Genomic DNA, 144,179 nt, shown 5'->3' on the forward strand with positions numbered 1-144,179 from the left:
GTGAAGGTGACCAGCCACAAGAGAATATTCAGAACCTCGATTTGCATTTTCAGGACCAGGTAAAATTGCAAATGATGCTGTTAATGATGCTTCACCACTGGAAAAGATCCTGTATTTCGCTTTACTCTTTGGACTCAAAGTCATTAAGCTCAGTCATTTTGCCTTTGCTGAGAGGGATCAGGATTGTTTTAATGAAAGTAATAGTTCATTCTGCTGAAGGTGTCACTGATGTGTGGCATAACAACTTGATGCAACAACCCCTTTAAATGGAGAGATGTTAAAACTAGAAGAAATTCCTATTGTTAGGGTAGCTGAATCTGCGCAAAGGTCCAGATATTCTGTACATTCCTTCCCAGGAAATTAATCATTCCCCAGAATGCAAGAAAGAAGAAGGACCAGAGAGCAGAGACGGTGCAAAACTCTGCCCATCATCTTTCTACTGAGATCGGGAAATGGAAATCTCAGTGTCCTGATGTCAGTGTCTTCCGATGTGTCCAGCATTCATCCCACACAATCTCCAAAAGAATCAAGAAGACATTTAGAGATTGATGCCTCCAGGCAAAGAGACTTGGGGGTAAGCAGTAGGAGATGGTTAAAAGTGTTAGACCTGGTGGAGGGAGTGGGATGTAGCATTAAGGGTTAATAGCTGTTAGGGCAATAGTCAGATCGCAAAGAGCTGAGACCTGAGGGAAGAAGCTTCTAATGGAGACCAGCTAAGCTGTGTCTTTGTAATTAGTTAATAACTGCTCATTAATTTGTACCAACATGGTTTCTAGCCCTCACCTGTCAAAAGCCTCCAGAATCCAGGTGTGAGATTTGTCAACCTTGAAGGTGGTGGGGATTGCTACCACCTCCAGACAGCGTCCATCACTCTTTCCTGGGGGACTGGGGCCCCCCACCTCATTGTCAATCTAGCTGTTTCTCCTGGTCATTGTTACCCTGCAGGCTGTTTAAAATATGGAGATTTAGGCAGGCCTTTACTGCCATCCCCAAGGTGCCATCCTGCTGTTAAGTGGTTGGCCTTTAACTGACTGGAGCTTTTTAAAGAGAACACCAGAACACAATTTCCCGATAAGTGAATGGAGCACAGTAGGTCACTAATACCTTGAACAATTTAATGTAAAATAAACAACCTATGCCAACACACAGCGGGTGGACAGCATCAGTTCAAAAAGGCACCTCATCACCACTTTCTCAAGGCAAGTAGGGACAGGCAATGAATGCCCAGATCCCACAAAAGAATAAAAAACTGTCCACATGCTGTGGCTTGACCAATACTGCCCTTAGGGAAGGAATTCCAATATTTTGACCCAGTGGCAGTGAAGGAATGGCGATATATTTCCAAGTCAGGATGGTGAGTGGCTTGGAGGGGAACTTGCAGGGGGTGGTGTTTCCTTGTATCTGCTGCCCTTGTCCTTCCAGCTGGAAGTGGTTGTGGGTTTGGAAGGTAAATAATTTGACTGTTGTAGTTTCATATTTATAACAGTTAGGACCGCCCAATTGTAACCTTGACAACAAGAGAAGAACTGAAGTTACTATGCCTGATTACCATCTGTCATATTGGCAATAGAAATATATTAGAGGAGCACACAATTCAAAAGGGTCTTTCATTTTTCTGTTTTCAGTAAAACACAATTCCTTTGTGTCAATGGAATCGATCCAAAACTGAAACTAATATCAATTAACCCTTATCTAAAGTTTTCCAGAAAGATCCGCAGAAGTCTTTTAAATTCTTAACATGTAAACTACATATTTAATATCCATGTGTACTCTCTGGTACACTACCAGCTAATTTTCAGGAGCACTGGTGGACAGTGGGACTGTAATATTGATTGACTTACTGCACTTAGCTGTCTAATGGGGAAGGAGCGGATCATGCCCAGTGGTTTCAGATGGTTTTGTCAGTATGATGTAACAGTTTGGTTCTCAGCCACTCAGATGCTTCTGCTGATTGCTCAGTTTTTCCTCACTGACTGCGGAACACTCTCTCGAAACACCTATAACTTTACGTGACAACTGTCAAGGGAAATGTGGGATTGTGAAAACATCTTATTTTTGACTTTGTGCAAGCATCTTGTTTTCATTGTCATATTAGTATTTTGATAAGACACTGTCATCGAGCAATATTAACAGACAAGGCAAGCATGCAATTCCACTACAGCTACAAACAAGGGTCTAAACACGAAAATTTTCAAATAGCTTTATTTATTTGAAGTAGTTATAGAATATGTGATGAACCAAATTCCCCTTCTTCTATGCAATGGAATCATAAAAAGTCATCCCAAGGCAAAAAGAAACCATTCGGCCCATTGAATTCATGCTGGCTCCCTGCAGAGTGATCTAACTCATGCCATTCCACTACTCTGTCCTGTATCCTGCAAGTTTACTTCCCTGAAATGTCTGTCCAACATCCTTTTGAAATCATTGGCCATCTCTTATTGCACCTCACACATGAGCAACAAGTTTAAGATCATTACCACTCACTGCTTAAAAAAAGATTTCCTCACATCTTCGCTCTTTCTCTTGCCAGAGATTTAAATTAATGTACCTTAATCTTTGAACCATCAGTTAATGGTAGACATTTTCTTTGTCGACCTTATCTAAATACCTATATATGCTAAAGCTGTACACTCCTGGGGCAGCACAGTGGCTCAGTGGTTAGCACTGCTGCCTCACAGTACCAGGGTCCCAGGTTTGATTCCAGTCTTGGACAATTGTCTGTGTGGAGTTTACACATTCTCCCTGTGTCTGCGTGGGTTTCCTCCGGGTGCTCCGGTTTCCTCCCAAAGTCCAAAGATGTGCAGGTCAGGTGAATTAGCCATGATAAATTGCCCATAGTGTTTAGGCAGGCGTAGGTTAAGTGTATTAGTCAGGGACTGGCTGTTCAAAAAGAGTCTGGTTAGGAACCACTGGGGTCAATTTTGAGGGTAGAGTAATAGAGTAGGGGAATGGGAGTGGTTGGATTACTCTTCAAAAGGTCATGTGGACTTGTTGGGCCAAATGGCCTTGTTTCCACACGATAGGGATTCTGTGATTCTATGATCTCACCTCAATGTCCTTTGCACCAAGTAGAACTTTCCCAGTTTCTCTAAATGAACCTCATATCCTGAACCTTTCTGCTAAATTTCATCTCCACCTCTTTACAGAGTCCTAGAGTCATAGAGATGTACAGCAGGGAAACAGACCCTTAGGTCCAACTCATCCACACCGACCGGATATCCCAACCCAATCTAGTCCCACCTGCCAGTACCCACCCCATATCCCTCCAAACCCTTCCTATTCATATACCCATCTAAATGCCTCTTAAATGTTGCAATTGTACCAACCTCCACCACTTCCTCTGGCAGCTCATTCCACCTTCTGAGTGAAAACATTGCCCCTTAGGTCTCTTTTATATCTTTCCCCTCTCACCCTAAACCTATACCCTCTAGTTCTGGACTCTCCCACCGCAGGGAAAAGACTTTGTCTATTTGCCCTTTCCATGCCCCTCATGATTTTATAAACCTCTATAACGTCACCCCTCAGCCTCCGATGCTCCAGGGAAAACAGCCCTAGCCTATTCAGCCTCTCCCTATAGCTCAAATCCTCCAACCCTGGCAACATCCTTGTAAATCTTTTCTGAACCCTTTCAAGTTTCACAACATCCTTCCAATAGGAAGGAGACCAGAATTGCACGCAATATTCCAACAGTGACCTAAACAATATCCTGTACAGCCGCAACATGACCTCCCAACTCCTGTACTCAATACTCAAATGAAAGCATACCAAACGCCTTCTTCACTATCCTACCTACCTGTGACTCCACTGTCAAGGAGCTATGAACCTGCACTCTAAGGTGTCTTTGTTTAGCAACACTCCCTAGGACCTTACCATTAAGTGTATAAGTCCTGCTAAGATTTGCTTTCCCAAAATGCAGCACCTCACATTTATCTAAATTAAACTCCATCTGCCACTGCTCAGCCCATTGGCCCATCTGATCAAGATCCCATTGTATTCTGAGGTAACCTTCTTCGCTGTCCACTACACCTCCAATTTTAGTGTCATCTGCAAACTTACCAACTGTACCTCTTATGCTCACATCCAAATCATTTATGTAAATGACAAAAAGTAGAGTGCCCAGCACCAATCCTTGTGGCACTCCACTGGTCACAGGCCTCCAGTCTGAAAAACAACCCTCCACCACTACCCTCTGTCTTCTACCTTTGAGCCAGTTCTGTATCCAAATGGCTAGTTCTCCCTGTATTCCATGAGATCTAACCTTGCTAACCAGTCTCCCATGGGGAACCTTGTCGAACACACTACTGAAGCCCATATAGATCACATCTACCACTTTGCCCTCATCAATCCTCTTTGTTACTTCTTCAAAAAAATCAATCAAGTTTGTGAGACATGATTTCCCACACACAAAGCCATGTTGACTATCCCTAATCAGTCCTTGCTTTTCCAAATACAAGTACATCCTGTCCCTCAGGATTCCCTCCAACCACTTGCCCACCACCGAGGTCAGGCTCACCAGTCTATAGTTCCCTGGCTTGTCTTTACCGCCCTACTTAAACAGAGGCACCACATTTGCCAACCTCCAGTCTTCCGGCACCTCACCTGTGACTATCGATGATACAAATATCTCAGCAAGAGGCCCAGCAATCATTTCCCTAGCTTCCCACAGAGTTCTAGGGTACACCTGATCAGGTCCTGGGGATTTATCCACTTTTATGTGTTTCAAGACATTCAGCACTTCCTCCTCTGTAATATGGACATTTTTCAAGACATCACCATCTATTTCTCTACATTCTATATCTTCCATGTCCTTTTCCACAGTAAATACTGATGCAAAATACTCGTTTAGTATCTGCCCCATTTTCTGTGGCTCCACACAAAGGCTGACTTGCTGATCTTTGAGGGGCCCTATTCTCTCCCTGGTTACCGTTTTGTCCTTAATGTATTTGTAAAAACCCTTTGGATTCTCCTTAATGCTATTTGCCAAAACTATCTCATATCCCCTTTTTGCCCTACTGATTTCTCTCTTAAGTATATTCCTATAGCCTTTACACTCTTCTAAGGATTCACTCGATCTATCCTGTCTGTACCTGTCATATGCTTCCTTCTTTTTCTTGACCAAACCCTCAATTTCTTTACTGGAAATGTGTTGCTGGAAAAGCGCAGCAGGTCAGGCAGCATCCAGGGAACAGGAGAATCGACGTTTCGGGCATAAGCCCTTCTTCAGGAATTCCAGCAATGTTGCGCTTTTCCAGCAACACATTTCCAGCTCTGATCTCCAGCATCTGCAGACCTCACTTTCTCCTCAATTTCTTTAGTCATCCAGCATTCCCTATACCTACCAGCCTTCCCTTTCACCCTGACAGGAATATACTTTCTCTGGATTCTCGTTATCTCATTTCTGAAGGCTTCTCACTGTCCAGCCATCCCTTTACCTGCGAATATCTGCGCCGAATCAACTTTTGAAAGTTCTTGCCTAATACCGTCAAAATTGGCCTTCCTCCAATTTAGAACTTCAACTTCAACAAGGATAGATATGATCTTTCTAAAGTGTGATGACCTAAGCTGGACATGGAGACAGACAGTCAAGCCAAATCAGCCTCTGTGTTCGCAACTCAGTAAAACTAAAAGCTTCAAAAGACCCCAGTGGTTCCTAACCAGACTCTTTTTGAATAGCCAATCCCAGACTCTGCAAACAATCAATCCTAGATATCATGTCTGTAACTTAAACAAAGGATTTAGCAGTTTATTAACAATATGGTAACTTCAGCAGAGCAAAATTAAACAACCAAGTAATCTAACTGATGTCTATGATTTAAACTCAATAACCTTTGTTTTAACCCCATTCTCACAGAGGATAGATAGACAAATCATCACAATTATGGGATGACTAAAAGAAGATAACAAAACTGGCAGATTACTGAAGTGGTTTTCATGATGTGCTGTTCCATAGGCACACATGATTGTTTCTTGGTTGATTTTCTGAAGATGTCGAAAAGGGCCACCTTGTCAGTTGTTATTGATGATGTCAGTAATGCACAGAACTTAGTTTCTATCCCCTGAACTTCCAATTGCTAATAATGAGAGGTTAGGCAGCGAGCTTTCAAATTTTCATGCTGTAGCATCAATAGCCAAACTCCTTCTCACAAACAACACAGTCCAAAACCAAATTTAAAACTTTGGCCTCTCCCTGTCCGACCAACCATCTTCTCCACAAGGTCCTAGTTACCATTCAACACCTGCCATCTGCTGGAGTATAAGGTCTGTCCCAGACTTGCTGGAACCAATCCCCATGTACTGACATCATTAATGGCCAGCATCTGCTGTCTGTTTACACACACTACACAAAAACCAACATGCAACCAACTTCTAGGATACTTTCCTTTGGTGGAAATATGCAAAACAGGGAATCTCTTAATCATGGGAAGAAGTAAAGTCTGCAGATGCTAGAGAGTCATGATCAAAAGGTGTAGTGCTGGAAAAGCACAGCAGGTCAGGCAGCATCTGAGGAGCAGGAGAATCGTCGTTTTGGGCATCAGCCTTTCATCAGGAATGTCTGGCCTTGTTCTTTTCTGGAGTACTTGAGACTGGTTAATGTGCAAGTTCTTAACTACAAAGAGGCCCTATCCTGGAAGCTGTGTCTTAAGTGTTGAGCTACAGTATGGTTTGGCAATGTCTAGACAGTCCAGTCCTGGTGCCCTCTGCTACATTGTGCAAGTCATTCGCTGAAAGGTTTGGAAACCTGAGAGACAAAATTACTTTTGGTACCCCAAACATTCCTGCTATATCATTGCTGTTCAATCTGCTTTACCAGAGCAGTTGAACCACTGGACAGCAGGTCCCAATGGCACCTCCCATTGCAAATCCTTGATGTTTAATTTTCAAGTGTTTTTAAAACAGAAGATAGTCCAGTCCACTGCGAAGTCCCAGGCCCCTGTGACATCAAAATAGTTCACCTACTACCCATAACGGTTGCCCGTTATAGCAATAATGGAGCTGTTGACCAAACAGAGCAACTACTGTTAATTGGGGAAGAGACAAAGAAATAATGAAAGTGGAGTAAATTGGAGTTAAATTAGATAGAGAGATCAGGAAAGGAGAGAAGGATTGGATTTAAAGGGACAGAAAAAAATACAGAAAGAAAAGACGTGAAAAAATTAAAAATTAGAAATTGGGCATTCTTAAAACCTGTTGTGGTTCTGTTCGCCGAGCTGGAAGTTTTTGTTGCAAACGTTTCGTCCCCTGGCTAGGCGACATCATCAGTGCTTGGGAGCCTCCTGCGAAGCACTTCTTTGATGTTTCCTCCGGTGTTTATAGTGGTCTGTCCCTGCCGCTTCCAGTTGTCAGTTTCAGCTGTCCGCTGTAGTGGTTGGGATATTGGGTCCAGGTCGATGTGTTTGTTGATGGAGTTTGTGGATGAATGCCATGCCTCTAGGAATTCCCTGGCTGTTCTCTGTCTGGCTTGCCCTATGATAGTAGTGTTGTCCCAGTCAAATTCATGTTGCTTGTTGTCTGCGTGTGTGGCTACTAAGGATAGCTGGTCGTGTCGTTTCGTGGCTAGTTGATGTTCATGTATGCGGATTGTTAGCTGTCTTCCTGTTTGTCCTATATAGTGTTTAGTGCAGTTCTTGCATGGTATTTTGTACACTACATTCGTCTTGCTCATGACGAAGGACCCGATACCCAACATGAGCAAGACGAATGTAGTGTACAAAATACCATGCAAGAACTGCACTAAACACTATATAGGACAAACAGGAAGACAGCTAACAATCCGCATACATGAACATCAACTAGCCACGAAACGACACGACCAGCTATCCTTAGTAGCCACACACGCAGACAACAAGCAACATGAATTTGACTGGGACAACACTACTATCATAGGGCAAGCCAGACAGAGAACAGCCAGGGAATTCCTAGAGGCATGGCATTCATCCACAAACTCCATCAACAAACACATCGACCTGGACCCAATATCCCAACCACTACAGCAGACAGCTGAAACTGACAACCGGAAGCGGCAGGGACAGACCACTATAAACACCGGAGGAAACATCAAAGAAGCGCTTCGCAGGAGGCTCCCAAGTACTGATGATGTCGCCTAACCAGGGGACGAAACGTTTGCAACAAAAACTTCCAGCTCGGCGAACAGAACCACAACAACGAGCACCCGAGCTACATATTTTCGCACAAACTTTGAATTCTTAAAACCTTTAACATGTAAATATGCGATTGAATAGTTTACCTTCTCGACCTTTTGTACTCAAGAGGTGAATTGGTTTTGTATTAGCAAGTCACATTGTTAATAAGTTCTCACACATTTTATTACCAGTTTTAACTTCCTATGGGGAGTTAAATGAACAAGTATATTCAAAACCAGAAGGATCTTACAGTGACAGTGGGGTTTGGGGGGAGCGAGGAGGTGGTGTGGGGGTTGGGGAAGCAGCTGCATCAATGGAAAGATGATGTTTATGCAAAAGCAACTGTTTCATGAATCGCCCAGCAACCTCTCATCAATAAGCAGACAGAAGGAGACAATACAGTTCTGGTATGTCTATGTGTTCTGTGTCATTCAGTTATGTTCTGTCAAGGTGTATTGATATCAGTAAATATCAATGAGAAATAGAATAATCAAATAAATGGACTTTTCAGTATTTGTCTGTAAAGTTAACAGATGTTGGATTATTGATAATGATAATGATGATAATCCCAAGGAGCTACATGATAATATTCTATCAAGTTGTTCTGGATCATGGTTAAATGAACTCTGTGTTCAGCTTTGCACTTACTAAGCCAGTGTAACAACTGCTTTGTAATTCAAAATGTGCATTAAAATCTAACAATTACCCCATATTCAATGTTCAATCTTGATGAATCATGCAAACGATTCTGACCCTGCAGACATGTCCAGTTTGGAATTTGTTACTCCAGACTTGACTATCCTAACTCACTCTGGTCCAGCATTCTACTGCTCATCAGCTTGAGGTTATATGAGAGTCTGCTGCTTGTGGTCTAACTCTCATTACGCCTGAGTGCACTGAGCTACATAGGTTCATAATTAAACAACACCTCCTTTTGAAAATCCTCATTGTTGTTTTCAAATCCCATACTACTATCCCCTGCCCCTCCTTGTCTCTGTGTCTTCCTCCAGCCCTTAATCCTCTGAGATATCTGCACCTCTAATTCTGATCTCTAATTTTAATTATTCTGTTGTCGATGCCTCTCTGTTTTTCTCCCCTGCTTTCCACGTTTATGCTGCTGTCGTTTTAACCAAGCTCTTTGCTATCTAATTTAATAACTCACCATGTGGCTCTGTCATATTGACATTACTCCTGTGAAGTACCTTGCAAATTTTTGATACATTAAAGGGTTATATAAATGCCACTCTCTGACAACGTTGTAAAATCTAATCATTACAAATGCCCAACTGGGGAAGAGTTTGCATATTTGGTTGTTATATCTTGGCACAAGCTGAGTTCAAATCAGGCTGTAATGACTAGAGAAAGCCTCTTGATTTTGTTCATCGTCAGTGTCCCATGTGATTCATGCTTTGGTAGTTTCAACTGAAATCGGAGAGAATTTAAACCATCAGCTCTTAGCATACCTGTTCCATTCAGATAGGCTACAGAGAAGGAAGAAACCTTTCCCCTTAGTAGTAGGGTAAATAACGAGGGGGCATAGATTTGAGGTTAGGGGCAGGAGGTTTAGGGGGAATTTCGGGAGATTTTTTTATCACCTAGAGGTTGTTGTGTATCTGGAACTCACTGGTAAATTGAGGTGGAAACCATTATAACACTTAAGTATTTAGATAAACACTTGAAGCACCATACACAAGAATCGCTGGACAAAAAAAGATCTCCTGAAATTGTCTATAAAATATCTGCCTCTTACCCCAAATCTATGCCCCCTCGTTATTTACCCTTCTACTAATGGATAAGTTTTCTTCCTTCTCTGTAGCCTATTTGAATGGCATTGATAAGTTAAGAGTATCTCAGTGCTGATGGATTAAGTTCTCTCCAGGATTAAGGACCAAGTGTCTGGAAATGGGAGTAAAGTAGATAGGTGCTTGATGACTGGCAGGGACTTGATGGGCTGAAGAGTCTCTTTCCATGCTGTAATAATCTATGACTGCATAAATCTGGTGGGAATGTAGGGTTCTGATGCTAGTGCAGTCAAGAACCTTGATGCTGTCCCACTATTGATGCAGTGTTGAGGTAGCTCTCCTTGACAGCTAACTGCGTTACACCTCTCCTCAAGTGAATCATGCAGGCACTGAGGGATTCCTCTCAGCAAGATAGAAACATGAACAGGCAGAGAATAGAGAGATACGGACCACATGCAGGAAGATGGGATTAGTTTTGTATAGCATCATGGTCAGCACATGGACTGAAGGGCCTGTTCCTGTGCTGTACTCTTCTTTGTTCTAAGGGTTGACATTGGATCAGCCTCATTTTTTATTTGTTCCCTGGATGTGAGCATTGCTGACTAGGCTGCACATTTATTGCCCACAACTAATTGCCCTGACATTACCAACTGCCTGATATTCAATTCTGGTTAGAGACAGAAATGTAGAGTAGAGAGGAGAGTAGGTTTTATTTCTCCCATATTCAAATGATACAGTAAAAATGAGTTAGCATTCCTCCAGGACCGAGGGTGCTCCATAGACAGCACAAACTACTCAAGCATACACAGGGTGGCATAAAGTGCATAAGAAGTGCAAAACATGCAGGATACAGTGTAAAAGAAGAATGATAAATAATAGACATTTTTCTAGCAGCAAGGTCGTGCAAAGAATTCCAGATGGGAAAGAGTCCAATCATACAGGAGTCTAATGTCTTGGGGGAAGAAACTGTTGCATAGTCTGGCCTTCAGAAACCAAATACTCCAGACTGTGCAACAGTTTCTTCAGAACTGAAGAAGGGTTACCTCTGAAATTTCGACTTCTCCACCTCCCGAAGCTGCCTGGCTTGTTGTGTTCTTCCAACCTCCTGCCTGTCTACTTTTCATATTCAGTTCTGGCTCATTTGGTCTTTTAACGATAAAAATAAAATACCACCATTTACCTACTGAAAGTTGAAACCTTTGATCCCTGCACAGTTTTGACAAAATATGTTTTCCGGCTTGTATGTCATGAATTGGATAATACATTTAGCTCAATGCAGTGCAATGATATAGCCCAGATGTTATGCTGTGAAATGTCACAGATGCTTAATTGGTGAATGAAAGCCTTTGATTGCCAGGATAACAAAGGGATTAACCTATTTAATATAAATGGACTAAGCTTAGTTGAGGCACTTTCTTTTAGGCTGTGTAGTCTGTTGTAATTATGTTTGGCAACATTTGTAAAAGTGGAATCAGAAATTTGGTTTGGAGTTCTTCCTGTAGTAGAACTTCAAAGGACAAAACCAAAAATGATATTTTATAAACTCCCTTCCCCTTCTTCGGCAATATTAATCCCATTGATTTTAAATTGTGCCAAAGCAATAATGTCTTGAATAATTCAGTACATTCTTCAAGCTTTTAAAATTTTCCAAATGGGATTTTAGAGAGCTAATTTAATAATTTAGGTGCAGTACAATAATGTGAAATCTATTTTAAAACCAAAACGTTTAAATTTAATCAAAGACTGCTCTTAGTTTTTTTAAATTTAGAAATCACACAACACCAGGTTACAGTCCAACAGGTTTATTTGGAAGCACTAGCTTTCGGAGCGCTGCTCCTTCATCAGGTGATTGTGATGACCTGATGAAGGAGCAGTGCTCCGAAAGCTGGTGTTGTGTGATTTCTAACTTTGTTCACCCCAATCCAACACTGGCACCTCCACATCATGGCTACCTTTTTTAAAATTTGTTCATGCCATGTACAGGTTGGATGAAGGGTGTGATTCCGTGTTGCATGACTCTATGACTCTATGGGATGTGGGTGCTGCTGGCTGGGCCGGTACTTATTGCCCATCCCTGATTGCCCTCGAGAAGATGCATTCACCTTTTTGAAGAAATCTTGGTCCACATATCATAGAGTCAACTAATTGTTCGACACTTTAAAAGCCCCACTTTCCCGAAAATGCTTTTAAATAAGGAAGCAGAATATGCCGTCAGTATATTTTGACCAGGCCCCTGCAGTTTAATCTGCAGTGGCTTTACACTATCTGCCCTGATTTCCTTACAGTGCAATTTGTGATGTAAATTAGATGAAACGATAATGTCTGCAGAAAATATGGGCAAAATCAATAGGACTGGACTACAAAAGAGAAAGGAATTGTGATAGCTAGGATCCTAAACTAATAAATCAAAAAATGGCAGAAATTTATGACAGGTCAGGCCCATCTGCAAAGAGAAGATATAAATTAAGTCTTCAGGTACAGACTCTTTCTCAAAACAATCCTTTGTTTCTTTATTCATACGAGGTAACGGGTCAATTAACTCACTTTGTGTTGCAGATTGATGCCAACAATGTGCATTCAATTCCCTTAGTGACTGAGGTTACCATAAAGGACCTCTCAGCTCATCAGAACAAACCACCACAGTCATCTCTCACTAATGAGAGAATTGAACTATAGGGAATTTACCTTTTCTTTTAGGACTAAGTACAATAAATTTGTTTAGAAGCAGTGGATATTTTTCTTAAAATATTAAGCCATTTTAGGACGAGGTAAAGAGATCTTAAACAAAACATCGGATCACCTTCAGGGACGTGACGAGATGAGCACATTTTAACCCTGTCACACCCTCAACAAATTCTTTCAACTTGTTGATGCCTGATTCTTGGTTCACCCAATCCCTGAAGGCAACCTTCTCCCCTAACATGACCTCACGCCCAAACATTGCACCTCTCCACCACAATTTTCATCTTTCTGGGCTGGTTACGAGCTATTGCATACAGCTGGCAGCCTCCTGCCTGCCCCAGGTTTTCTCCTGCCCGCACCAGGGCCCCTCCTGCCCATCCCAGTGCCCCTTCTGCTTGCCTCAGCACTCCCCCTGCACACCCCAGCGCTCCTCCTGCCTGTATCAGCACTCCTCCTGTCTGTATCAGCGGACCTCCTATCTGTACTAGCACTCCTCCTGCCCGCCCCAGCTCTCCTCCTGCCTGTATCAGCACTCCTCCTGCCTGTATCAGTACTCTTCCTGCCTGTACCAGCGCTCCACCTGCCTGTACCAGCACTCCTCCTGCCTGTATCAGCACTCCTCCTGCCTGTATCAGTGCTCCTCCTGCCTGTACCAGCACTCCTCCTGCCTGTACCAGCACTCCTCCTGCCCGTATCAGCACTCCTCGTGCCTGTATCAGCACACCTCCTGCCTGTATCAGCACTCCTCCTGTCTGTATCAGCACTCCTCCTGCCTGTATCAGCGGACCTCCTATCTGTACTAGCACTCCTCCTGCCCGCCCCAGCTCTCCTCCTGTCTGTATCAGCACTCCTCCTGCCTGTATCAGTACTCTTCCTGCCTGTACCAGCGCTCCTCCTGCCTGTACCAGCACTCCTCCTGCCTGTATCAGCACTCCTCCTGCCTGTATCAGTGCTCCTCCTGCCTGTACCAGCACTCCTCCTGCCTGTACCAGCACTCCTCCTGCCCGTATCAGCACTCCTCGTGCCTGTATCAGCACACCTCCTGCCTGTATCAGCACTCCTCCTGCCTGTATCAGCACTCCTCGTGCCAGCCCCAGCACTCCTCCTGCCTGCCCCAGCACTCCTCCTGCCTGTATCAGCACTCCTCGTGCCAGCCCTAGCACTCCTCCTGCCTGTATCAGCACTCCTCCTGCGTGTATCAGCGCTCCTCGTGCCAGCCCCAGTACTCCGCCTGCCTGTATCAGCACTTCTCCTGCCTGTATCAACACTCCTCCTGCCTGTATCAGCACTCCTCCTGCCTGTATCAGCACTCTTCCTGCCCATATCAGCACTCCTCCTGCTTGTATCAGCACACCTCCTGCCTGTATCAGCACTCCTCCTGCCTGCCCCAGCACTCCTCCTGCCTGCCCCAGCACTCCTCCTGCCCGTATCAGCGCTCCTCCTGCCTGTATCAGCACTCCTCCTGCTTGTATCAGCACACCCCCTGCCTGTATCAGCACTCCTCGTGCCAGCCCCAGCACTCCTCCTGCCTGTATCAGCACTCCTCCTGCGTGTATCAGCGCTCCTCCTGCCAGCCCCAACACTCCTCCTGCCTGTATCAGCACTCCTCCTGCGTGTATCAGCGCTCCTCCTGCCAGCCCCAGCACTCCTCCTGCCTGTATCAGCATTCCTCCTGCGTGTATCAGCACTCATCCTGCCAGCCCCAGTACTCCTCCTGCGTGTATCAGCACTCATCCTGCCTGCCTCCGCACTCCTCCTGCCTGTATCAGCACTCCTGCCAGCCCCAGCACTCCTCCTGCCTGTATCAGCGCTCCTCCTGCCTGTATCAGCACTTCTCCTGCCTGTATCAGCGCTTTTCCTTCCTCCCAAATTCCCTGGTACTATTTTGAAGAATGGAAGGAGAGTTATCACCAAAGTCCTTGCCAATATTTAATCCTCAACCAACATCATGGAAACCAGATTATCTGGTCATTACCGCATTGCTGTATATGAGAGCTTGCTGTGCTCAAATTGTCTGTTTCATTCCAACAGTGACTACGTTTCAGTTGGTCAGTTAGCTCAGTTGGCTGGATGGCTGGTTTGTGATGCCAACAGCATGGGTACAGTTCTCACACCAGCTGAGGTTACCATGAAGGACATTCCTTTGCAACCTGAATCCTGACCTGAGGAGTGGTAACCCTCAAGTTAAACCGCCACCAGGTCAGCTCTCGCTGGTGAGAGTGCGGCCCTATCATGACATTACCTTTACACTTCAGAAAGAACATCATTGGCTTTAAATCAGTAGAGTACACCAGGTGGTCAGGAAAAACAGTGTTTCTCTTGATTCCTCTGTTGCTGGTGATCAGGTTACCAGTGATATAGAAGAGATGTCTGTGATCTAAAACAGCAAGGCCTGCTATTTCAGACAGAGAGGATATTTCATTTATCGTCAGTATCCTGCCCACCTCACACTTACTCAGGATTACAATTCCCCCAAACATCTGTGACCATCCCAAGAGTGGGGTCTCATATCAATAAAACAAATGGATCCATGGAACATCCAATACAAGTCAGTGAACACAGGCAAAAAAAAAACTTTATCTGCTACTTTTATTAAGGAAAAGTATTTCACTGGTTAGGACATTTTGCCTTAGAATTACATCATTGAATTTTGCAAGAACTGCTTGATAAATTATGAACTGGAGCAGTGGAGTATCAACATAAAACACTTCCCAATATGGTAATCCCCTTTACAATCCCCATTTTGTGTTACTGCATTTGTTTGGTCTTTACTTCTTTGCTTCTTTTGTTGAGTTTTTAAAAAATGTTTTATGTCAGTGACTTAATAATTATGTAATGATCAGTCTAACAACAAATCATTGACCATGAATTTGAAATAGAGGTGCTTGTTTAGTGTACCACGAGAGAAGGAGTTGATGCTAGGGTTAGGCTTCGAACAAGAGAAGGCTTGCGAACTCCAGCGTGTCTTCAGTTGGAGCAATACATCATCATGATCACAGATGAGTACAAATGGGGGAGGTGAAGCCTTAGTGGTTTTGTTGCTGGATGGGTAATATAAACAATGGTGACATTCAACAGTAATGCAATCACTGAATTCCTCCACTATCAACAACCTGGAGAATACCATTGACCAGGAACTCAACTGGACAAGTCATATGAATGAAGTGGCTACAACAGAGATCAGATACTAGGAATCTTGCAGCAAGTAACTCATCTCCTGACTTCCCAAAGCCTACCCACCATCTACAAGGCACAAGTCAGGAGTGTGATCGAATACTCTCCACTTGCCTGGATGGGTGCAACCCCAATAACACTCAAGAGGCTTGACATCATGCAGATCAAAGCAGCTCATGTGACTGGCACCATATCCACAAACATCCACCCGCTCCATCATTGCCGTTCAGTAGCAGCAATGTGTACCATACAAAAGATGCACTGCAGTAACTTACTAAAGATCCTCAGACTGCACCTTCCAAACCATTTCCATCTAGAAGGTCAAGGGCAGCAGATACACAGGAACACTACCGCCTTCAAATTCCCCTCCAAATCACTTGCTATCCTGACTTAGAAATATATCACTGTTCTTTCAGTGTCACTGGGTCAAAACCCTGGAATTCCCCCTGTAACTGCCTTGTGGGTCTAGTTACAGGATATTGACTGCAGCAGTTCAAGAGGCAGCTCACCAACACCTCACGTGTAATCAAGGATGGGCAATGAATACTGGACCAAAGTGAGGACTGCAGATGCTAGAAATCAGAGCCTAGATTAGAGTGGTGCTGGAAAAGCACAGCATGTCAGGCAGCATCCAAGGAGCAGGAAAATCGATGTTTCGAGCAAAAGCCCTTCATCAGGAATGCTGGCCCAGCCAGCGACACCCTCATCCCAGGATTTTTTAAAATTGGGATTGCATTATTGGGAGATTGTTAGATAAAGGTTTCACTGCACTATCATGAATCTTGCACAAGGTATCACCTATCTCTCCCCCCCCATTATATCCTTTATTCCTTTAATGCTAACGTTTGGTGCATTCCTCTTTACTTTTGCCTCACTTGTTCACAGTCTCCCTGTCTGGACTCTCAAATTCCTTCTTTAATGCCTCTCAACTCCTTTTACTATTTTAAAAACCTTCTCAAAGCTTTAATTTACCTCCAACTGTTAAAACAGAATTAATTCTTATTTATGTCTTTTTTCCCTTGTGCTCCAATAAAGCCTTGTGAACTGTTTTCTACATTTGTGGCATATAGGAAAGCATGTTCATAAAGTAAATTGATATGAAGGAGTTCTGTCAAGATAAGGGAGAGTTAGAAAAGCAAATGGTTTTACACAGGATTTAGTGATTTATTTATGTAACTGTAAAACTAACATTGAGATATGGATCTGCCAGCGGCAAGACCACTGCAGATTAATGATCTCCCGATGAATTAATGTTATTTCAATTCTAGTTTTAACATGAAGAGGCAATGCATAAGGTATTCATAAAAATAACTAGGATATCATAAAATTATATTAAGTTACACACAGATGCTAAATGTACTTGTTGCTGAAATGCTCATCCATGTCTTTGTTTCTTCTAGACTCAATCCTTCCTTAGCCAACCTCAATAACTGGAATAATAAACTAGAATTCATCCAAACTTCTGCTGCTTATATCCTAAATCACAACAGTTCCTGTTCACACATTGTCCTTGTGATCATTAATCTATCATTGTCTGGCAACACCTCAATTTAAAATTAGTCATATTTTTCCAAATCCCACTATGTTTCACTGATCTCCATTAGTTCTGAAATCTTTGTGCCCCTCCAACTGTAGCCTCTTGCATATCCCTGATTTGATTACTCTACCACTGTCAGGGATGAGTGGTCCTTCAGTTACCTAACCTCTAAATTCAGAGATTCTTTCCCTACACCTCTCCACTTCTCCTCCCTTCAGAGGTTGCATTTAACCTATCTCCATGATGAAGACCAGCATCCATCTAACTTCTTCATTACCTGCTCCATCTTACTTTCAGTGACTGGTGTATGAGGACACCCATGTCTTGTTGAACCTCCCCCCTTTCCAATTTATTCAATTGGGCTAAGGAATGGCAGGTAGAGTTTAATTTGAATAAATGTGTGGTATTGCATTTTGGTGTCCATATTATTGCCTTATTTGGCTCAGTGTCATATTGTATTTTATAATGTTCCTTCAGAAATTTGATAATTTGATAAGTGCTACATAAATGCAGTTTGTTGTCGCTGATGCATTGTTATTGCTTGAGTTGACTCTGATGACGAATCATTTCAGTGCAGGTTACATAACCTGGAGACTGTAACTTCTTATGAGATTGGGAGTTCTGCAAACTGCAACCTACTAACTGGCAATACATGACAATCTCCAGGGAACAGTGTCATTTCTCCCGAGAGTTCAGCTGTGCAAAACACCACCAACACATCGCAACACCCTCCAGATAGATCTTTAACTTGGTGTGTGTGGGACTGAGGTCTCAACCCATTAATGTCAGTGGCGTCAACTACAGGTACATGCTCTGGATTTATCGAACGACTCAAACTGACTCTGGTGAGTAAATTGACTAAAATTCAAAAAGATTCATACCATAACTCTATCTTGAGTGGACTTCATGATTGGTAGTTATTTTAGACACTGTGTGCTGTGTTGTGTTTTTTGTTGTAAAGAGCAAAACCCTGCATTGTTATTTTTACAGCAATGTATCTGTATTCCAGCCTAGAACAGAAATGAAATATCTTCCATAAATCAATTTTACACTTTCCTCATTAGACTGTTGAAACTCATTAGAACTACATTATGGAATCCTGAATAGTGAAGTACAGGAGACTGTTCTACCCATCTATCTCAAGGCATTCAGTTAATCGCAGTCCCCAATCCTTCCCTCCAGCTCTGCAAATTCTTCTTCTTCAGGTTTTGAGAGTGACTATTAATTCTATAGCCATCAGCACATCAGAGAGTATTCCAAATCTTAGCCACTCACTATGTAAAAATGTCCTTCCTTCTATTGCCTCTAATTATTTTCTCAATCGTCTTCGCTGAGTTGCTCTTGCCCCTCCAGCCATTGGAAACAATTCTTCTTTGTTCATTCTCTCTAAACCATTCATGATTTTAAACACCTCTAACAAATTTCCCCTTAACCTTCTCTGCTCTAAGCAGTATAAGTCGAGAGTGTGTTGCTGGAAAATCACAGCAGGTCAGGCAGCATCTAAAGAGCAGGAGAATCAACGTTTCGGGCATAAGCCCTTCATCAGGAATTCTGAGGAGAGTAACCCCAGCTGCTCTGGCTCAAATACAAAACTCCACTCTGACAGCTTTGGATCCGTTCTCATCCCATTCTCAAAAGCCTTTACCCTCATTATAAAATGCAGTGCCTGGAATTGGGGCACAATGCTGTAGTGGCAACTCAGCTGATGTTTTATAAACAATTCAGGAGACTGCCCGCCAAGGTCCTGTACAGTTGCAGCAAGGCATGCCTGCTCCTGTACTCGAATCCTCTCACTGTGAAGATCAATGTACCACTTACCTTTTTCATTACTTGCTCCATCTTACTTTCAGTGACTGGTATACACGGACACCCAGATCTTGTTGAAACTCCCCCTATTCAATTAGGTCAATGGGCTAAGGAGTGGCAAATCGAGTTAACCTTGGATAAATGTGTGTTATTGCATTTTGGTAAAACAAACAAGGGCAGGACTTATAAAATTAATGTAAGGACCCTGGGCAATGTTGTGGAACAGAGAGACCTTGGGGTTCAGGTACATAGTTCTTTGAAAGTCGCATCACAGATAGACAGTGTAGTTAAGAAGGCATTTAGCATGCTTGCCTTCATTGAGCAGACCTTTGAGTAAAGGAGTTGGAATGCCATGTTGAGATTGTACAGGACATTGATGAGACCTCTTCTGGAGTATTATGTACAGTTTTTGTTGCACAGTCACAGAGAGGATATTATTAAACTGGAGAGGGTTCCGAAAAGATTTACCAGGATATTGCCAGGAATGGAGTGTTTGAGTTAAAAATAGTATACTGAGAAGACTGGGACATTTTTCACTGGATCATAGGAGGTTGAGGGGTGACGGCATTGAGGTTTATAGAATTATGAGGGGCATACATAACGTGAATAATAAGGCTCTTTTCCTTAAGGTTGGGGAGTTCAAATCTAGGGGGTATATTTTTAAGGTGAGAGTAGAAAGATTTATAAAGGACATAAGGGCAACCTTTGTACACAGCGTGTGGTTTGTGTATGGAGTGAACTGCCAGAGAAAGTGGTGGATGCAAATACAAGTTACAATGTTTAAAAGAAATTTGGATAAGTTCATAAAAACGAAAGATTTGGAGGGATATGGGCCAAGTGCAGGCGGATGGAACTTGTTTAGTTTGGGAACATAGTCAGAGTGAGCTGGTTGGACCAACAGGTTTATTTCCATGCTGTATGGTTCTATTGTTGATAACATAATAATCCGGGTTCCTGTCCTTGTTACCAAAGTGGATAATCTCACATTTATCAGCATTTTACTTTATCTGCCATGCTTTTGCCCACTCAGTCAACCTCTCCAAATCATACTGAAGAATCTCTGCACCCTCCTCACAGCTCACCCTCCCCACCCAGCTTTGTCTTATCTGTAAACATGAAGATATTACATTTAGTTCCCTCATCCAAATCATTAATACATTTGTGGATAGCTGGTGTTCAAGCACTGATCCCTGTAATACCTCACTGGTCATTGGCTGCCCCTCAGAAAATGACTTGTTTATTTCTATTCTTTGTTTCCTTTCTGCCAACCAGTTTTTCATCCAGGTCAGCACACTAACCCCAAACCCACATGGTTTAAGTTTACATGCTGCCCTGTTTTATGGGATCTTAGCAAACAGATCTCTGGAAGGCCAAGTAAACCACATCCATTGGATCCCTCTAGCAAATCCAAAGTTGCATCCCCAAAAACTTCCAATAGATTTGTTGAGCATGATCTTTCTTTCATAATATATGCTGACTCTATCTGATCCTACACTGTTTTCCAAGAGCTTTGCAATTAAATATTTTATAATGAACTGTCATGTTTTCCCTACGAATGATGTCAGGCTGACTGATCTATAATTCCCTGTTTCTCTCTACCCTCTTTTTAAACAGTGCAGTTACATTGGTGATCAACCAATCCAGAAGAACTGTTTCCAGAGTCTATAGAATCCTGACTGATGACCACTAATGCATCACTAGAGCTACTCCCGTAAATACTCTTGTTGCATTGTTGCACTTTTGAAGGTGCTAGCCTTCAAGTGAGATATTTAACCGAGGCTCCAAGTGCTCTCTCAAATGGACATAAAAAGTCCTGAAGCACTCACTTGAAGTGTAGCAGGGGAGTTCTCTCTGGATTACTGGCTAACATTTATCCAACAAAACATCCCCTCGAACCAATTATCTGTCACATTGCAGTATGTGGGATCTTGCTGTGTATCCTCCACCACAACAGTGATTACACTTCAAAAGTACATCATTAACTGTAAGTTGCTTTGGGATGTCTGGTGGTTGTGAAAAAGAAATCATTGATTTATATACAGTGCATTTTACAACCATTGGATGTCTTAAAATGAAATGCAACCAATGAAGCACGTCTGATATGTAGCCACTGATGTAATATAGGAAACACAGCAGCCAATGTGTAGATAGAAAAAAAACAAAAACAGAAAAATGCTGGATAAACAAAGCAGATCTGTGGAGAAAAAGCAGAGTTAATATTTTGGATCCAGTAACCCTTCTTCAGAACAGACTCTTAACTCTGCTTTCTCTCCAGCATCAACAGCTCTTTGGGTTTTTATATAGATATTAAGTTTCCATTAGCAACAATGTCATATGGGTAGAAATCTATTTGTGATTTTGATAGAAGAATAAATATTGATCACAATACTGGAGAGATCCTACACATGCTTCTACAAAATAGTGACTTGCAATCTTTTACTGGGTCATTGAATATTTTTAAGATAGATTCTTGGGGTTGATGGATTCTCGACTAACACACGACTCAAACATTTTCAGGGTGGCTGGGAACATGGAGTTGTGGCGACGATTAGATTAACCATGATTTTATTGAATGGCAGAGCAGGGTTGATGGACTGAATGACACACTACTGCTTGGAGTTTATATGTTCATATATCCATGGAACAGGCAAAGTGGCCTTTGTTTAATATCTTGTCTGAAATATGGCATCTTTGACAGTGTGACAGTCTTTCTGTATTGCACCAGCGTGTCAGCTTTGATCTTTCCATTCGAGAAATGCAGGTCTTTCTTTTCTTATCGTTTGCCCTCTGTTGCCCTTATGATTATTATGTTGAATCTCGGGATGTGGGTATTGTTGGTTCAGCCAATAATTACTGCCTAGCCCTAATTGCTCTGGAGAAAGTAGTGGTGAACTGCCTTCATGAACCACTGCAGGGAAGTGTAGCAGGGATGTGGATGTAGGGATACCTATTATGCTGTTAAGTAGAGAGTTTCAATGTTTTGACCCAGCCATAGTGAGGGTCCAGAGATAGAGATCAGGTCTGTACAGTGTGACCAGAGGGGAACTTGCCATCCTGGTGTTACCATGTGTCTGATGTGCTTATGCTTCTAGGACCTAGTGGTTGTGGGTTTGGAAGGTGATGTCAAGGGAGCTTTGACAAGTTGTTGCAATGCAACACCTTCATCTACCTATTACATTCGCAGCTACCTTCCCCCACCCCACCACATTTATCTCACAGCCCCCTTCCACATTCCTTTTGAAAAGCTTATGCTCAAAGCGTCAACTCTCCTGCTCTTCAGATGCTGCCTGACCGGCTGTGCTTTTCCAGCACCACACCTTTTGGCAATGTGTGGATTGAGTGAATATTGAAAGTAGTTCAAGAGGGTGAATATTGAAGGGGGTGAAGGTTGAATGGAAAGGATGAAGAGTGAATATTGAAAGGGGATAGAAAGGAGCGAATGTTGAAGGGAATGGATGGGGAGGATGTTGAAAAGGGATAGATGGGAGTAGATATTAAAGGAAATGAATAATAAATGTTCAAGGGGTGGATGGGAGTGAATTTTGAAGGAGGTGAATGGTGGGATGAATGGGGGTTGAAGATTGAAGGGAGGTGGATGGTGGGATGAATGGGGGTTGAAGATTGAAGGGAGGTGTATGGGAGTGAATATTGAAGTGGGTGAAGGTTAAAGGGTGTGATGGGAGTAAATATTGAAAGGGATGAATATTGAAGGGGGGGGGATGAATTTTGCCCTTGCAGTGCCTCTCTGGTAGACGAGAGGGCGCTGCTGGTGGAGGTCAGCGGGAGATCACGTGGCTGGCACGCGCGCTCTCGCTCTCAGGGCCTGGGCGCGGCGAGGAAACGCAGGGGCGAGCATGCGGGGTTTCCCGGGCGTTCGGCGCAGGGGCGGTTCTGGGGCCGCGCCCATCCGGGTGAGTGGCTCTGTCTCCATCTAATGGCCGCGGGCTGGCGCGCTTGGAGCGGCTGAGGGGAAAGAGGGACAGAGTGAGTGTGTGAGGGGGCTGACAAATACAGTAAAACCCGCTACCCGCGCCCCCCACCCCCCCCACCCGTCACCGAGAGCGACAGAACAAAGAAAGCACACAGAGGAAGAAGAGAAATAAACAGAAGGCATCGAAAGAAGGAAAAGAAAAATCTGAAGGAACAGGTCCGGGGCCTGAAGTCGGAGCCAGAGCCGGGGAAAGGGGGAGGAGGAAGAAGCCGCCGCCTCCGGAGCCCGGGCTGACAGAGGTCGATGCTACTGACCGGGACCGAGGAACTGTAGGTGAGGCCCTCCGAGAGGAGGAGAAGCCGTTACTCCTGGGAGTTTGGGGGGGGGTGTATCGCCGATACCCGGGAGAGGGGTAAATCCCATCTGCCCCCCCCCCCCTCCCTTCCCCATTCGCGTGTGTGGGGGAGGGGTGAGAAATGTCGCGGTTTGAAATGGGGTTTTTTTGTGTCGGTCAGAGGATGCCCCCCCCCCCCCTTCCCCGATAATGAATGAGTTCCTCAATCTGGGCCCGGACTCCAAACATGGCGATGGCAATCTCTCTCTCTCTCTCCCCCAAGAAATAACGAGAGGGGGGGGGGGGGGGGGGTGTACATTGGGAGTAAAATCCGAGCATCTAACTCCAATACTTCGACGGGTCTGAATGGTTTTTCTCTCCCCGCTTCCTGCCCGCAACGTGTGAATTTCCCGTCTTTTTAGTAGAGCCTATTTTAACATTCGGGGATTGTGCTGGGGGCTCCTCCTTATTTCTTGCAGGGCTGGGTTTCCAGGCTATGAAATTTGCCCATCGCCGAAGATTTGCTTTAGTACAATTGATGTTGCGTCGGATTATTGAATTTTGTCTACAAAGTGGCTTCTTCCTGCACCTCTTCATACCTATAAATGCCTCTTATTGTCCAAAAGGCCATTACTGATCAACCACAATGCCATATTAAGACTATTTGGTAATCTCTGTTTGCAGTAATCTTACTCCATCGCTTTTTTTAAGTGAAAGACACTCGCGCCTTGGTCTTTTTTAAACCCCGTTTTCTCGTGTTCATCATTCGATAATTGTTTTTATATGTAATATGGTGCACAGTATTTAAACGGCGATTTTTTTAAACATCAAAGTGCGTTATGTGTACATCCAAGAGGTTTATTCCTTAGTGTATCGAATTTATGATGAGTAATGGGAAATTGACTAGGTGGGGTCATGCTGTTTTTTGAATCAATGCTTTCTATCTCTGGAATTGTTTGTATTTTCAAATACCGTTTATGTAGGAAAAAAAACAACATATTTTATATATGATAAGGAATGAGTGATTCTTGAAATTTAAGAATTACAAGTCGGTCACGGAGGAAAGCTTTACTGCTGAACTGTTATTCTTCACAAAGCCTGTCTACATGCACTTGTTAATCATCCTTTTGTTAACCACCTTTAAAATGGTGAAATTGTAGGAGAAATGATGTCTTTATAGCAGACAAAATTAGCTAGGGTCCTAATTCTGACTAATGTAAATATCCATCTACATAATATCCATCTACCGTTTGGTACAGAAAGATTCTAGCATCAACTGGTCCCCAACTTCAAGTATACCACTGACCACTCCTGATTAAAAGCATAGTTAAGTAACGGTCAGTGTCTATTTGTGTAAATGTGCGAGGAATAGGCAGAGGGGTGGTCAGAGGCAACACTGAGATGATATATTTCCCACTTTGCCTCTGAAATGGGTGACATTGCTAACTGAAATGTATGTACAAACTCAACATTCCATTTTTTAGTAATGATGATTTGTTAAAGTTGGACCATTGTGTTTCTTTTAATCTCGAAATGGTAGGGCATTGACTGTTGAACAATGAGAAAAATTCCTGACATGTTCTAAATTCATTTAAGTTAGTTTCAAATCTGTTGATCTGCAGTTTAGTAGAATTTCGATTAGCATGTTTTTCAGGCTGCATTTGCTTATTAAATAAATCATCTGTCATAGACCTAAAAGTTAATATTTTTTATCAAAATCCTTGATTTTCAATAAATAATTACGCTTTAACTTTTATATTTATGATTAGAAGTTTAGGTAAGCTTTGGACAACTTAAGCTTGTAATATGAATAAACTCAACTGGAATTTGTAGTACGTGGAATTGCTGTATTCGAGTTTTGATGTGCAAAGACTAAACGCAAACTTCAATTACAATACTTATTTGCCAAAAATGGAGTGGAAACTATTCAAACCCCATCTTGGCCAAGATTTTGTGCAGTGTAGTGATAATTTTCTAGAAATTCATATTTTCATGAATGCTGTTTTTTAAATTTAAATTTGTATTGGGTGAACAATTTTGTCTACTTCCAGCTGTTGCTTTTCTTCTATCCTCTTAAGACTGTTTGTACATACCGAACAAAATTAAGTGCAATGTTCTTCATTTGCTGTGTTTGAAATTTAGTTTAGTCTGTTTATCCAGATCTTACTAAATGTAATAACTCTGTATTCAACTCAAGTAAGTTTCCCTCTTAGTGAAGATTATAGTTCTTTTAACCTTTTAGGACTTCACTACCCATTTATTATGTATGAATGAAATACTGAGTACCAAGTTGTTCAGCCACACTTGGTATCACACATTATTCTTCCACTTCATTCTCCTGCATCCAGTTGTTATTGATTTAACTTGGTCCTTGCTCAGTGGTTTATTCATTTTTACTGAATAATGGATGACTTATCATTTGCCCAAGTACACGAAGGTTCCCAAGAGTATGCAACTATTTTTTGTAAGCACCTTCAACACTCTAGGGGAAAGTTGGAGAGTGGAACTAACTGAATTGTTCTTGAGAAGATGCCTGAATGACCTGCATTGAATTGTTCTTGATTCTGAACCTTGAAAATGTGTTGCAATGATAAACCTACATTTGACACTTATTGTTTGCTTGTGTTTTGACGTTTGGCCTTTTCCCATTAATGATCTTGCTGGGTATAATTCTTATTTTCTATCCAGGAGGCTATTTTTTGCTGATGAAAGGCTTATGCTCCTGTGATACTGCCTGACTTGCTATGCTTTGCCAGCACCACACTATCAATTTAAATTTCAACCAGCCCAACAGCCATCCTCTTTTGAAAATTGATTTTTACTATTTTATTTAAAACTACTTCCTGATTTTTACTTGTCAGTGAATTTGCTTTAATTTTGACTGTACAATCCCAGTTTCATGGTGAATCTATGCTTCTATAAAGCCAATAATTCCTTCCTAAGGTGGATCATCCAAAACTGAGCATGCTCTGGGGCCTAGATGCTTTTCAGCAAAGGGATTCCTTCCCCTTTGTATTGATGACTATTTCTTTTTAAAATTCTGATGATTGTACAAATCATTTGTTTTGTATTGGTTTTTGGAATTTTATATATTAATATCTTGAGGTAATTTCTTCCTCCACATTCAGTTTGGATTCAATTTGGTATTTGTGATCCTCCTATTACAGCGCCAACAAATTTTTAGTATTTTATCAACTTGCAACACAACAAATTCATGCAATCAAGGCATTTATCTTGAAATATTATGCAGCAGTTTCCTTAGATGTATACTGTATATACAGCATGGAATCTATTGAAGTAAAGAAATGTGGAACAATACAATTGTCATGGAGGTTGTGCACAACTCCTTTGGTCCTTCACTTTTACATTCAAATTAGAAGAACTGGGCAACAGTTGGTCAATAGTTTGAACTGAGGGTTTTGAACAGGTTTTATGAATGACTTTTGATCAGCTGCACTGTTTGTTTAAACCATATGATATACTTGTAATGCTGTTTTTGTAGTTGTGTAACAAGGGCAAAGTTCAAAGTTTGTGAGAAGATTTGTAGTTTGGGTGCTTGTTGTGGTTCTGTTCGCCGAGCTGGGAATTTGTGTTGCAGACGTTTCGTCCCCTGTCTAGGTGACATCCTCAGTGCTTGGGAGCATCCTGTGAAGCGCTTCTGTGATCTTTCCTCCGGCATTTGTAGTGGTTTGAATCTGTCGCTTCCGGTTGTCAGTTCCAGCTGTCTGTTGCAGTGGCCGGTATATTGGGTCCAGATCGATGTGCTTATTGATTGGACCACTGCAGCGGACAGCTGGAACCGACAACCGGAAGCGACAGATTCAAACCACTACAAATGCCGGAGGAAAGATCACAGAAGCGCTTCACAGGAGGCTCCCAAGCACTGAGGATGTCACCTAAACAGGGGACGAAACATCTGCAACGCAAATTCCCAGCTCGGCGAACAGAACCACAACAAGGGCAAAGTATTCATAGCCTGGTGGAATGAGCAGCTTGAGGTTCAATGCAGAATAATGTGTTGCATTTTAAAAGGAAGAATGAAGAGCAATAGTACAAGCTAAATGGTTCAATAAGGGAGACCTGACTGGGTGTGTGTGTGTGTAAAACTTTGAAGTTGGAAGGATAATCAACATACAAGCTGATTCTAAGCTTTGAGTAGAACCATGAAGAACAAATGCCACACTTTACAAAAATACTGGTTTGACTGTAGTTATAATATTGTCCAATTCTTGGGAAGGACCTGAAAGGTCTGAAGCTTACTGGAATGATTTTGGGTTGGATATTTTTATAATATATATAGATTGGAGAATCTGAAGGTCGTTCTTGAAGCTGGAAAGCTGGGACCGGTTTATTAGAGCTGCTTAAAATCAGCTTAGAATTCATAAACGTTTTAGTGGTTCAAGGGTGAGTAACAAGACCACAGTAGCACAAGAATAAGAGGCAACATGAGAAATCACTTTTAATAGTTTAGAATTTGGAGTTGGAATGACTGATAGGGTGGTACTCATAGATTCAACAATAGCCTTCGAAAGGAAGTTGGATAAATACTGGGAGGAGAAAATTGCAGGGATATGGAGAAATAGTGAGGCAATGAAACTAATTGGGTTGTTCTGAATTGGCAGATTTGGGCTTAATTACATCTTTAAGGGCAATATTGTTCTGAGATTCTAATCGATAAAATGGTATTCTAGTGGAATATTGAGAGCGTTCACACTGGAGCAAAGTAAAACAGCTCCCTTCAGCTTTACATTGTATTTAAAAAGACCCTGCACAGAAGTGGGTGATAGCATGCTGGAGTTAAGTATCTTTATATTTGATTTAACAGTAGAGTTGTGGTATTGGAGAGTCTGAGTATCCCACCCCTGTCAAATTATTGAGCTGTTTGGAGGCTTAAACCAATGATTTAGAATGTAGATTTAAATAGCACCATGGCAGTTAGAAATTTGAAGCCATAGTTAAAGTAAAATATTTGTGGGAGAAGCTTATATCTGACCATGAAGGTGTCAGGTTGTTGTGAAAGTGCAAATGCATTGCCTAACAGCTTTTATAGAGAAGAGAACCTGTCATCTTTAGCCATTTTGTGGTTCCGTTCTCAAGTTGTGATTGGTTGTTAATGGATCAGTGAAACTAGTAGTACAAAGGGCTAGCATACAAGTTCAGGTAAGAGAAGGCTCTAGTTAGTGCACACCTAGAATACTGTATTGTGCATAATTTTGGTCCCCTTATTTAAGAATATTTACTGGCATTGGAGGCAGTCCAGAAAAGATTTATTAGATTGATCCCAGGGCAGAGGATAAAGTGAGTAGGTTCAGTCCATGCTCTCTTGTGTTTGGAAGCATGTAAGGTGACCTTAATGAAACAAAAGATGCTTGGGAGCGGGGGGCTTGCATCTGCTGATAACAGATCTGATGTTGTTTACTCTTGTTGGAAGAGTTGTCCAATTAAGACATAATACATTTCTTCTGGGGGGGGCGGGGGCGCGCGGCGGGGATCAGTCTGGAATTCTTTGCTGCAAAGTTGTGGGTGGCACGGTGGCACAGTGGTTAGCACTGCTGCCTCACAGCGCCAGAGACCCGGGTTCAATTCCCGCCTCAGGCGACTGACTGTGTGGAGTTTGCACGTTCTCCCCGTGTCTGCGTGGGTTTCCTCTGGGTGCTCGGTTTCCTCCCACCATCCAAAGATGTGCAGGGTCAGGTGAATTGGCCATACTAAATTGCCCATAGTGTTAGGTAAGGGGTGAATGTAGGGGTATGGGTGGGTTTCGCTTCGGCGGGTCGGTGTGGACTTGTTGGGCCGAAGGGCCTGTTTCCACACCGTAATCTAATCTAATCTAAAAAAAAAAGTGCTGTTGTGGTTGGGTTAGTGATTTTATCCATTTGCAAGTTAGTTTGGAATTCACTTTCCAAGTATTGAATGTTTAAAAATGCACTTTTAAACAAAGTCTGCAGCATTTGAAACAACTTTGTAATGACATGCTGTCCACAACTGTTTTTTTTTAACTTGTATGTAACCAGCTCTCCCTATTTGATGAGGGTTTATCCTTTGACAGATGTACAGACTAGCTGGATTCCAGATTCAAATCCTATTCTAGATATTTTTTGATCAGCCTAGTCAGATGTGTTATGATGCGCCTCTGGAGCAGGTAGTACTTGAACCCAGGACTCTGAGGTAGAGGCACTCAAATTGTTTTCTATAGTTAAAGGTGGCAGTAGAAGTGATTAGTGCTATTTTCAGTCCTATTAAGGGAGAGTAAAATTGATTGCAATTACTGCTTGTAGTCAAAATTGACTGAGTATCCCAAGAAACATTGTACTAATGTTAGGTGAAGACAAGATTGTCAAAATAAATACAATTTGGCCATGTATCACTCAATCCCCACAATGTGGGAAAAGGCCATTTGTCCCATTAATTCTGCACCAGTCCTCTGCAGAGCATCCCACTTACCCAGTCCCCTATCCTATCCCCATAATCCCATGGTTAATCCACCTAGCCTACATATCCCTGGTCGTGACAGACAATTTAGCATGGCCAATCCACCTAACCTGCCCATCTTTGAACTGTGGGAGTGAAACCCATGCAGACACAAGAAGAACGTGTAAACACCATATGGGCAATCTCACAAGGGTGGAATCGAACTTGGATCCCTGCTGCTATGTGGCTGCAGTGCTAACCACTGTGCCACTCTAGTAATGAACAAATATTTCCAGTAATAAATGAACAAAAGTTATTTTTCTTGAAAATTTGTAATAGGATGTATATTGTAAATCTGTTGGAAGCAGTTCAGAGCAGGTTTACCAGTCTAATACCTGAAATGGGCAAGTTGTCTTCTGAGGAAAGATTGGAAAGCTAGGCTTATATCTGTTGGAGTTTAGAAGACAGATAATTTGATGGAAACAACTAAGAGGAGTTAACAGGGTAGCTGTGGAGAAGGTTTCTTGAGAGAATCGAGATCTAGGGACCACTATTTTTTAAAAGGTTGGCTGTTTAAAGACATTAGGCAAAAAAAAATTCTGTAGAGTATGTATTTAGAACTCCCTTTCTGAAAAAGTGGTGAAAGCAGAGTCTTTGATTATTTTTTAGTACAAAGGCAGATTGACTCTTGAGTATAGGGTGGAAGGTTATTGGGAGTAGATGAGAATGTTGTAATTTGAAGTTGTAATCAGATCAGTGATTTATATTAAATGACATTTGACCACTTGCAGCATGTTTATATGTTCAAGGTTTTTATGGTGTGCACATTTGGTAAGAATCAAGATCTTGTATATACCTGTATACTTCAGGGAATTAATTGAAATTGATTTATCAGTAGAAAATTTTATCGCTTCAGGGTTATGTTGTGGTCTGTGCTAATTTTATGTGAATTCCTTTTTCCAGTTTATCTTACACTAAAAAGTCTTAATTAAAAGGAATCTGCTATACATGATCTCAGTTGTGAAGCAGCGCACAGAGCCATTTTGGGTTCCATTATACTGATGGGTTTTTACTACTCCAATTTGTTGCCTATGAAATAATAAAATATGGACCTAATTCTCTAGGCAGAATTTAGCTTTTAATGCTGATTACATGAAATCACTTGTAAAGATGTGATTCCAAATTGATCCTGTTGTTAGAATTACCATTATAGTTAATCATGTTTACATGGAGGACTGTGATCTGACTTTTCGAAGTCTTCATTTCCTTTAAAGGTATATTAGCTTTTCAAAAAGCTGATCATTATTGGAATAACTTGTATGTACAGATGTCCTTGTTTTTCTCTGGGCCTCTTGTACCAGGGGAGATATTTTTCCGTCAGAATCTGAGAGGTGGTTAGCTCAGCTTGTTAGTGCATCGTGTCCATTGGGACTAGACAAACTATTGTCAGTGCTTCTCCCCACAGGCAGGAAATGGGTGGCTGTTCCAAACAAACTGTCTGTGTGCTTTATTTAAGACTATTTTAAACCATTTATGGTCTAGCATTTATGAATTGATGGGATTTATTGTGCGTTTGCTCAACTTGTCCTCATGAATGTAGATGTTAGGTATTACAGCTAAGATTTTAAAATGTGTTAATTTCAGACATCTCATTACTATATTCAGTGACCAATTAACAGTATCCATGTCTGGTCACATTCTTTCCTAATGTTGATTTGCGTTGACATAGAGCATAGAAAAGTATAGCACAGAACAGGTCCTTAAGTCCACGATGTTGTGCTGAGACTTAATCCTAATGTAAAATATAGTAACTTAACCTACGCACCCCTCAACTCACTGCTATCCATGTGCATGTCCAGCAGTTGCTTAAATGTCCTCAATGACTTCGCTTCCACCACCTCAGCTGGCAACTCATTCCATGCATTCACGACTCTGTGTAAAGAAACTACCTCTGTCTCCTTTATACTTTCCTCCTAATATCTATAAACTATGACTACTTGTACCAGTCAATCCTGCCCTGGGGAAAAAGTCTCTGGCTATTGACTCTATCTATTCATCTCATTATTTTGTATACCTCAGATTTAGCAGATTTGAATCATGTTTTATCCTTAAATTTGGTTTGTCAGGATAAATATAGTATGCTTGTATATCAGAATTGGGAGCCAGAGTTGGTCATTTAGCACCTGAGGTCTGTTATGCATTCACTGCGATCATGGTTGATCTAGTTGTGGCCCTAACAATTTTCTTGACTGTCCCCAATACCCTGTACTCCCTTGTGAATCAAAAGTCTAACTGATGGAATGAGGGGAAAAAAAAACTAATAAGAAAGGGAAATGACTGAAATGACAAAGAAAAAGAACTGGAGAAAATTCTCCCCTTGGTCAATAATGAGGTAATGATAGAGGTTGCTGGCTTTTTTACAATGCTGAACAATTAATTTCTGAGCTGGCTTTCATTTCTTTCCCAGTTGCTTTATGGTGTTGATTAGGTCCTTGGGAGTACTTGTGTGTCAAAATACGTTTTAGCAGACAATGTGTGAAAGATGTTGCCCATTAGGGCTGGTTGCATAGCTCTGTTTTTTGTTACCTGTCCCTGCACAAAACTGAATTTGCATTTTGGATAAAGCCATTCTGAAATGAATGGTGCAATAACTTTGATTTCCACTATCAAAAGATTATTTCCAATATTTTGCGAAGTTTTCATCAGCTTTTTTGTTAAGTTAATATTCATTTTGTATAGAATTGAGATTAAGTAACTTTTGGTATCCATGTGCTATATCAGAGCTTGCTAACCAGTTAAAGTAAGAGCAAGAGCTCTCACCATTTTTCTCTCTCAATTGGTTCCAGATTCTCAAGGTAATACCTTAGATATTTTTGTTTTTGACAAGTGGACAGCACTATGATGGAAAATACTGCCCATGTGTTATTGCCCTGAGAGCAATACATCAAACAACAATAAGTAATTGGATTCATATGTGAATCATACCAGTTAGGGGTGGCAAGTTCCTATTCCTGAATGATATTATGAATAATCCGACAACTGTCTAAATGTATTGAATTAATTTTCACTCTTCACCACAGAGAGATTTGGACCTCTAGTTAGTCTAGCACCACAATCGGTCAGCTGCAATTCTGATATTAAATACTATAACACGTTGCCTGATTGAGTTTTAATACGATTGCCTTGATTAGCACACGGATTAATTTTGATCAAGGGAGTATTTCTAAGCTGAGCATTAATAGTCTGTTTTCACTGGTTTCGAATTATGTAAAGCTGAAGGATTTCAAGGTCTGAACTGATCTCAAAACATGCTAGTATATGGCTCCCTTTTTGAGATTTTCATTTCTTTCTGATGTCAGGTCAGATGGTGCATTTAGACTGTTATTGGTGCAGAGCGGAACAGTTTTGCACCAATACAATTTTAAATGTACATTTCTGCTGACGGTATCCAGCTGTTAATGTAATTCTGAATATTGGGAAGAAGTAACAGCTTTTCCCTTTTTTGATGTAGGAGTCTTTGTATAAATACTTATACTGAGAAATTGTCAGCATCACGAGATCTTCTGACTTTTAAGTTCTCAGGTTTCTAACTCAAAGCTGTGATGCACTTGCAGCAAATCCTGTAGCATTGAAATGTCTTCCCCAAGATTAGGTGATGCAGGAAGAGTTAAACTACAAGCAAGGGTCGGCTGTTTGGTTCATTCAACACAGCATGTGGAAAGTTTTACTACATTTTTTTGAAGGAAGCTAGAAATCTTTGACACTGCATGAAGAAAATGTATAATTTGCATTTCTCTTTATCTGTCATCCTTCAAGTTGATTTGTTCAAAATATCTCCAGAAAGTCTAAATTGCTGGTTTTATTTATTGAATTCTGGTTTGGCAGCAGTGCTGCCCTCCACCCCCCATTCTTTCTTCGAAATTTTAAATTGTCTAAAACTCTGACAATGTCTGTCCTTGTATCAAGTCTCTTCAAACATTAATGTTACTTTTGCTGATCTAAATTAGCTCCTGGTCATACAGTGCTTTGATTTTAAAATTCTTATCCTTAACAAAGCCTTCTTCATCTTAGTCTCCTCCAGCCCCTCTCGCTTTGCAAATGTCTGCACTCTTCTAATTCTGGTCTTTTAAGCATCCCTGATTTTAGTTTGCCTGTATGTGGCATACCAGCATCTTTCTGGGTCCTAGGTTCTCATGTTCCCTTTCTAAAACTTACACCTTTCTTCCTTTAAGACTCTCCTTAAAACTGAGTTTGGCTAAGTTTTTGGCCATCATATTCATCCTGAAGTGCCTGGAACTTTAATAAAAGATGATATAAAACTAGAAATTGTTACGGTAAATTGACAGCTTTAATGTTTTTCATTTATCCTGGATCTGCTAGAGACCCTAAGACCGATTCGAAAAGCATTGCATGTTATCGGTGGCATGCTTTTAAAAGAAATGTTTTAAGACCAACAAGTCAATTCCGTAGTTGAAATTACATTTAAACTGATGTGCCATAATGGTGATGCAATATCATTTCTTAAGTTTCACTTTACCAAACTGATAACTCAACTTGTTTTTAAAACCCAAGGTACCGCATGGTACAGAATTAATGCAAAGATGTCGCAAGCTTTAGCAATGACAGCCATGTGAGCACAAACACAATCAAAGTCTAATTTGGAAGTTACGAAATATCTTGTTTCTCCTTTTACAATCGTACAATCCATATGGTATGGAAAGAGGCCATTCGGCCCATCAAAGCAAATGCTAGCCCTCTGAAAAGCATCCCATCCAGCCCTAAACTCAAGCCATTCGATCTAGCTTGTCCATGCTGACCAGCTATCCTAAACTAATCTAATCCCATTTGGCCCATATCCCTTAAACCCTTCTATTCTTATACCCATCTAGATACCTTTTAAATGAAACTGTACCAGCTTCTGCCACTTCCTCTGGCAGCTAATTCGATTCACACACCTTGATGAAAAAGATACCCCTTAGGTCCCTTTCCCCATCACATTAAAGCTGTGTCCTCTAGTTCTAGACTCCCCTACCTGATGAAAAGATCTTGACTATTCACCCTATCTATACCCCATAAAAATTTGTAGTCTTCTAGATAATCACCATTCTACCTCCAACACTTCAGGGAAAATAGCGCAGCCTCTCCAACCTTGGCAACATGCTAGTAAATCTTTGCTGAACCCTTTCAAGAATGGAGACTAGAGTAGAATGCAGTATTCCAAAAGTGATCTAACCAATGTTCTGGACAGCCACAACATGGTGGATGAAATTTGTGGTTTGTATTTTTCTAGGCAAAAATAAGATTATGCATTTTAGAATAAAGTATGTTACCTTAATTTGTATTAAAATCATGATTGGTCGCATACCATTCTAGCAGAACTGAAAATCTTGTCAGCTGATATCTATCCAGTGTTGAGTTCTGCAAGAATTTGTTCCTCAGTAATGTCTTATCTCAACATAACCCTAAAGCCTCTGTGCAAATACAGAGATGAAGGGTTCTTACCAGCATGTGTTGGCATCTGACTCTGGTTTAAAAAACATAAAAGGGTTCTTCTCCGATTTGAAAATATTCTTAAAATCCAAATATAGAATCAATTAATAATTAGATTCCCCAGACTCAATGTCCCTTTTATTCAAATATTCCCTGTGAAATACCATCCCATTACGAGGGTGGATTGTTTTGTTTCCCCTTTCCTGATCCTAGGATCTAGTTCCTGCCCATTGCCCTAATCTAACTGTTTGGTATTAAGTCTGCACTTTGGTTTCTGGTGTGCCAATGCCATTAGAGTTCAGTGAGTAGTTTTATAAGGCATAATAATAGGGTTCACTGTTCCTCCTGTTAAATTTTCTTTCCTAAGGTTGTATTCATAACAGCACCACTTAATTCAGTTTCCTGATTCTAGCACCAGACATATAGAGACAATTCTATACGTTCAGATATATCAATACTGCAAATGAAGCAGAGAGAATGTAGCCATTTGGCTGTTTTATGTCAAACTAAATGCCCTACAGTTTATGCAGGAAAATTTTGTGACTGCTGTAAAACTCTCAATCTGGTTTACGTTAAATCTTTCTGAAAAGTAAATTTTTGAAATATTTGTATTATTTTCTCTTTCCTTGCCCCATTCCCTTGGAAATTCCATTGGTTGCATTGCCTTCCAGTACTTCATTAAGCTGGTCATATTCCCAGCATATAAAATTTGTTGTTAGCTGTGCAAATGTATTTAAAATATTAACAATTTAGATAATTAAAAGGGATTAAGATTGAGATAATCTGATTACCTCTATGTATTAGGAACACTGGGACAGGAATGTACATTATTTAACCTGGTTATATCATTGTTAACAGCATTTTGCCATTTTGTATTTTTCTAAGGGTGCTACAAATTAATACTGATCAAATATAAATTCACCATTTCATGTATTAAATTGTCTGCTTGTTCTCTTTTTGACTTGTATGGATAAAAGATTCTTGCAGCACAGACCGGTTTTGATGTGTGGCATTTAAGTCTGAGAACTGAGGATATCTGTTGTTTGAGTGTTTCATAGCCTATGAAACAGAGCAATGCTAGAAGCCCATTCATTGTATTTCAGAGTTCTTGAATCATATTTGGGAGCCTATACCTTTTAATGCAGAAATGTGTGTTTACTACTGAGATTATATCCAATTGCTTGTATGAGTGTGCAGCTCATATACCAGGCTCAATTTGAGTTGCATCTTGAGGGATCAGCCTTGCTATAACCTTCGCAACTTCAGGGCTCTGCAGTAGGTTAAAATATTACTACATCATCACTTGCGGTTCATGCAAAAAATAATATTTGTGTAAAAATGGCTGGGTTTGTTTTGAAGGAAGCATTCTTTGTGTGAAGTTGTTTTGAAGTCCCTAACTGTGAGAGTTTGTCTTTGCATCTGTGTAGATGTGATGGGTGTGGCTTCCTTGAAATTACACAAGACAGAAACAGCAGTCAGCTTTCTGATCTTTTACTGGGATAACAATGAATTTAGATCCCACTGCATCTGTCATGTCTGTAATTTTTATATTGGCAACAAAGCAATGTTGGAAATCTGAAAGTCCTGGAAATATGCAGCTTTTTTAAAATAGCTGATTTGCATTCCAATTTTCTCTGCTTTCTGTCTCAAGTGATCAATGTGCTATGGAAATGCTTGAAAGTATTCATGTGGCTTTTGACAATTAAGCTTTATGTTGACAGCACTGGAAACTGTTTAGCTAGTTCTGAATGACTGAGTTTACTACATTGCATTTTTTTTTATGTAGGTTTAAGTATGTCCTCACCAGATCTTATCAGGCTGTACTTGAAGTTCTTATTCCTTTTAAATGGAATTAATGTTATTTCAGGCACAAATGACCTGATCAGAGTTCACAGATAATTTGTTTTTTGTTGTCCAGTTGCAGAATCTTCTATTGATCAGTTTTGCGTTGTCCAAATAATTGTTTCTACTCGTGTCTGAATGTAACAGTACCCAGAGCTGAAAATGTGTTGCTGGAAAAGCGCAGCAGGTCAGGCAGCATCCAAGGAGCAGGAGAATCGACGTCGATTCTCCTGCTCCTTGGATGCTGCCTGACCTGCGCTTTTCCAGCAACACATTTTCAGCTCTGATCTCCAGCATCTGCAGTCCTCACTTTCTCCTGTAACAGTACCCATTTAATCTGTCCAAATTAATACCTCCACCTTCCACCCTGGGGCAGAAATTTTAAATTGTCTGCTGCCATTCATTTTTATTGAGCTCCTGGGGCTCTGACCATCTGTTGTAGAAACCGAAGTAAGCCATTGGCTCATCAGGTCTGTTCTGCCATTCAGTCAGATCATGGCTGATCTGATGATCAACTCCAATTTCCTGCCTTTACCCCATAACCATTGATCCCCTTACTGATTTGAAAGTCTCTTTGTCAGCCTTAAATATACTTAACCACCCCACCTGTACAATTAAAAGTTCACTACCCTCTGAGGAAATTCCTCCTCATCTGTTTTATATGGATGACTCTTACTGAGATTGCCCTCCTACAGAAAATATATTATTAAAGTAGAAAAAGTTCATATAAGATTTACTGGTTGCTATCTGGACTGGAAGGTTTGAGTTATAAGGAGAGCCTGGATAGACCTGAACACTCTTCCCTGTAGTGTAGAAAGCTGAGGAGTGACCTTAAAGGCGTATAAAATCAAGAGGGTCGTAGATAAGGTATCCCACAGGTTTTCTTTGTGGTAGGGAAGTTTGAAACTAGAGAATATAGATTTAAGATAAGTGGGGAGAGATACAACATGGTCCAGAGGGATAACTTTCTTCGCAACAGGTTGCCAGAGGTGGTGATGGAAGTGAATAGTTTTGTAATTGAAGACCCAATTAGATGGGTATGTGGATGGGATAGGTATAGATGGACATGGACCAGACGTAGGCAGATAGGACTGGTTTAATTGTGAAAACTGGGCAGCATGGGCAAGTTGAGCTGAAGTGCCTGTTTGCTTGTTGTAGGCCTCTATGACTCTAATTTTCAGTTCCCCAAGCCAAGATGTTCCGGTACACTTGACGACTTTAGCATCTACCTGACAATGTGGAAAATTGCCCAAGTGTGTCCTGTACATAAAAAGCAGGAGAACTGCAACCTGGCCAATTAACTGCCCCATCAGCTACTCTCAATCATCAGTAAAATGGTGCAAGGTGTCATCAGTAGTGTTATCAAGTGGCACCTGATTAGCAATAGCCTGTTCAGTGGTGCCCAGTCTGGATTCAGCCAGGGCCACTCAGCTTCTCATCTGGGTTCAAAGTGAACAAAGCTGAATTCCAGGTGAGGTAAGAGTGACAGCCCTTGACATCAACACTGCATTTGATAGATTGTGGCATCAAGCAATTCAAGCAAAAGTAGAATCAATGGATATTGGAGAAAACTGTCCACTAGTTTGAATCATACCTGGTGCATAGGAAGATAGCAGTGATTGTTGGAGGTTAGTCATCTCGGTTCCATGAAATCACTGAAGGAGTTCCTCAGGTTAATGTCCTCGGCCCACCTTCAGCTGCTTCATCAATGACCCTCATAAGCTTGGAAGTGGGGATGTTCACTGAGCAATGTTCAGCACCATTTGCAATTCCTTGGATACTGAAGCAGTCCATATTGAAATGCAATGACATCTGGACAATATCCATGCTGGTTTTGACAAGTGGCAAGTAACATTCATGCCACACAAATGCCAGGCAATGACCATCACCAATAAGAGGCAATCTAGCCCCCCCCCACCCCCATAACATTCTCTGGTTTTACCATCACTAAATCCCCTGCTGTCAACATCCTGGAGGTTACCATCGACCAGAAACTTGACTGGACTTGACATGTAAGCACTAACAAGAGCTGGTCAGAGCCTAGGAATACAGTGGCAAGTAATTCACCTGACTACCCAAAGCCTGTCCATCACTTACAAGGCATAAATCAGGAGCATGGAATACTCACCACTTGCATAAATGGGTGCAGCTCTTAACACTCAAGCTTGACACCATCCAGCCAAAGCATCCCACTTGATTGACGCCACACCCACAAGCATCCACTCCCTCCCCCACTGACGCTGAGAAACCGTAGTATGTACTTTGAAAACGTGCACTGCAGAAATTCACCAAAGATCCTCAGGCAGCACCTTCTTAACCCATGACCACTTGCAGGGGTAGCAGATGCATACCCTGCAAGTTCCCCTCCAAGCCTGTTACCGTCTGGACTTAGAAATATATTGTCAACCGTTCATCGATCCTTTACTGTCACGAGGTCAAAATCCTGGAATTCCCTCCCAAATGGCAATATGGTTCAACCCACAGTAGGTCAAGAAGGCAGCTCACCACCATTTTTTTCAAAGGCAGCAAGGGACAGTTAATACATTCTGGCCAGCCAACAATGCACATACCACAAGTGAATAAAAATAAAGTTTAAACTTGCTAGGGAAAGTTGTGCCTCTTAACATATAGTGATCTATATTTGCATGTGATTTTAAAAAAAGAACAGTTCAACCTGCTGGGTCTCATTTCTGTAGGTATTAACTAATTCGTGATTAAAAGGTTAGTTCTTAAGTTTATCTGGTCATTCTCATGGAAATCAGAAGCACAAAGGGACTTGGGAGTCGTGGTTCAGCGTTCTCTTAAGGTTAACATGCAGGTTTAGCTTACAGTTAAGCCAAATGAAATGTTAGCATTCATTTCAAGAGGGATATAAGAACAGATGAACTGCTGCGACAGTATAAGGTTCTGGTCAGATGGCATTTAGAAGTTTTGACCATTTTTCAGCCTGTATCAAATGAAGGATGTGCTGACATTGGAGGAGTCCAGAGGAGGTTTACAAAAATGATTCTGGGAATGAAGGGCTTGTTTTCTGGAGTAAATAGGACTTTGGGTTTGTACTGGATAGAGTTTAGAAGGATGAGGAGGGATCTTATTGAAACTTGCAGGATACGGAGATGGAGCAGCATGGTGGCTCAATTGTTAGCACTGCTGCCTCAGCCAGGGACCTGGATTCAATTTCAGCCTCTGTATGGAGTTTGCACGTTCTTCCCATGTCTGTGTGGGTTTTCTCCCACAATCCAAAGATGTGCAGATCAGGTGAATTGGCCATGCTAAATTGCCCATAGTGCTAGGTGCTTCTGGGTGGGTTACTCTTCGGAGGGTTGGTGTGGACTTGTTGGCTGAATGGCCTGTTTCCACACTGTCGGGAACCTAATGTAATCTAATAACATTTCCACGAGTAGGAGAGACGAGAACTTGAAGGCACTTAATGAATAGATGATCTTTGCCCGATTTCAGTTCTATTTTCAGCCAGCTGGTGGTTAATCTGTGGAACTCTCTACAGAAGGCTTTAGAGGCTAAATCATTAAGTGTCTGGGGAATATGGTTAAGAAAGATACTAACCATGGTCGAATGAAGGAGTCGAATTGATCAGCCAAATGGCTGAATTTTGCTCCTATATCTTATGATTTACTCAACTTTCCAACGCCAGACTTTACATCTAAAAACGCACTGCTAATGTTTATGAGCTGAATGAGTTTCGTGCATGGTTTCCTGGCTTGGAGGTTTCCAGTTAAGTAATTTGGACACTTTAGGGGTTTTTAAATGGCAAAAATGTCCTGGTGATGAATCGCAATCTCAGGTCTTGTATCAGATGTACAGCACCGAAACAGACCAGAGATTTTAAATTGGTCTAGTCCTGTTTACCAGCACTTGACCCATTTCCCTCTAAAACCTTCCTATTCGTATACCCATCCTGATGCTTTTAAATGTAACTGTATCAGCCTCTGCCACTTCCTCGGGCAGCTCATTCTATACATGCACCACGCTTTACATTTAAAAAGTTGTCCCTTAGGTCTCTCAATTCTTTCCCCCCTCACCTTAAACCTATGCCGTCTAGTTCTGAACTCCTTCAAGTCAAGGAAAAGACCTTGTCTATTTACCCTATCCATTATGGTACAGAAGGAAACCATTTGGCTCATCATGCCTGCATCAGTTCTTCAAATGAGTGCTGATTTCTGCTTTATACCCTCAACAATGCTCATTATTTTTATCCAAATAATTATCCTATGCCTACTTGAAAACCTCATTTTGAACTAAATTAAGCTGAATTGCATTTCTTCACTTTTAGGTACTGCTGTGCCTAGTCGTAATTCTTTTAAAATCCCTTTTTGCTTGTGTAAAAGTTATATATTGTGCCAATCAAGCAGGCTGCTTTGTCCTGCATGGTTTAAAGCTTTGTGTTATTGGAGTTTCTTTCATCCAGGCAAGTGGAGAGTATCTCATCACACTCCTGTCTTGTATGTTGTCGGTGGAGAAAAGGCTTTACAAAATCAAAGGTAATTAGTCGCAGAGACCTAACCTCTGACCTCCTCTTTTGGCACAATATTTATCTGGTGAGTCCAGTTTCTGGTCAGTGGTAATTCTCTGGATATCATCAGTAAGGAATTCAATCATGGTTGTCCCATTGACAGTTAAGGGGCAATGGTTAGATTCCCTTTTGCCAGAGAGGCTCATTGCTCAGTGCTTCTGTGGCACAAATGTTAATTTGTCATTTGTTGGTGCAAACTTTGTCCATGTCTTGTTACATTTAGACATGGACTGCTTCAGTACTTGCGGAGTTGTGAATGGTGCTGACCATTGTGCAATCATCTGCAAATATCCTAATATCTGACCTTATGATAGAGCAATGGTCACTGAGGCAGCTGAAGCTGGACCTAGGATGCTGCCATGAGGAACTCCTGCAATGCTGAGATGACCAACCTTCAACAGCCATTTTTTCTTCCTTTGCACCAGGTATTACTTGGAACCATTGGAGAGTTTACCTTCTGATTCCCATTGACTGCATTTTAGTTTAGGTTCCTTTGCCACATTGGATCAATTGCAGCCTTGATGTCAAGGAAGAATTGTATGGCATCTTTGTTTGGGTTATCTCAGTGAATAAAAGCACATTGAGATACAGATAATGTCTAAAATCAAGCTGTCCAAGAGCTGCACAACTTTCTTTCCATTGCCACTTCCAAAACACAATATTCATGAGACTGAAGAGGCAGTTTTCAGGCTGATCGTGTTTGGATTCATTTGTGCATACACATGGTTGGAGTCCATTGCAACGCATCTGCTTTCTCCCCTTCCCCCAAATCTTCCCTGTCACTCAGATGCAAAGCTGTCTGATCCACTGACAGGAGTGTTCTGATTGCACCATTCTTTGCCGCTTTCAAGGGAGATTGATTGATTGATTGATAGAAAACAGCCATTTACAGAGGAACCTCAATAATCCAAATGAGATGGGCGGACACTATTTTGTTTGGATAATTATTCTATCAATCGATTTCCTCTGGGGCTTGGAGTTTTCTGTGAAGTCTGCTCTCTGCTCAGGAAACTAGACAGCAGCACACAGTACGCGGTAATTGATAATTGGATAATCGATGTTCCTCTATTTCTGTTGTGTAAGGATTGCAAGAAAGTTGGATAGAAAGTCCAAAATCTGGGATACTCCATATCTAGCATAATCTCAATTCCAAGGGTGCGGATGCTTTACTTTCTCCCGTACGGAGCATGCTGAAAATATATTGTGTTTTGGATTTCATGTCAAGCCATAAAATCTCAAGTAAGTATTTGCCAAATTGCATTGCTGTAACTACATGATCAGTGTAGTTATGTTACTGGAACATTCACCACACCTCACTGATCTGGGTCAGTTGGCCATTGCCATATTATTGCACTTCATATCGAAACATTGTGTAACAGAGACAGAAGTGGAATTTGTAAATCTGCTGTTGGATGTTATTCATGCAAGTCATTTCAAAATTGCTGGAATTCCTGCTATACATTGATACCGCGGTCATTCCTTTTGATCAATGATGTCAGTCTTGTATTGTGATTCCAATTCTATTTCTAGAAAAAAGTTAAAAGCGCATGTTGAATTTGATTGGAAAGCACACAGTTAAAGTTTTAACCAGTGATGCATTTTTGCAGGTGGCAGTTCAGTGCAGATGTTGAGTAAACAGCATTCTGTGTACCATAAAAGGGGCCTTTGTGTTTACAAGATGACACCATGAATTCTTGAACACTGAAACGCCAGTTCCAGCAACAAAAGAAATTACAATTCTCTGGACACTACTCTCCTTCCATGAAACTTTGGAACCATTGACACAAAAACTAGAGTAATTTTCTTATTTGAGAAGCTAATTTGCCAAGTTTAGAAATAAGAAAAGCAGTCTGTAGATCTAACAGTATTGGGTTGCATAATAATTTGAACTTGAAATTGTAACTTGCTTTGTTACTCAAATTTATCTTTTTGAATTAGTAACACTTTTGTTAGGGTTATCACTGGAATTGGTATTTTACACGGTGTTAAAGTAACATTAATTGTGACTAGAAAAATCCACAGTCTAACCATACAATTTTTTTGGCTGACAAAGTAAACATGGTGATGGAAGGTGCAAATAGAAATAGTGTTTATTTGCTGGAGTATGGTTGGACATCATCTCATTTGTACTGGACAGCATGATTGTTTTCATTATTCTTGGCCTATTTGAGAATTGTCTTTTTTTAAAAAAAAATTTGAAGTTTCTAGCGATGTTTCTCAGTTTCCACTAATGCGATGAGTTAGAAATTTTTTTTAAAAGGCAATGGATTTAATAAACTGGATGGAAAGAACAGAGGCCATCTATTTAATTCCTGTTCCCTGCATTAGACCCTTCAGTAGTTTCTGCTTCTAGAATTGATTGAAAAATTCAGGTCAATTTGGTGGAATTAATTCCTGAATTTCTTGACAGTGGCCTCAGACTTTGCCATCTCCATGTTCTGTTGCTGAGAATGTATCTCCCACATTCCTCCTCCATCTAAAGTTATGCTGCCAGTTTCCACTCATCCACCACATGTGATTGCTGTCCTACATGTATCCTGATATGCATATCTTAACTTTACAAATCACATCCTTGTGTCCACTTTGCATTTTCTATTTAACCTCCACCAATGCAACACACTCACGCCACTATACCTCACTATTTGTAGCCATCTCGGTTCAATGGTATGGAATTGTTTCCCAAATTTTTTGCTGAGCCCATGTCCTTTCCATAAAATCTGCCTTTGGTCATCCCTCCTAATATCTTATTTCCTCTAATTGCAACAATGACAATGCTTCAGAAATACTCATTAGCTAACAGAACACTTGGGCATCCTGAAAATATCACTCATTTTTTTCCTTGATGGTATAGATTCCGGTTTCTCCCTATCAAAGTTGATATTTATTGGCATGAACATTTTTTTGTCTTTACAAAAATATAAAGTTACTGAAAATATAACAAATACCGGTATAATAAAGAAAAACGCAAATTACAATACAACTACTGTCTACTAACTACTAGCCTACCCTATAATACAAAACAAAACCTAACACTGCAAAACAACCCCAATAAATAAGTGATTAATAAAACAAAAATACACGAAAGAACACAAACACAAAATAGCAATGCTCGGTGCTAAGCTCCCAAACAAAAGAACGGGAGCATTGTGTATATACACGATTAACTCGAGTCCCCCCTCAGGGCTCAGCAAACCTAACCATCCTGGTTAAACAAACGCTCGAGTTAAGATAACAGACAATTCTGTATCCAACTAACTCAAAAAGGGCTACCATGCCTTATATAAAAAAAGTCTGTGTTGTGCACCATGTTTGTGAAAAAATCCAAGGGAATGTGCACCATAATTAATTTCAGCCATCCCAGGAAGCCTGGCGGGTTCTCAGACACCCAATTCACCAGAATATTCTTAAGTGCACAGTAAGAATATTAAATAGTTTCTTCCCATGCCTGTCTAAAGATAAATTTGGTAGACCTAGGAGGAGTGATATCGGGTCTGCTTTAACTTTGGTCCTTGATATCCCCCCTATCTCTCCCGTCACAGCACTCCAATAAACACAGACTGTGGCATGTCCAGAAGCAATGGGTAAGAGTATTTGCACTTATTTTACATTTGGGGCACATTGAAGACCCCCCTTTTTAAACTTTGCCAGACAGTTCAGTACCAGACGAACCCTGTGCAGAACTTTTTAACTGCATAACACATGTCCTACTACAAATTGAGATCTTTCGCATGTTCTCCCATATGTCCTTCCAAGTTTCCGAAGAGAATCTCCACTCCAAGCTCTAGCTCCCAGACCCCTCATAACTGGTTAATATCCTGCAGGTCCTGCCACCCAGCTGGCAATAGAGGGCACTAACCGAGAGGGTGCTTGTGGAATGTTGCAACAACTTTTCTGTAATGGGCTTATAGGGCTTAGTGAGAAGCATTGTAGTCTTCTGGATGAAGCCCGTAACCTGAAAACAGCAGAAAAGATCTCTGCTGGGCAGCACGTATTTGCAGCTCAATTGCTCCAAAGACGACATAACCTCCCCCCTCAAACAAGTCTCCCAAACTGGAAACTCCTCTCGCTGCCCATAGTTTGAACCTAGAGTCCATCATCCCTGGTTGGAATCCCAGCATACCAACTATGGGCGTAAGTGGTGAAGTCTTGGAGAAAACAATCCTCACTCTGACGCATTGCTCTCCATGCCTTGACCATACTAATAACAAAGGGGTTCCAACAATGGTCCATGACTGTCCTCATCTTATCCATGAACAACAGGTTAATAAGAGGGCACTTTGCCTGGAAGGCATTGAAAATAAGCCATATTGAGCCCAGATTGTCACCTGCCCAATTGCGCACACAGGACAGCAGGGAACTCGATTGATACCTCCTGATCTCTGGGAAATCAACTCCTCCTCATCCTTGAAGTAACTGCAATTTAGCAAGTTGGATGAGGGGCTGCCCACGATGCCAGACAAAGGAGCTAAATCAACTCAGAAGTTGACCTGGGAAACATTGTAGGGAGCATGGGATAAAGCAAACGAGGAAGGACATTCGTCTTAATGAGGGCTATTCAGCCCAACCATGAAATTGGAAGAGCCTCCTGTCTTCTGAGACCCCGCCTAATATCGTCGAGAGCAAAGCTAAACCAAAATAACCGATCAAACATGGGGGTTAATAAAAATGCTAGGTATTGGAACCCAACCTGTGACAGCTTAACCTAGGGCCACCTTTCAACCTCCAGCACTTCCTTGAGGTTCCCTAAAGGCATAGCCTCCGATTTTGCAAAGTTGATCTTATATCCTGATATAACCCCAAATGAATTGATACAATGTATCAGATGGGGTATGGAGGTCATCTGGTTTGATTAAAAACAGAAAGGCGTCATCCGCATACAGAGTAATCTTGTGTACCCTTGATCCCACTTCCGGAGCGGTTATGTGGAGTTCTGATGAATGGTCTCTGCTGACGGCTCTATCACCAACGTAAACAACAATGGTGAAAGGGAGCACCCTTGACTACCCCTACCAACCCAAAAGTTCCCGGACTTCACCCCATTGATGACTGCAGCCAGATGATGGCGATATAAACCTCCATCCATCTAGCAAAGGCCCCACCCAACCCAAACCGCTCTAAGACAAATGAGATATGGCCATTCCACCCGGTCAAATGCTTTCTTTGTATTTAAGGAAATCACTAACCCCGAATCGATCGTTGTTGACATACTTGGACCGTATTCAGCAATGTTCTAATATTATAAGACCTACGGCCCCTTACAAAACCTGTCTGGCCCTCTGAAGAAGGTGTTGCCCCATATATTGTCAATCTCAGTGCCAAGATCTTAGACAGAATCTTGAAATCTGAATTTAATAGAGAGATGGGCGTATATGAGGCACAATCATCAGGAACCTTCCCCTTCTTAAGAATAAGGAAAGTATTACCTCCTCTCGAAGATGGTGGTAAGCATTTATGCATATTGGAGTGATTGTACATCTCCAACATCAGCCCCGACAGAATCCCTATAAACTCCTCCTTAAACCTCCCCCAGGAGACCATCAGGGCCAGACGCTTTCACACTCTGAAGTTGCCTAGCTGCCTCCTGTACTACTTGAACTGTCAAGTGGGCATTTAAGGAGAGAGGCCTGTTGCAATGTTACCCCATGGAGGTCCAGGTTCTTAAAGGCTTCTATTTTAGCCCACCTGTCCTCATAACCTTCAGACCGATACAATTCAGAGTAAAAACTTCGAAAAGCCTCATTAATCCTTTTGGTAACATGTGTAAGGACCCCAGTGCTGCCTCTAACTGTAGTAATGGATTGGGGAGCACGCTTTCCCCTAGTCAGATACGCTAAATTCCCTGGCCTGTCCCCATACTTGGAGGAGAAAGTGAGGACTGCAGATGCTGGAGATCAGAGCTGAAAATGTGTTGCTGGAAAAGCGCAGCAGGTCAGGCAGCATCCAAGGAGCAGGAGAATCGACGTTTCGGGCATGAGCCCTTAGAGGTCGGGGTGGAGGGTGTTGGTAAAGTGGATGAACTGTTCAACCTCCTCGTGGGAGCACGAGGCAGTGCCGATACAGTCATCGATGTAGCGGAGGAAAAGGTGGGGGGTGGTGCCAGTGGAGCGGAGGAAAAGGTGGGGGGTGGTGCCAGTGGAGCGGAGGAAAAGGTGGGGGGTGGTGCCAGTGGAGCGGAGGAAAAGGTGGGGGGTGGTGCCAGTGGAGCGGAGGAAAAGGTGGGGGGTGGTGCCAGTGTAGCGGAGGAAAAGGTGGGGGTGGTGCCAGTGTAGCGGAGGAAAAGGAGAAAGGGCTCATGCCCGAAACGTCGATTCTCCTATCCCCGTACTTGACCAGCCTTTGTCTAGCAAAAGCAAGTTCTTTCCTTGCGGTTTGTGTAAGTATTGAATTCAAGGTAGCCCGGCGGGCTGTGATCTGCTGTAGCTTAGTCACTGAAGGCTGTGCAAAATGTGCTGACTCGGCAGCTTTCAACCACGTCTCAAGAAGACACTGCTGTTCCCCCACCTATCATTTCAGTCTAGCCAAATAGGAAATAGCTAATCCCCTAGCAGTCTCCCGTAGCATAGACTGACTACTAGCCATGCCTGAGTTGATAGTCAAGGACTCCTGAAACTCAAAAATTATTCCACAGATTTGGAGTCCTTAAGGAGAAAAGGATCCAGATGCCAGTGCTGCAAACCTAGCCCCTCACTCTTGGCGTTAACCTCCAAGTATGCCACCACATAATCAGATAACTATGTTCCCAGTTTTACAACCCATAATCAAATCCAGAAGGGTCGAGGACGCCAGAAAAAGATCCATTCTTGTGAGGTTTTATGTGGGTTTGAAAAATAGGTGAAGTCCCTGCTGGAAGGGTGAAGACCTCTCCATATGTCCACCAGCCCCAACGCCTCATGTAAGTCAGCCACCTGCTTGGTCTGCGAAGAAATAGTTGGCCCACTAGCCATCCTGTCCACTGTCTGATCCAAAAAGCAATTAAAATCCCCCCCCCCCCCCACAATAATGTGCCATGTTCAAAAGGCACTAACCAAAAATTTGAGGATGCACCGGCGGACAGTAGACATTTAAAATGTCATATTCCTCTCCATGTATCAGGGCCTTGCGTATCACAAATTGCCCGTACTCCTCTTTCACCTGCTCCAATAATGTAAACGGAAGGTTTTTCTGAATAAGTACAGCCACTCCCCTACTTTTAGTAGTAAAGGTTGAAAAGAATACTTGGTCTTAACCCCTGCCCCCATTCCCCGTTATGGCTTCAGGTGTTCCCCATCATCATCAAGATGGGTTTCCCACAACAGAGCGTTATCAGCCCTTTCCATCTTAAGACTAGAAAGCACTTGTTTTCCTTCTAACAGGTGAATGATTTCCCTTGATGTCTCAAGTGCACCATTTAACAAGGCACTAAGTCATATCCCCTTTCAGAGACCCTTGAACCCCCGGGAGGGAGAACCCTGCTTACAATGCGCCAAGCGCAAGTGGATTGTGATGTGTTTTGAGCCTCCCTGAAATAAAACAGTATATGAAGGTTTTCTTCGGCTTTGGTATAACAGAAGGAGCATGGTTCAAGCTTTCCCTGTAATTGAAGTTCTTCAGTGCATTCTTATTCATTATTTGTAATTTATTATATAACTTTATTTTATTTGCCAAAAAAACTTACCTGCATACATTGAAGCTGTCTTTTTTTTTTCAAAAATGAATATTTGTGTTGAAACCTTCTATTATATGCAGTTCCTGGCTGTTAGTGGAATTATCCTATTTTAATTGCATCTCATGACAGATCTTTTGTGACCATTTGTGTCCTAGTATTGACTCACTGACTCTTAAGAGTAAGCCACTTGTGTACACACCCTCATGTTTTCATAAATGCCAAATTTGGATTTAATAATCAAATTTCTAATAGCTGAGCAAAATGATAAAATTCACTTTTTAAATGCAGTGATATCCATTGTACTTTGCACAAGCCTGTAATCTGTTTTGAGGTTTCTGTCAGAGCCTTTTACTTTGAAAAGCAGCCTATAAATGTTCCATTATCTTTCAAGTAACAAAATCTTATACTTTAAGAACTGGGGGTCTGCTGAAAAAAGAAATGCCATGGCATTTTAAACAGGTAAACATTCTCCATCGTTATTTTGGCAGACTTTTATGATTTCTTAATGAATAACTTATGAGGTATGTCCACTAATTTGTGTTTAGCCACTTCCCCTCAAAAAAATTGATCTTCTGTAAAATGGTTAGAGCCCAGATAGTTAACATATTTAGTATTTGAATTGAAGGGAGGATAAGTTCTTCCTGATGCAGAAGAGAAAATTATAATATTTAGGTCAGTTTCCTAATCCCTGACATTGCATCTTTTAGATCCTCTTTATTTTATCCCATTGATTCCTGTCAAGCTCTAGTCTCTTGTTCGCACTCCAGTGCCTTGGACGGCTACTTTTTGTGAGAGCTTGTGTAGATATTTCTCCTGCATTCTAAATAAATGATTTGACCTAATAATTTGTGAATCCCTTTTTGAGCTTCTGTGTTGTCTTTGTAATTTGCTGTCAGAATATGGGAATGCCAGCAAGTCTCGATTATTGCTTATCCCATGTGGTCTTGCTATCTTATAGTTGTACTATTTTGGAAAATTTGACAACTTTGATGCTGAAATATTATACCGTGCTGTGCATGGTGCAATACTGATTTCTACCATTTTGTGATGTCTGCATGTCCATTGCTTCAAAATAGGTTTTGGGTCAAATACATGACACCTGTCTAGATTTAGTTACGCTTATGCTCCTAAAGCATATTGTGAATAAAATATGCATGCAACAAAGTACGTTTGAAGTGTTCCATCATTGCAGTCCTCTTACCTGTTTGGCAATAATGCTGGTTTTAAAAACAGACAGACTTGGGGCTGTATAGTTCCTTTCAGGGCCACATGATACCACAAAGTACTTTACAGCCAATAAAGTATTTTTGATATATAATCATTGTTGAAATGGAGATAACAAATGGCAAATTTATACACAGGTTCTTGCAAATTGTAATGAAATAAAGGCTAGATACTTTATATTAAAAAAACTGAAGTTGACTGAACTTATCTCTACAAAATTGTAGCATGGAATCTGTGCATCTTGTGTTCACGTCTCACCAAAAAACTGCACTCCATCAGTTCAGTATTCCTTGGTTCACTACACCTGTCTTTGAAGTGGGGCTCAAACTCTCAACCAGCTGACATTTTGGTTTTGTGGATACTGAAACTGAGGTGCGTGGAAAGAAACTAATTTTAAATATATTACCCCAAAATACTCAATCATTCAGAGGAATTTTTCATTCACCTCAGTGATGTGGATGTCTCTGGCTGGGGCAGCATTTGTTACTCATCTCTAGGTACCCTTGAAAAGGTGCTGCTTTAAATTGCCGCAGCCAGTTTGCTATTGGTAGACCTACAGTGTCATTAGGGAGAGAATTTCAAGATTTTAACACAGTGATACTGAAGGATATGATCTTGGATTGTAATACACTAGCGATTCAGCAAGTAGAGTTTGCTTTGTTATTGAATGACAGCTGATCTTATAATCCTCAACTGCATTTTGCAACCTTTTACCCATAACCCATGATTCCTTCACTGATTAAAAATCTGTCCATCTCAGCCTTGTATATGCTTAATGACCCAGCCTCAAAATCCCTCTGCAGTAAAGAATTCCACAGATTCATTACCCTCCGAAGAAGTTTGTCCTCATTGTGCCTTAAATATAGGACCACGTTCTATGTATCTGCTGCATTTGTCCTCCTAGATGTAAGTGGTTGTCAGTTTTGAAGATGCTGTCTAAGAGCCTTGGTGAATTAGTTTCTGATTTCCAGTGTCTGCAGCTCTTTTTTTTTTGTATTTGAGGAATCTTGCACAAATTTCAACCATTTGGCAGAAAGCAATAAATGCATACTTTATTAAGAATCAAAATGTATCAATTTATTTTAATGTCGGAAATAAAGTCTAATTTCTTTGATCCTCATGTTGAGTCATACTTTAAAGTGGAACATCAATTATCCAGGCACCAGATTGTCTGCATTCTCAAACGAACTCTCAAATAATTAGATAACGTTAAGAGACTAGTGGTAGTTACAGCTTCAAACAAGTTTTTGCCCTGTGAGCTGCCATTTTTGTTTTGGTGGGCAGGTGACTGTCTCACGTGATCTATGAGCTTTTCCAAGTATTTCTTTTCCCCAACAAAGTAAACCTTTGACATAGCACTGAAGATACTGTCCTTGATCTTCAGTGATCCTATCGGAGGCACCCTCAGGTAGTGCCAAAAAATTAGAATAATTACAAAGCTTCCTGCAGTTTGGGAACGGGATTAATCAGCACTGCAATATCAGCTGATACTTGCTGACAGAAGCAATTGAATGCTGCTAGAGACATTGTCTCACTGTTTAGATACTCCATTCCAATCAGCAGCATGCTGCTCATTATTTGCTAATTAGCTGTAGGGATCCTGCACTAACAGATCATTGAGCTTTTACTGTAATAGGATCCAATATAACTACTTGTGCTCTTTATATTGTGTCCTGATATTTTAAACATGATAATTTCATTCTAAAGCACTTGCCAAAAATATGATTAGCTTTTATTTAAATGTTGCCATACAGTGCATTGAAGTTTTCTTTTGAGAGCGTGAGTCAGCTTTATGGCATGACTTACTGGAATACTTTCTGAACTGCCCATAGCATTGAAAACTACCAGTAGGTGTAGTGTGTAAAGCAGGTTGTCGTTCATTTGGGCAAACCCAGTATAGTACATGGATGTAGCTTTTACCACTTAGCACATAACAGAACTACCCTCATTGTTATAAATCTGTATTTTCTCATTGCTCTCACATGTAGCTCTGGTAGTATGAACCTGTGTTGGCTTTTGGGCATAACGTTTGGTTGAAAAGTGGTTACCTTGTACTCCACTCCCAAAGGCTCAAATTTACCATATCCTGGGAGCAAAAGAGTACAAGACTCATCTTGCTTTCATATTGCTGACTTTCAGTGGAATGTGACAAAATTCTAGATCAGATCTTTGAGAAGCATTAAATGGCATCCACTTGTAAATTTGCAGTGGGCACGATTTGTTTATTCATCCTGTTCTTGGAGAAAATGTAGTCAATCTTATCCTGATTTATCAGAATAATCTCTCAACCCTGCATCCTTTTTTTTTTGTGGAACTATCAAGGAATGCTAGTTTTGTCAACAAAGGGATTGTTACACACTCTAGGTATCATTATAGTTGTCTAAAAATGAGGATCTCTGGATCTCAGGCCCTGTGTTAATCCGCTTCTTCCCAAGAAGCAAACGTCTGTCAAGGATGTATTAGTGTTAACATTCCACAGCTCAACGTTAATTGTGAAATCAGTGTTTTTTTTTAATCAGAAACGAATATTGTCTATACATTTGCATTTATATAGCACCTTATGGTGCCAAATCCCCTTGAAGAGCTTTGTGTTATTACTTTACAATGACTTGTATCGGCAAGATAAATGCATGAAAAAATAAAAACCGAAAGGCCTGCAAATGCTGAAAATCAGAAACAGGCAAATTCTGGAAAAACTCAGCAGGTCTGCCAGCATCTCTGCAGAAAATTCAGAATTATAAGTGCATGAAAGTTTGACCTTTATAGTTCATAGAATTGATCAGTGGAGTTTTCTTTTTAATTTTACTGAAGGTAGTTTATTTAGGATAACGTTCTAAAATTCCCAGCAGTCGTCCTGCTATAACCTACTCCACTTGTATTAGGTGAGCTTGGATTGTTATTGGTACAATATTTGTCTACTGCTGCATATAGCAGAAACATCTGGCTTCAATTGACTGGTCACATGTCTGGCTCGTGGCACCCTTTAACTGCAACTGGACAAATAGACTTAGATAGCTCTTCAATTGTCTGCCTGGTCACTACAGGCATGAGAATACGTAACCATGGATGTCAGCCTGAGAATCTCAACACATGAGTCAGCTCCGGAATGGCTTCATTCAGAGGAAACCTAACACCTTTTGGTAACAATGGCTTTACTCACATGGCCTTTTAAATAGTCACACTGGAATATTTGAATTCTGTATAAAGTGAGCATGGAACTACTCATTTGGGCTTGTAGTTCTGAAATGTTAATTTTACATCACTTCATTATGCCACGATTTAGTTGAAAGTGAAAAATTGATTAGATTCCTTTTGTCCTCTTGCCTAAAGAGGAGTCGTAATCTTTGAACATTATTCCTGTAAACCTAATTTTATTGAAGAGTTTGTTTTATTCAAGTAAACACAATTATTGTTGAAGGTCACTTGCTCATTCTAATAATTCTGTGACATTAATTTATGCTTTAGAAGGGATATTGCAAGTGATGAAAATCGACAGAAATGGCTCAACCATATATCGTAAGACTTTGAATCTTTTTCTAAATATAACTCGCTCATTTAAACAAAGACATTAAATGTATTCCATGTATTTTTTTCAGTCTTTGAAGATCAGTCTTAGTCTAGGTGTAATCAGTTATCTCACAAATCCAGCAGATGAAGGCATTGGTAGAGCATGTTGAGTGTAACTAAATTTTGTCTGAACAGCACTTTTGTCATTTTACAAAGGGAACCATTTGATGGGCTACCTTGTCTTCTCATTTCATACATACTATTTTAATCAGGAAGATCGACTGTCCTAACCAAAGCAAATTTAAATACAAATTTGGGAAATGTTTAAAAGGCATCATAAATTTGATTCTATCATTAAACATTGTATGTTTAGCTTATTTTGCTGTTCCTAACTAGGTTGTCCTGAACCATATTAGTTTTTGGGCAATTGGGAAAAATAAATCCACTCACCTCCCCCTCCTTCCACTCACCTTCTCTCCCCCTCCCCCCCCCCCCCCCCCCCCCCCTCCTCCTCCCCCTCCCCCCCCCATCCTCTTCTTTCTTTTTTTCTCTCTCTTTCTCCCCCCCTCTCTTTCTCCCCCCCTCTCTTTCTCTTCCCCCCCCCTCTTTCTCTTCCCCCCCCCTCTTTCTCTTCCCCCCCCCTCTTTCTCTTCCCCCCCTCTCTTTCTCCCCCCCCCTCTCTTTCTCCCCCCCCCTCTTTCTCCCCCCCCTCTCTTTCTCCCCCCCTCTCTTTCTCCCCCCCCCTCTCTTTCTCCCCCCCCCTCTCTTTCTCCCCCCCCCTCTCTTTCTCCCCCCCCCTCTCTTTCTCCCCCCCCCTCTCTTTCTCCCCCCCCCTCTCTTTCTCCCCCCCCCTCTCTTTCTCCCCCCCCCTCTCTTTCTCCCCCCCCTCTCTTTCTCCCCCCCCTCTCTTTCTCCCCCCCCCTCTCTTTCTCCCCCCCCCTCTCTTTCTCCCCCCCCTCTCTTTCTCCCCCCCCTCTCTTTCTCCCCCCCCTCTCTTTCTCCCCCCCCTCTCTTTCTCCCCCCCCTCTCTTTCTCCCCCCCCTCTCTTTCTCCCCCCCCTCTCTTTCTCCCCCCCCTCTCTTTCTCCCCCCCCTCTCTTTCTCCCCCCCCTCTCTTTCTCCCCCCCCTCTCTTTCTCCCCCCCCCTCTCTTTCTCCCCCCCCCTCTCTTTCTCCCCCCCCCCTCTCTTTCTCCCCCCCCCCTCTCTTTCTCCCCCCCGTCTCTTTCTCCCCCCCCCTCTCTTTCTCCCCCCCCCCTCTCTTTCTCCCCCCCCCTCTCTTTCTCCCCCCCCTCTCTTTCTCCCCCCCCCTCTCTTTCTCCCCCCTCTTACCTGCTTAATGAAACCCACTAAACAAGACAAAATAGCTGCTTGAGAGTTTTTGAAGCTGATGAGAATAATGGCAGGAACTTCATTTAAGTCTTGTTTCAGAGGGTAGTTAAGAGTCAACCACGGTCTGGGTCTGGAGTTAGATGTAGGCCAGACCAGATAAGGATGACATTTCACCCTGTCAGTGTATGTTTTTTTAAAACCAGGTAATTTACTCTGCAATGTTCAGCACCATTCGTGACTCATACTGGAGCAGTCAATGTCTAAATGCAGCAGGACTTGCACAACATTTAGGCTTGGGCTGTTATAGCTTTCATGCCATAATAATCAATACACATCTCCCACAAGAGCAAATCTGGTCATCACCCCATGATGTTCAGTGGCATTTCAAGTGTGTAAATAGTTCGTGAAATCCCTACAATGCAGATAGAGGTCATTCAACCCATTGAGTCTGATCCTCCCCCTATAAGCCCACAATTACTCTATCAAACATCAAACTTGCACATCCCAGGACACTATGGGCAATTTCCCATGGGCAGTCCATGTAACCTGCACATCTTTGTGCTGTGGGAGGAAATGAGCACCCGCAGGTAACACATGTCTACATGGGAGAATGTGCAAACTCCGCACACAGGCACTGAGGGTGGAATTGAACCAGGGTCCGGGGTGCTGTGCTAACCACTGTGCCACTATGTTCTTAAATAACATGATTTTGTACAATTCAGTCATTCCCCACCCACCCTTTTGCTCTAAGGAAAATAACCAGCATATCTACACTCTCATCATAGCTGAATCATTGAACTTCGACTTCTACTTGGTGTGTCTAGCCATGCAGGTTTATTTCTGTCTGAAAGTACTGTTTCTGTTCCTCCACACTCAAGAATGAATTCTGTTATTCACAGTCATATCTTATTCTCACTACATCCCTTGCCCAAAACCATAAATCTGTGCTCCCAAGCCCTACCAGTGGCATCTGCACCAATTTTTACAAGTCTTTGAAGAAATTAAATATAAAATCAAAACTGAAGCAAACCAAATAGCGGCATAATTGCTTGCATCAGATTGGGGTGGGAGTGTGGAGGTATTATTCAACTAAACTGGAAATCGAACTGTCCAGTATTTTTCTCACCATTGGCCTTTGACTGTTCAACTCATTTTTAAGTTGCACTGAAATTTGACCATCCACTGACAGCATATTAACTTAATGTTCAATTGCACACGTACTAAGTACATTTTTGTAACAAGATGGCAGGCATTGGGAGTGCTTTGATTTATTGTTGTCACATGTACCTAAGTACAGTGAAAAGTTTGTTTTGCAAGCTGTGCAGGCAGATCATAGCAAACAAGGATATGGAGAAAGTGACGTTCCTTATGCCCAAAATGTTGACTCTCCTGTTCCTCGGATTCTGCCTAACCTGTGCTTTTCCAGTGCTACACTTTTTTTTTGACACAACAGGACATACCGATTTATAAGGTTTTTAGACAGCGAGGCAAGGTTACAGCTGCACAGGATCAAAAATATTGCATATTCAGAAAGTTCTGGAACTCTGTAAAATAGTGACATTTATCACATTGGATGCAAGAATTCGCTGAATTTTCTGATGAAGGGTCATCTCAATCTGAAACAACTTCCTCTCCTCATGCTATCTGGTCCACTGAGTATTTCCAGCAATTGTTTTAAGTCACTGACTCGATTGATTTTTTTTATTAGCTCTTAGTGTCATTAAATTGCTTAAGATTTTAAATATCACTTGCATTGGAGTACTGAAGGTGACAATTTATAACTATGTTTGATTTTTAAGGAAACATAGCTTAGTAACCTTTTTATATTTAACAGTATTGCCATCACTGAATCTTCTACCATCAAAATCCTGGGGGTTACTATTAAGGAGAGTCTTAATGTAAATGCTGTGGCTTAAAACCACATCAGAGGCTATGAAGTTTGTGCGCAACTTGGCTCAACACCCCTCAACCCTATTCACGTTATAGGGCATTGTTCAGAATGCCAGGAGTACTTTGCTCCTGTCGGTTGAATGAAGGTCCAGAAATGGTCAAGAAGCGACTCGACTTGGTGCAAATTCTTCACAATGAAATTTGTGTTCATACAACTTGTGAATTGAAATTATAATTTACATTGCTAAGTTGAAAATACTTAGCTTTTGAAACAGCACATTGTTCCCTTTGAAAAATTCCACCATACCTTATTTATGATTGCTTGGTATTACAAAACTTGAAAATTGCTTAAAAGCTGCAAAGTCGAGCTTTTAGCCTTTCACTGATCGAAACTAGGACTCTAGAAACCAAACGTTTTGAGAGTTCACCCATTTTCTAACAGCTTGAAAGGAATACTGATTTATTGGACTGAGACTAGCATGGCAATGCAGCAGGATATGACTCGGTTCTAGTTAACTAACTAACCTCCGATCAGGGAGGGAAATTGGTCAGGGTGTTGCTGTAGGAACGCAGTAGAGATAGCCAGCTTCCAGAGCCTTTCTAGAAAAAAGATGCAATGTATGCACAAACTCGCTTCATAGCTTACACCAAACAATATCTTGTATTTGAACATGTGTAGCTTCTAGTTCACAAGTGAAATACACCTTGGCTTCATACTATGCACGTTTAGGTAAAACCTTAATCAAGTTTGAAGACCTTTAGCCAGGATTGCTGGGTGAACTATTTTATTAGATAGTATATTGGCATTGCTTGTTCCCAAAGCATGTATTTGTATTATCTACAATGACCTTAATATAAATCTGGATTGGTCCAGGAAAATCTAGTTTAAGTGACTTCACTTGTGTTGATCATAGTGATTACACCAAGTTTATTGGGCAGCATATGTGGGGAAATAGAGAGGGTTAACACTTAAGCATGTTCACTTTACATCAAGATTTCCAGCATCTGTTGTGTTTTACTGAGTGGAATAGTGTCACTGTTAACAATGAAAGCTTTGTGCTTCAAGCTGAAATTTCTTTTTTCAGTCATCTCAAGTTTATTGAAATAGTTCTTATTAAAGAAGGAATTTTGAGAATATACCGGAAGCATTGATTTTTTTATTGTTAAAGCATCTAATCAAAGAAAAGTTGTTTGCGTTCAACATTTTGCTTATAATGAATACTTGGGGAAGGCTGGCTCTTGCAATCTTTCCAATTGGTCATTATCGCAAGTGCCAAACCTGCCCTAGCCTGTTACTGACATCCTGCTGTCTTTCTAATTATTTTAAATCAACCTGATCTCACATTGTGACACATTTCCAATGCAAGTCTGGTGTGGACCCAGACATTCTAGCCCAGAAACAGGAATACTGCTGTTATGCCTAGAGTCCTCTGACTGTCTTTGTATTGTGAACATGACTGTCGTTCAAGATGTTGCCTCTAAAGGACTGAATGATATTTTGACTCGGTTGTAAGTTTGATTTATTCCTGCTCAGTGAATAAAATTGTTTACTACTACCTGTGAAATTCAACATTTATGATGTGATCACATGGCTGAGAAGGTAGCTATTCAGCCCACAATGTTGCACCATCTCTTCAGTTAAGAAACATTAATTACTGGCAATCTTGTTTTTTTTCCCATACCCTTCAATGTTATTTCTAACTAAATAATCAACCAATAACATTTTGAATCCTTCGATTGAAGCTGCCTCCACCATTCATTAAGGCAATGTCTTCTGGACTCTAACTGCTCAGCTCGCATTTGTTTCTTTAGCAGATCACTTTAAATCTGTCTTGTAGTTCTTTATTCTTTTTATAAATGAGAATTCTTGTCCAGCCCCCTTAGATTTTGAAAACTACTATCAGATCTCCTGTGAGGCACCTTTTCCAATCTGACCTCATAATTGAGGTTCCTCATTTCTGGAATTTTCTCATACGTTAACTGTGTACTTTTTCCAGTTCATTCACATCCTTTCAATGATGTGGTACCCTGAAATGTGTACACTATTCCAGCTGAGATCTAACACATGTCTAATAAAAGTTTAACATCTTGATCTTCTACTCTTTGTCCCTCTTAATAAAACCTGAGGATACTGTATTTTTTATTACTCTCTCAACTTGTCTTACCTTTAGTGATCTGTACACACCCTCTCATAGGTCCCTGCATCCCCCAGATTCTTCATACTAAATACATCACTTCATATTTCGCTGCATTGAACCCCACCTGCCACCTGTCTGCCCATTCAGACTAACCTGTCATTTTGGAGTTTTTGATGGTCCCATCAATTTTAAACTCTTCTAAATGTATTGTCGTTTACAAACTTTGAAATTTATCCCTGCACATGAGATCTGGATCATTAATATATATCTGGAAAAGTAGAGCTCCCAATACCAACTCCTGGGGAACATCACTGCTACCTTCCTCTAGCCTGAAAAATATCTATCAACCACAACTATTTCCTGTTGCTCAGCCAAGTTTGTATCCACATTGCTACTATCCTTATTCCATGACCTGTAATTATCCTTACAAGTCTGTATGGTACTATATTATCTCACCTGGAACTCAATGTGCATCATGTCAACGGCATTATCCTTATCGGCCTTCTGTTAAGCCTTCAAAAAATTCCAAGTTGGGCACAATTTCTCCTTCAGAAATCAAGGCAGACTCTTTGTAATAAACCTATCTGTAGAATGACTACTAACCCTATCCTGAATAATTGTTTCTCGAAGCCTCTCCACTAAAGTTAAATGAACTGGCCTTAAATTACTGGGCTTGTTCTTACAACCTTTGCTGAGCAAGGCTATAGCGATTGCAATTTTCCGGTTATCTCATACTTCCTCTGAGTCTAGGGAAGACTGAAAAATTATGGTCAGTGCTCCTGTAATCTTCACTCACCCATCAAAGTCCTTGAATGCATTTCATCCATCTCTGATGTTTTGTCAACTTTAATTACTAAGTGTATTCAACATTTTGTTCCTTAGGAATTTTGAATCTTCAAGTGGCAGTTTCTTCTGGATTAGTATCTCGCTCTTTAGTAAAGACCAGCACACAGCAGTATTCATTTAACACCTCTGCAGCACTTGCTGCCTTTCTGATTGCTGATCAACCCTGCTCCTTTTTACCACTTACTATTTATGTTCATACACTCAAAAGACTTTGGGTACCTCTTTGTCAGTTGCCACTTTTTTTTGTAATTTTCTATTTCAATTTGCTTTTTCACCTCCACTCTGAGCTTTCTCAATTTTCAGTTTTATTTTCTACCTGATACTTGTGTACTATTTACCATCCTTTCTATGTACCTTATAATTCAAGGCTTTGTCCTACCTTTTCTATTTGAGATAATAAACTTTGTATTCGTACCATCTTTGAACCCAATGCTCAGTTACAAATATTACCCGCTAACCCCTTGTTTCGGTCAATCATCCCAAGTTATCTCCTTCCCCCATTGAAGTTAACTTTCTGCCAATTGATTTTGTTTTACTTACTTTGGATTAATGCTGGTCATTCTTCACCATCATTCTGAACCTTAAAATACAATAGTCACTGTCTCCTTAAATATTCTCCCATGGCCACTTTATTCGCTTGGCCCACCTCATTTTAAGAACCTGATCCAATAGTGCACTTGTAGGACAGGACATATTCTGCACTTCCCTGCGTGCAATCTAGGAGCATTTGCCCTGTAGCTATCTCAGTCTATATTGTGCAACTAAAGTTTCCCATTATAACTCCTGTGTCATGTTGGCATAATAACTCTGTAATGACAGAATTGACAGCCAGACTACTAAGATCCCTTGGAATCCTAATAGCACACAAACTCACCAACACTCAAACAAAAACTAACCAACTTAAAAGACCCAGTACAACATAGACAAAACCAATGTCATCTACAAAATTCCATGCAAGGACTGCCACAAACACTACGTAGGACAAACAGGAAGAAAGTTAGCCACCAGGATGCACGAACACCAGCTAGCCTCTCCCTCGTAGCCCTACACACGGATGAAAAAAATCCACCATTTCGACTGGGACAACTTATCTATCTTGGGACAGGCTAAGCAAAGACATGGCAGAGAATTCCTAGAGGCCTGGCACTCCAACCACAACGCTATAAACAAACACACAGATCTAGATGCCATCTATCAACCCCTCGGAAAACGAACAGGAAATGACATCACAAACCCCAGGAACCCCATCCAGGAGAAAGATATAAATAGAAAACAGGAGACAACAGCTTCGCTTCACTTGGAGGTCGCCACTGATGATGTTACCTAGCCAGGTAATGAAACGTCTGGATATCAAACCTACAGCTCAGCGAGCAAACCTACACCCTAAATTCTGTAATTCCCTTGCCGACTTATTCTTTCTACCCTTTCCACTCTGTGGTCTATAGACGACACCGAGCAATGTGCCATTGTAATTTTCTTTGCTTCTTAACTCTAGCCAAACTGGTATTGTCCTTGAACCATCTGGGACATCCTCTTTTGCCAGCATTATAATGTTTTTGCTTAACCAACACTGCCACACTTCTCCTGTGTGCCTCCCCATCTGCCTGCGTGCTTCATGTTTTCTGAATACCTGTACCCAGGCACACTTAGCACAGTCTTTTCCCACCCTTGAGCCAGGTTGCTATTATCGGTACAACAACATGTTTCCACATGGCAATTTGTATCTGTAACTCAACAATCTTATTAACTGTGCATGCATTCTCATGTGTTCCATAATACTGATTTAGGCTCTATTCTTTCTCCATACTTTTACTTCATCTATTAATTTGTTATTTGCTATGCTAATACCACTTATATCTCCAAGTACAGAATAACCTCAATTATCCAAATGAAACGGGTGGGGAGTATTTTGGTCAGAAAAATGTTTGGATAACTGAGCTGGTCATAAAGGAAGCTGTACTGAACGTAATTATCTAAAAACGTTTAGAGTTGGTTTACCTTATTCAATCAATAAAATGTATCCAAACACTGGATATTGCTTAAAAATCCATGATATTTTACAAATAAAATGGCTTTTAGGTTTGTGTTTGACTTAAGTCTGGAAATTTTCGCTGACATTTTACTCTGTTTTATCCTTCCCTTGACAGCAGCTGGCATCTTTCTGTTCCGTGTTGTCCCGCCGTCCAGACTAACCAAGTGGTATCCGTCCCTCCTCTGACTGCCGAGTCCTTAGAGAGGAGGTGTAAAATACAAGGGGAGCATGAGATAGGGGAAAGATTTGTTTGCTGACTTCAGTTTCCGTCCCCTTGTCAATTTTGTTTTTGTGGGGGTAATGTTTTCCTTGTACTTCCATCAAATTTTCCTCCTGTTTATTTTTATGTATGCTCACTCACTATGATTTGCTCTCCCCATCAAAAAAAATTACATTAAATTTTCTGGACAGCTGAAATATATTGAACTTTTTTGTTTGGAGAAAAGGACTTGTCATGGGATAATGGGCGGAAAAAGCAATGGAAACAAAGTGCAATCTCATTTTTTGACTGCCTTGGAGAATGAGCTGAGGAAAAAAATTGTTGGGTTTGCAAAATGGAACGAGTCAGTGGTTGCAAGTTTGCTCGCTGAACTGGAAGGTTTGTTTTCAGACGCTTCGTCACCATATTAAGTAACATCAACAGTGAGCATCCAGTGAAGCACTAGCGTTATGGTCCGCTTTCTGTTTGTGTTTAGGATTCCTTGGGTTGGTGATGTCATTTCCTGCTCTTTTTCTCTGAGGGTGATAGATGGGATCCAAATCACCGTGTTTGTTGATAGTTATGGTTGGAATGCCATGCTTCTAGGAATTCTCGTGTGTTTCTCTGTTCGGCTTGTCCTAGGATGTCTCAGATTGACCGGGATAACACACCTATCCTAGGACAAGCCAAACAGATGTGCATGAGAATTCTTATAGGCATGGCATTCCAATTGGAGCTCTTAACAACAAACATCGATTTGGATCCCATCTATCATCCTCTGAGAAAAAGAACTGGAAATGACATCAACCCAAGGAAACCTAAATACATAATTAGAAAGCGTGCCATAACATCAGTGCTTCACTGGAGGTTCACTGAAGAGGTTACCTTGTGGTGACGAAACATCTGAAAACGAACCTTCCAGCTTAGTGAGCAAACTTACATCCAGAACTTCAACCTGAGCAAAAATTTCCAAACTCGCTGACTCCAGTGGGGGAACGGAGCGAGTCAATGTTGAGAGCGAATCTTGCTGTTAGAGCGCACAGTTCGGGCTTGCACATTTGTTGTGTGTTCACAGCCTCAGACCTTTGTCCTTGAGGAGAATAGGTATTGGAGAGCCTTTTTATAAAAAGTGTAAGACTTAAGCCTAAAGTCATGTCTCGAATATATATTTGAAGTTAATTATTTGTTAAAGCATACTTGCATCTATATTCCTGTTCAAATTTACAAAACATTGCAATAAATGGATGAGGAATAGAATTTTCCTATTTCAATTGAAATGCATGTGCAGGGACCTTTAGATCTTGTTCGGATAATCCGAAATTGATCGGATAACTGAGCTTATCCTATATTTTGTGAAACCTGGTATTTTGCTCTCTTGGTTTCCACACTCGCTTTGAGGGAAAGGTAATCTTGTATCTAATGTTTTCTCAGTACCTCACTGTGCTGTTAATTTATTTTCGATTTTCTTTTAATGTTCCTGTCTTCCTTCTCAGTTGCTCGCTATACATTATATCTGCTCCTTCAAATCAGCTGTTGTGTGTAATCCAAATTGGCTAATCCAATTTGAACTAGTCAATGTAGTTGACATGAGTACAAGAGCAGCAACACAATTGCAACTGAGATTTTATTTTAATTATGGATGTAATCAGTCAGCATCAATTAAAATCGATTATCTGGTCGTTATCCTAGTGCTATTCATGAGAGCTTGCTGTGCACAGATTGGCTTCCAAGTTTCCAATATTATAGATGACTGCACTTCAGATGTGATTTATTGACTAAAATATTTTGGGGTATCCTGAGGGTGTGTAATATGCTGTGGAAATCCATATCTTTAATTTCATCATGAGCATTCAGTTATTTGGACTAAGGATCCCCTTAAAGAAACCTACAATGTTGGAGTATGTACAAGGGAACTGGTTGTCAGGTTAATTGATGACCATGTACCTGGAAAACTAAATTACTTGCCTATACTACAAAATTTTATTTGGTAATCTAAAATGCCAACAGATAAATGCAATCAATGCTGGGCAGCCAGTAATGCCCACTTCTTGCAGGTGAATAAAAATGTTTTATTAATTTGATATGTTACACTAATTCCTGTTATGTTTTATTTTGTTCATTTGAACACTATGCATATCTGGTCTGTGCATAATAATTGTGACCGAAAACTGGTATTTCACTTGACACTAAACTGGAGACGTTGCTGATACTTAAGTCAGCCATTAAAAATGTATCTGAGATTCACCTGTATTTAGGCAAAGTTTAGCTAAGCTAAGCCCAGCATGCAAACTGAAGTTCTTGCAGTATCTTTAATTTATTTGGAAGTCTGTGTATGTGAGTGAGAATAGTAAAGGATTGAATGCCAACTGGTTTCTTTAGGCTCACCAGTGAGTTAAGTTTTATTAGAATTGCTCTCCAGTCATTGGTTGCAACAACTTTCAATTTGCTTGCAAGACATCTTGATAGAGCATGAATTCACTGATGCTAAACACCTGTCAGATTTCACAGCAGGTCTAAAGATAACTACTGCACGCTAAGAAAAATGCCATTGAGTTATTCCTGGAAAGCACACTCTCTCTCAAAGTAATGTCCATTTTACTGAATCCAGTGGTTTGTGTTCAGAAAAAGTTGTAATTTGTGAGCCATCATAATTAACCTTTTTATATGGGACCAGCGTGCAGTAAGAATGAAACAAAAACAAATTGCTAGAGAAACTCAACAGGTCTGGCAGCATAGAGTAATACGGCATGGAAACAGGCCGTTGACCTCTGAGAAGGAAACAGAGTTAATGTTTTTAGTCCAGTGGAGCTGTTAGCTAGGAAAGATTAGTATTTATGCTCGGTCAAGTGGGGTGGAGGGGAGACCTGAGTGACTGGTTGGAGAGACAGACCAGAGATAAAGATGAAAGGGATAGGTAAATAGGGGATTATTGACAGCAGACCAGGACACAGAAAAAAATGAGAGATGATAGTTGAATGAGAAACTGGATTTGCAGACCTGAATGCAGTCCGTCATCTACAGTGATCATGGGCCTAGGAGTATGTGGGAATGGGTGACTGTGATTAGATAAGAGTAGATTACATTACAGTGTGGAAACAGGCCCTTCGGCCCAACAAGTCCACACCGACCCGCCGAAGCGAAACCCACCCAAAGCCCTACATTTACCCCTTACCTAACATTACAGGCAATTTAGTATGGCCAATTCACCTGGCCCTGCACATCTTTGTGACTGTGGGAGGAAACCGGAGCACCCGGAGGAAATCCACGCAGACACTGGGAGAATGTGCAAACTCCACACAGACAGTCGCCTGAGGTGGGAATTGAACCCGGGTCTCTGGCGCTGTGAGGCAGCAGTGCTAGCCACCGTGCCGCCCACTGTGCTAAAATCAAATGTCATAACTGGGCTGGGTGTGGGTTGCATTCAACACAGCTAACCCATTTTCTCACTCTATCTCTTACTCAGCTTTTCTTCTGTCCTGGCCTATTATCTATCATCTCCTTGCCTACCTACCCCTTTCATGTCTTTCTCTGTCTCTCTAGAGTATATGTCCACCCATTTGCTCAACCCCCCCCAAAAAACATTTTCAATCTCAGCATAAATACTATTTTTTCCAGGCTACTAATAATTCTGAAGAATCACCGGACATGAAACGTTAACTTTGCTTTTTCCTGTCAGGTGCTGCCAGACCTGTTGATTTCCAATTTGTTCTTGTTTCAGATTTCCAGCGTCTCCAGTTCTTTGTTTTATTTTTATTGTGGTAATACTGACTCTGAGACTAAGAAAATTAGGATTGTTGGAATTTTACAATAACACTGGACCAGTTGGTAGGTGTTATAGCATTAATAATGTTTGAGGTCAAATCTGGGCCTTGCCTGGTATACTGGACCTGTCTAGATGCGTCAGCTACTAAGATAGGCAAGGTCAGCTACTAAGGTAGGTAGGCAAGGAGATGATAGATAATAGGCCAGGACAGAAGAAAAGCTGAGTAAGAGATAGAGTGAGAAAATGGGTTAGCTGTGTTGAATGCAACCCACACCCAGCCCAGTTATGACATTTGATTTTAGCACAGTGGGCGGCACGGTGGCTAGCACTGCTGCCTCACAGCGCCAGAGACCCGGGTTCAATAATGTTTGAGGTCAAATCTGGGCCTTGCCTGGTATACTGGACCTGTCTAGATGCGTCAGCTACTGAGAAAGTTGAAGCTACACTGAGAGTGAGTAAATTAGTGTGATTAAAATGACATAAAGGTCATTCATTGCACTGAGCAGTAAATGGTACTGACAACTGTATGGATTAATCTTGTTCTGATAGCATTAATCCTGGCATATTTTTTCATAAAAAGATTAAAGGATTTGGTGTCATTGCCTCGCTGCAAACCCAGTTTAGGAGAATGGGCCAATAAACATGCTGGTTGAAAGGCATTTTATAGTTAAGGTTTAATCCTGGCACAGTACTGATACAGCTGTTCTCTTCAAATATAATTGCCATCTTGGTGAATTGGGCAATGAATTTCGTCAGCCACAGTTAACATTTTATGTTCATGTTAAATTTCATCTGTAGTTACATAAAAACAGAACTGTTCAATGTGACTCAAAACATATAAATATTACCTAAAGCTGTCGGTTTGTCATTTGAATTGGGGAATATTTGAAAATTTAGTTTGTTTGCTTTTGTAGTTTGGATTTTTCAAGAAGCTGTTAAATGGATGTCTTGTGACAAAAAATGAAGTTCATAAACAATTTAAGTTAGAGCTTTTGCAACTTAGCCATTTGTTTTTCATAGTGGCAAAATTGATAGTTAGAACTTCAGCTAATTTTAACTAATAGAATTTGATTTATGAATGGGAGTGAAATGCTAGTAGATTCTTCTGGGTAAAGGGCAAGAGATGGAATCTTTTTTTTGTAGTCCTAGTTTCTCAGTGGTTTCATCTCTGGTTATGAATGGAATCTGGCCATTGTTCCATCTCAATCCCAACTTTCTGTAGGCTTAATATTGTAAGTGGAACTTGCATGTCTTATAGCAGTGACTGGATTTAGGTCATGGATTGCAGTAGGTTTATATAATCAGCAGGTTTTGTTAAACCGATTTGGCTTAGCCGCAGAATCAACTACACTGAGCCTGAGTGCATTATACTGCTGAGGAAGACGCAGTCCTACACACCTAGCAAATAGACTAGACTGGAAGAAAGTTTTGAATCATTAAGACAAGTTAATATTTAGAAACTCAAAAAGAATTGTAAGTATGTAACAACTGAAAGTTCTAAAGATTTCCTGATTCAGATTGCTGCTATTGGAGATTCTTTATTCTTGTCAGTGCTAAGAGCATTTAAAACAGATATGCAACTCATGAGAAAGCTTTAGGTGCTCCGACATGCTAAATTTGTATAATTGCATATTTTTGTTAATCTGTTCGTATGTATTTACTAAATGAAAAATGTGCAAGAAAGTTCTCAATATATTTTAAAAGTTTGGTTGCTTTTTGGTCGTATACACCAAGTCCTTACCTATATTTTAGCTACTTTAGGACCTCTAGCATGTATTTTTCTTCCTCATGGCAGAGAATGTGACTTTCTGCTGTTTTTCTTTCAGAAATCAGTGTGACCAAGTGGAGGCAATAAAGCACAAGTTTAGTACAGGAAAATGAGTGAGCTGGATCAGTTACGTCAAGAGGCCGAGCAACTGAAGAATCAGATCCGAGTGAGTATTATATCACTTGGTCCGCTTTGCGAAACTTGTATTTTAGTTTGGCGTGAATTCATGTGGCTGGATTTTTAAAAAGTAAGTTTAAAAGGAATGGCATTACATTGCTACTAATATACTGTACTTTAAATGGTAAATGATAGGTTTGTATGTAATTTCTTGAATAGCAAGTTTGGTATCTTGAAAAGCTTTCTTATGAAGAGGTGGAGTGCATTGTGATTGGCCTGCAGAGTGTACTTTTTGGGAGCTGATTAGGTTGTTTGCGTTTCCTGCATTTGAAAGCACCTTCTCCCAAAGTGTGCATTTAATTGAAATCATTCAACGTTGTCAGTAAGTCCGAAGTCTCCAGGGCATTAAGATACTTAATCCTCATCTTGTATGTTCCTGATTATGTTTCATGTATGTACAATGCCTGCATAACAACTATTGTCCCTGAACATTCAGGATTCTGTCAAAGACCCTCTAAATGGTTGTTTTTATGGGTCTTTGATTTCTCTCTCAAATGGGGGCAGTCAGATTGTTTGTGAAAATTTATGGCAAGGTTTGAGAGGCTTTAGGCCTCATTAACTACAAAACATGTTTACACGGTTGGCAGCTGACTTCCCTCTGGTCCATCATGCACCTGGTATAAATTACCTATTTGCAAAGTTTCCATTGTTGGATGAAGAATTTAAATACGTTGGTTCCTTTTAACTGAACTCCTTATGTACACATTTTGTATTACATCAAGCTCACAGCACAGGAGCAGAGTATTCCACCCACATTGATAGTGTTTATGCTCTTTTCCCACCCTCAAAGATTCAAATGCTTCACTGACTGTTTTTGAAAAATGCATTTATGTTGTTGTACAGAATATGCCAAACAAATCAGTTTCTCCAGCATTTTGGTATAAGTTCTGCAGAAACAATCAATTGGAAAAGTGTTAACCATTGAAGTGCTCAAGCTGAAAATGTTTCTGTTTGAATGAGGAGTTCTCATTTCAAGCATCTGCTATCTGAATTATCCTGACCCAATCCTCAAAGCACTGTGCTATACTAATTTGGCCATTCTTGCCCATTACCTGTTCTAGCCATCTCTTGACTCCTCAGTCACTAAGGAGCAGACTCGTACTTTCAATCCATAACCCAAACTGCTGGGTGATGACTGTTGTGCTGAGCAAGTTTTTATTGGCCTGTATTTGAACATGGAGTTAGGATATAAATGGCCAGTCTCCTGTGCTTTCTGCCACCTGGGTTCAGTTGGACAGTTTTTAAAATTGTATAGCTAAGTTTGCAACCTACCAATTCTTGATGCAAGAACCCAACCCAGGTAAATAGTGCGGTGAGGAAGGCATATGGCGTACTGGCTTTTATTGGTAGAGGAATTGAGTTCCGGAGTCCTGAGGTCATGATGCAGTTGTATAAGACTCTGGTGCGGCCGCATCTGGAATATTGTGTGCAGTTTTGGTCGCCATACTATAGGAAGGATGTGGAGGCACTGGAACGGGTGCAGAGGAGGTTTACCAGGATGTTGCCTGGTATGGAAGGAAGATCGTATGAGGAAAGACTGAGACACTTGGGGCTGTTTTCATTGGAGAAAAGAAGGTTTAGGGGTGACTTGATTGAGGTGTACAAGATGATTAGGGGGTTAGATAGAGTTGACAGTGTGAACCTTTTCCTGCGTATGGAGTCGGATATTACAAGGGGGCATAGCTTTAAATTAAGGGGGGGTAGATATAGGACTGAAGTTAGGGGTAGGTTCTTCACTCAGCGAGTCGTAAGTTCATGGAATGCCCTGCCAGTAGCAGTGGTGGACTCTCCCTCTTTATGGGCATTTAAGCGGGCATTGGATAGGTATATGGAGGATAGTGGGTTAGTATAAGTTAGGTGGGCTTGGATCGGCGCAACATCGAGGACCAAAGGGCCTGTACTGCGCTGTATTCTTCTATGTAGAACCCAGCAGATATATATTTTGAAGAATAGCTGTGAATGATAAAATTGGATCAACTTGGAAAGATTGCACCACCGGTAAGGCTGTTTATAGGTTAAAAACAAGGACTGCAGATGCTAGAAACCAAAGTCTAGATTAGGGTGGTTGTGGAAAAGCACAGCAGTTCAGGCAGCATCTGAGGAGCAGGAAAATCGACATTTTGGGTAAAAGCCCTTCATCAGGAGTAGAGGCAGGGTGGCTGCAGAGTGGAGAGATAAATGAGCCTGTTATAGACTTGTTGGATGTGTTTGAGCTCTCTTCCTCCAATACCGTTGATCTGTACCATTTTCACAATGTAAATGATTAAAAATGACCATTGAAACTGAGAAATTGAGAGAACACAGCTGGTTAATATCCAACATCTAGATGTCCCTCCTGGAATGGCCTAAGCAACTCCAATCCCATGTGTCTCATTACCATTGGGACAGCAAAGTTGGGCAATTATTAACTATTTTGCTATTGTCTTCCACATCCCAATCTTTTAGAAAAGAAAATTGTAACTAACTCAATGCCCTTTTGATGCACTTTTCTTGAAATACTTTGAAGCTTTTTTTAATTGTTGCCTTTCCTTTTCAGGATGCCAGGAAAGCATGTGCGGATGCCACTCTGGCCCAGGTGAGGTTTTAGTTATTGATGGCTTACTCAATCATTAAATTTTTTTTAAGCTTTTCCACTTTTTTCATATTTTAAAGATTCAGAAAATCCCTTCACGAAAAAGAGACTGCGAAATGATGTTTCATTTGTGGGTAAACAAATTTGTGGGTATTCATGAATGGATGCTTCAAAAAGTGGGCTATCAGCTTGCATTTGTAAAGGATGGGTTGGTTAGCTAATTTCTTTTGATTTTCTTTCTTTTGAGGTATTGAAATATGAATTAATAAAGCACAGTGGGAAATGTATGTATGGGTAAAATCTGGAAGAAACCTTTTTAAAACTTAAAGCATGGGTTGTATAATAGCTAAAAGTCAGAATATAGGACTATTTGTATTTTCACAAATTGAAGATTTTAAACCTGTCCAAGTACTGCTGTTTGTACTAATGATTTGAGTGTAGGTAGAGGAGCAATAAAATTGTTTGCGTAGTATCAAACTAGGGAGTCTTGCAAGATGTAGAAACTGCAGAAAGGCATAAAGAGGTTCGTGAGCTAGACATATAGCCAATGCAGTTTAATGAGGGGAGATTTGAAGTGCTTTTGGGGTGGGGGGGAATAGTGAAAGGAAATATGAAGTGCAAAATAAATAGCCATAATCCTTTCAAGATGTAAGCAAACTTTAAAATTTGGCTGAATATTGATTCATGTGAATTTAGCCATATTTAAAGACAGTCAAGTTATAATGAACAGGAGACCTTAGTTCACGTTTTACAGCTGTTGGAGCTCCAATGACTGAAATACTCTTTCCCTTTACTTTTAAATTGTTTTTTTCTGTTCTTTTGAAGTTTGAGATTTGTTCCAATAGCAAATATTCTAATATGCCTTTAATTCTGTGAATCTTACTTTTAAACATTCTTTAACTCCCCAACCTGAATGACTTACATCTATGAATTTTGAAGAGATGGTGGCTATATGCCTGAAACCTAGATGCAATCAGTTAAGAAATTGCATTTCTTTGGTTGAATGAACTAATTCTGAAAGGGCACAGTATACTACAGGTGCCAAATGAAGCTTCCCCTCCCAGTGGTGTGGGTTGATCTCTTGACACCTTGTATGCAGAGCTAGCTAGCATTGCTCTGAAACCACTTAGTGTGATGGTAAATGACTGCCCACAACTGGCATCACTATTTACATTAGCTATCAGCTTGAGTCTCTTGTATATGTTTTCTGTTGACTGCAAGGCTGCATGCTGCTTGAACAGTCCTGCAGCTCCAGCTTCGTAATGGAGAATTTTCGCTTTTTTATTTTGTGGGTAGCTTTTTTGATAGGATAGCATCCCTAATTCTAAAGCATCCCTAGAGAAAAGCAGACATTTCAGCTTAGCAGCAGGTGACTTCCCAGTTTGATCCAGGCAGTGACTGACATAATAATGCATTGATTTCCATCATTGGAGGCAACTCTAGGCACCCTTCTGTACAAATGGAACTAAGCTAATAATGTGTAAACTGCTGGCTTGTGTTGGCCCTTTGACTTCAAAGAATGTGGATAAGGTGTCCTCCCCATTTTTGTTTTTGGATGTACAATCTGAGTGGAATTTGGAAACTGACTCCCTTTATTATCTTGAATTGAATCAATAGCAAGGATAAGGACACTGCACCGAGAACCCACAGAGTTGAGTTGTCAGAGGAACTTGCTTAAAGAGGTTGTCAATTACCCCATGGAATTCTTCTCCAGCATCTTTGACTTTCACAAGTCAAACCCATAAAGCAGTGGGTTCTATTTGACTCCTAGCTGAAACCTGGTGGATGGACAGTGGGCCCATACATCACATTCCTGGGGTGACTTTGTTTCTTTGAGATCTGATGTAGTTCGGCCTAGGACTATAGGGTACTTAGCTGCCATGTGTCACCCTAAGTGGTGCATTGTTAGAGGCCTTGGTGATGCAAAGGCTGTCAACAAACCAGAAAGATAAAGGAGGGTGATCTAACAGCTTTCACAACCACAAACTTTGAAATGGTAAATAATGAATTGTTCAAACTATTTGGGGACTTGTAATGGGTCATAATCTTGTTTCTATCTCATCTTCAATTTTAGAAAGGAAGAATAGAGAGAAAAGGAACCAATCCTTCAATTCTCTGTAACATAGTTTTGAATGGTTTCTGTGATCTACAAATGCAGATTTAGCCAGATGGGCGGTGAAATTGTATTTCCTTCATTTTAAAAACTTATTATATTTTCTTGAAGTGTTTGCGCATTTTGTATTATACAAGTCAGCAAAAAAAACTGTTCACATTGCAAGGATAGCTAGATTCATTTTGTTTTAAGTCAGTCAACAAACTTTCTTGTATCCATTGCTACAGCTGGACTTCAGTTTTCACCCACAACTTTTGTAATATGGCAAGAAAATGAAGGCAGAACAGCTAAGAAATAATTAGTTAGTTTCTCTCATGACAGAATTAATATCACCTTTGTTTTAGCCACTTACCATCATTTAAGCTGAGGATAAATTTATCTGTTCATGTCTGTAGAACCTTTTACTTAATCCTGAATGTAATTTCTACAGTAGTCTAATTTGAAGATTTCATAAAAATTAGTACAATAGGATGAAACATCAATGAGAAGTTTTGGTAAAGAATAGGAAGCGTAAGTCACATAACATCAAATAGTTTATTGCACATCCTAATGAAATGACTTGCAGTCCACTTATCCACAGACATATTTCTGGAACATGCTTTATTGAGAAATTCATGATTATACTTGGTCATAGCATGTGAAATGCTTAATTACTAATTCCCGTGTAAATCTCTCACTACCTATTGTTTCATAATCAGTGACCTAAAGACTTTTCCTCTTTTTTTTTCAATTTTAACCTTTTGCGACTTTGTTTATGTTTATAAGAAATAACAGCAGAAATAGACATCAGTTCCATTGAGCCTGCTCCATCACTTGAAAAAATTCTGATATGATTATAGCTTAACACTTCCTGGCTGTCTCCTATTTTATATTTTTGCTGTCTGGTTTATAATGTTTCATGGATCATTTTGCCACCATCATGAAGTTATTCATTTTCTTAGTAACTCAGTTTCCTACCAAATACGAAATTTTCCCTGTTCTGCATTAGCTTGGACATCAATGGCATGTGGTAATTGGGAAAGGAGATCCTGAGCTCGGGAGAGTTGCAGGAAGTCCATCTAAGTTTCTATTCACAACTGCTGTTAAATCGTCCTTACCCCCCAAAAAAATCTTTGATTCATTAACCACGTTTACTAAGCTGGCAAATTGAGAAAGCCAACAAAACAAAACCACAAGTTTAATTAAAAGCAAAATATAATGCTGAAAATCTGAAGTAAAAACAGCAAGTGTTGGAAATACTCTGCAGGCCTGGCAGCATTTGTCGAGAGAAACAGTGTTTCAAGTTGGCGCAGGACTCTTTTTTTCAGAACAGTTTTAAAGTCAACTTGAAATATCAGCTGCTTTTCTCTTTAAGTATAGAATCTTAATTTAGCTACTGACAGAGAATCTTTTTGTACTGGATGGTTTCAGATCTGTGGGTAGTGTGGTTGTGGTGTTGAAAATACTTGTTATGGGAAAGGTTTACTTTATGCAAGCTGACGTTTTTCTTTCCCTTTTATAGATCACAGCTAACATTGACCCAGTAGGGCGAATTCAAATGCGTACCAGGCGAACACTACGAGGCCATCTTGCTAAGATTTATGCAATGCACTGGGGTACTGACTCCAGGTGTGTACATCATTAGTTATCTTGTTTTCTAAGTGGTCTATAGATTCAGATGGATAGTGACTGTGTAGAGCAGGACCTTGGGATAAAATAAGTTCATTAGGATTTTAAAAAAATTTTTAAGATAACAAACAGTCTAGTTGTTGGCGCAATGCCATTTTAAATGGAATTTTGTTTGCTCCTTTTATCCCCAAAGGGCCTGTTTTCATTATCTAATGACTCTAGAGAGTGAGCAACTAATGCACAACATAAACAGTGGCATTCTATAAAAACATTATGAATTGTTAACCATATCATGCTTTAATACAACGCATTTGCTACCAAGGTTCCAAGAAAGAGACCTAATGGAGGACTGCATTAATAATTATTTGGTACTGAAACAATTATAGATAAAATTCATTCCAACTCTCATGATGTGAACAACTTGCTGATTGATCTAGTATGGATTGTCTATCACTGCCGCTAATTTTAATTGTGCCATTACCCAATTCATATTGCTAGGAATGTGCAGTTTTTAATAAGATAAATTGAAATGTAATCTTCATGAGAAACCTGCTTAGATGCATTCTTTCTTGTATGCATTTAGTTAATCTATCATTTTGTCAGACCAGCTTTGTTGAAATAAGGCAATAAGTACAAGAGAAGCTAATGTGCCAATGTAATGTTTAGCACCAGTGCAGTGCTAATGATTATGTTACAGTTTTATGTTGACATTGGAACTATTTTCAATTTCAACAAGATAATGCTTCATTTAAAGTATGGTTTAAATGTTCAGATTTTAGAAAAATGCTTAATAAATCTAAAAACCATAACTTTATTTAATTAAATTGAAGCAGGTGTGTGTTAAATCTTTAGGGAAATCTTAAGTATTCTGATTAGATGCACTCATACTTGAGTCCATCAGGGAATAGGCATATTCTTGTGGATGAGCAGGATGACCCAGCATTTCTGCAACTTTATCAAATTGTAGCAACAAATAGGCAAAATAAGATTTTCCCATTATTCATCAGATGAGCGCATTGATATAGTTCAGATATTTTTAAATTGGCCATCCACTTGGAATCTCCTTAAGACATGTATTGCTGTTGTCAAAATATCCACTAAATCAAACACTTGGAACACAAATTTTAGTAAATATTCCATTGCTGACTATTTGTGAACAAAGCAGTTCCTCAACATAGCTCTCCTGAATTTGCAGTCAGGTGGTTTGCTGTTTACCACTTCTTCCACCTGCTGTTTATGGACATATTTCTTGCAAATAACACATGACACGCTAAGTGCTTTATATCTGTGGAATGGAATATTTAAATTTGATAATTACAGGCCCCTGTAGCTTTATCTTGTACAATGATATACCTGTTTTATAAAAGACAAATTGTTGACTGCACAGTGGTATAACTATGAAAAGATGTAATAGCACTGATGCTCTGTATTCAAATATTAAATTTGTTAGAACATTTCTCTGGTAACAATAGTACCAATATGTGCAAAGCTAACTGGCAGAGTGATTAGGTTTAACGTAAGAATTATCACAACAATAACCAAAATTCAAAAGCCCAGAAAAGCAGCGTTAGTTATTATTTAGATGGCAAAATGTTTTTGCAGTCCTTCATTGTTGTTGCGTCATGTTACTACAGTTCATGACATAGGAAAATTTGAGGTCTGTAGAACTCCACCTGTCATAACATTCAAGTTATGGAAGTGCTGTTAAGTTTAATATGCATTTCGATAAAATGAACAATGTAAATGTCTGCTACCTAAATGGAAGCATGCACCAAGTTATAACTAACCAATCTTACAAGGTATGTTGTATAAAACAGTGAGCAAGTGTTTAAACTGAAGTGTAATGTTTGTACTCCCAAACGTTAAAGAAATTGAAATTATTTTTAATTGAATAGATAAATGACAAAGTTATTTATTGAATATGTTTAGGAAGGTTTAGTATTTAGATCTTTTGGCTTTAAAAGCACTGAAACCCCGTGTTCATTTTCTACATTAAATAGAAAATTGTTTTTTCAAGAAAGTCACTTTGAAATCATTTTTTGGATTTCAGTGAACTTGATTCCATGTATGTGATGGGCAAAAATGTATTGTGGACTACAGATAATTTGAGAGTGGAGTAATGTTTTACTTGAGTTGAGGTAAAACCTAATACAAACTTTGTGATTTGCATTATGTTTGACAGTTGACTGTTTTGGAGAGTTTTTTTTTATTTCTCATGTGAACCTGAGAGTGTTCATTTCTGTAAACTATTTCCTATAAATTTGTTTATGGAGCACACATGAAGTGAAAAAGTAGTTGAATTTATTTTAGATTTTAAAGATCACCTTTGAACTGCAATGTTTTGCCTTAATCCATATGTGATCTGAATGTGGTATGGTATCAGCTGTATTATTGTTTTTCCTCCCCTGTAGACTGCTAGTGAGTGCCTCCCAGGATGGGAAATTGATCATCTGGGATAGCTATACCACAAACAAAGTGAGTACAGGCTTAAGTTTGGAATTGAATTTGGCTCAAAAGTTTCCATGGCTACACTTGACACAAATGAACTTTCAAAATAAATCCATGGCACCTAATTGTGTTTAACTACAGTACTTGATTCGTTGGATCAAGTAATTCTGGAACTTTAAAATTTATGAATTTCTCCACAAACTCTTTGGATAAACGAGCCATGTTTAGAGCAACCTACATTCAGCTCTAAACTAAATTGATCTGTCTGCCTTCCTTAAATAAGGAACAAAATCAGTCATGGTTCCCGGTCCTGGTGGCTGTACACAAATGTTGGTTGGTGATGGATCGGGATTGCTTACATCCTTGAATAAAGGCAATCTACTCCTGGTGCTAGAAATCTGAAACAGACCTACGATGCTGGCAAAACTCTGGTGTGGCAGCATCTGTGGAGTGACAAACAGTTAACCTTTTGAATCTGGTGTGACTCTTCTGAACTGTGAATTACTATAACTTCAAGGACTTTAACATTAAATATTTCAGCTGAGATAAATTTGTGGAATTTCTCCGAAGTAGAAAAGCTTTTGAGTTTGTATTAGAATGTTTATATTTCTGCATTAATTCTGAATCTGCACAGCTGCAGGCTTGAAACAGTCAGTGGTTGTAACTAAAGTTTTCAGAAGTACTGAAACGTTCAGTATTTTTTGCTGATGAAACAAAGGAGTTGGTAAAGAATCAGCTGGAAATTCTTGCAGTGCACTGCAGCACTGAGCTTCATTAATGCATAGTACAAGGTGTCAAACTTAGTATCTATGAAATGGAGTTAACAATGACAGACTATATGGCAGACTTTCCTATATTTTAAATCACTATATCCTCCATCACAAATAGGGATAGGTAGTAAATGTAGGGAATGAGCAGTGGCAGGGGGGAAAAGAGGAGCTGTATTACAGATGTATATGTAGGTGACCTGGTGCCTGAAGTTCAGCTGGATAAGCCTAACCCCCTTAACCAATCTGATTTTATTAAATTGGATTTATTTTAATATGTTTGTAATTTTATTAACCATTTCAAGATGCTGAGCTTCATGATTAAAAATTATAGTGCAGCATAAAGTTGCCCTTTAGGTCCTCTTCATATCTTTCCCCTCACCCTAAATCTATGCCCTCTAGTTCTGGATTCCCCCCCCCCCCACCTGGACTAGAGGGCATAGGTTTAGGGTGAGGGGAAAGATATAAAAAGGACCTAAGGGGCAACTTTTTCACGCAGAGGGTGGTACGTGTATGGAACAAGCTGCCAGAGGAAGTGATGGAGGCTGGTACAATTGCAACATTAAAAAGGCATTTGGATGGGTATATGAATAAGAAGGGTTTGGATGGATATGGGCCGGGTGCTGGCAGGTGGGACTAGATTGGGTTGGGATATTTGGTCGGCATGGACAGGTTGGACCAAAGGGTCTGTTTCCATGCTGTGCATCTCTATGACTCTCTGACTCTAAAAAATGACAGGTAACTGTTATTAAAAAGCACTGCAAAACTAAACACTTGCAATTTGGAGGCATGGAGTTCAACATGTTCACCAGCCACATACTTTTGGAAGTACAATGACACCTTTTTTTTTGTCAGTTTGTGCTACATCCAGGTGATGGTGTGAACAATTTCCAAGTAATGTCCTTCTTTCTTTCAAAACAGCCATTACCTCTCCTCCAAAATTCCATCTATCATTTTAAACTGTGGCCCTATCATGAACCTCCTTTCTTAGGTTATTAAATATGTGGTCACTTTCCATTTTTCCTGATTCTGAATCATCCTTGATCACAAATTACATTATTTTTGATTGTCGCCTGATGCACTTTCTTCACTTTGTTGGTATTGACAGAGTTGTTGCATTCTCCCTTTCTAGTGATGTCCCCCACCTGTCTGCTGTCCCAGCCTGAAGCATGTTGTTTGCAGCTTTAACATCCTATAGAGTCCCCTGAGCTTGTGGTTGTATGCTCATTACGACAGTGCCTAAAAGTATATCTGTAACTGTTTCTCCAGCGAAATCTCAGGGTATGTTGAACATTGCTTGCTCATCCCAAATTTGGAGGTGCCAGTGTTGGACTGGAGTGTGCAAAGTTAAAAATCATACACCACCAGGTTACAGTCCAACAGGTTGATTTGGAAGCACCAGCTTTCAGAGCGCTGTTCCTTCCTCAGGTTGTGTCACACAATCACCTGATGAAGGAGCAGCACTCTGAAAGCTAGTGCTTCCAAATCAACCTGTTGGACTATAACCTGGGGTTGTATGATTTTTAACTTTGCTTCTCAAGGGCAATTTGGGATGATAGAGGTGGCACGGTGGCTCAGTGGTTAGCACTGCTGCTTCACAGCACCAGAGACCCAGGTTCAATTCCACACTTGGGTGAGTTTGCATGTTCTCCCAATGTCTGTGTGGCTTTCTGGGAATTCCAGTTTCCTCCCACAGTCCAACAATATGAAGGTTAGGTGGATTGGCCATGCTAAATTGTCCACTAAGGATGCGCAAGCTAGGTGGATAAGAAGTGCAAGGTTACGGGGGTAGGTAGGGGGAGTGTGTCTGCATGGGCTACACTTTGGAGGGGCAGTGTGGACTCAATGGGCCAAATGGCCTGCTTCCATACGAGCGATTCTGACATTTATCTTTTAAAATGTGGTGATTTGTTGTCTTGAACTGCTGAGACCAGTATGATGTAGGCATGCCCATCGTGCTTTTAGGGAGGGAGTTCCAGGACTTCGATCCAGTGACCATGACGAAGAGGCCATGTAGTTCTAAGTCTGAATGATATGGGCCTTGGAAAGGAACTCTCAGGTGCTGGTGCTTCCGTGTATCTGTTGTGCTTTGTTCTTCTAGATAGTAGAAATCGTGGTGGGTCTGTGAGGTAATCAAAGTTTGGGTGAAGATTTGTAGCTCGGGTGCTCGTTGTTGTGGTTCTGTTCGCCGAGCTGAAAATTTTTGTTGCACGTTTCGTCCCCTGTCTAGGTGACATCCTCAGTGCTTGGGAGCCTCCTGTGAAGCGCTTCTGTGGTGTTTCCTCCGGCATTTATAGTGGTCTGTCCCTGCCGCTTCAAGTTGTCCGTTTCAGCTGTCCGCTGTAGTGGCCGGTATATTGGGTCCAGGTCTATGTGTTTGTTGATGGAGTTTGTGGAAGAGTGCCATGCTTCTAGGAATTCCCTGGCTGTTCTTTGTTTGGCTTGCCCTATAATGGTAGTGTTGTCCCAGTCGAATTCATGTTGCTTGTCGTCTGCGTGTGTGGCTACTAAGGATAGCTGGTCGTGGCATTTTGTGGCTCGTTGATGTTCATGGATTGTTGAGGTAATGTTGGAGGAAGTTTGAGTTGCTGCTTTGCATATTGTAATTGATACGCACTAGAATTGTTCCTCAGTGATGAGGAACTTGGATGATTTAAGGTGGCGGGTGTGGTGGTGATTACATAGGTTGCTTTGTCGTGTATAAAGTTTTGTTGTATTGGAGTTACTTATCCCAACAACTAACCCATTCCTGTGCACTATAGATTGTGGGCATGCTTGACAGTCAGGTGGTGAGTTGCTTGCCACAGAATGCTGAACCTCTATCTGTCTCTCTGGCTACTTTATTTGGCTGATCCAGTTAAGTTTTTAGTGGTACTTCCAAGATTTTGGAGACTATCAGTGACAATGAGGTTAGTCTTTTGGGAGGAAGGGAAAGAAACTGCTTCACAATATTGAGTTATGAACCATACTGACCACTGCAGTCATCAATAAATGTACCCACTTCTGATCCTTTTTTGGAAGGAAGATTATTGATAAGCAAGTGAAGATTATTGGTCCAAAGACACTACTCTTGCAGCAATGATTGTCTATCAATATTCACAAGTAACTATTTTATGCTCATTAAGACCACAATCAGTGGACAGTTGTTCCCCCAATTTGCATTGATATCCGTTTTGTTAGAGCTTGATGACATACCTGCCCATCCTCTTCCACACTCCTGCCCTGTCTCCTCATTGGTGGCTGCATCTTCATTCATCTTGAAGTGGAGTGGAATTCTCTCCTGAAACCCATTTGGCTTCCAGTCTCTGTCTCAAGGTCCTTCAAACACAATTTTATAGGCTGTGTCTAACTTCAGAACTTTGGGATGTTTTCCTCTGACACGGTGTAAATGCAGGTAGTTGTTGATCTCTCTAATTGCTTTGAAAATCATAAACTTCTATCCCAAGTAAGGGACAGTAAAGTTTGAATAGCTTAAAAATTTAGTTTCACTTGGGACCTGTTTCTTGAGTGTAGCAGAATAATTTTCTATTTTCTACCTTTTTAGTAGTGTTCAGCAACTCTGTAGTTACTTATACTGCTATTATTAAATCCTGGTGAGTCAACGGTCTCCTTTAGGGCATTTTTAAATCTGATGGTTGAGGCACTTTGTCGTTATATCAAACAGCCATGTTAAAGTTCAGTGCAGAAGGTATTAGTTTAATTTGAAATACTTAATCTTAATAGCCTCCTAATCAGAACACTATCAAAAATGAATGTATCTGGTCTGTTGTGTACTCCTGTAACTGTGTAATTACAATACAATTGCTCCCATGTTGGTGTAGGAAGAAAATTATACAGACATACAAGTTTACTGCAAGTTTCTTCCTTCCTTCTTTCCCTCCTGCCCCACCCTGGGCCTCCAGCTGTACTTCAGATGTTTTTAATTGCATGTGATCTATTTAGGGACAAACTAATTTCAACTGCACATCTTGAGAAAATGTTTCATTTGTCCTGGTTTCTACCTGAAACTGTTGACCAAGAGAAACAGTTGTCCTGTCATTTTGAGTCTGATCAAATTTTACTGTTTTAAAAATTACTGTGCTTGTATAGTTTTGTTTCTGGTGAGTTGAGAGAATATAGTGGATATTTCTAATAGTTGTGTGATAGTATTAATTGGATAGTCATGTTTTCTGATTAGCTGGTGGGAGCATTATCTCAAATTATTTTTGATATCTAGACCTTTTCCTGTGTTCCATCGATATTCTCACTTTTTAAAGTGGACTTGAATTCTTGTGCTCATTATAACTAACAGTGGAATGGAATTCTGTACTTGTTTAGGATTAGTATTGTGTGGTGACTGGCATAGTAATGTCACTAGACTAGTAATCCAGAGGTCCAGGTTCTAATGGAAAAACAGGATTCAAATGCCACAGTGGCTGGTGGTGGAATTTAAATTTGATTAGTTAAAATCTGGAAAATAAAGACAATCTCAGTAATGGTGACCTTAAAATTGCCATTTGATTCACTGATCTGCTTTAAGAAAGGATATCTGCCATCCTTACCTGATCTGGTCTACATGTGACCCCAAGCTTTCAGTCCTATGGTGATTTTGAAGTGGCTTGACAAGCTACTAGGTTGAAGGGCAGTTAGGATGCACAACAAATACTGGCCTTGCCAACACCTCCCCCCCACCCCCACATACCCCAATATGTAATTCAGTAAATCAATTTAATTTAATTTAATCAGTCTTAAGAACTGAGTACACCCAAATTCATTGAGTGAATTATTAGTGCATTGGCAGGCTTTATCTTTTTTGTGTGTATATATTTTCATGATGCAAAGTAATACTATCGCAGTATTATTAAATTACAAATTTGCATGCTTGTTTGCTCCATGTTTCACTTAACTGCAGATTCAATGGAAACTATAAAGATGCTTCCACTTACAGAAGAGACTAGTGCTAGGGAGTACAGTTTAAATATAATGGCTCTTATGTTTAAAACATGAGGATTTTTTTCCCCAAAGGGTCTTTTTTTTGTAATTCTTCTTCCAGAGAGCAGCTGACACTGGTCCCTAAATATTTTTAAGATTTAGGTATATAAGGTATAGAGGAGAGATAGGGATGTAGAATCGAGGCCACTGTCAGATTAGTCAAGATATCAATAGCAGACACATGGGACTGAGCAGCCATGTACTCCCAGTTCTGGTGTCTTAATACTGTTTTGACAGCTTCAGTGTTGGCTTCAGGAGAATTGCCATCTTCATGTTTGGTCAGGCTTGAGGGTAAATTTGGTATTACTGATGTGGGAAGAACATATTTTGAATTGTGAAAGAAAAACTAGATTCTCCAGAAGGGACAAGAACAGAAATTGTTGGAAAAAACTCAGCATGTCTGGCAACTTCTGTGGAGAGAGACCAGAGTTAACATTTCAGGTCCAATGAACCATTTAAAAGAATGTTTTTCCAGTAGTTTCTGATTTCCAGCATCTGCAGTTCTTTGAGTTTTTCCAGAAGGGATATTAATTGTATAATTTCACTGGTATTAAGGATTAAAGTTGGATTACATCCCGCTGGTGATGAGTGTTTTCACATTTGAGCATTTCCTAATTTAAGCTCTTTGGCAATGTTTTATCTGGTATTGGAAATATTTCACTTGAAAGTAGTACCGCAACAAATATATTTTTGCAAGTATTTTGATTTTTGGCCAAGCAGCAGCTGAAGGAATGGAATACTTGTTTGCACATCAGCAATATTTTGAGGTGATGACGTAGTGGTAATGTCATTGGACAAGTAATGCAGGGACCAGCTTAATGCTCTGGGCATGGATTCAAGCTGATTTGATGCTTGTGTTAGATTCTTTCTCTTTTAAATACCAAAGAGAACAAAGAACAGTAAAGCACAGGAACAAGCCCTTCAGCTCACCAAGCCTGCACTGATTCCTGCTCCTTATTTAGACCTAATTATTGCCCATGCATGTGTTCTGACCCCCCGCCCCATTTCATGTACCTATCAAAATATGCCTTAAATGTTGCTGACATACCTGCTTCCACCACCTCCACTGGCAGTGTCTTCCAGGCACCCACCACCCTCTGTATGAAACATTTCCCTAAACATTCCCACTTCTCCCATAAACTTTGCTTCTCACACCTTGAACCTGTGCCCACCCTGTGGGAACAAACCTCTGATGAGCCATCCTAGTAGAAGCGTTGATGTAAACTAACAAAATTGGCTTTGAAAAGCAATGGAAATTTATAATCTTGTGAACTCTTGCTAAGTAATGAGGTGAAATTTTGCAACTGATTTGGTGAGGAAAAAAGTTCTTAATAACATACATTGTTAGTAAGGCACTCCTTCAAGTTGTATCTTATTGTTTGTGACTGAGCTGTAGGTTCATGCCATTCCTCTCCGGTCTTCCTGGGTCATGACCTGTGCATATGCTCCATCTGGTAACTACGTTGCTTGTGGTGGTTTGGACAACATCTGTTCCATTTATAATCTGAAAACTCGTGAAGGAAATGTTCGTGTGAGTCGTGAGTTGGCTGGGCATACAGGTAAGCTAATCGACCTTTAATCTTATTGAAGATTGCAGCCGTATTTGTGTAAAGACGCTGGTAAGTTTTCCCCATTAATTTTAATGGGCATTTTGTCCTTGCTGTGGTTACGTACTAACTAGTGGTGAATATAGTTGTGGAAATGGAAATAGGGCAGAAAGTGGAGTTGATGTAGGAGCTATGATCTTACTGCATAGCGGACCAGGCTCAAGGGGTTATGTGACTTTTGTTTTCACCTTGTTATTCAGCAAGACCTATGAAATTTATAGATTATTTGGGAGTTCTTGAAACCTTTTAGACTGTTCAACTCACTGTTAAACATTATTCAAAGGCAGCCAGAGTTCCTTGAAATATTGTTGGAGGTTTCACATGTGGAGCTAAAAGGCCCAGTTAGGTTAGCAAAAGGAAGGTGAACTTAGACTTTGGTATAAAGTGACTCCTCATTGATGTTACACATTGAAGCTCCAATCTGGCTAGTTAGCTCATATACGCTATATCATGGGCATTTCGTAATTAATTTCACTCACTAAAATTTCCAGCAATGGTATTCAAAGGCCTAGTGATTTCTGATCCTGATTTCAGTTAATTCATCCACAATTTTGTGGCCCCTAGTCACCCTTGGAAGACTACCTAGATGTTCCTGTCGCTTAGCATACAGGACACAATTCAAATCACTGCATTCAATTGGTCATAGTGATTAAACCTTTTATAAAATCCATGTCACTTCCTTAACGAAGTGTTTTCTTCCTTGGGATGTAGCTGTTTCAAAATAGCTGTGACACATTTAAACTGACTGCATGATAGTTCAAGGCAATACCCTTCCAAGTGACACTGTCATGGAATGTCATTGACGAAGGCATTGTAGACCTTGTGCCTTAAAATAAGAGGGCCAGAATTTTAGACTTGAATGAGGAGAAATATCTTTGCCCAGGGGATGTGTCATTATAATGTTAGCAGATCTGCTCAATATTTAGGTAAACACTCCATAATTTAGAAGAGCAATGATATGTTCAAATTTCCACTGTAAAAGCTAGATAGAATTCATGACAATGTCATACTTCCTGCCATAGTTCTTGAAAGACTCACCTTCAGAATTGTGGAGGCTGGAGATCTGAAAAGAAAACAGATTGGTGAAACTCAGCAGGTCTGGCAACATCTGTGGGGAGAAAGCAGGTTAATGTTTCAAGTCTGATGACTCAAGCCATCTGACTCTGAAGAATCACTGGATGCAAAATGTCAACTGTTTTCTCCCCACATGCCAGATCTGAGTTCTGCCAGTGGCATTGTCTGACATATGGACAGCATTCTCATCTGAAGAAATCTTATTAATTGGTGAGGTAAATCTTTACTGTGACATCTGCTATCCATTGTGTCTAGAAACTGATTTCCAATCTCACTTTGGGAATAGCTTTTAAGCTCCCAGCACCCATGTTCTTCAGGTTGTTTGTAGAAAACTGATACAGAAACTGTGACTCTGATCTACCAAATAACTACTTTAATTTTGATCTCTCAATGATATATTCCAAGTATCCATTATTAAAAACTAGATTTGAGTTGAAACCTACATTCTGATCCTTGTACCACTCAGCTAAGTGATTGTTAGAAAATGTTCTTTTCTCACATGAAGACTGAACCTGCAGTAAATACACATTGTAAAAACGAGGGAAAAAAAAATCAATGCTTAACGTCATATATTGATATTAAGACAAAGAACATGGTTCTTTGCTGCGTGGAGCACCTTAGTCATATTGGCAAAGCTTCATGTTCAGTTCTTGATTTCTACCAAGTTAGCTGGTCTCCACCCCATGTTAATATGGATATTAACATATCCTGGACCCCACATTGAGAGGGGACAATCAGCTGTAAATTCTGCAGGAGCAATGTAGACACAGTGGAATGCAGGGTTAGACTTGACTGACAGTTGTACAAGATAGTCTGACTTGCCAAGTGTCTAATCTGTGCTGTAAATAATGCCATTGTGGGCAATTTATGGAAGGATTTGTGATGTTCATAGCGTCACACTGCAGCAAGCGGCTGGTGGCTTCTCAAGAGGGAATTAATTAAAATTAAGATTTTATGGTTTGGCAGACTAGACTATAAAGCAAGTTATTAATATCGAGTAGAGATTTTGTTCCCTTCCTTGTATGTATGGAGTTTTAATGGATTCTGCCTTAATTATTCTTGATGACAGGTTATCTGTCCTGTTGCCGCTTCCTGGATGATAATCAAATTGTAACCAGTTCAGGAGACACCACTTGGTAAGTGTTGAAATCAGATTGCTGATGCTGCCAAACTGGTTAAACCAATTCAGTTTTCTAAAAATTACTGTTGAAGATTACTGTCAAGCGATTGACTCGTGTTCATGTATTCAAGGTGCTGAAGACCAGTTTGCAGTGTATTGAATAAGTATTTTCAATGCCAGTGCATCTTGTCTATTTTGAAAAGGTCAGCAAAGGTTGTATCCTTGTGAATTGTAGTGGGAAAGGTGTCACCAGATTAAACTATAATATGGGAGAAGGAAATCAAAATGTTGTCAGAATTTACAACATTCGAGAGAAATTGGATCAATGTAAAATAAGGACCTGGTTGCAAATTAGACGGAGCTCAACAGGTAAAATCACAGGTGAGCTGACATCAGACTGAGATCAATTGTAAATGTTTCAGGATTGCAGTAGAAGGGAGCTGCTTCATAATTTGTTTGACTCATCGATTTGGGTGGTAGATTGGAGGGGCTTATCATTGGAACTAAATGAAAGTAAATAGCAAATATTATGCTGTTTTATGTACAGTGAATTTATTGTGAAATTTGTGTTAGCGTCTAAACTATTTTATGCATTTTCTGTCATTAGTGCTCTTTGGGACATTGAAACTGGGCAGCAAACAACTACATTCACCGGCCACACTGGTGATGTCATGAGCCTTTCTCTTGGTCCTGATACAAGACTTTTTGTCTCTGGTGCATGTGATGCCTCTGGCAAACTTTGGGACATTCGAGATGGCATGTGCCGACAGACTTTCACTGGACATGAGTCTGATATCAATGCCATTTGTGTAAGTTTTAGCTTTTGGTTATGCAGCTTTATTTTAAGAGTGGGGTGATGCTGTTTTAATTGTTACTCTGAATCAAGAAAATGTGGTTTGAGCTTTCCCTGGTATAATAAAATGTATTTGCGATCATTTGCATTCTATTTCATTAATGTCTATATCCAAGTAAATAGATGGCGCACAAACAAGGTTTGAGAAATTATTTGCAACCTAAAATAACAGGATTTTCCAGATTACCAGTAAAATTGATACAATACAAAGGAAAGGTCAGTACTTGCTCGTTCGTGTGATGTAGATGTCCAACATTTTTGCTTCTCTTTGGTGACCCTTGAAATCACAAATCATTTCAGTCTTTGGGGTATTGGGATACCCACAGTGCTGTTATGAAAGAAGTTCCACAATTTTGACTGAGCAACAAGAAAGTACAGTAGTATATTTCCAAGTAAGGATTGTGTGGAGTTTGGAAGGAAACTCTGTGGTGTTCCCATGCGTTATCTGCCCTTGTCCTTCTAGGAAGTAAACCTTCCACAGTTGGAAGATCCTGCTGAAGGCGCTGTATGATTGGCTGCTGTGTGCAACATTTGCACAATGAAATGCCAATTAATGTTTTGTCTTAGATGGCACTCCTGATTTGTATCTCGTAGAATGTTGACTATGTTATTTTAAAGTTTAATGCTGTCAGAAAATATTCTGCTGAGCTACATTTTTATGGGTTTAGAGGGTTGGAGGAAATTTCTTTGCAAATTTATTTCAAATTTTCTGTTTCACGTTCAGGGTTAAAGTTGGTTAACCCAGATGCTCATTTTCATGTTCCTCTTTTGAAGATAGAAGGGGTGATTTTATTTCCGCATTGCTGACTGAAATTAGAGAAAGTATAATATTGTTTCCCACTGGTTTTGACATAATATATGAAATAATAGGCCATCTGCGGTGATCTAGCTCTAGGGCCAAAGCACTGAATGTCACTGCAGGTTGAACTAATTAAGCATTTTTATTATTCACCAGTTTAGGATCAGATGCCAGTTAAAGCCCACCTAATTTAAAATTAATCTGTTCACTCTGACGCAGGTAAATGGTAGTGTTAAAGCACTTTGGGTGAGGGGGACATGTGGTAGGAGCCTAGAAAAGTGCAGTATGGGTATCTATTTCAGCTAAGTAGAGTATTTCGGTTAGTTTTTTTGAAGTTTGCCTTTTCTCCCTCTGAGCAGAAATTCCCTTCAATTAAATATTGGAAGTCTGAAACAATTGCATTTGGACAGTGTTACAGTTGTGATCTCTTTTGCCTGTCCCCCATCCAATTGAGAATGAACCAGACTGTTCACAATCTCAATCATGTACTTGACCCCCAAGATAAACTTTTAGCCACATATCCATGGTATTGCTAAGAGTACTTCTGTCTCTGTCATTATCTCTCTCTTTTACTGCCTCAACTCAGCTGCTGAATGTCTGAAACATGAATTTTCAGCCTCCAGATTTGACTATTCTGTCAGACTTCAGACTATTGTCATCCAAATTCCTGATAAAGAGCTTATGCTCAACACATCGACTCTCCTCTTCCTCTGATGCTACCTGACCAGCTGTGCTTTTCCAGCACTGCTCTTCATTAAACTTAATTACTCAAGAAGCTAACTGGTCCTTACGTTGCTAGTTTTAATCACACTCCATCTTTTGCTGCTACTTTAGCTGCTTGGATCCTTGGCTCCAGAGTTCCCTCCTTATGCTCATCCAACTCTCCTCCTATAAAATGCTCGTTTAAAACCTAAGTTTTGACCAAGCTTTTGGTTGTCTGTCCTAATGACTTGCGTGAGTCAGCATTATGTTTTGCTTTATAATTATCTATATTATCTTAACATTTTATGACAATAACAGCATTGTGTAAATGTTATTTTGAAAGTCTATCTATGTTCCTGCTTAATATACTCTTTTGTTTCAGTTCTTCCCTAATGGCAATGCATTTGCCACTGGCTCAGATGATGCCACCTGCAGGCTGTTTGATGTGCGTGCTGACCAGGAGTTGATGGTATATTCCCATGATAACATCATTTGTGGCATTACATCTGTAGCATTCTCGAAGAGTGGTCGTCTCCTGCTAGCTGGCTATGATGATTTCAACTGCAATGTCTGGGATACTCTGAAAGCTGACCGTGCTGGTACTTTACGCATTTCACTCTGGCTATTTTTTCCTTTAGACTATGAATTCTGTGAAAAATAGATTTCAAATAAGTAAATTCATCTTACTGCTCAGAATTCTTTGCCTTAAGCATTTAACATTGCTAGCATCGCAAACAGTCATAAATATTAGCTAATTGTATTCATAATTTTAATAATGGCAGCAAACATGTTGTCGAATTCTTTAAAATAGCATCAAGAAAACTTTGAATCTAATCTGCCTGATATTTCATTATTAATCCTAAATCCAAATTGGTAGATAGAGAAGGATAATCTTCAGTGTTATAGCTGAAGATCCACTGAAATCCAGATGAGTTGTTTTTCTGTCCTATGAAACTTTTGCCCTTCTATTTCAGGTGTTCTGGCTGGTCATGATAACCGTGTGAGCTGCCTGGGTGTTACAGATGATGGCATGGCAGTTGCAACAGGATCGTGGGATAGCTTTTTGAAGATTTGGAACTAAACCTTAGGTTTGTTCAGCTTTGGTCTGCAACTAAATCAAAGCTAACGTGTGTTATGAGAGCTTGTTTCATGCACTAGAGCCAAATCAAAACCTCAAAGTGAGAAACAAATTTGGTTGCAAACAAAGTCTTTGTTTGAAGCAAATTAGTATTGTTTCCAATGTCTGTTGATGTTTGATTCTACACTGACTTGGCAATCATTCTAAGTATTGTACAATTTTTTAATCCCTTTTATTCCTGAAGAGAATTCTGCTGCAAGCAAATAGTTGAGCAATTAATTAGTGATACTGAGGAGAATCTTCAGATATTTTAGTTGTCATTTTATAGAACTCATTCATTCTCAGATTTTGCTAAATGATTAAACTTTTCATTTTTTTGAAGAGAACATTTTGCTTTCCAGACCCCTCTTCGCAAACATGAGTCTTTTTCCTGCTATTTAACTTTTACAGGTCATTGAACAAAACCCAGTGGAATTCTTCTTGACAATTGTCCCATGAAAATTAAATAGTCCATATTTGGAAGAATTACCTAATGGATCAAATGGGTTTATTTACATCCTGACTTTTTTTTTGGGTTATTCCAAGTGTTTTGAATGTAAAAATAAGGTATTAACCAATCAAGGAATAAAATTGTGCATGAACAATAGAGTGTTCTTCTATAAAATGATGGTTGCTGCCTTATGCAACCATAATTGATAGAAAAATTGCGTTTTAGAAACTCTGCCCCCAATTCATCAATTGTATAAACAGCAAATTCACAGTAATGCAACGTCCATTATAGCAGAATGACCTGTATGCAATTTTTAAAGCAGGAATCTAATCGTATCACTCAGGGACCAGAGTGGGGTTGACCTATCAACATAGTCTCAGGTGCACATGTTACATACGGACAGATGCTTGTTTAGAGGTTTTATTTCCAGTTCTGTCTAAACCAGGAGCATTGGTGTCAATACTCATCAAACCAAACTTTCTTCACTCCTTTGCAGATTGCAAATGGACTCCATGGTGACTGGAAGACCATTCCACATTCAATGACATTGCATATCCGATCCACTGATACTGACTTGGACACCCCCAACTTCAAAGGGCAAAATGTACTTTTAACCTTTGCTATAATGAAGAGCACAATGTTAGGCATCTTTAAATGGAAGATTGTGGTATAAAAATGAGATTGCGCATTCCTTTTGGGACCATTATTTTGTTTCTGTCTTGAGAAAACACTATCATCCCACAAAATGTAACTATAAAAGGATCTTGGTAATCATGAATAAACAGCTAATTTTCTCAGTAGTTTAAAATTTTAGAACCTTGAAGGTTTGCTGTCAGTTAAGTGTTGAAAGCTCTATTTTAACACGCATCTCAATTTTAAGTTGTGTTTTTAGCTAAGGAATTTGCTGGTATAAATTTTTTTTTTTTTTTTTTTGCTAAACAAGGGAGTCCTAGACCAGCATTGTCCTGGTTTGTCAAAGACTGTAAATTAGTCCCAGAGCTACTTTCTTTTTGGTCTTGTCCTGTGTCATGGACCTTTTGTTGCACAAATACTGCATTTAAAAATGTGTTGGAACTAAACTAACCAAGCACAGAGTCCTGGTAATGAATGCTTGTTTTTAAACTGTAATTTTCCCCCCTTCACCATGTGGATAACATAGAAATTAATTAAAACTCCCCAATGAATTTTAAGCTGGTGGGTTTCTCTGTAAAGTAGCTCAGGGCTAATTCTGCCCATACTTGCTGGAGATTCCTGCTCTAGCAGCCGCAGATGTCCTGTGCTTGGATTTGGTCAATGTGTGTATCAAATGATGTAAGTCAATGTTGAAAATAATGATCTTGAGGTTTCTAAGTTAATTTTTTGGGAGTTATTTTGTTTTTCCTTTTGCCATGGGAGGGTTTACTCTTATAGAAGCATGCTGTAGAATTGCAAAAAGTGCTTATGGAATTAAGTCAGTAGATGTTCTTTTTAAGACACCTGTTAAATTGTAACCATTGCAGCTGTAATCATGGCTACTCTGTGCATAATCAATGAAGAATTAAAAGGCTATGCACTTTCTGGAGTAGCGCACTCTCAACAAACTTGGCCTGTTCAAATGATCTTCATCTTGAATGATTCTTAAAGAAACAAACCATCCTGTTTATACATTTAAAAATTGAAATTCTTTATGTAGAAAGCTTAATGTTAGAATCATTTTCTAGAACAGGTTTCTGGCTTTCTGATTTTGCTCAGTTGAACAGCAGAGTTCTCTGCACCATACTTTACTGTAAACAGAAGTGCTCTTGACTAGCATTAGTGGCTTTCTCATTCTGTTCCTGCAAACCTGTACAGATGTGCTGTAATTGTGCGTAGGCCTGGACTGGCAACCCTTTCCATTAATTCTGTAGGTCTTTCCTCACTCCTTTCCTTTTGCCTTTTGTATTTAATTTGAAGTCGGTGTACTACAAGAAAGCTGGATGCAAGATAGATAACTATATTAAAATGTACTGTTATTTAAGATGTAATAAAGCAGTTTGACATGAGCTATGTCTTGGCTGGTTACTTTTATTATATATTTCCATAGATTTATGGAAGCGAGATTATTCATTAATTATAAATTTGAAAATGACTGTCACTAAAATCAGACAATATTTGGTCATATCTCTCTTCCATTCCTAGCCTGCTTTCAGCTGTTATTTGGGATATCGACAACATTTAGCGCACAGCTTCAGCTCTGAATTGGAGAGCATGGTACACTCAACGAGAGTCAGATAATGGCCCTTTTGTGGAAATTAGCATAGCCAAAACACACTAGATACTGATCTAGCAAGCACAGCATACACCATTATGGCACCATTCTCCAGAATATGTCTCCAGGTTGCCTTCAGACCCTTTTGCAAGGCTTTCTTGCTGATGCACAATATCATGTACACTGTACCTTTGTTTGTTGCATGCAATGAATGTAATGTATGATTTCTAGCCAAAGAAAAATTGGACTAATAAAACAAATACTAACCTTAAGCTGTCAGTGTCAGAAATTCTACCATTTTATTTCTCTCATAACTTATTGCAATTGTCTTGTGTGTTCATTTGTTTCCTTCCACTCCTGGAAGCAAAGACACCTGAAATATTGTTTTTTAACCTTCAGCAAAGTGAGCATAAATCATTGCCCCAAGTCATGTAGTCAAGCTTAAACTCAGCTGCTGATTGGTCAGGGTAGAGATTCCTGACTTGGATTAACAGCAGAGATTGTGGGTCAAACCTTAAACGTTATTGATCTCTATTGCACAGTCCCTTTGCATATTGTGTATTTTCCTAAGGAGTTTGAGAGTAAATTCATGCAAGGACTAAAGTTGCACCAGTTGTATAATTTTGTCAAGTTTATAGTTAATTTTGATTATCTAGAGCTGTAATATTTTCATTGGTCAGTGGATCAGTCATTGTCTAAGTAGAAAAGGATGGATGTGCATACATTTTTAAATGAAAATTTGAGCCTGAGTTCTGAACTTGCTATCTCGTCCTGAAATATCATTAACTCATCACTACATCTTGATGCATAAAGCTGCTTGTTTAAATTGCTGAAATGTCACTTGAACTGTAGGCTGCTGCCACTATTTTAAGGATGCAGTAGTTTTCCAATGAGATGATTTGTCATGGGATTACCAATGACCTATGCCATTATTGTTCCGGAGTGAAGATTTCATTTAAGCCTGGTTACACTTGTAACATTGAATTTAGACCTCATTATCTGCAAGGGATAAGGTCACTGACTTGCCATGGATAACAAAAAAAACATAGCTTGCCTATCTACAGTGAGGGACTGCGCAATGTTGTCCAAACTGGATGAAAGAATGAGGAAAAACTAAAGATGTGGTCTGGGACTAACTCAAGTGTGTAGATCCACAGGTAGCATGTCAGTGGATAATGAGAACAGTGTACTCTAAAGCTTTTGCTTTATAATGGACAGTTGTATTTTACAGGATTGCAAAAACAAGTTTCAGGTAACATTATACATTTCTTTGGACTATTGCTATTTTTATAGTTTAATTTTTTTCAGTTAAAGTGGACAGGGTGACAACAATTCTCATGAGCAGCTTTCTTTTTTTGAGTTTAGAGAAAATGCAATTAACTTAATGGTTAAAGAACAAAATTTCAGCAAAACTGACTCCTAGTGAAGCTATCTGGAAATGAATCAATTTATGAAGCAAATGCATTCCTTCCTGAAGTCATTGACAGCTTCTGCTGTCGCAAACATCCTTTTCTTCTGAACTAAGGGAGTCAGCCACAAATAAGATTTAAGAATTTAGAGCTAATTATTTCTCTCCAACAAACTTGTCAAGTCATTGTTTATTTCTGTAAAGCCAATTTACTCTCGTTACAAATTGGGTTGAAGAGTTAGTCTAAACCATGTGACTGCGGAATTTGAGCTTCAGGTTGATTCAGAAATAGATGTTTGTTGCAACAGTAACCAGCCCAACTGGTGTATGCTGGTATTTAGTATCCATGTTAATGTCCCTCCCATGTTAATGTCCCTCCCAGTCTGCTACATTTAACTGTCAATATTTCCTCTTCCTTATTGTGTAATTAATAAGCTCCCTTTTAGATATATCATGCTTATTCACCATAACTAATAGCTGATTCTGCTTTGTAACCACTGGTAAAAGGTTGTCCTGAATTCCTTATTAGATTTGTTAATTATGCTATATTTTATGACTGCAGTTTTGGACGCTATCTATATAATAATAGAAATGTACAGCATGGAAATAGACCCATCAGTCCAACTTGTCCATGCTGACCAGATGTCCCAACCCTTAATTCATTTAGAGATGAGACACTTTTAGTTTCATTCATACAGAAATCTAGATGCAAGCAGAGCATACTCCACTTTTTAAAATTTATTGATTTGCGAGATATGGGTGTCACTGGCTGGCCTGCATTTATTGCCTGTCCCTAGTTGCTCTTGAGAAGGTGGTGGTGAGCTGCCTTCTTGAACCAGCTGTGGGTTGACTCTCCATGCCATTAGGGAGGGAATTCCAGGATTTTGACCCAGCAATATTCAGTTTTCTTGTATGCATGTAGAAAAGTTTAGATTACAGATTTCCAGCACCCAGCTGTATAATGCATGTCATTTTGTACAGTTTAAAGTCTAGGATTTCTCACAACATCAAGGAAAGCTTGCTGAGGCTATTCGTCATGAGCAGGCTTATTAAGGCTACATTGAGGTGAATGTTTAGTTTTTAATGGAAAATGTGGGCATTGAGAATTTCCACTGAAATTGCTCAGACAGAAGCTTTTGGAACAGTTCCACGTTTTTAAATGGTGTTGTCTTGACAAACTGAAGATCAGTCAACTTGAAGTACAATGCATCATTTGGGTTTCCAAAGCAAACCTTTTCCACAACTTATACGTTAGAGTGAGTGACTCAGTATGGCGCATACAATTCTGGGGAATAGTCATTTATGCAGTTTCTCAAGCAGTGACTTTGAATCTTATCAATTAAATACGGCTGTAGACTGCATTTTAGTTCGTCCTCAAATGATCAGGAGAATTATATTTTCAGAATGTCAAGGCATTGGCAGTCATTCCGTTTAAATTTAATGGGATGAGTCTTATTGGCGAGACCAGTATTTGTTAGGCAACCTAGTTATCCTTTCCCTAACAGGCCATCCAGTTTATTTCAGCTAAAGGTCTGCAGTCATGCAAGAGGACCAGATCAGAGTAGCAGATTTCCTTCCCTCAAGGACATTGGTGAACTAGATAGGTTTCAATAACAATGAAGGTTTCATGGTTTGAGACTAGCATTTCACATTAATTGCACCAGCTGCTTGGCCTTTGAGAGGGCCCTATTCCCACCCTGCCCCTGAACCTGGGCCTCTGGATTATTAGCCCTGTGACTTTACCATTGAGACACCATCTCTGCAGACAATTAGGTAATATGTGCATAAAAATACAACTCTAGTCCTTACAGCAAATTTGTACTGTTCAGAACCTCAATTTCACCCCTTTTTGTAGTCTCTAGAAAATAAATGAAATTTGGTACCACTTAGGTTTTTCAAAAGTGAACAATCAGATGATATTCAAGTGATTCAGCAAAGATGTGTTTTTAATTCATTCACCAGATGAGGGTATCACTGGATAGGCTGGCATTTATTGCCCAGAGGACATATAAGAATCAACCACATTGCTGTGGATCTGGAGTCACGAAGGCCAGACCAGGTAAGGATGGCAGTTCCCTTCCCTAAAGGGTATTAGTGAACCAGGTGGAGTTTTCCTGACAATCAGTGGTGATTTCATGGTCGTCATTAGACTTATCATTCCAGATTTTATATTGAATTCAAATTCCACCATCTGCCATAGCAGGATTTGAACCCAGGTCTTTTTTCTGGATGTTAGGTATGTACTTGTAGTAGGAACCAACAAGTCTGCAAGAGCTCTGGTTTTGAAAGAAAAATTGCTTGCATTTGTATAGCACCCTTTAGGTACTATGGGAAACGTAGGAAACTTGACAGACAATTTGCAGAAGGCTGCATTACCCAGAAATGTGATGGTCTCTTTTGACAGTGTTTGCCAAATACTTGTTGGTTTCCATGCTATGGGACAGATTCCTTCATGAGCTAAGTACTTGATCAGGTTGCAGAGCTGGAACTACTGGAATGTCCTGGGTTTAAAACTATTCACTTGCGTTGCGAGAGCTACTTCAAACAATTTATTGTAATAGAGTATTTCCTTAACACTTCCTTCATACAAAGGTTTATTCTGAACACTAAATGAATATCATAATTCATGTGATTGCTGTAGGTAAATAATGTATTTTGGATAATGACAGCCCTCCTATTTGTTATTCAAGCTGTCTATATTACTACCTCAATAAGTTAGTCTTGGCCAGCAACATTTCCCATTAAGTTGTCAAACTACATACCAGTAGGTATACTTGCAGCCTCTAAGTATCTCCTTGATCTTGTGATACATAATAAGAGGCCCATTGCAGGAAGTACGGACATAAATTTTTGAATTTTTAAGGTTAGGTGATTAAGGCTTAGATGACTTCAATATATTGCCAGACGTAACAATTTTGTATATCTTGCAGATTAAAATTAACAACACAAGGTTATAGTCCCAACAACCTGGTGTTGTGATTTTTTAACTTTGTACACCCGAGTCCAACACAGGCATCTCCAAATCAATCTGCAGGATGTGCTGGAAGTGCTCTGACCAGGGAGAATATGTGAAAAGAGGAACAGAATTAATGTTTCAGATCAAATTACTGCAGAAAAATCATTTCTCTTGCCACAGATGCTGCCACACCTGAGTACCTACAGCAGGATATGTTTTAATTTTGGATTTCCAGCATTTACAATATTTCGCTTTTAATAAATCTGCTTTGTGCCGAGGCTGTTTTAAATGTGGGAAGCCTTTAAAAGCCAGTAGAGGATAACTTAAAAACCAATTCGGAGGGAGATGAAATATCAGGGTAAACTAACTCAAGATTGCGATATCTAAAATGTAACAGGCAAGAGTGGACATTGGACCGCTGGGGAAGTAGTAATGGAGAACAAAGAAATGGCGGAGGAATTGTGAATAGGTACTTGGCATCAGTTTTCACAGTGGAAGACACCAGCAGCATACCAAAACTTTGAGAGCCAGGGCAGGGAAGGGGTGTCATGGTCATTAAGGAGAAGGTATTTGGGAAGCTGAAAGGTCTGATTGTGGATAAATCATGTAGACCAGATGGACTGCACCCCAGTGTTCCAAGGGAGATTGCTGAAGAGATTGTATATGTATTGGTGGTGATCTTTCAGAAATCATTGCAATCTGGAAATGTTCCAGAGGAGTGTAAAATGGCTAACGTAAAACCCCAGTTTAAGGAGGAAGGAGGCAGAGGACAGGAACCTATAGGCTGGTTGCCCTGACCTCTGTTGTTAAGGAGGTAAAAACAATGACTGCAGATGCTGGAAACCAGATTCTGGATCAGTGGTGCTGGAAGAGCACAGCAATTCAGGCAGCATCCGAGGACAGGCAAAATCGACGTTTCGGGCAAAAGCCCTTCATCAGGAATAAAGGCAGAGAGCCTGAAGCGTGGAGAGATAAGCTAGAGGACTGTTCTGTTGTTAAGGTTTTAGAGTCCATTATTAAGGATGAAATTGCAGAGTATTTGAAAGTGTGTGGTAAAACAAGGGTGCAGTCAGCATGATTTTGTCAAGGGGAGGTTGTACCTGACACATCTCCTCAAATTCTTTGAGGAAGTAGTGAGCAAGTTAGACAAAGGTGAGCCAGTGGAAATGACCTGTTTGGATTCCCAGAAGGCCTTTGACAAGGTGCTGCACAGGGACTGGGCACTGGCATGGATAGAGGATTAGCTGACAGGCAGAAGGCAGAGAGTGGTGATAAATGGGGGTCTTGTATGGGTGGCAGCCAGTGACTAGTGGAGTTCTGCAGCAGTGTTGGCACTACAACTGTACATGATTCTCATTAAAGATCTGGATGAATGAACTGACAGTATTGTCGCTATGTTAGCAAATGGCACAAAGCTAGATGCAGGGAAAGGTTGTTGAGGAAGCAGGTAGGCTGCAGAAGGACTTGGATAGCCTAGAAGTATGGGAGAAGTGGCAGATGGAATGCAATCTGGGAAAGTGAGAGGTTACGCATCTTGGTCGGAAGAACAGGTGTTGACTATTCTACATGGGGATAGACTTCAGAAATCTGAAATATAAACAGACTTGGGAGTCCTACTTCAGGATTGGTTCAGTTTGCAGTTAGAAGGAAAATGCAATGTTAGCCTTGACAGCTGTCTGCAGTGAAGAATTCCACAGACTTATTCCTCTCTGAGAAGAAATTCCTCCTGATTCCTGTCGTAACTGGACTATTCCTTTGAGAATACACTGTCTGGTCCTGACTACCCCACAAGGGGAAACAAGCTTTCCACATGTACCCCACTAAGTCCCCTAAGAATCTTTTATGTTTCATTAAGGTTTCATTCTCATGCTTCGAAAATTTAGGAGATTTTTCAGTCTTTCTCCTCGTTAGTCCCCCTATTACTCTTTCTCTGGTGATACTTATTTATTTCCTCTCTCCCTTTTATTCGATTATTTAGTGACTCGGAATGTTCTTGTGTCATCTATTGTGAAAACTACTAACACAGTATTTATTCAACTGTGCCATTTCCTGCCTCCCCAGGAAATTTATTTCTCCAGCCTCCATCTCTAAGGAGCTTTTGTTAACCTTGGCTTCTCTATTCCTTTCTGTATATTTTAAGAAATTCTTGCTGTCCATTTTGAGATTAATTGCTAGTTTACCCTTAGTTTATTTTGTCTTACCAGTAATATTTGCCATGTTGCATATTCATTCTATTTCAATTTGATGCTATCCTTAAATTTTCCTGGTAAAAGGTTTATTCCCCTTCATAGAATCATTCCTCCTCATTGGGAAATATCTTTGTGTCTCATGAGCTACTTTTTGTAGTTGTACAAAACATCTTTTTCTGCTTCGCGCCTTTCCCAGTCCACTCCAGTTAACTCAGACCTTTCACCAGTTTCACCAGTCCACTTGTTTATCTGTCGCGGCAGGCTATGTTCACCTATTGTTTATGCCTCTCCCCTCCTGCCCACCCCATCTTTTGCATAAATACCAACCTCTTCCTAGCTGCCATCAATTCCAAAGGAGGGTCACTGGAGCCGAAACATTAGTCCTGTTTTCTCTCCACAAATACTGCCAGACCAGCTGAGTTTTTCCAGCAATTTGTTTTGTTTCCTGTTAGTCTGGCCTCATTTCATGTCATTACCCGGTTGATTTCAACTAGGCTTCTCCCTCTCAAACTTAATATTAAATTCTTCCTGGGTGATTTTTTTTTGCTCTGAGATAATTTACTAAACCTGTCTTATTACACGCCGCCAGATCCGAAACAGCTTGATCCCTGGTTGCACCGACAAAATGACGTCCTCGGGAAGTATCCTTGATACAAAAGCCACAAATCATGGGTTACCAATTCTTTGAAGTGAATATCTGGTGTAACTGAAGGGAGGGGGAGATGAATTGATGGGGTCATGTGTGAGGATGTGAAGATTAAATGGTTTCTTATTACTTTAAATAATCTAATATTTCAAAGAAGAAAAATGCTTGTGTATACACAGTCATAGAGATGTCCAGCATGGAAACAAACCCTCCAGTTCGACTTGTCCACACCAACCAGATATCCTAAATCAATCTAGTCCCATGGGGCAGCATGGTGGCTCAGTGTTGCCTCACAGTGCCAGGGACCCGAGTTCAATTCCCACCTTGGGCATGACTGCGTGGGTTTCCTCCCGCAGTCCAAAGATGTGCAGGTTAGGTGAATTGGTTATGCTAAATTGTCCATAGCGTGCAGGAATGTGTAGGTTAGGGGCATTAGTCTGGGATAAATGTAGGGGAATGGATCAGGGTGGGTTACTTTTCGGATGCTCTGTGTGGACTTGTTGCGCCGAAGGACCTATTTCCACACTGTAGGGTTTCTATGATTTGCCAGCATTTGGCCCAAATCCCTTTAAACCCCTTGTATTCAAATACCCATCTTGATGCCTCTTAAATGTCGTAATTGTAATTAAAGTCAAATGCCAGAGGCAGTAGCTGTGCAGATTCACTTCTGGGTCAGACAGCAGTGGAGGTTCTTCTGAGTCACTTCCAATGTGGTCACTGCCTTTCTCTTACTCCTTTTATTTTTGAAAGTGTCATCTTGTTCTCTTCTCTTTCTCTGCCCCCCCACCACCACCACCACCGAAAGTTCCAAAACAATGCAACAGCTTATAAAACAGTAATTAGCTATGGCTGGAATTTGAGAAAATCAGCTCCAACTCTGAAAATACCTCAAAGGAGCAGCTCTTACTGCCATTACTTTTTTCCTTCATCCATCTTGGATTACGCAGAATCCATTTTTTAACACATTGCAAATGCATGGGCAATGACCATTAATTTATTGTATTTAATAACTAATTGAGGCAATTTGCAAATGAACCTCGAATACACTAGTCCCCATAGAATCACCAGTACAAAAGAGGCCTTTTGGCCCATCACGTTACCATGCAATGATGGTCAGAAAGTTCAAGCAAGTTGTTGGAGCTGCAACAGTGAGAACCTCATCCTGTTGTATTTCTAATGCTTGACAGATTTCTCTCAAAGAAAGGGGACTCAAAGAAAATTTGCAGCCCAGGAACAGGCCTTTCGGCCCTCCAAGCCTGAGCCAATCCAAATCTACTGTCTAAACCTGTCGCCCAATTCCTAAGCATCTGTATCCCTCTGTGCCCCACCTACTCATGCATCTGTCCAGACGCATCTTAAATGAATCTACTGTGCCTGCCTCTACCTCTTTTGCTGGCAACGCGTGCCAGGCACCCACCACCCTCTGTGTGAAGTACTTGCCGCGTGTATCCTCCTTAAACCTTTCACCTCTCTCCTTGAATGCATGACCTCTCGTTATTGAATCCTTCACTCTGGGGGGGATAAAGCTTGTCACGATGCACCCTGTCTACACCCTTCATGATTTTGTACACCTCAATCAGGTCCCCCTCAATCTCCATTTTTCTAATGAAAACAAACCTAACCTAACCTACTCAACCTCTCTTCATAGCTAGCACCTTCCATACCAGGCAATATCCTCGTTAAACCTTCCCTGCACCCTCTCCTAAGCATCCACATCCTTTTGATAATGTGGTGACCAGAACTGCACACAGTATTCTAAATGTGGCCGAACCCAACGTCGTGTACAATTTTAATATGACCTGCCAGCTCTTATACTCAATACCCTGTCCAATGAAGGCAAGCATACCATATGCCTTCTTGACCACACTATCACCTGTGCAGCAACCTTCAGGGTACAATGGACTCCCAGATCTCTCTGCTTATCAACTTTTCCCAAGGCTCTTCCGTTCACTGTATAATTCGCACTAGAATTAAACTTCCCAAAATGCATCACCTCACATTTGCCCAGATTGAACTCCATGTGCCACCTCTCCGCCCAACTCTCTAGTCTTATCTATATTCTCCTGTATTCTTTGACAGTCCCTTATGCTTTCTGCTACTCCACCAATCTTCGTGTCATCTGCAAACTTGCTGATCATACCAACAGTGCCCTCTTCCAGATCATTTATGTATATCACAAACAACAGTGGCCTTCGCACTGATCCCTGTGGAACACCACTGGCCACCTTTCTCCATTTCGAGAAACTCCCTTCAGCTACTACTGTCTGCTCAACCAGTTCTTTATCCACCTAGCTAGAACACCCTGCACACCATGTGACTTCACTTTCTCCATTAGTGTACCATGGGGAACTTATCAAACACCTTACTAAAGTCCATGTATATGACATCATCATCCTTCATCTATCAACTTGGTCACTTCCTCAAAGAACTCTATTAAGTTGGTAAGGCATGATCTCCCCCACACAAAACCATGTTCCCTATCACTGATAAGCCCATTCTTTTCTAAATATAAAGAGATTTTATCCCTCACTACCTTCTCCAGCAACTTTTCCACCACCGACGTCAGGCTCACTGGTCTGTAGTTACCCGGAAATTCCCACTGCCCTTCTTGTACAGGGGGACAACATGAGCAACCCTCCAGTTCTCCAGCACCTCACCTATATTTAAGGATGCCACAAAGATATCTGTCAGGGACCCAGCTATTTCCTCCCTCGTCTCCCTCAGATACCTGGGATAGCTCCCATCCGGTCCTGGGGACTTGGCCACCTTAATAACCTCTAGCCTACTCAACACATCTTCCCTACTTATGTCAACTTGATCCAGAGTTATCAAACTTCTATCTCTAATCTCAACATTCATCATGTCCCTCTTCTCAGTGAACACTGATGCAAAATAATCATTCAGAATCTTGCCCATTCTCTCAGGTTAGACACACAGCCTTCTTTCATTATCCTTTAGTGGACCAATCCTTTCTCTAGTTACCTGCTTGCTCCTTTTATAAGAATAAAAGGTGTTGGGATTCTCCTTAATTCTGCTCGCTAAAGCTATTTCATGACCCCTTTTAGCCTACTTGATTCCTCGTTTAAGCCTGGTCCTACTCTTCCGATATTCCTCCAGGGCCCGTTCTGTTCTTAGCTACCTGGACCTTATGTACACTTCCCTTTTCCTCTTGGATAGTCGTACGATTTCTCCTGTCATCCACAGTTCATGAATCTTGCCTTTCTTATCCTTTGCTTTCAACGGGACATGTCTATCTTTAACCTATCTTTGAAAACCTCCCACATTATCAAATGTGGACTTCCCTTCAAATAGCTGTGTCCAATCCACATTTCCGAGCTCCTGCCTAATTTTGATATAATTGGCCTTGGCCCAGTTTAGTACTCGTCCCTGAGGACCACGCTCATCTTTGTCTATGAGTATTCTAAAACTCACAGAAGTCTGGTCACTATTCCCAAAGAAATATCCCACCGCAACTTCTACCACCCGGCCTGGCTCATTCCCCAACACCAGGTCCAAAATGGCCCCTTCCCTCGTCGGACTATTGACATACTGCTCTAGAAAACTCTCCTGGATGCTTCTTACAAATTCTACCCCATCCAGACCTCTGTCGCTAAGTGTATCCCAGTCAATGTTGGGAAAATTAAAATCTCGCATACAATTACCCTATTGCCTCTACATCTTTCCATAATGTGTTTACCTATTTGTTCTTCTATCTCATGCTCATTGTTAGGAGGTTTGTAATACAGCCCCAACAGTGTAATGCATCCTTCTTATTTCTCCGTTCTACCCATAATGCCTCACTACACAAGCCCTCCATAGTGTCCTCCTTTTTAACTTCTCTCCTAGCTCCCTGAATTCTCCTTTCAGGACCTCATCTTGTTTTTTTACTTATATCGTTGGTACCTATATGCACCAAGACAACTGGCTGTTCACCCTCCCCTTTTAGAATACTCTGCAGCCAATCGGTGACATCCCTGACCCTAGCACCTCCCATCTGGGAGTCCTGTTTTCAGCCACAGAACTGCCTATATACTCCCCTCACAATAGAATCCCCTATGACTATGGCCCTACGAATCTTTTTTCCTGCCCTTCTGAACAGCAGTGCCCGCCATTGGCAACTGCTGCCCTCCCCTGCTGAGCCATCTCCCCCAACAGTATCCAAAACGGTATATCTGTTTTGGAGGGAGATGACTGCAGGGGACACCTGCACTGCCTTCCTATTCTTTTTCTGCCTTTTGGTCACCCATTCACTGTCTCCCTCAGCAATCCTAACCTGCAGTGTGACCAGTTCACTAAACGTGTTATCCACGACCTCCTCCGCATCGCGGATCTTCCTCAGTCAGTCCATCTGCAGCTGCAGAGCCGTCATGTGGTCAAACAAGAGCTGCATCTGGACACACGTCTTGCAAGTGTAAGAGTCAGGAACGTCAGCCACGTCCCTGAGCTCCCACATCAGGCAAGAATCACATGCCACAGGTCTGAGGTCCCCTGCCATTGTAAGCCTTGGCTTTATATCAACTAACTAAAACCAAACAATGCGCTTAAATATATGAAAAAGAAAAAAAAAATAAAAGCCTTACCTTACACAGTCTTTTTCTTTTGGGGCGGGGGTGCAGGAGGGAGATACTACACGGATAGTATCGCTGGTTTAGCCGCTGCCAATATATATACTAAGTCCTTACCCTCCCGGTCTCCACGTCACCTTTGCTGTGTCTCCTACTGCTCCCTGACAGGAAAAAGCCTGCCTCAAGCCAGAACATGAGCTATGCAATTTCCCCCCAAATTCCACTAGTGCCAATTATTTTTGAGATGGCAAGCTGGTTGCTCTTTTAAAACTTTGCTTGGGGGGAGGGGGGGAAGAGGTGTGGGCATTGTTGGCAAGGGCTGAGCATTTATTGCCAGTCCCTAATTGCCACTTGGTCTGAATGGCTTGTGGCGCTGTTTCACGGCCGGTTTAGAGTCAACCATATTGTGGTGAGTCTGGAGTCACATGTAGGCCAGATCTGCTAAGGATGGCATATTTCCTTCCCTAAAGGACATTAGTGAAGCAGATGTTTTTTTTACAACAATTGACAGTGGTTATATAATCACCATTTGCATAGATCTTTATTGAATTCAAATTTCTTTGTCTGCAATGGTCACAGAGATCTACAATACAGAAAAAGGCTGTTCAGTCCATTGAATCAGCATCAGCCAAAAATCGCCAAACTATTCCAGTCCCATTTTCTGGCACCTTGGCCATAGCTTTGAACACCTTGGCATCATAAATGCACATCTAATTACTTTTTAAATGTTATAAGGATTTCAGCCTTTGGTGGGATTCAAAACCACGTACCAGAGCATTACTGTGCGGCAGTGAGTTATCAACTAAATAACAACTGAAAGAACTGCAGATGCTGTAAATCCGAGACAAAAATAGTTCTGAGGAAGGGTCACTGAACCCAAAACATTAGCTTTGATTTCTCTCTACGGGTGCTGCCAGACTTGATGAGCTTTTCCAGCAATTTCTATTCTTGTCATTAACTCCGGGTTCTGGATTATTCTCATATTGCCAATATGCCACTACTTCCTTCGAAAATAATTAAAAATTGAAATAATACCAAGAACCGGTTCAAAAATTTGAATTGTTGAAAAGTTTTGTTCAACTTCATGTTCTTCTGAGTGGTTTGAAACAAGCCCTTGTTTTGTACCATGTGCCACCCCTGGTGTAAAATCGCCTGGCCGTCCTCTCGGTCAGCTTCTCGGAAGCTTTAAAGATTATGATGCATTATTCAAATTCTTCCCTCAAATGTATTCATAAAATCAAACAGATTAACTGATCATTTGCATGCTTGCCATCTGTTAAATGTTGTTGCTGTAAAATCGCTGTTCACATAACGCTGGCCATTCAGTTCAGTTTTCCATTGATTCTATTCTGTGATCTCACAAAACTCCTGAATAGGAGCGAGACATAAAGCCAATGCTCATTGGTCTAGTAAAAGCAAAATTTTGTGGATGTTGGACATCTCGAACAAACACAGAGAATGCTGGAGAAACTCAGCAGATCTGGCAGCATCTGTGGAGAGAAAGCAGAGTTAACATCTTGAGTCTGGTATGACATCTTCAGACTCAAAACATTAACTCTGTTTCGCTCTCCAGTGATGTTATCAGACCTGCTGAGTTTCTCCAGCAGTCTCTGTGTATGTTTCTTTAGTCTAATAATGGCTGATCAACTGTCAACAAGTGTCATGATTGTATAAATACAGATAATTGATGTTTAATTCCCTTGGCTGATCCAATATTGGGATTTCATACACTGAAATGGTGTTAAAAAAGATGAAAACACAATCTTATAATGGCAAGAAGGATCACATGATCTATACCAGGAAGCAAATTTCACAAAAGCAAAATGGATTACATCAAAAACAGTCTGAGCTGAAATTACCATTTTCACCAAGGCCAACGAAGCCAACCAACCTGATCTCCTGGGGAAGCTGAGAAAAATCCTCATTGCTGATTTGATTTACACCATCATAAGAATCTTCACATGTTGGAGACAAAATCTCACGTGTGATTAATGAGCTTGCAAACATAAACTCAGAAGATCAGAATGTATAAACAAGCTGCTATTTCAAGAGACACAGTGGCATGCGCTAGGGAAATGGATTTAAGGATGCAGAAGTAAACACAAGTTGAAGATTTTCTATTACAAAAAAGAAATACCCAGTTCTCCAAAATTCCTTAGAAGGCAGCATCACAAAATTGGAAAACCTAGCAGCAAATGGCCATCTTTGTAGCTGTTGATGGTCCAAGAAGTCAACTTATCAATTTTTCTTCTCCATTTTAAACCTTAAGGCTCAAAGATTGAAAACTATATTTTTCTTCCACTTTGCTTCATAGCATACACAGTTGTGTTTTAACCTTGTTCCTGTGTGTGGGCCCAAGGGACCACTTCATACTTATCCTTGATGTTGTGTCTTGGTGTTTTCAGGTAATAGACATAGAACATAGAACATTACAGCAGTACAGGCCCTTCAGCCCTCGATGTTGCGCCAACCTGTGAAACCAATCTGAAGCCCATCTATCCTACACTATTCCATTTTCATCCAAATGTTTAACCAGTGACCATTTAAATGCCCTTAAAGTTGTCAAATCTACTACTGTTTCAGGCAAGCCGTTCCATGCCCCTACTACTCTCTGAGTGATGAAGCTACCTCTGACGTCAGTCCTATATCTATCACAAACATCACACAGACATGTTCTTTCTTTAATTCAAGAAAACCTTCTGATTGGCTCGTTCCAGTAAAAAAATGTGTTAACTCAGTTTCACTTGGAGAAAGGTATGGCCTTGTCTTAAAAAGACCTCAAGCCTTTGTTGTTCCCAATCAGGGATGAGGGCTGAAAAGAGAGGTTTTAGTTCACCTTTCTCCCTTGGTCCTAACAAGTGATTGCACGGTGCTGATTCTCCATAACCTATTTGGGATCTTATACATAAGATAACTCTCTTGGTTGTAACTGTCCTGAATAGATTAGTTGATACAATGAGAAAACTGATTGTATCTCAGCGCAACAGCAGGGACCTGGGTTCGATTCCAGCCCTGGGTGTTTGTCTAGGTGGAGTTTGCACATTCGCCCCGTGTCTGTGTGGGATTCCTCCGGGAGATCCGGTTTCCTCCCACAGTCCAAAGACATGCAGGTTAGGCTGGATTGGCTATGCTAAATTGCCCATAGTGTCTAGGGATGTGCAGGCTCGGTGGATTAGCCATGGGAAATGCAGGATTACAGGGGCAGGGTTGGAGGGTTAGTCTGGGAGGGATGCTCTTCTGAGGGTTGCTGTGGACTCAAAGGGCTGAATGGCTTAGTTTCCACACTGCAGGGATTCAAAGATTCTGTTCTTCAATGTGGAGTTCTATAGTTCTGCATTGGAGGGAGATGTTGAAAGAAGGAGATTTTGAAAGGAGGAGATTTCTCCCACTCTTTCCAGGAGCTTTGTACATTCACAAACCATTTTTACATCCCAGTCCTGAACATGTAAAGTGTCGCAACGTTGTAATGTCAGAAACGTTGAGCCAATTTGCACACAGTAATGTCCCACTAACAGTGGTATGATAATAACCAACAAACCTGGCTCAGCAATATTGGCTGAGGGATGGATTCGGTCAGGACACCTCCAGCACATCTCTGATGAGGTTCAATTGGATCTTCAGCATTCACCTGGGACAGCATCAGTTTAAGTTTCACATCTCATCTGAAAAGCAGCACCTATGACAGTGCAGTACTGTGAGCTGGGGAGAACTGTCTTCACCCAGAGAGTGGGGAGCCTGTAGAATTCTCTGGCACAGAAAGCAGTTGAGGCCAAAGCACTGAATGTTTTCAAGAAAGAGTTGGATATAGTTCTTAGCACCAAAGGAATCAAACTGTCCAGGGAGAAAGCAGGAACAGGGACTGAGTTGGATGATCAGCCCTGATCATATTGAATAGTAGAGCAGATCCAAAGACCCAAATGTCCTATTCCTGTTCCTACTTTCTATGTTTCCTCAGGATTGCATTTAGATGACAGCCTATACTATAAATTAAAGTCTCGGGAATGGGGTTTGATACTGCAATATTCTGAAGTTGAGGTGGGGATTTTTACTCACTGCATCCCAGTTAACCTTGGACCATTAATCTGAGCACAATTGCCAAATGTTTGTGTTATCCATGACCCATTCACAAAGTATTTGTGGTTATTTTTTAACCATTCCTGAAGAAGGGCTTATGCCCGAAACGTCGATTCTCCTGTTCCTTGGATGCTGCCTGACCTGCTGCGCTTTTCCAGCAACACATTTTTCAGCTCTGATCTCCAGCATCTGCAGCCCTCACTTTCTCCTCGTTACTTTTTAAATAACAAGGTAAAGAAAATGTGCTGTTTTAGGTAAATTACAGCCTTCAGAATAACACGATAGTTCACCCCTTACATTTCAAAATGTCAACTGAGCACATGAACATACAAAAAAAAACTAAGTGTGAGTGGTACACCCTGTGCTGAATCTGTCACTTATGATCAATACTAATCTGGAATGGGATTATGGATGTTTGAGGTGAAACAGTTATCTTTATTGGAGGTAAAAAGTCTCAGTAATACTTTCTCTGGTGTAATTTTGACTTGCCTGCAGACTGTCATGTGAATTTTGCATCTATACGGTCACACATCACACACTGAAGAGGGCTCCATCAGAATTATGTGTTCAAAATTCTAAACAAATAGAGTCCAGTCTGTCCTTTTTATTCCTATTTATTTAGAAGAATAAGACTTTGTTTATAACTGCTGATTATTTTCTACAAGTTATTACGGTGGAAGACGAGTATAGAGGCTTGTGTACAAGGACACTACTGTTTGCAGGCAGTTTGGAGATGACTGGGTCATCATTTCTCCAATCCCATCTGGAGGCTTACTGCTGTAAGTGGCTGCAGTTTGCAGGAAGATGGGAGAATGTTAGAGCCAGCAAGTTCTTTATTAATGTCCTGTCCAACATGACCAAATGGTCATTCAGCTTCTTGCAGTCTGTGAGATCTTGCTGTGCCTAAGTAGGCCACAGCTTTTGCATCCAGATTGTAACACCATTTTAAAAGTAATTCAATGCCCAGTAAGTACTTCAGAGCCTATGGAAGATGTGAAAAAAAATCAGCCATGATCCTACTGAATGGTGGAGCAGACTCGGGGGCCGAATGGCCTGCTCCTATTCCTATTTTTTATGTGTGTCTGCGAGCGGGTCCAAGCTTTTATTACAATCAGTGGGACTTGAACTAGCTGCTTCTCATAAGAGACTGGAACAGCCTTAATCTGTAAAGGTTCCACATTGCAGGTTCTCAGTCTAGCCGAGGTCTTGCTCAAACTTAAGGGTTGGAGTATAGAGTGAATTTTGTTAACGACTGTTTCTGTGATCACTGAAATGGCCGTGCTGGTCTCTACCTTCATTAGAACCAGGTGACCATTTAACCAGATGTTTATTTTGATTGGTTCTGACTTGGATGTTGCTAACCAATTTCTCTGATCCAAGGCAGATGTAAGTGGATGTTCCAGGCTGTGAACACTCCTGGATACCAGCCAATGAGTTCTCTTACTCAATTTAGGTTCAGTGAGACTTATTTGTTGTCTCAAGTCTGCACACTGGCAGCAACTACAATGGTTTGCCATACCAGATCCTGAAATAAATGTTAACTGTTTGGCTGAGGTTTGGGTTTGTTTTGGGGTTTTTCTGTGGGCTGACCTAGAGTCCCTCTGTTCAGGCTATGTCCTGAGTGAGGCTCTACAATTGCCTTCACTCAAATGGTGTTCCCCAAGCTCAGTCGGACTGACAAGGCTGTCTACCCCCTTTGGAATAGCCTGGAACTTATATACTCCACTAGCCAGATTTTCCAATGATAAAGCCAGTTGGAATGCCTGGTTGAAGTCCAGTTGGGCTTCAGCTAGTGGGCACTTTTGTATGGTTACATCATTAATCCCACATACCAAATAGTCTCTCAACATCTCATTTAAGGTTAAACTAAAGTCACATGCCTCTGCCAATCATCTTAACCTAGTCAAAAATCCCAACATGGACTTTTCTGGTTTTTGAATTACCAAGTAAAAACAAAACAATTCAGAATTAGAAGAGGCTTGGTATCATAATATTCCTTAACCGCATCTGTCAACTCTTGAAAGGTTTTAGTATCTGGTGCCTGAGTGAAAGTTCGGCTTCAAATAACTAAAAAAGCTGCAGGTCCACCAGCTGCCACGCAAATTACTTTATCTGGAAGAAATAAAGCATTTTTACAACATACTGGGCCCAGTTTTTGACAGGAGGATTGAATGAGACAAGTTTCCCAAATAATGACATGATGCCAGAAATGCTTACCCCAACTCAAAGATGACAGTTATGAGCAAATTTCTTCAGGAGTGTGCTTTGATCTCATTGCACCTGAAATAACTCCACAGAGGCCAATATCCCATCATGTGGAGAGTCCTTGACACTGATCCAGCTCCCTCAGAGCTAGCTCTGAGTGAACAGGATCTCCTGTTTATATCTGTCAGCCAGGGATCCCTGATTGGACCAGATTAACAGCCCCAATCTGGGAACTCATATTCTCTGAGGTCCAGCTGACTGACCTCATTACAATCAGTACATCCCACCAACTTCTCCAGGACAATGAGGGATCAGCAATCAATGCTGACTCAGAGACACCCACATGAATGAATGACGGTAAGTGCATGTTGTATGGATACTGAGAGGTGGCTGACATTAACTGGGGACAGATTATAAGAGCCAGTTTCCATGTGAGAGAGTGCAGGTCTCTCAACAGGAAAATACTCTGCATTTATACTAAACAGAACATTGTGAATAAATCCATGTGGAAAGTAGACTGGTTCCTGCTTCTCCTTTACCCGGTCAATGCTTACCAGGTGAATACTCTAATCATGAAAACCTGTTGGACCATAATCTTGTGTCGTGTGATTTTTGTCCAACTCAGTCCAAGACCGGCGCCTCCACATCAGGAAAAGAATGGCAGATTGATCAGTCAAGGTATGTTGTCAATGTTGATGACATGTTTCTGTACTTTGAGAAGCTCAGTTTGAGAAAATGTTGATCGCATTGCGACCAAGTTATTTCTCAGGTCAATCTTGATTGGAAATATTCGCATGACAAAACTCACACGACAACAACAACAACGTGTGTTTATATAGTGTCTGCTGTGTAAATAAATGTCACAATCTGCTTTATAAATAGGCACCAGGAAAACAGATCTCAGTCAGCATGGGACGTGAGGATGCAAACACGAGAGAGTTATTCCATTGGGACAGGCTGCATTTGAACATTGCTGGGACCTGTGTCCTGCCAAATTACATAACTAGGGCTTTAGATAGATCGGTAGTTAGGGCTTTAAACTGATTAGTGGGTTAGAGGGTTTAATTGAAAGATTAGATTAGATTACATTACATTACAGTGTGGAAACAGGCCCTTCGGCCCAACAAGTCCACACCGACCCGCCGAAGCGCAACCCACCCATACCCCTACATTTGCCCCTTATCTAACACTACGGGCAATTTAGCAAGGCCAATTCACCTGACCTGCACATCTTTGGATTGTGGGAGGAAACCGGAGCACCCGGAGGAAACCCACGCAGACACGGGGAGAACATGCAAACTCCACACAGTCAGTCACCTGAGGTGGGAATTGAACCCGGGTCTCTGGCGCTGCGAGGCAGCAGTGCTAACCACTGTGCCACCGTGCCGCCCACGAAAGGAATTTTTAAAAATTGAAAAGAGATGAGAGAGTAGAGGTAGGATAGTGAAGAGGCAAATGATACTCAAAGTGTAATAGGAAGAGATGGAAAATGTACATAATGGCAAAAAAAATTAAAGCTTAAGACACCATCAGAATGTACATAGCATTTGTAACAATATAGATGAGTGAATGGTACAGAGGAAAATAAGAGAGTGTGACTTGACAACTGTTACAGGGAAGTGCCTATGAGAACTCAATGTTCTAGTGTGTGATATCACAGGAACCCTGACTGGAAAGGAGCATCATTTATTGTTGAACACTAAAACAGAGCCACCACTGGGAACATACATAAGCTCAACCCAGCCTGGGACAGAGGGTTTAACACACAGGCCCTCATGGTGTGCCAGCTATTCCTCAAAGCTTTCAGCCAGATACAACAAAAGACAATTCTAATCATGAAAGGAAACTATTCACATTCCCATTAAAGCTATGAGGAATCTTGGAACTTAACAGACATCAGTTATATTTTGGCAGAAAGAACCTCTTTCTTTCATCGCAAAAATATATTTTATTTACAAATAATTATCTATAAGTATAAACAAAAGGTCCTATAATATTTTTCGAACATAGAACAGTACAGCACAGTACAGGCCCTTCAGCCCTCAATGTTGTGCCAGCCTTTTATCCTACTATAAGATCAGTCTTCATTGTACTATCTTCCATGTGCCAATCCACGAGTCGCTTAAATGTCCCTAATGTCTCTGACTCTACTCCCACTGCTGGCAGTGCATTCTGCACACCCACCGCTCTCTGTAAAGAACCTATCTCTGAAATCTCCCCTAAACCTTCCTCCAATCACCTTAAAATTATGCCCCCTCGTGATAGCCATTTCCGTTCTGGGAAAAAGTCTCTGACTGTCCACTCATCAATACCTCTCATCATCTTGTACACCTCTATCAAGTCACCTCTTATCTTTCTTCATTCCAGTTAGGTTTTACAGACCCATCGCCATGTTTGCTTTATTCTGTCTTCCCTTGTCCACCCAGAGGTGTTATCACTCACAGCTGAGTGACTTGCCCACCATTAAAATCACCGTGACTTTTTTTAATCCACTGACCACCACCAGTAAAACCTGAGTCTACTTTACAATTTTTAAAATTTTACCTATTTTTCTAATCAACCAGTTCAGAGATGTTATTGCATGTGTCAGGATCAGGTGGGACTTGAATCTGGGGCCTTTCGTTTCAGGGACAGGGACACTACCACTGTGTCACAAGAAAACCAATGATGGATTTGTAAGCTGCTCTTGAACAGAAACTGGAAACCTGGACCCTCCATAATAAACATCTGATACTTTTCCAGATGAGCTCTCCAGGGCTCCTGGGCCTGCTTTACATTTTTTTTCCATGTTTTCTAATCAACCTGCTCAGGGATGTTATTACATACCTCCAGAGTATGTAGGACTTGGCCCAGAGGTGGGGACACTACCACTCTGCTACAAGAGCCCCGCCCCCAAGCCTATTTTTCTAAACAACCCGTTCAGAGATGGGATTGCACACCTTTGGAACAGGTGGAACTTGAACCCAGATCTCCTGGTCCAGGAGTAAGGACACTACCTCTGTACCACAAGAGGGCCCTGACTGAGGCATCGTGTATAAGTATTTCAAGTTAACTTTTCATAGATGCTACTACACACGGCTGGAGCAGGTGGGATTTAAACCCAGCTCTCTTGGTCCAAAGGTAGGGACAGTGCCACTGCACTACAAGGAGGTCCCCCTGAATTTGCCTTACAAAGAGCTAAAGGGATAAGTTCCAGCTGGTCGGAGATAGTGAGGACTATAGATGCTGGAGAGTTAGAGTCAATAAAACATGGCACAGGTCAGGCAGCATCAGAGGAACAGAGGAGTCGATATTTAGGGCAGGATCCTTTATCAGTCCTGATCATAAGCTCCTGCTGGACAGGGCATTGCTTGTTCCAAGGGAACCCAAACTCATTGAGCTTCGCAGAGAAATTAGTTAATGATTCCCATTGGGCCTTGTGTTATATGGCTATTCAACACTTCAGAAGAATAGGCAAAAATGGAAAAGGAGGTGGGCAGCTTTGTTATTAAAGGAAGGTATCACCGGAGGGGTGATTACTCATACAGGTGCAATAATTTGTGATGTGGAATCAGTTTGAGTGGAAATCAAGAACAGTGTGGGAATAAATCATGAGTGAGAATCATCTATCCATTTCCAAAGAGTGACTCCATTACAGGACAAAGTGTAAATTGGGAAATAATGGAGATGTGTACGCAAGCCACTACAAATATCACAGTGATTTTAATCTGTGTGTTGACTGGACAAATCCAATAGGCAAAAATAAACATGAAGATGAATTTATCGGTTGCATTGAGAATTGGTTCTTTCAGCAGTACATTGCAGAACCTGCCCAGGAACAGGTTATTTTAGTAAGATGGATTGAAGTTGGATTAAGAGGAGATCTTGTAGCTAAGGATCCTTTCGGAATTAGCAATTACAACATTGTTAGAATTTCAAATTCAGATTGTGGAAGAGCAATGCCAGAGAGACGAAGAAAAAGGTGTCTAAAGCGGGTTCAGAAAAAAAGAATAAAGGGAAGGTCAGTGAAGGAGAGGTGACTGACTGGAGGGTGGAGGGACAAGTAATGCTGAGGAAACAGCAGAAGGACTTGGACAGGCCAGGAGAGTGGGCAAAGATGTGAAAGATGCAATGCAATGTGGGAAAATGTGGCATTGTGCAATTTGGTCGATAAAATAAAAGTGTGGAATAGGGACAGACTTCGGAAATCTCAAGCACAAAGGGACTTAGGAGTTTTAGTTCAGGATTCTCTGAAGGTTAACATGCAGGTTCAATTGGCAGTTAGGAAGGCAAATACAACATTAGTATTCATTTTGAGAGGGCTAGAATACAAGAGTCAGGATGTACTGCTGAGGCTGTATACGGCTCTGGTCAGAATATTGTGAGCAGCTTTGGGTCCCATATCTAAGGAAGGATGTGCTGACATTAGACAGGTCGTTCCAGGGAAAGTTTACAAGAATAATCCCAGGGATGAGGGGCTTGTCTAGGAGGAGCATTTACGGACTCTGGGTCTGGACTCAATGGAGTTAGGGGGAATCTCATTGAAATGTACAGAGTACGAGAGCGGCCTGGATACAGTGGATGTGCAGAAGATGTTTTCACAAGTAGGAGAGACTAGGACCAAAAGCACAGCTGCAGGATGAATGAATAACCCTTTAGAAATGAGATATGGAGGACTTTCTTCAGCAAGAGGATGGTTAATCTGTGGAACTCATTGCCACAGAGAGCTGTAGAGGCCAAGTCACTGAGTGTCTTTAAGACAGTGAAGGGTTCCTGATTGGTAAGGGGATCGAGGATTACAGGGAGAAGGCAGAAGAATGGGGTTAAATGAGAATGAGAATGAAGAACTTATGTCCCTTAAAGAAGGAAATCTGCCATCTTCACATGGTCTGGCCCACAGCCCACAAGCGAATTACAAAAAAGAAATGGTGGGGCAGACTCGATGGGCCAGATGGCCTCATTCTGGTCCCACATCTCATCACGCTCGGTAAAGTTTTATTGCGGTTGAACAGAAAGACTCCATGAGAAGAATGAATGAGTTGTGGTTACCAAAGATGGTTAAAGAGAGTAACCAAACAAAAACTGAGGCATGTAAAGTGGTGAAAACTCGTGGTAGGCCAGAAGACTGTGAATTTTTTAAGAACCGCCAGTAAATGACTAAATATCTCACAAAGAGGGAGAAAATTGATTATGAAAGTTAATTGATAAATTAATTCTACAGGTATATAAAAAGAGAGCGGCTAAAATAAGTGTGTGATTCTTGGAGGATGCAACAAAGGACTGATTACAGGGAACAGGGAAATGGGAAATAATTTAAACCAATAGTTGGCATCAGTTTTCACAATGGAGGTCATTATAAACATCCCACATAAGCAAGTTGCTAATGGGAAGAAATAACTTGTAGTAGTCCTTATCCAAGGAACAAAGTATTTGTGACAAAGTAATAGGACTGAATACAGATAAGTTGCCTGGATCTGATAGACTGCTGTTAAGGATATTAAAGGAACTAGCTGCAAAGATAATGGAAGCATTGCTCAAAATACTCCAGAACAACTGAATTCTGGGAGGGTTCCAGTGAATTGGAACCACTAATATCAGGCTCCTGTTCAAGAAGAGATGGGAGGCAGGAGACTATAGGCCAACAGCTGTTGTTAGATTATGCTAGAGTCCGATATTAAGGTAAAAATAGCAGGACATTTCAAAATGTTAAACTAAATCAATCAGAGTCAACATGGTTTTGTGAAAGGGAAATTATTTTTGAGAAATGTTCTAGAATTCCTTGAGGTTATAACAAACAGTTAAAGGGAAACCAGTGGATGTAGTGTTTTTGAATTCCCAGAAGGCATGCAATCAGGTGCTGCATAAAACATTATTGATCAAGAGAGGCACTCACAGTATCTGGGGGAATACATTGGCCAGCACTGAGGATTAATTCTTTGAGAAGGTGACTAAGGAGGTGGACGAGGGGAAAGCAGTAGATGTGGTGTATATGGATTTTAGTAAGGCGTTTGATAAGGTTCCCCATGGTAGACTACTGCAAAAAATACAGAGGTATGGCATTGAGGGTGAGTTGGAGGTTTGGATTAGGAGTTGGCTGGCTGGAAGAAGACAGAGGGTAGTAGTTGATGGCAAAGGTTCATCTTGGAGTGTCGTTACTAGCGGTGTTCCGCAAGGATCTGTTTTGGGACCATTGCTGTTTGTCATTTTTATAAATGACCTGGAGGAGGGGTTAGAAGGTTGGGTGAGCAAGTTTGCGGACGATACGAAAGTCGGAGGAGTGGTAGACAGTGAGGAAGGATGTGGCAGGTTACAGCGGGATATTGATAAGCTGCAGAACTGGGCAGAAAGGTGGCAAATGGAATTCAATGTAGCTAAGTGTGAGGTGATTCATTTTGGTAAGAGTAATAAAAAGATGGGGTACTGTGCTAACGGTCGGATACTTGGTAGTGTGGATGAGCAGAAAGATCTTGGTGTCCATGTACACAAATCTTTGAAAGTTGCCACCCAGGTAGATAGTGCGGTGAAGAAGGCATATGGCGTACTGGCTTTTATTGGTAGAGGAATTGAGTTCCGGAGTACTGAGGTAATGTTGCAGTTGTATAAGACTCTGGTGCGGCCGCATCTGGAGTATTGTGTGCAGTTTTGGTCCCCATACTATAGGAAGGATGTGGAGGCACTGGGACGGGTGCAGAGGAGGTTTACCAGGATGTTGCCTGGTATGGTAGGAAGATCGTATGAGGAAAGGCTGAGGCACTTGGGGCTGTTTTCATTGGAGAAAAGAAGGTTTAGGGGTGACTTGATAGAGGTGTACAAGATGATTAGGGGTTTAGATAGGGTCGACAGTGAGAATCTTTTTCCACGTATGGAGTCAGCTATTACAAGGGGGCATAGCTTTAAATTAAGGGGGGGTAGGTATAGGACAGATGTTAGGGGTAGATTCTTTACTCAGCGAGTCGTGAGTTCATGGAATGCCCTGCCAGTAGCAGTGGTGGACTCTCCTTCATTATGGGCATTTAAACGGGCATTGGATAGGCATATGGAGGATAGTGGGCTAGTGTAGGTTAGGTGGGCTTGGATCGGCGCAACATCGAGGGCCAAAGGGCCTGTACTGCGCTGTATTCTTCTATGTTCTATGGTTAACTATCAGAAGTCAAAGAATTGGAATTAATGAGGTATTTTTCAGGTGGGGAAGACATAATTACTGGAGTGCCCCAAGGTCAGTCTGAGGGCTTCACTTACTTACTGTCGATGTTAATAACTTGGAGAAGGGGAGGGGCACACTGTGATGTGTCCAAATTCTCTGCTGATCCAAAATTAGGTAGGATGGCATATTGTGATGAGGACCTATGGAACCTGCCATAGGTGACTGTATAGGCCAACCCCAGGCAGATGGAGTTTAATGTGGGAAAGTGTGAGGTCATGCACTTTGGCAAGAAGGATTCAAAAGGCTGGCTATTCTTTAAGTGGAGAGAGACTCCCAATAAAGAAGGAATCTGGGTGTTCATGCGCCTGAAACACTAAAAGTTAGCACGCAGGTGCAGCGTATAATTAAAGCAAATGGAATGTTGGCCTTTATTGCTAAGGGCTTGGAGTTTTACAATAGAAACATCTTGTTACAATTATACAGGGGATTGGTGAGGCAACACTTGGAGTAGAATCTATTGTCACGTGTACTTTTACAAGAAAAATACAAAGAAAAGTGTTATAAGTTACCCTAGAATTAATGCCTACGTTAATGACAGAAGTCATAAGTAAATTCATAAATAACAATCATTTTGGTCCCCATGTTTAAGAAAGGATCTACAAGCATTGGTGGAATTTCAATCCAGATTCACTGGCTGATTCCTGGGATGAAAGGGGTGACTTACCAATATTGGCTAAATCGGTTACGCCTTTATCCAATCAGCTTTAGCAGAATGAGGAGATGATTTTTTTGAAACATGCAGGATTTTGAGGGGGTAGGCGTTCAGAAAATGCTTCCTCTAGTGAGGAAACCATTAGCTGACATAGTTACAGAATAAAGGGACACTCATTTAAAACTGCAACATGACAGGATTTCCCCTCCCAGGGGACAGTGAAATGTCTGGACTTCCGAAAGCTGTGGAGGATGGATTACTGCAAGTATTTAAAGAGGAGGTGGATAGGTGTTTGAAATGTCAGGAAGTTGTGGGCTATGGAGCTGGCTGAAAAGAAGAGTTAAGGCCTGGGGCTGGTCAGCAGCGATCTTGTTGAATGGTGAAGGTCAGAAGTCACACAACACCAGGTTATAGTCTAACAGGTTTATTTGAAAGGAGTAGCGCTCTGAAAGCTTGTGATTCCAAATAAACCTGTTGGATTTTAACCTGGTGTCATTTGGCTTCTGATCTTATCTAACCCAGTCCAACACGAGCACCTCCACATCATTGTTGAATGGCAGAGCAGGTCTGACGGGCTGAATGGCCTTGTCATACTCCTATTTCTTATAGAAACAAAGATATCTGTGTGAACCATGATATGTGAGTGGTTCAAGCTTGTTCTTTGTCTGAATGGTTGCCCTTACATTTATTAATGTTTTATGCCAGCAATGTTTACAGCAGGAAGTTTTGAAAATATTCCAATTTCTAACGTCAGTTCACTGTAAATGTAGGTAAGCAGAATTTCAATCACTTTTTTAGGTCGGGAATCCTATTTGTGTTTAAAAATAGGTCGCTGTTGCTGAGCAGCTGAACTAGACTTCATAAACTTAACGCTGGATTGCTTTCATGTTTTGGGAAAGACTGTGAATTAATGGGTGCAGATCAAAAAAGCAATTCAGAGCTTCAGCTCACGCCAATAGGATCTGAGCGCCACCTGTAGGTGGAACAAAGACTGCGTGTGAATTCAGCTGAATTATTCATTTCACAGACTGTAGAAAGCAAACATAAAATAGCAGCAGCTGAAACCTAACAAACTGCTCAAGTTTTCACAACAATAAAATTTAAGACAAAGAAAGAAAACCAATGAATTATTTCACAGCAACCCCAGTTTGAAAAGTGTCTGGAAGTCTAACACTTCAGAGTTAAAAATCCCACAATCCCAGGTTACAGTCCAACAGGTTTATTGGAAGCACTAGCTTCCAGAGCACTGCTCCTTCATCAGGTAGCTAATGGGGCAGGATCATAAGACACAGAGTTTATAGCACAACATCGTAGTGTCATGCAACTGATACGATATATTGAACAAAACTAGATTGCTGTTAAGTCTTTAATCTTTTGGAATGGATTGCAGGTTTCAATTCATTAATATGTAAATCCCAGAACTTCTTTCAAGTCACAGATACACTCCTCCAGTACACACACACACGCATACATACACACACACACACACCTGACACACTCACTCACACATTCCCCCCACATACATACACACCACTCCCACACACTCCCACACACTCCCACACACTCCCACACACTCCCACACACACACTCACAAACACTCACAAACACTCACAAACACTCCCCCCACACCCGACACAATCACTCACAAACACACACACACACTCCCCTCACTCACAAACACACACACACACACTCCCCCCACACCCAACATACTCACTTACACACACACTTCTCCCATACCCGACATACTCACTTACACACACACACTTCCCCCCCACCTGACACACTCACTTACACACACACACTTCTCCCATACCCGACATACTCACTTACACACACACACTTCCCCCCCACCTGACACACTCACTTACACACACACACTTCTCCCATACCCGACATACTCACTTACACACACACACTTCTCCCATACCCGACATACTCACTTACACACACACACTTCTCCCATACCCGACATACTCACTTACACACACACACTTCCCCCCCACCTGACACACTCACTTACACACACACACTTCTCCCATACCCGACATACTCACTTACACACACACACTTCTCCCATACCCGACATACTCACTTACACACACACACTTCCCCCCCACCTGACATACTCACTTACACACACACTTCTCCCATACCCGACATACTCACTTACACACACACACTTCCCCCCCACCCGACATACTCACTTACACACACACACTTTCCCCCCCACCCGACATACTCACTTACACACACACACTTCCCCCCCACCTGACATACTCACTTACACACACACACTTCCCCCCCACCTGACATACTCACTTACACACACACTTCTCCCATACCCGACATACTCACTTACACACACACACTTCCCCCCCACCCGACATACTCACTTACACACACACACTTCCCCCCCACCCGACATACTCACTTACACACACACACTTCCCCCATACCCGACATACTCACTTACACACACACACTTCCCCCCCACCTGACACACTCACTTACACACACACACTTCCCCCCCACCTGACACACTCACTTACACACACACACTTCTCCCATACCCGACATACTCACTTACACACACACACTTCCCCCCCACCCGACATACTCACTTACACACACACACTTCCCCCATACCCGACATACTCACTTACACACACACACTTCCCCCCCACCTGACACACTCACTTACACACACACACTTCCCCCCCACCTGACACACTCACTTACACACACACACTTCTCCCATACCCGACATACTCACTTACACACACACACTTCCCCCCCACCCGACATACTCACTTACACACACACACTTCCCCCATACCCGACATACTCACTTACACACACACACTTCCCCCCCACCTGACACACTCACTTACACACACACACTTCCCCCCCACCTGACACACTCACTTACACACACACACTTCTCCCATACCCGACATACTCACTTACACACACACACTTCCCCCCCACCCGACATACTCACTTACACACACACACTTCCCCCCCACCCGACATACTCACTTACACACACACACACTTCCCCCCCACCCGACATACTCACTTACACACACACACTTCCCCCCCACCCGACATACTCACTTACACACACACTTCTCCCATACCCGACATACTCACTTACACACACACACTTCCCCCCCCACCCGACATACTCACTTACACACACACACTTCCCCCCCACCCGACATACTCACTTACACACACACTTCTCCCATACCCGACATACTCACTTACACACACACACTTCCCCCCCACCTGACACACTCACACACACACACACTTCCCCCCCACCCGACATACTCACTTACACACACACTTCTCCCATACCCGACATACTCACTTACACACACACACTTCCCCCCCACCTGACATACTCACTTACACACACACTTCTCCCATACCCGACATACTCACTTACACACACACACTTCCCCCCCCCCTGACATACTCACTTACACACACACACTTCCCCCCCACCCGACATACTCACTTACACACACACACTTCCCCCCCACCTGACACACTCACACTTCCCCCCCACCTGACACACTCACACTTCCCCCCCCCACCTGACACACTCACACTTCCCCCCCCACCTGACACTCACACTTCCCCCCCACCTGACACACTCACTCACACTTCCCCCCCACCTGACACACTCACACTTCCCCCCCACCTGACACACTCACACTTCCCCCCCACCTGACACACTCACACTTCCCCCCCACCTGACACACTCACACTTCCCCCCCACCTGACACACTCACACTTCCCCCCCCACCTGACACACTCACACTTCCCCCCCCACCTGACACACTCACACTTCCCCCCCCACCTGACACACTCACTCACACTTCCCCCCCACCTGACACACTCACTCACACTTCCCCCCCACCTGACACACTCACACTTCCCCCCCACCTGACACACTCACACTTCCCCCCCACCTGACACACTCACACTTCCCCCCCCACCTGACACACTCACTCACACTTCCCCCCCACCTGACACACTCACTCACACTTCCCCCCCACCTGACACACTCACACTTCCCCCCCACCTGACACTCACACTTCCCCCCCCACCTGACACACTCACACTTCCCCCCCACCTGACACACTCACTCACACTTCCCCCCCACCTGACACACTCACTCACACTTCCCCCCCACCTGACACACTCACTCACACTTCCCCCCCACCTGACACACTCACTCACACTTCCCCCCCACCTGACACACTCACACTTCCCCCCCACCTGACACACTCACACTTCCCCCCCACCTGACACACTCACACTTCCCCCCCACCTGACACACTCACACTTCCCCCCCCACCTGACACACTCACACTTCCCCCCCACCTGACACACTCACACTTCCCCCCCACCTGACACACTCACTCACACTTCCCCCCCACCTGACACACTCACTCACACTTCCCCCCCCACCTGACACACTCACACTTCCCCCCCACCTGACACACTCACTCACACTTCCCCCCCACCTGACACACTCACTCACACTTCCCCCCCACCTGACACACTCACACTTCCCCCCCACCTGACACACTCACACTTCCCCCCCACCTGACACACTCACACTTCCCCCCCACCTGACACACTCACACTTCCCCCCCACCTGACACACTCACACTTCCCCCCCACCTGACACACTCACACTTCCCCCCCCCCTGACACACTCACACTTCCCCCCCCCCCACACACACACCTGACACACTTACACACACACCCCCACACACTCCCATACCTGACACACTCACACATACACATCACCCATACATACACTCACACATCCACATTCTCACACACATATTCACCCATTCACACACATCACCCACATACGCACTCCTTCCTACACACAAATACCTGACACACACTCCCACACACACTCACACAATCACATTCTCACACACATATTTGCACACACACACACATACATCACCCACATACACACTCCCCCCCACACACACATACCCGACACACTCTCCCACACACAAACACACGCACACACAATCACACAAAAGGAAAAGCAGACAAATGAAAATATAACAAATGGATGGGGGGAGAGAAAGTAACAAAAGAATCCATTGAAAGTCACAAAACCAACCAGGTTCTTCCCAAAGTCGTATTCCTTTCCTCAGCTGTGCCTGAGCAGCAATGGTCAGGCCTTGGTTCATGAATTGCTTGGTTGGACTGAGAGGTTTTCTTTTTCCTTTGAGCCTTCACATTCTTTCTTTTGGTAACTCTGAATGTGGTTCTCCCTGCACGTTTGTCAGAGAATTGGACAGGGCAATTTCTTAAAACAAGGGGACAAAGAGAGTGAGAAATGTTTATGCTGCAATCTTTCCACATGCAACATTTTCAGGCAGTACATGATATCACAGTTAACTGGAACAATAACATTTCATTTCATTTTCGGAATAAAGGTCACAAGGACTAAGAGCACACATACTTGAGCATTTTCTCTGATGATGCTTCATGAATCTAGTGATTGGAACCAGGTGGATCTTGGTGATAATGAGATCCCTGATTGGGGTTGTTAACCTGGACCAATCAGGAAAAGCAGGAAATTTAACCAGGAAATTCAGAATCTCCTCAGTTCAGGAACTGACTCTGAGCTGGCTGCTTACAGCAGTGTGCTCTACACAAGTAAATAAAGGGTGACTCAGTGATGGGATACTGGCTTCTGCTCCATCAATTTTAAAATAACTACTACTGTTTGTTATTTATAACAGATCATTCTAATTGTGTAGAGTCCTTTAACAGTCAATGTCATTGTGATCATTTTAGTCACATGGCCACCAAATTACAAACTGAAGTGTTTCACCCTGGACTGTAAAGCCCCACATCATTTAGAGTAAGTTTCAGCAAGAACTTCATTCTGTGCCACATCCAGCTGGGGTGTTCAATCTTAACCAACGTTCTGTATCTGGTGTATCTCAGTTTGAGATATGATTCGACAAACGTGGGCGGCACGGTGGCACAGTGGTTAGCACTGCTGCCTCGCAGCGCCAGAGACCCGGGTTCAATTCCCGACTCAGGCGACTGACTGTGTGGAGTTTGCACGTTCTCCCCGTGTCTGCGTGGGTTTCCTCCGGGTGCTCCGGTTTCCTCCCACAGTCCAAAGATGTGCAGGTTAGGTGAATTGGCCATACTAAATTGCCCGTAGTGTTAGGTAAGGGGTAAATGTAGGGGTATGGGTGGGTTTCGCTTCGGCGGGTCGGTGTGGATTTGTTGGGCCGAAGGGCCTGTTTCCACACTGTAATCTAATCTGTAATCTAATCTAAAACAAAGGGGATCAGTGAGGGAGAGCAAGTCAGAGGACCAATGAGTGCCAGGCACCCAGTGAGCTGCCATATTAGAACTGTCATGGAGGCAAGGCCTTCTCAGAATTGTGACACAGCTGGACAATTGCGAGAACATTTTCAATAAATCACCAAAGAATATGTGATATCATAACATCTGTGTTTAAAAATGAATTCCCGCAAGTTTGAAGCAGATTTTTAAGAACAATTTTCAATTTGATCTGTTCATTCTACAGGCCCTCTCTTCACCAAAGCTACTTACTCCAAAGTTGTGTTGGAATAGAATGAGGGCAGTGTTCTCTGTGATAAATGTGAATGTTATTCTGCTATTGGCATCAATACAGTGAATGGTATCACACAAATCATGAGACAATTGGAGACACTGGATACGGAAAAGTCTAAGGGCTCTGACAACATTCCAGCAATTGTAGAATCATAGAATCCCTACAATGCAGGAAGAGGCCATTCGACTCAGCAAGTCTGCACTGACCCTCTGAAGAGCATCTCATCCAGACCCACCCCCTGTTACCCTATCCCAATTGTCCTGCATTTCCCAAGGCCAACCCACCTAGCCTGTATATCCCTGAGCACAATGGGCAATTTAACATTGCCAATACACCTAATCTGCACATCTTGGGACTGTGCAATGAAACCAGAGCACCTGGAGGAAACCCATGCAGACACGGGGAGAATGTACAAACTCCACACAGACAGTCGCTTGAGGCTGGAATCGAACCTGGGTCTCTGATGCTGTGAGGCAACAGTGCTAACCACTGATGACTTGTGCTCCAGAACTTGCTGTGCTCCTAGTCAAGCTGTTCCAATACAATTACAAACTGGCATCTACCCAACAAAGTGAAAAATTGCCCAACATGTCCTCTACATAAAAAGCAGGACAAATCCAACTCAGCCAATTACCACCCCATCAATCTACACTTGATCATCAGTAAAGTGATGGAAGGTGTTGGGAACAATGCCCCTAGACAGCAACTGCAAAGGAAGGAGCTGCCCACTGACAACAGGCTTCGTTCCAACAGGCCATTCAGCTCGTGATCTCTTACAACCTTGGGCCAAACATGGATAAACGAGCTGAACTCCATGAGAGTGATGATCATTGTTATCAAGGCCACATTTGACAAAGTGTGGCATCAAGGAGTCCTACAAAATTGGAGTAGTCAATGACAATCAGACAGAAACCTCTTCACTAGCCTGAGTTTCATTTGGTTAGGCCTGACACACAGGGAGATGGTTGTGATTGGTGGAGGTCAGTCATCTCAGCTCCAGGACATCTCTGCAGGAGTTCCTCAGGGGTCTGTCTGTCCTTGGCCCAACCATCATCAGCTGCTTCATAAATGAGCTTCCCTCCATCATAAAGTCAGAAGTGGGAACGTTTACCAATGAATGTACAATGTTCAGCACCCTCAGATTCAGATTCCTCAAATACTAAAGCAGTCCATGTTCAAATGCAACAGATCTGGACAATATCCAGGCTTGAGCTGACAAGTGGCAAGTAACAGTCACACCACACAAATCCCAGTCTATGACCATCTCTTACATGAGAAAAACTATTGCCCCTTGACATTTAATGGTGTCCCCATCACTGAATCCTCCACTGTCAATATCCTGGGGGTTACCTTTGACCAGAAACTCAACTGGACTCACCACATAAATGCACTGGCTACAAGAGCAAGTCAGCTGCTACAAATACTTCAGCGAGTAACTCACTTCCTGATTCCCCAACGCCTATCCATCATTTCCAGGCACAAGTCAGGAGTGTGATGGAATGCTCCTCATTTGCCTGGATGGGTGCAGCTCCAACAACTCTCAGAAAGCTAGAACAAAGCAGCTGCTTGATTAACATTCAATCGGCCACCTTCAACATTCACTCTTTTCACCACCAAAGAACGCAGTGTATACCGTCCACAAGATATATAGCAGCAATTCACCCAGGCTCCTTAGACAGCACCTTCCAAACCCACAGTCACTTCCATCTCAAAGGACAAGGGCAGCAGATACATGGGAACACCACCCCTTGCAAATCTCTCTCCAATCCACTCACCATCCTGATGTGGAAATATACTGCTGGCTCATAATTTGGAACTGTCTTCCTAAAAGCACTATGGAGGGACTCCAGCAGATCAGGAATGCGGCCCACCCCTACCTTTCCTCGGGAATTAGAGATCGGCAATAAATGTTGGCTTAGATAACGGTACCCATATCCCATCTATTATTAAAAGGATGGAATAAATGTTAGTACAACAGTGAAAAAAAATCTTAATTTAATATTACACTGCAAAGTTTCATTCTGTGGATGTTAATCTTCTAAATAGTCCTGGAGCAAAATATGTGTCTCCCTTTAAATTTCTCTTCGGCAGTATTGTTAACGCTAACATCTTTCAGGGAGGTCAGTTAGTGTTCAATTATGAAATGCTTCTCCCAAGAGAAAGACCCAGGTGCATAGAAAATTCGATTAATTAAAGATGATAATGGGCCTACAATATGCCTGAACTAATCCTGAGGAAAGAAATCCCCTAGATTTTTACAATTCTCACACAGATTCCTTCATAAAATTACAATTAATTAACAGAATATAAAAATTTCATATGATCAACAACATTCTATTATTCAGGTGTTGGGATTACTGACACTATCCTAATTTCATGAATCAAACAGCTTTGCATTAATCTTCAATGTTCTTTATCTGAGTAGCTTAGTTGCTTTTGTTCCTTTTAACTTTCTGGAGATGCTGACTCCATGATACAATATATTTCATCGGACATCACATCACCGCATTGCTGAAATTACCAATATTCGTGAGTGAGTCTAGACACAAATGTATCCATCAAATCCTGATCTCACTTTGTTTAACGAACTGTGAAGTGATATATTTTGTTAAATTTGCAGTTGAAGGCACAAAGTAAGCCAAGGAAATCAAAAACAGGAATTGCTGGAAAAGCTCAGTAGATTTGGCAGCATCTATGGAGAGAAATCACAGTTAATGCTTCGGTAAACTGACATTTTCCAAACTATTATCAGTCCTGAGGAAGGGTCACTGAACCTGAAACATTAACTCTGATTTCTCTCCGCAGATGCTGCCAGACCTGCTGAGCTTTTCCAGCAATTTCTGTTTTTGTTTCTGATTTACAGCATCAGCTGTTCTTTTGGTTTTTATTAAGCTAAGGGAATGTCAAGCTAGATAGAAACAAAACCAAATAGTAGGGGTTCTCAAAGATTATTTGACCAACTGAGCCCACCCTTCCTACAGAATAAAATCTGAGTGGGCGGCACGGTGGCACAGTGGTTAGCACTGCTGCCTCACAGCGCCAGAGACCCGGGTTCAATTCCCGCCTCAGGCGACTGACTGTGTGGAGTTTGCACGTTCTCCCCGTGTCTGCGTGGGTTTCCTCCGGGTGCTCCGGTTTCCTCCCACAGTCCAAAAGATGTGCAGGGTCAGGTGAATTGGCCATACTGAATTGCCCATAGTGTTAGGTAAGGGGTAAATGTAGGGGTATGGGTGGGTATCGCTTCGGCGGGTCGGTGTGGACTTGTTGGGCCAAAGGGCCTGTTTCCACACTGTAATCTAATCTAATCTAATCTAAAATCCTACCAACTTCGAGGATCAACCTGGGTTCTAATCCTAAATTGGTAGTCCTTGCTAACACCAAATATTAGTGTTTAAGGACAAATGTTGTATTCTGCATTAAGACAATCGCTTGATAGTAATTGGACCAAAAAAAAAGCCATCAAAGTTATGCTTCAGTTTTAGGTTCCATTTAAAAGTAAATCAATTTTCTGAGTGGGGCAATATCTATGAAATGTGTTCTGAAAAACAGTCACATCAGACTCTAGGTTAAATCTGTTTCACTCTCCACACGTACTACTAGTTCTGCTGAGTTTCTCCAACATTTTCTGGTTTTGTTTCAGATTTCCAGCATTTGCAGTTCTTTGTTTTATTTCTTAAATGATTGCGGATTGGTAGGACAGAACTTCAATGTTGCTGAAAACAGGGGCATGTTTGCTGAAGATTTTTCTCATCCACTCATTAGGTCAGAAGCAAGAATGTCAAAGTTCAAACTATCACAACGATTTATATTACAACAGATTGACCCCATTCTTCTAACAATTCAGAACATTGCTTTATTTGCATATCAGTTCAAGAAAGAAAAATATTAAACTGACATCATAGACTCCAAGTATAAAAGACTATTTATATTTAAACAGAATTGGAAACAAAGTGAAACATTTCAAGATGTTATGCAACAGTTTAATGAAAGATTGACAGCAAGACATGATTTCTGGAATCTGAATAAGTCGCAGAGGATTGGAAACCCTGCGAAGTAACATCTTTATTTAAAAAAGGAAGAAGACAGAAAACAGACAATAATGGCCCAGTTAGCTGAATGTTTGATTATTGGAAAAATATTAGAGACTAATATAAAGGTGTAATAGTAGAGCAGTTAGAAACACATAACATGACCAATCAGGATCAGCATTGCTTCATGGAGAGGAAATCATGCCTGACAAAATTATTACAATTCTTTGAGGAGGTTACTAGCAGAATAAACAAAATAGAAGTGATGGATGTAATGTATTTGGATTTTCAAAAGATGTTTGATTTTAGGTTACTTAATACGATAAGGTAAAATAGACATTTAGTGCTCTATGTCTGTTCTCTCATTACAGAGAGATGACTGATGGTGGTTTAACCTGAGGGTCATTACACCTCAGGCGAGGGGCGGGGTTAAGAAGGAGAGCCCTTCATGGTATCCTGAGCCAGTGTAGGAATTGAACCCATACTACTACCAACACAAACCAGCTTTCCAGCCAATTGAATGAATCATAGAGGTCTGTTAAGGCTGAACCATTAAAATTCTTCAAAGCTGAGACAGACAGTTGTGAATCAATAAGGGAATCAGGTGTTATGGGGAAAAGGCAAGAGAGTGGAGTTATCAGATCAGTTACAATCTCACTGAATGATACAGCAGACTCAATGGGATGAATGGCCTACATCTGCTCCTATGTCTCATGGTCTTAAAGTTACAATCCAGAACAAACACTTCACAACAAAGATAGATTTTAAGGAGGATCTTAAACTAGGAGAAACAGGGGAGAGTTTTAGAACTTAACAGAAGGCCCACTCAGGAATACAGACCGTTAATTAAGATCATGACAGGTCCACCACATCCACTCTATCTTCCTGCCCGATCCTCAATCGCTAGATTCCTTTCATTTCCCTTACCTTCAAAAATCCATTGATCTCAATTGTGCTCAAAGATTGTGTATCCCCCAATCTCTGGGCTGGAGGATTGTATAGAGGTACTGCAAATAATGAGGAAGGCAAATGGATTTTTGGTATTTATTTCTAACAGAAGAGTATAAAAGTAGGGAAGCATTGTTACAACTGTCCAAGGCATTAGTGAAATCCCACCTGGAGTATTCCCTTCCAGAGGGGAGGTGATAGCCTAATGGTATTATCGCTGAGCTATTAATCTAGAGATCCTGGTAATGTTCTGGGGACCAGGGTTCAAGTCCCATCACAGTAGATGGTGAAATTTGAGTTCAATTAAAACCTGGAGTTAAGAATCTAATAATGACCATGAATCTGTTGTTGGAAAAACCCATCTGGTTCACTAATGTCCTTTAGGGAAGGAAATTGTCATCCTTATCTTGCCTGACCTATACGTAACTCCAGATCACAGCAATGTGATTGACTCTTAACTGCCCTCTGGGCAATTAGGGATGGGTAGTAAATGCTGGCCCAGCCAGTGACAAGCTCATTCTGTGAATGAATAAAAAAGAAAGCAAATGTTGGTGCCCTTACCTGAGGATGGATGTAGTTGTGATGGAGACAGTTCACTGGATTGATTACAGAAATGAAGAGCTTGTCTTATGCAGTGAGATTGAGGCCCTATGCCCTCTCATGTTTTGACAGATGAGAGGAGATCTAATTGAAGGATATAAGATGCTAAAAGGCATTGACAAAGTTGAGGTAGAGAGGATGTTTCCTCATGTGGAGCAATCTAGAACAAGAGGTCATGGTTTTAAGATAAGGGGCAGCAGATTTAAAACTGAGATGAGGAGAAAATAATTCTCCCAAAGGATCATGAGTCTCTGGTATTCACTCCCTCCAATTATGGTGGATGCTGGGACATTGAGTAAATTCAAGAAAGAGTCAGATTTTTAATTAGTAATGGGTTATGCAGAGCAGGCAGGAAAGTGGGGTTGAAGCTAAGATGAGATCAGCCATGATTGTATTAATTGGCGGAGCAGACTCGAGGGGCTGAATGGCCTCCTCCTGCTCCTAGTTCTTGTGGGACTGGGAAGCAGTAAGTCCTGGGGAATCTGTGTGTTCACCGGTGAAGAGGTGGAGAAAGATCAGGGGTGAAAGGAGTGCTCTGTGTGAGTAAAGGTAGCTCATTCAAGGCCCCTGCTCCTAATTGTTACATTCTGATGTTCCAGGCTATCATAGTGTGTTAATTTGGAATCTGTGTTCAGCTCAGAACTGATTTCCTTGTACGTTTGTTATAAGATGCCCATTAGGAAAAGAAAGTATGTTAGGAAAATATGAGGAAGGATCTTGATCAACACTACTTCATTATTTAAGAAAGGAATTCTAGAGCTTAAAGCTCTCTACAGCTGAAGGAATGGTCATCAATGGTGAGGCAGATGAAGTGGGAGAAGTGCAAGAGGCCAGAGTTGGAAGAGACTGGGGTTCTCAAAGGATTGAACAAAAAGGCCTCCTCTTTTTATCAATTCTGGAGGTTATGTGATTGTGACAAAGGTGAGGGTGAACTCTTGCAAACCGCTACACCTCTTGATACTGTGATGCAGTTAGATCTGAATTTTTTTTTTAAAAACCTCAAATACAAACAGATTCTTTCAAGAAACCAAAACATTTCGACAGAACATCAGTGGAAATTCCAGAGCCAGTTACACAAGTAGCAGTTCATGGACCAAATGAATCTGATTATACATTTTTTAAAATCAATTGTGAATTATTGAGGGTGTTCCATAGCCACTCATGTGGTAGATGGTCTAATTCACAGGGAAGCTGTGCTCTGTAAATTGACACCATCACCTCAAATTCTGATTTTTTATTCATCATGGGATGAGGGCAACATTTATTACCCATCTCTAATTGGCCAGGGATAGCTAAGAGTTAACCACATTGCTGTGGGTATGGAGTCACATGTAGAGTGGACCAGGTAAAGATGGTCGAGGAGAAAGTGAGGACTGCAGATGCTGGAGATCAGAGCTGAAAATCTGTTGCTGGAAAAGCGCAGCACGTCAAGCAGCATCCAAGGAACAGGAGAATCGACGTTTCAGGCATAAGCCCTTCTTCAGGAATGAGGAAAGTGTGCCCAGCAGGCTAAGATAAAAGGTAGGGAGCAGAGACTTGGGGGAGGGGCGTTGGAAATGTGATACGTGGAAGGAGGTCAAGGTGAGGGTGATAGGCCGGAGTGGGGGTGGGGGCAGAGAGATCAGGAAGAAGATTGCAGATTAGGAAGGCGGTGCTGAGTTCGAGGGGTTTGACTGAGACAAGGTGGCGGGAGGGGAAATGAGGAAACTGGAGAAATCTGAGTTCATCCCTTGTGGTTGGAGGGTTCCTAGACGGAAGATGAGGTGCTCTTCCTCCAACCGTCGTGTTGCTATGGTCTGGCGATGGAGGAGTCCAAGGACCTGCATGTCCTTGGTGAAGTGGGAGGGGGAGTTGAAGTGTTCAGCCACGGGGCGGTTGGGTTGGTTGGTCCGGGTGTCCCAGAGGTGCTCTCTGAACCGTTCCACAAGTAGGCGGCCTGTCTCTCCAATATAGAGGAGGCCACATCGGGTGCAGCGGATGCAATAGATGATGTGTGTGGAGGTGCAGGTGAATTTGTGGCGGATATGGACATGTCCCTTGGGGCCTTGGAGGGAGGTGAGGGGGGAGGTGTGGGCGCAAGTTTTGCATTTCTTGCGGTTGCAGGGGAAGGTGCCGGGAGTGGAGGTTGGGTTGGTGGGGGGTGTTAAACCGACCGACTCCCACAGCTACCTAGACTACACCTCCTCCCAGCCTGCCCCCTGTAAAAACGCCATCCCATATTCCCAATTCCTTCGTCTCCACCGCATCTGCTCCCAGGAGGACCAGTTCCAAATCCGTACAACCCAGATGGCCTCCTTCTTCAAGGACCGCAATTTCCCCCCCGACGTGGTCGACGATGCCCTCCACCGCATCTCTTACACTTCCCGCTCCTCTGCCCTTGAGCCCCGCCCCTCCAACCGCCACCAGGACAGAATCCCACTGGTCCTCACTTACCACCCCACCAACCTCCATGTACAGTGCATCATCCGCCGTCATTTCCGCCACCTCCAAATGGACCCCACCACCAAGGATATATTTCCCTCCCCTCCCCTATCAACGTTCCAAAAAGACTACTCCTCTGTGACTTCCTCGTCAGGTCCACACCCCCCACCAACCCAACCTCCACTCCCGGCACCTTCCCCTGCAACCGCAAGAAATGCAAAACTTGCGCCCACACCTCCCCCCTTACCTCCCTCCAAGGCCCCAAGGGATCCTTCCATATCCACCATAAATTCACCTGCACCTCCATACACATCATTTACTGCATTTGCTGCACCCGATGTGGCCTCCTCTATATTGGAGAGACAGGCCGCCTACTTGCGGAACGGTTCAGAGAACACCGCTGGGACACCCGGACCAACCAATCCAACCACCCCGTGCCTCAACACTTCAACTCCCCCTCCCACTCCACCAAGGACATGCAGGTCCTTGGACTCCTCCATCGCCAGACCATAGCAACACGACGGTTGGAGGAAGAGCACCTCATCTTCCGCCTAGGAACCCTCCAACCACAAGGGATGAACTCAGATTTCTCCAGTTTCCTCATTTCCCCGCCCCCCCACCTTGTCTCAGTCAAATCCCTCGAACTCAGCACCGCCTTCCTAACCTGCAATCTTCTTCCTGACCTCTCCGCCCCCACCTCACTCCGGCCTATCACCCTCACCTTGACCTCCTTCCACATATCGCATTTCCAACGCCATTCCCCCAAGTCCCTCCTCCCTACCTTTTATCTTAGCCTGCTGGACACACTTTCCTCATTCCTGAAGAAGGGCTTATGCCCGAAACGTCGATTCTCCTGTTCCTTGAATGCTGCCTGACGTGCTGCGCTTTTCCAGCAACACATTTTCAGCTCAGGTAAAGATGGTACCTTCTTTCCCAAAATGGCATACTTAAGGAGGATAGGATTTTCCAACAACGGTCATCATCAGATTCTTATTGAATTCAAATTCCACCATCTGCCGTGACAGGATTTGTACCCCATTCACCAGAACATTACACAGGTCACTGGATTAACAGCCCAGTGGTAATATCACTACTGGGGCATTCCTAACCTGCAATCTTTTTCCTGACCTCTCCGCCCATCAATGCCCCACTGTCATCTTCTAGCTTTAAAGAAAGAACTGGGATTTAGAACATAGAACATACACAGAACATAGAACATACACAGAATATTGAACAGTCCAGCACAGTACAGACCCTTCAGCCCTCAATGTTGTGCCAGGCTTTTATCCTACTCTAAGATCAGACTAACCTACATACCCTTCATTTTACTATCATCCATGTGCCTATCCAAGAGTCACTTCAGTGTCTCTAATGTATCTGACTCTACTACCACTGCTGACTGCATTCTACACACCCACCACTCTCTGTGTAAAGAACCTATCTCTGACATCTCCCTTAAACCTTCCTCCAATCACCTTAAAATTATAACCCCTTGTGATAGCTGTTTCTATCCTGGGAGAAAGTCTCTGGTTATCCACTCTATCTCTGCGTCTCATCATCTTGTACACCTTGATCAAGTCACTTCTCATCATTCTTCACTCCAATGAGAAAAGCCCAAGCTCCCTCAACCTTTTTTCATAAGACATGCCCTCAAGTCCAGGCAGCATCCTGGGAAATCTTCTCTGCATGTCCTCTAAAGCTTCCACATCCTTCCTAGAATGAGGAGAAAGTGAGATCTGCAGATGCTGGAGATCAAAGTTGAAACTTTATTGCTGGAACAGCACAGCAGGTCAGGCAGCATCCAGGGAACAGGAGATTCGACGTTTCGGGCACAGGCCCTTCTTCAGGAATGAGCAGAGAGTGTTCAGCAGGAGAAGATAAAAGGTAGGGAGGAGGGACTTGGAGGAGGGGCGTTGGAAATGTGATAGGTGGAAAGAGGTCAAGGTGAGGGTGATAGGTCGGAGTAGGATGGAGGCGGAGAGGTCAAGAAGAAGACTGCAGGTCAGGAAGGCGGTGCCGGGCTGGAGGGATTCGGCTGAGACAAGGTGGGGGGAGGGGGGATGAAGAAACTGGTGAAGTCCAAGTTCATCCCCTGTGGTTGGAGGGTTCCCCGTCGGAAGATAAGACGCTCCTCCTCCGACCGTCGCGTTGTTGTGGTTTGGCGGTGGATGAGTCCAATGACCTGCATATCCTCGGTGGATTGGGAGGGGGAGTTGAAATGCTGTGCTACAGGGTGGTTGGGTTGGTTCGTCCGGGTGGCCCAGAGGTGCTCTCTGAATCGCTCCGCAAGTAGGCGGCCTGTCTCCCCAATATAGAGGAGGCCACACCGGCTGCAGCGGATGCAGTAGATGATGTGGGTGGAGGTGCAGGTGAATCTGTGGCGGATATGGAAGTTTCCTTTGGGGCCTTGGAGAGAAGTGAGGGGGGAGGTGTGGGCGCAAGTGTTGCACCTCCTGCGGTTGCAAGGGAAGGTGCCGGGAGTGGAGGTTGGGTCGGTGGGGGGTGTGGATCTGACAAGGGAGTCGCGGAGGGAGTGGTCTCTACGGAAAGCTGATAGGGGAGGGGAGGGAAATATATCCTTGGTGCTGGGGTCTGTTTGGAGGTGGCGGAAGTGACGGCGGATGATGCGCTGTACATGGAGATTGGTGGGGTGGTAGGTGAGGATCAGTGGGGTTCTGTCCTGGTGGCGGTTGGAGGGGCGGGGCTCAAGGGCGGAGGAGCGGGAAGTGGAGGAGATGCGGTGGAGGGCACGTCGACCACGTCGGGGGGGAAATTGCGGTCCTTGAAGAAGGAGGCCATCTGTGTTGTACGTATTTTGAACTGGTCCTCCTGGGAGCAGATGCGGCGGAGACGAAGGAATTGGGAGAATGGGATGGCGTTTTTACAGGGGGCAGGATGGGAGGAGGTGTAGTCCAGGTAGCTGTGGGAGTCGGTTGGTTTATATATTTCCCTCCCCTCCCCTATCAGCTTTCCGTAGAGACCACTCCCTCCGCGACTCCCTTGTCAGATCCACACCCCCCACCGACCCAACCTCCACTCCCGGCACCTTCCCTTGCAACCGCAGGAGGTGCAACACTTGCGCCCACACCTCCCCCCTCACTTCTCTCCAAGGCCCCAAAGGAAACTTCCATATCCGCCACAGATTCACCTGCACCTCCACCCACATCATCTACTGCATCCGCTGCAGCCGGTGTGGCCTCCTCTATATTGGGGAGACAGGCCGCCTACTTGCGGAGCGATTCAGAGAGCACCTCTGGGCCACCCGGACGAACCAACCCAACCACCCTGTAGCAAGGCATTTCAACTCCCCCTCCCACTCCACCGAGGATATGCAGGTCATTGGACTCATCCACCGCCAAACCACAACAACGCGACGGTCGGAGGAGGAGCGTCTTATCTTCCGACTGGGAACCCTCCGACTTGGACTTCACCAGTTTCTTCATCCCCCCTCCCCCCACCTTGTCTCAGCCGAATCCCTCCAGCCCGGCACCGCCTTCCTGACCTGCAGTCTTCTTCTTGACCTCTCCGCCTCCATCCTACTCCGACCTATCACCCTCACCTTGACCTCTTTCCACCTATCACATTTCCAACGCCCCTCCTCCAAGTCCCTCCTCCCTACCTTTTATCTTCTCCTGCTGAACACTCTCTGCTCATTCCTGAAGAAGGGCCTGTGCCCGAAACGTCGAATCTCCTGTTCCCTGGATGCTGCCTGACCTGCTGTGCTGTTCCAGCAATAAAGTTTCAACTTCCTAGAATGAGGCAACCAGAACTGAATGCAATATTCCAAGTGTGGTCTAACTAGGACTCTATAGAACTGCAGCATAACCTCGTGGCTCTTAAACTCAATCCCCCTCTAATGAAGTCCAACACATCATATGCCTTCTTAACAACCCTATCAACTTGGATGGCAACTTTGAGGAATATATGGATGTGGACTCCTAGATCCCTCTGTTCCTCCACACTGCCAAGAATCCTGCCTTTAATCCTGTACTCTTCATCAAATTTGACCTTCCAAAATGAATCACTTCACACTTTTCCAGGTTGAACTCCATATGCCATTTATCAGCCCAGTTCTACATCCTGTCAATGTCCTGTTGCAACCTCCTCACTATCCACTACTCCACCAACCTTCATGTCATCGGCAAACTTACTAACCCACCTGCCCACTTCCTCATCTAAGTCATTTACAAAACTCACAAAGAGCAGAGGTCCCAGAACCGATCCATGAGGAACACCACTGATCATCAAGCTCCAGGCTGAATTATCTCCATCTATCACCACCTTCTGCATTCTATGGGCCAGCCAATTCTGTATCCAGACAGACAGATTTCCCTGTATCCCATGCCTCCTTATTTTCTGAATGAGCCTACCATGGGGAACCTTAACAAATGCCTTGCTAAAATTCACTTACATCACATCTACTGTACTACCTTCATCAATATGCTTTGTCACATCCTCAAAGAATTCAATAAAGTTTGTGAGGCATGACCTGTCCCTCACAAAGCCATATTGACTATCTCTAATCAAACTATAGCTTTCAAGTAATCATAAATCCTGTTTCTCAGAATCGTCTCCAATAATTTGCCCATCACAAACATAAGACTGACTGGTCTTTAATTCCCAGGATTATTCCCTATTCCCTTTCTCAAATAAGAGAATAACATTTGCCACTCTCCAATCATCTGGCAGCACACCAGTAGACAACGAGAGCAAAAAGATCATTGCCAAAGATACAGTAATCTCTTCCCTTGCTTCCTGTAGTAACCTAGACTATATCCCACCTGGCCCAGGGGGGATATCTATCCTTATGTTTTTCAAAATTTTCAGCACATCCTCCTTCTTAACATCAACCTGTCCCAGCATATCAGTCTGTTTCACGCTGTCCTTACAAATGACAAGCTCCCTCGCAGTAGTGATTACTGAAGCAAGCATTCATTAAGGACCTCCCCTACCTCCTCCGACTCCAGGTGCAAGTTCCCTCCACTATCCCTGATCAGCCCTACCCTCACTCTGACCATCCTCTTGTTCGTCACATAAGTGTAGAACGCCTTAGGGTTTTCCTTAATCCTACCGGCTAAAGCTTTCTCATGCCCCCTTCTAGCTCTCCTAAGTCCATTCTTCAGTTCTTTCCTGGCTACCTTGGAACCCTCTAGAGCCCTGCCTGATCCTTGCCTCCTCAACCTTAAGTAAGCTTCCTTCTTCCTCTTGAAGTCACAATGTGGTATTGTTAGTGAACTATTAACGGTGAAGGCCCACTTAATATTTACAATTGGTGCAGCTTTACCAGTGAAGGTAGAATATAAGTCAGTTTGGACAGGGCTCTGAAGGCTCAGTGGTTGTGTCCCTGCCTCTGAGCCAGGGGTTCAAGTCCCTCAAGCTTGAGAAGTGTGACATAAAAGTTGATTAAAATAACTATAATCAGCTCTGTGTGAGAATGCTTACAGCCTTCACTGCACTGATTCAACTTTTTTACAACACAGTCGCTGTTGGGTCTGACCCAAAAACCAGAATATTAAAAACATAGAACAGCTTGATAAACATGTGTGGAGAGACAAGATTGGATTAACGCAGAATTCTGACTGGGAAGAAATTAGCCTCATAGTTTTGATCAGAAATTACCCAGCATCAATATCAACTGCCCAGTGAAAAGTTCCAACTTCACAATCCTTACATTGCAAAATAACTCAAGTTTCAGAGGATTCAACCAAAAACCTTCACTTAAATGACACGGGACTAGAGCTTGGTCAAAGAGATCATTTTCAAGCAGCATCTAAGAGCAGGCACGATTCCAGAGCAAAACCAGAGGAAACCCAGCTGTTCTGGCTGGATCTGTGGAGAGAGAAAGAGAGAAAGGCAGAGTTAATGCTTTGGTCCAGTGACTCTCCTCTCCACAGATGCTGTCAGACCTGCCGAGTTTCTCCAGCATTTTCTGTTTATGTTTCAGATCTTCGCCATCTTTGCTTTATTTAAGATTGCAAAGTTTTGGACCTAGAGAGATAGAGCCATCGCTTTCACTTTCAGGGCAAAGTGAAGTATCCCACAGGCCGGAGTTAGAAGAATACAAAAATCTGAATGATCGGTTATGGGAAAATAGGATATTTTTAATTCACTTGTGGAACATGGGTGTCAGTGGTTGGGCCAGGATAAATTGCCTGTCCCTAATTGCTGTTGAGAAGGTGGTGGTGCACGGTGGCACAGTGGTTAGCATTGCTGCCTTTCAGCGCCAGAGACCCGCCTCAGGCGACTGACTGTGTGGAGTTTGCACGTTCTCCCCGTGTCTGTGTGGGTTTCCTCCGGGTGCTCCGGTTTCCTCCCACAGTCCAAAGATGTGCAGGGTGAGGTGAATTGGCCATACTAAATTGCCCGTAGTGTTAGGTAAGGGGTAAATGTAGGGGTATGGGTGGGTTTCGCTTCGGCGGGTCGGTGTGGACTTGTTGGGCCGAAGGCCCTGTTTCCACACTGTAATCTAATCTAATCTAATATTGGAAGATAGAAGCTTGATAACAATGCAGACATGATGGGCGGAGGGGTCTTTTCAATTCGGTAAAAATCCTGTGACTAAATGATTGTGGAGTTGAAGGAGGGTCAGGGCAGACATGAGACAGGAATGAGCCTAATGAATAGGAGGGCGAGAACTTTCAAACGGAGAGATTAGGAGGTAGGAGATGGCGAATAAATAATTAATTTTTAAAATAGAGTAGGGCTGTAGATTAAAGGTACATAATCCTGCTCTCTCATTAGTGAGAGACAAATGGTGGTGATTTAGCTATTTTCTGATCAGCCTGCATACCTCTGAAGCAAATGGGATTTGAACCTAGGTCTCCTGGATCCCAGAAAAACACAGACAGAGCTAACCTGAGGGTCACTACATCTTCGAAAAGTCCAAAGTCACACACCATCAGGTTATAGTCTAACAGGTTTATTTGAAATCACAAGTTTGCAGGGCGCTGCTCCTTCATCTGGTGAAATGATGGGGCTTCGCTTGACTGGCGGCGCCTCACTGTGAAAGCTTGTAATTTCAAATAAACCTCTTGGCCTATAACCTGGCGCAGTGGGACCGCTGATTTTGTCCAACCCGGTCCCAACACTGGCAGCTTCACATCAGGGAAGAGTCTAACACGGTAATCCCTTCATAGTGGAGAAATTAAACCCATGTTATTGCTATCCCTCTGCAACACAAACCAACCAACTGAGCTAACTGACCCTACATTAACCCTGTTCTAAATGCTGCATTGGAAACTGGGGAATAGGTTGGGGGCCGGGGAAGGAAAGCGCCTTGCTCATTTTTCAAGAGGGTGGGTGAAAGCTGCGGAGGAAGGGGTTGTTCGGAAGAAGACTCGAAACATTGACTTAGCTTTCAGATGCTGCTGGGGCTTTCTCCTGTGAATTCAGTCCGAGGAATGAGCTGCGCCTGTATGGGCGGTATTACGGTAGAGTGACAGTGCGCATGTGGGGAAGGTGGTGCGGAGCCAGCCTGCTCGGTACCGGCCTAACGGGACGGCAGCGCTCGGGCTCCGCTTTAACGAACAGATGCGCCGGCCCGGAGTAGGCGGCGCCGCTTTAAAGGAGTCGGCGTTGATCGGGCGGAGCCGCTGGCGCAAGCGCGTAGCTGCCAATGGAATAGATACATTGTAACCGTGTAAGTTTCAGTAAGTAACAACTTGGGAGTTCCCGCATCTCTATTGGTCACCAAATGTATCCAACAATGTCAGTGACAACTATTACTTACATTGGGTTTAGACTGGGTGCTTTGGAGTTATATGGACGTGTGTGTATGTTCCGTCTTTTATTTCAAAATATATATTCCCCCCATTCTCTATCTTTCTTATTAACAGGCAATATCATTGTGGACTTTTCTTTCAAATGAGTTCCTGAAAAAAGCCAACGATGGACTGCACCCAGGAAATGTCTTTCGGGCCAGAGCCCCTGGATACGGAGCAAGAGCTGGGCTGTTGCTGTTCCTGCTGTGAGGAGTTCTCTGGGGACTCCCAGCTCCGAGGGAGAGCCAAGTCCAGGAGTCTGTCTTCATCCCCGGCCCTGGTCGGCAGTGGGAAGGTGTACAGGTAACTAACAGGCCGGGAGACCGGGGGAGGGAGGAGGAGGAAACCTGTCCCAGCTCCCTTCACCTGGGAGCCTTAATGCCAGGATTTAATGTAGTTTTGGCTGGTACCTCACCAAACATTAGTATAATTGGTGTGCAATTCAGGAACTCACCATTCAACATTTGTAACATTCTTAGGACGATTATTTGAACGTCTAAAAATTATTAGAAAGTAATGGATTATTTTAAGTGAATTTGTTTAAATTTCCAGTTCCTGGTATATCTGTTTAAATCTGAGAGGTCTGTAGTTTTTGTCTGGGGTCTGCAATGTAATGTCACCAAAGGTTCCATTGTCATTCAAAAGAAGTACACTAAAGTCTACCTCCCCACAGACTGCAGAGGACAGGTGAAAGTCTCAAAGATGTAGTAGAGTCCCTCGGGTGACTGACTGTGTGGAGTTTGCACATTCTCCCCGTGTCTGTGTGGGTTTCCTCCGGGTGCTCCGGTTTCCTCCCACTGTCCAAAGCTGTGCTGGTTAGGGCAAATTGCCCATAGTGTTGAGGGATGTGTAGGCTAGGTGGATCAATCATGGGAAGGGTAGGGAGTGAATCTGGGTGGGATGCTCTTTGGAAGGTCGGTGTGGTCTCGATGGGCCGCATGACCTGTTTCCAAACTGTAGGAATTCAGTGAATGAAGGGGATCTTGCAAGCTTGAATCTTCCAGCACAGATCAGGCCATGTGGTCCATTGAAGTTTCTTGATGTCTTTCTCTGAGTCACCTTGACCACATAATGAGAGAGATAATTGGTTTGTTCTCAGTAAATAAATATTCATTGTTTCTGGATTGAATTTCATATTTGAAGGCTGGGCTTGAAGAGTTGCAAGTGATGGTGGTGACATCAATGTGTTTTGTTTGACCAGCCCTCTAGACATTGCAGTTACGCCCTGACAAGTGAACAATAACCTAATGGTTTGAAAGTCTATGTTCAAGATCTTTTGCAAATAGTGTTAACATTTGAGTGGGTGGTACCTGCTACATTTTCTCTCTTTCTGTTTGTTTTCCCTCCAGTTCATCCTTGATGAGCCGTATTGCTGAGAGACAGTAATAATTTAAACAGAATGGCAAAGGTTGACTGCTTTGAAGTTGTCCAAACCCACCCTCCTTTAGTAGAGTGATAGAGAAAACCACAACATTCAGGAATGTACTGAAGGTTACAGAGTAATTTCACCAGCACTGTGAACAAAAGTAGAGATTCCAATACAACTTCATGAAGTTACCTAAATATTATTTATTAAAGCAGCTGTTTTGCTCAAAATTATTCAGAATTCATTCTGAAATTTCTCATTGCAGCTGTACTATAACCAATCGATATTTAATATGCAATTTGTACATTTGTAATTTCACATTCTGAGCCATTTCTTTTCCCGTAGAGTAGACTCATAGTCATACAGCACAGAAACAAACACTTGGCTCCAACTCGTCCATGCCCCCAACCATGTTCTCAAACTAAACTCCCATTTTTTTCCATATTTGGCCTTTATCCCTCTAAACCTTTCCTATTCATGTACCTGTCCAAATGTCTTTTAAATGTTATAACTATATCTGCATTTACCACTTCCTCTGGCAGTTCGTTACATATATGAACCAGCAAAGGTTGTCCCTCAGGTCCCTTTTAAATCTTTTGCCTCCCACATTAAAATTATGCCCTTTAGTTTTGAATTCCCAACCCTAGGCAAAAGACTTTTGCTTTTCACCTTATCTATGCCCCTCAGGATTTTATAAGCCTCTATAAACCTCAACCTCCTATTTTTCTTGAAAATCCTTCGTGTTTTGGCTCAACATTTGCCTAGGTCCATTTGGTCTTTAGACTTAGAACATAGAACATAGAAGAATACAGCGCAGTACAGGCCCTTCGGCCCTCGATGTTGCGCCGATCCAAGCCCACCTAATCTACATTAGCCCACTATCCTCCATATGCCTATCCAATGCCCGCTTAAATGCCCATAATGAGGGAGAGTCCACCACTGCTACTGGCAGGGCATTCCATGAACTCTCAACTCGCTGAGTAAAGAACCTACCCCTAACATCTGTCCTATACCTACCCCCCCTTAATTTAAAGCTATGCCCCCTTGTAATAGCTGACTCCATACGTGGAAAAAGGTTCTCACTGTCGACCCTATCTAAACCCCTAATCATCTTATACACTTGTGAAGAGAGAAGTAAAAGCAAAAAGCTGGAGAAACTCAGCAAGTCTGGCAGCGTCAGCAGGTGGACAAACGGTGTTGCTGTTTTGAGTTTTTCAGTTCTGTAGAAGAGTCATAACAGACTCAAAATGTTAACTCTGTTTTGGTCTTCACAGATGCTGCCAGACTTGCTGAGTTTCTCCATCAATTTCAGATCACCAGCATCCCCAGGATGTTGCTTTTATTCGTGTACATCTAGCACTTGGTTCTGGTTAGTGTTTCACAAAGACGAATTTGAGTATCATTTGTGACTGTTATGCAGATAGATGAAGCAGTGTTTTGCTCTGAGCTGTTTCCTATCAATGGCAAGGATGTGAACGATTGATTAACTTGTGTTTCTGGTCAAGTTGCTTGACGGAGAATCACTGGCAGGAGCCCTGATAATGTGAGCTGAATTTTTGATCATGTCTTGAGATGTTTGAGAATGTGAGGACTGCATTCCTGATGAAGGGCTTATACCCAAAATGCCGATTCTCCTGCTCCTCAGATGCTGACTGACCTGCTGTGCTTTTCCAGCACCACACTCTCGACTCTGATCTCCAGCATCTGCTGTCCTCCCTTTCTACTACTCCCAGTGTTTGGGAATGGTGAGACAGGCTTTAACACCCCATCAGAAGAATGTACAGCACTGAACAGGAGGTAGTGCCACTTCTCTAACAGCTCTCAGCTGGACAGTCTCGCTGGTCTCAAAATGGGAAACATGGGTCCCTTGAAACAGGGATCATTGATTATAGAGATGCAGAAAAAGTCTTTGGAATGGTGATCAGAGATCTTGCATCTCCATTGGAGGCTCATAGTTAATG

General features: G+C 41.8%; 2 protein-coding genes across 6 annotated transcripts in view; both read left to right on the forward strand.

Annotated features, from left to right (window-relative positions):
• The first annotated feature begins 23,015 nt into the window (after nucleotides 1-23,015).
• On the forward strand, nucleotides 23,016-92,362 carry LOC122540466 (guanine nucleotide-binding protein G(I)/G(S)/G(T) subunit beta-1). Of its 3 annotated transcripts, none has more exons than XM_043676307.2 (11): nucleotides 23,016-23,346; nucleotides 68,021-68,128; nucleotides 70,676-70,714; nucleotides 74,326-74,432; nucleotides 76,844-76,907; nucleotides 84,015-84,177; nucleotides 86,369-86,435; nucleotides 87,027-87,228; nucleotides 89,156-89,372; nucleotides 89,748-89,861; nucleotides 90,838-92,362. In XM_043676307.2, the coding sequence occupies exons 2-10, from the start codon at nucleotides 68,072-68,074 to the stop codon at nucleotides 89,852-89,854; spliced, it is 1,023 nt and encodes a 340-aa protein (XP_043532242.1). In that variant the 5' UTR covers nucleotides 23,016-23,346; nucleotides 68,021-68,071; the 3' UTR covers nucleotides 89,855-89,861; nucleotides 90,838-92,362. The 3 variants fall into 3 exon arrangements, with proteins under 3 accessions (XP_043532242.1, XP_043532245.1, XP_043532244.1); XM_043676310.2 differs by having other exon boundaries at nucleotides 23,016-23,342; XM_043676309.2 differs by lacking the exon at nucleotides 23,016-23,346 and adding an exon at nucleotides 67,520-67,667.
• Nucleotides 92,363-140,559: 48,197 nt separating this feature from the next.
• The window catches only part of LOC122540462 (NAD kinase-like), a 103,867-nt gene continuing 100,247 nt past the window's right edge, over nucleotides 140,560-144,179 (forward strand). Inside the window, exons 1-2 of one of the 3 annotated variants that reach the window (XM_087980222.1) lie at nucleotides 140,560-140,741; nucleotides 140,928-141,155. In XM_087980222.1, the coding sequence (XP_087836348.1) occupies nucleotides 140,980-141,155 (176 nt within the window). In that variant the 5' untranslated portion in view covers nucleotides 140,560-140,741; nucleotides 140,928-140,979. The remainder of the gene's footprint in view (nucleotides 140,742-140,927; nucleotides 141,156-144,179) is intronic. The other 2 variants (XM_087980221.1, XM_043676301.2) reach the window with 2 other exon arrangements.

This window comes from Chiloscyllium plagiosum, unplaced genomic scaffold, assembly GCF_037043375.1.
Source record: "Chiloscyllium plagiosum isolate Xiang-an unplaced genomic scaffold, Cpla_swu_hap1 HiC_scaffold_37, whole genome shotgun sequence".
In the NCBI taxonomy this organism is placed as follows: domain Eukaryota; kingdom Metazoa; phylum Chordata; class Chondrichthyes; order Orectolobiformes; family Hemiscylliidae; genus Chiloscyllium; species Chiloscyllium plagiosum.

Coding starts and splice junctions, on each gene's coding strand:
- LOC122540466 (XM_043676307.2), top strand. CDS start 68,072: ATGAGTGAGCTGGATCAGTTACGTCAAGAGGCCGAGCAACTGAAGAAT. Junction 87,229..89,155: donor CTGATATCAATGCCATTTGT/GTAAGTTTTAGC, acceptor CTTTTGTTTCAG/TTCTTCCCTAATGGCAATGC. Junction 89,373..89,747: donor TCTGAAAGCTGACCGTGCTG/GTACTTTACGCA, acceptor CTTCTATTTCAG/GTGTTCTGGCTGGTCATGAT.